The 144179-nt window shown below is 42.4% G+C and overlaps 1 protein-coding gene across 1 annotated transcript in view; it reads left to right on the forward strand.

Annotated features, from left to right (window-relative positions):
- CDH13 (cadherin 13) overlaps nucleotides 1-3760 on the forward strand; it is a 738851-nt gene extending 735091 nt beyond the window's left edge. The window contains exon 14 of the mRNA XM_032766126.2: nucleotides 1-3760. This exon is cut by the window's left edge and continues 947 nt beyond it. The gene's annotated coding sequence lies outside the window, so the exon portion shown is untranslated.
- Nucleotides 3761-144179: the final 140419 nt, after the last annotated feature.

Genomic DNA, 144179 nt, shown 5'->3' on the forward strand with positions numbered 1-144179 from the left:
CGATAATTATTTGCCAGGGCAGCTGAGGACATTTTAAACTTCTTAGTGCCTGATCTGCAGGGGCAATCAGGTAGGTAGATGTTTACAGGTCAGAAGGCCTATGTGAATAGTAGGAGTAAAGGTCTTTCTCAGATGAACTGATCATCTCTTTTGACTCCCTAACCACAAAGGCCTGTTCTCAGCTCTCATTGATGTCCCTGAGCACAGTGAGGAAAATAGGTGCCCTATTGTATAAATATATTCATATATACACACACATACATGTACATGTACACACAGTTTTCAATTAAAAGTAACAAGATCATTTCTCTGTGTGTGTGAAATAACCACACTTGTTTGCAAACATGGAATTAAAAGCTGTTCATTATGTATGAATATTAATTCTTTTTTTATTCTGTGAGCATGTAAGGTAAACAAAAACTTCTAACTGTATCAAGATGACGATCCTGTTAATAAATTGTAAATGATCCAACCAACCTCACACCAAATTTTTTATAAAATTAACACACACACACAAAAATATACTAGTGACAGACTGTGGCTTTTACTAGAGCTTGCCAGTAACTAGGGTGAGGTAAGTGTCTCAGAATATTTTAATAAACTTGCTTATTTAAAGTTTAAACAACACTGCTTTCTTATGCAATAGAACTTCACAGCTGCATTTTTGGGTTAGCATTTTTACAGTACTTATGAGTCATTCTGTATGTTGTCATTACTACAGTGAGATTATACACATACCTTCTACATCATGTATATGTTTCAATATTAAAGCTTTTTGGAAGTATAAAAAATAAATTCCAAACACACACTTAGTTTTTCATGATATTACACTAGATATTAAATGTGTATTGGTGGTGAAAAATTGCTGTACAATAGCTTTTCTCTAACTTCCTGTATTATACCAAATATTACAACAGGTCCTTAACTAAAGTAATAATAAGAATGGTGACAGCAAAAAGTTAATGTTGTGGACATCCCTACATTTTTAGATTTCTTGATAAGATATAAACTGCCTCGATACAAAAAACTGTTTTTTTCTCTGAGAGCTTAACTCCTGAAGTCCTCATCCAGGAAAAACTCCCACTGACCTTGCTTCTTTCACAGCACATCACAGGTATCTGAGTTACCACAGTAATACTTAGAGGTCAATGAGAGGTTCTTTTGAGAAGCATTTCAGAAAGGTTCATTAGGCAACTGCAGGCCTTTAAACAGGAAGTGCCTGATCTCAAATGTTACCCCGACCTGAACGTGGGCATGCTTCCATTCCACGTCATCTACCCCAGGCTTTGTGGTAAGCAAATGCTGCTGCTTTATAATCACCAGTCACTTATACATATAAACAAGTGTTAAATGCAAAGTTTGCAAAATGAAAATAGATGAATGCTAAATACATTGTGGATCTTTCCTAAGAAGGATTGCATCCCATGCCTTTATCTACTAAACACTTCACTTGAAAGTAATGGAAACAACAACTATCCTTCCGCATAAATATATTTTTCTAATGGGATCCTTCCTCCTCCTGCAAATGGGCATCATTCAAAGTTTCTCAGTGAAAAGATTCCCATTGACTTCGCTGGGCTTTGCGTGAGTCATTATGAGATGTTATCCCTGCTTCTTGTTCAGAATGGGTCCTAGCACATTATGGATCCTCCAAAGGGGGCCCAAACCCAGGAATAAAACTTTTATGTTTGAATCTGTCCTACTGACAAGCTGCTGGGTAAAGCCAGTTGCTACCCTTTACCTGTGCAATAAGAGTCCACAGTGCAGAGTAACATCTCAAATAATATTGCAGAAAAATTGACCTATACAAGGGGTGGTTACCAATGAGAGTATTCCCCCAGTGGAGGCTCTGGATCACAGAGGTACCAATACCTCCCTGACTTTCTCATCCAAAACTGGAAGGGCTTCTGAAACCTCAGTCCCCAACCTCTCCTGTTCATATGCCCGAGGGCTCCATCTTGAGTTAACTTCTGGGCATCCTAGGCACAAAAAGAGGAGCCATAGTTGCCATCTTAATATTTTTTCCTCATTTCCTAACTCCCCATATTCAAGAAAGAACATCTATTAAGAAGCTCAGTAGGCCAAATCTTACAGCCTTATTCAAGTGAGAAGCCACATTAAAACTTACGGGTTTCCTTACATGAAGGGAAAGGCCCAAAATGATATTTCCTGAAACTCAGGAACTAGCAGAATTTGGAAGCATTTCGTGTCTTGCAAAATCAGAAAAGATCAAAAAGAAAAACCTCATAACTTTTGTTCTTCCTTTTTATATTGGATTAAGTTTAAAATTTGTTCAGGTCTCCCTTGCTGTTTTCATAATCCATCGTTTATTTTAATTTAGCTATTTTAGTTGCTACAACATTTATTTCTTTGTGTGTGTGTGTGTAATACATGCAAAGTTGTCTGTATTTTGAAAGACACTGAATTTAATCATTTTCATTTTGAAGCAGATGCAAAACAGCGCTGGTCTAAATCATTTCATTTCAAAACCCTGTATTTTCTGGTAAAAGACAAATCCAATATGACAGTTATCAAGTTAATCAAAGAATGGTGTTGATTAGCAAGGTAAATGTGTCATTTTCAGTGTACTTGCTAACTGAAACACTGTCAATACACCTCATGAGTGTGCTCGCATTATGCCTATGTGCATATATTAATGTATATTATGTTCAGTAACTGCAGGTCTGAAGATCAAAACAAAAGAAAACCAGCTGAATTTCATGGTGGGTGTCAAATAAGATTTAGATTACAGTGGAACAATGTTTTGGTAATATAAACGTGGAGCCAGATTCTCATCACATTTTCACCTAGATAAATCAAGAGTAACTCCATTGACCAGAGTTGTTCATTTCTCAACACATTGCTTTTATCAGTATGCTGTAAATAGTAAAATAACATAACTTGTCATAAGACACTTGGAAATTGTTTATCTATTATTGTAGGTCTGTCTTGAGCATAGGGATATCTACACTCTAGATGACTCACTTCCTTCACTGACCCCTTTAAAGGATCCTAAAGATCCCCTGTACAATTTTGTTTAAGTTTTATTTAGAATGACCACACTTCTAGTCAAGTATGTCTGGTTGGTCTCTTGGGTGATCATTTGAACTGTAATACAATCTCATTTATTAAATTAAGGAGTTCCAGGCAGTTGATAGGTAACTCGGTTTAAATGCTTTATTTTATCATTACAGAAAAAGAGAAACATGTGTGTTATGGTTATGTTTGTTTTACCACTAGTTATTCCTTTGCATCACTAGTTTTCTAAAGCATGGTGATTGCTAATTTCCCACCTTTGTTTCTACCAATACATTTAGCCATTTGATCACACAGCAGAGTTTTGTACACAGATCATATTATTGTATGTCCAGAAGCCAAATTCTTACCAAATGTGTTTATCTCATTTCATGTAAAAAAGTTGAATAAAAGATGAATGACAATAAAAAATGACACTGGCATGAGAATAGCAGGTCCAAGGGAAAACATAGAATTATGTATTCCCCTTACAGTATCTGTAAAATTTGTTGTCCGAGTACTACATGTCCCAACGGTAGCAAAAAAACAAAACCAAAAAACCAACAACAATTCTTTCCCATTTAGCTGTCGGTGATTTGTAACCTTGAAGTTCAGATGCAAATTATTTCAGAAAACAAAGCTAAAGTCCACGTAAAGCAGATATAGAGAACTATTTTACTGTGTAAAACTTACAGCCCATTGCTGTTACTGCTTTACCTAGCCACAAGTTATGATGATCGCTGACTTCTCATCAATTCTCAATGAAAGTTACTAGTTGCACAATTGCTATATGTGTGTATATATGTAGATATACAGAGATACACACATACATATATAGAGCTATATATAAGATATTTAGAGGGGGAGAGCGAGACTACACAGCATGGGGATTTGGAATAAGCAGTTTAATTCTATGAATTACAAATGAACACACAACTCAAGCAGGGGCATGGGTTATGCATGGTCAAGCCAAACTGCTGAAAATAAATAGTTTATTCCCACCTCTGATGTTGTACTGATTTAAGCTTCACTCAGCACTCGCTCTCTCTCTCTCTCTTTATATTGATTTACATAATTTGAAGATATGCATACTTGTTTACTGACTCCTTTTGTTTTAGTTGTCTATGTACCAGCAAGTCAGTAGCAGTGTGAAGGAGGATACAGAAAGAATCCTAACTTTCTTCAATATTAGCAGGATGACTATATGGAGTTATACCCATCTTCTGAAAGTTAGGCTTCTCCTCTACATTAATAAGTGGCTGTATCTGATGTTTTGAGGTTAAATGAATGTAGTCTAAAGGGAGAGTGCATGCGTGGGCATGTATACGCGCCCTGCCCATGAACTAGGATTGTAAAATGAAAGTGTGTATGGTGGCGAATTCAGTACAGATATGCTGTGTGATTAATTGAAACGTCCAATGGTAACCTCCTGTTTCATCATGTTTGCCCCATAATGAACTCTGTCTCCTTCAGTCATCACCAGGAATTTTTGTTTGGATTTGAATATTTTATTCAGCTACTTTTCCAGTTAATGGTTCCTTTAGGCCCTAGTTGCTGAATTGCTTGCTGTTTCTGAGGTGTAAATAAACATTTTTGTTTATGATGTGGTTGCAAAGAAACTTGTAATTTATTTGTGAAATGCTCAAATAAAGGATGTCTGGGCTTTTATCCTTTTGTCTGAGCTTAGATCTTCCTGAAACAACATTGCATGAACAAAGGGGGCTATATAATCACCCTGCTGTGGTTGACACAGGGGTCTGAACCCACCCCATGGTAAACTAGAAGCAAGAGCCTCAGGGGCAGTGCTGAAGGGAGGCTTGCAAGGGCTATAGCCACCCCAAAATTTGCCATAGCCTCCCTGTAGCAGCTGGTGCTCTCCAGCTGCCTAGCTGTGAAGGCAGAGTGGAGAGAATGGCAGCTACTGGCCAGGTGGGACATTGCACCCAGCCTGGGCTCCAGGCCCCCACCCCCTATGGTCACTACTCCCCAAGGGCCCTGCTGGCCCCAGAGCCAGGTTGCCCCACTTGGATAGCTCTTAATGGCTGTGAGCAGCCCATGCCTCAAACTACCTGGCTCCAGCCTCCAACCTGGCCATGGGGAAGGTCCATGGAGGGGGTTGACCTCATGCTGAGTGGGAGGCGCAGCCCACCCAATTTTATGTCTGGCCTACCTCAGGCCCCCAACCAAGAAGTGGCTGGAGTTGCCCCGAAGATCCTCCGCCAATTCCCCTCATTAAACAATGAATTGAACTGTTTGTTGTCACACAATGGCCATAGAGTGGGATCAGGTGGGTGCAGTGAATGGAAGAAGGCTACAGATCATTCGCTAGACTTCATAAGACGGGGGAGTGGATTACTTTGCATACACCAGCTCAGTTAAGGATTATGCCTGCCAAAGCCCCAATTTTGTTACATCATGCTGAGCAAATTTCTTGGCTATATGCTGCAAAGAAACTTCATCGTCTTTGGCTTCACCACCCTTTGGCTTCAGCCAGCTAGCCCTCATCACCTTCTTCTATCAGCAGGCAGTTAAGGGCTACCAAGAAAAGCCACCCTTGATAAAATCAAATGCCGAACAAAAGATCAACAAAACCATAAGTCAGCTTCATGCAGATTTACCACTACGCTATGGAAAGCTGCAGTACTAGACTCCTGCCACTGTGCAGTGCTGTATGTCAGCAGTACTTCCCTAGTCCACTTGCATACCAAGATGACCTTCTCCAGCAAGTACTGGTAGCTCCTCTTGAGCTCCAAAAATGACCCAGAAAACTAAGGGAATTCTCACCCAAGGTAAAATTTCCCTTGCCTTTGTTTCTATAATATAGTTGGCAAGAGATGGGCTCAGACTCACTCTGCCGTGTGCATCTTCCTGATGGTTTAACCTCTTGTTCTCCTGGGGGGCTTCATGAAAGATTCAGAGAAGGGGTTTACCAATAAAGTTACTATACTGGGATTACCTTACAGTGACTATAATCCTTAGATGTTCTCTCCCACTGTGTGGATTGATTGCTCAGTCACAGTCTCTCCTTAGCCCAATATATTTAAAAGATAATGCTAAGGTGCTGGGCTCAACCTGCTGCAATTCTGCTGAATCCTTCCTAGCAAAGCTTCAAAAGAATTAAAGTTCAGATTGTTAGTATTGGGTCATTTCTGAGGCCTTTTCTCAGAGCCAGATCATTCCCCTTGATCCGTGCACAGAGTGGATTCTCCATCCCATAGATTTTCTTGAGCTGCCTGGAAGGAAAGTTTGGTCAGATTAGCAGCATGAGCTCCTGCACCCCAGAACTCCATGATGCCATTGCAGAGACTCTCAAAAATCATACCTCCAAATTTAAAGTCCTGATTTTCTAGGCTTTAAATGTTCTGAGCCCAGGACACCCACTGGGATTTTAACTTGACAGCTCTACACGGCAGGAACAATGGAACTGTCCACATTACTGGTGAAGCTTACATGAGCATGACAACAGGTTTTCCCAGGATATTAGGATTCACAATCCTCACCACTTCTCGTTTGTAACTTTGATTTTCCGCAAAGCAACTCATAACCCACAAACAGCTCTGGAACACACACAGAAAAAAAATTCTCATGCAACTTACTTCTCTGTGGGGATGGAATAAAGAGGAAACTTTACTGACTTGAATCACCACAGTTTCTAACTCCAGCAGATGCTCTGAGACCATGGTGATGGGCCTGCTCCAAGACCAGTAATACAAATAATAATAATGATACAATAGGCTGGAGGTCAAGAGCAGGAGTGAAGGGTCAAGTGGAATGCACATCTTCTTCTGCCAAAGCACCACTTTGAATCCATGTATATTTCATTCTGCATCAAAGCTCTCCATGCTGGGGAATCCTCTCTTCAAGGAGGAATCCAGAAGCAGCTGCCTGTGTGGAATTCCCTGAAATGTTGCTGCTTGAGGAAGCATTTGACTCTACACCTTGTAGGTAGAGATGGTGTAGGCTCAAGGTCATGACACAAGTAATGTTTTTGCCTCCAAGATCTCAGAGAACGTCAGGAACTGCTTCTTATCCTATAGGGATGGGCAAAACTATTTAACCCAACCTCCAAAAAGGAAGCATTCAAGTGCATTCCACAGGAGTCCTCTTGCTGTGGTTTTATTCCCTCCATAGGCCTGCTCCCATGGGCTTTTTCACCCTCAATTTTTGTTCTACTTGACCTTGAGCAGACTGAATATAAAATGAGTAAGGACCTTTGCATGTAGCTCTTTATAAATAACAAAAGATAAAACACATGGAAGCTGAAGTTAAATTTAGCAAAAGGCCATTACCTGGAGGCCACCACAAAAGGCTCCTGCCCGTCACTTCATTTGGTCCCGTAATGATGATATGATTGAGCTAAGCTGATGCTGCTTATTGTATCTTAAAAGAGCAATTTGAAACAGAGCAAGGTTAACCTACAAGCCAGGGCAAGGATGACAATGAGAGTAGAGGATGTTGAGAGTTTTTTAATCAGACTAAATGATTTCCTTGCCCTACCAACCTTCATAGGCACCATCAGAAGTTCTAATCTGAGGCGTTATTTTTGAATTTGTAACTTTGCACAACTCATGCTAGTTACAGATTACTCCTTCAATAATAAGTATGTCTTCTGGCTTCAGAACAACGTCCTTCTCTGCAGACATAGGACAAGGGACATTGCTCCTCCTGCATCACTATCAGGATGGTCTTCCTAAACTACGATGCCTCTGGATGAATGACACACAACCTCTTCCCCAAATGCTCTGACCTGCAATGCTCCTGTAAGCACAAGGGAAGTAGTTACCATATCCTAGAGCTTTCAGCATTACATTATGCTGCTATTTATTATGTATTACTTACTATGTGTTTCACTATTATCACATGCAGTTGTAGGGCTCCCCTAATCATGGCATCTGGATGCACTTTTCATGGCTTAGATCTGGGATTAGTGCCATTTCCAAAGAAGAAGATCAAATCTAAGTTGCTCTGTCATTGCAAGGCATGCCGAAACTGCCTAGTTAGAATGAAAACTAGAGCTGGGCCCTTGTTTCAGTTAATCACTTGCAAACTATTCCCAATTTTCTTCCAAGCTATTATTGTTATTCTTAAGCATCTGTTGAATAATTTGGCTGAATAATGTTCTGGCTATTGGTTTTGTGTTGTAGTTCCCCTAATTCACGTAGTTTTGTGACTGATGAATAATGAGTAGTCAATAAAACGCCACTGGCCTAAAATAGGACACAGATAGGAAACAAATGGTAAGAATAAAGTGTTAGTTTTCACATTATTAAGTGGTAAATAGTTGGAGGCTCTGAGGATCTGTACTGAGACCTATCCTGTTCAAAGTGGTCATAAATGATTTGGAAAAGGAGGTAAACGGTGAGGTGGCAAAGTTTGCAAATGGTTCAAAATTACTCAAGATAGTTAAGTCCAAAGCTGACTGTGAAGATTTACAAAGGAATCTCAAAATGGGGTGACTATGCAACCCAATGGTGGGTTACAGTCAGTGTCAATAAGTACAAAGTAATGCAAAATGGAAAATATAACACCAACTATACATACAAAATGATGGGGATCTAAATTACCTGCTACAACTGAAGAACGAGATCTTGGGGCTGACCTACACTGGAAACTTACATTGCATTTCTACATCTCCATGTGTGTGAAACATCCATACCTCCTCAGAGCTGTAGCTATGCCAGCCTAACCCCAATCATAGACAGCGCTAGAGTGATGGAAGAATTCTTCCATCAGCCTACCCACCCCAGCCTCTTGGGGTGGTGAATTAACTACCGCTATGAGAGGACCCCTTTCATTGCTGTAGTGAGTGTCTACACTGAAGTGCTACAGCAGCACAGCTGTGCCAGTCTAGCATATTAAGTCTAGACATAGACTTGGAGTCATCATGGATAGTTTGCTGAAAACATCTGCTCAATGTACAATGGCAGTCAAAAAGAGCTAATGTAATGCTAAGAGCCATTGGGAAAAGGATAGATAATAAAACAAAAAATATCACAATGCCACCATACAACTCCATGGTACACCCTCATCTTGACTCTAGCAAGCCGTTCTGGTCACCTCATCTCAAAATATATATATTAGAACTGGAAAAGCTACAGAGAAGGACAATAAAAATGATTAGGGGTTTGGAACAGCTTACATACGAGGAGGGATTAAAACAACGGGAAATGTTCATCTTAGAAAAGAGACGACTAAGTAGGGGATATGATAGCTCTAAAATCATGAATAGTGTTGAGAATTTGAATAGGGAAGTACTGTTTAATGCTTCACGTAACAAAAGAGCCTAATGAAATTAATAGGCAGCAGATTTTAAACAAACATAAGAAAGTATTTCTTCACACAATGCACAGTCAATCTGTAGACCTCATTACTAAGGTCTATTGTGATGTTCAAAAGTATAACTGGGTTCAAAAAAGAATTAAATAAGTTTATGAACAATAGGTCCACCAATAACTATTAGACAAAAATGGTCATGGATGCAACTCCATGCTCTGGGTGTCCCTAAAACTTTGGTTGCTAGAAGCTGAGGGTGGATGACGGGGTGAATTGCTCAAAAATTGCCTGGTTCTGTTCATTCTCTCTGAACATTGGGCACTGGCCACTGTTGGAAGACAGGATACTTGGCTAGCTTGACCATAGGGATGACCCCATATGACCAGTCTTATGTTCTTAAAATTGCATGTGAATAACATAATGTGCTACAGATCTTTAAACTATTGGCTTGTCCAAATACTCACAAATGACAAAAGATCAAACTTGTCACATGTATTCACGAAAATATCAATTATTCTGGGTGTGTGTTTTTTTGCTTACTATTTGATCAGCTGTAGCATAACATCAGCTGTTACAGCAGTTGTAACCTCTGCCGCACATCCATAAGACAGGGCATTATAATCAATCTTGGAATCACAGTACACATTAATGACTTTGATATTACAAATCACGACAATAAGACTGTCAATGGGATTTGCGCATCTAACTCCATTAGACTGCTTTGCAAATGTCAGTTTAAGAGCCAATGCTAAAGTTTTTCCTAGGTGGTAAAATTATTAAATAACCATAAATGTTTTATTTTATTTGAAGAATGTGATGAGCCAAAATATAAACTGATTTTTTTTGGTGGTAACTACAAGGTAACTTACTTACCATCAGCTTTTTATATTGGGAAAAATAAAGAAATCCCTAGAGAGCCAATGTCCCAATTAACCAACATGCAGTCTTTGATGTACTTGCTTGCGGCAAAAATTAAGTGCTATATTCAGTTCTTGTCTTTCGCCAAAATGCCAGCATCTTGAGGAATGTGGCAGAGTCCAATAACAAGGCAAGGTAGAAAAAAGGTACTATAGTAATTAGAATAACTTTATTGGAAATAAAAAAACCTAAAGGAAATATTTAGAATCTGAAAACAAAGCCCAGGGGAGGTCATGCTGTTATGGCGCAACAGGCCTCAATATGTTCATTTACGTGACAGTCGTGTCACAATTTGATACTTATTAGATACATATTGTAATAACTAAATCAAGGGCGAAATCCTGGCTCCAGTAAAGTCAACTTGCCATTGCCTTCAGGAGAGCCAGGACTTCATCCTAGGTACCACCAAATGCTTTAGTCAATTTGAAAAGGGGTCAGTCTCCAGCCAGGCCAAAGAAGCGACTTAAAGAAATCTCTTGAACCGATTGAAAACCAAAGCCGCAGTCCTGCATAGACGGCTGCCTGTCCCAATGAATGAGGCTTTGTGCAGCATCTAGACATCACCCATGCTGACCTTTTCCAGGATTGGGGCTCATAACTGTTGACCCATTTGAGTTGTTGTGAGACTTTGCCTACATTAGATGCTGATGTGCCAGGTATCAATAATGGGGGTAGAGGTATGACACAAATATCCTCAGTAAGAAAGGGAAAGATAAAGAATTTTAAAAAATATTGGTTTGGTTTTCCAAAGCACCTACAGGTATGTCTACCTGTAGCAAAGAAAAACTCATGTCAACAAGTCATAGAATCCAGGTCAATTGACTTGGGCTCGTGGGGCTTAGGTTGCCAGGCTAAGAACAACTGTGTAGATGTTCCTGCTCGGGTGGAGGTTGGGATCTGAGTCCCTTGCCCATTTACTGGGCTTCAGCCTGGGCTCCTAAGTGATTTAAGAGCACAAGTTTCACTGGCTTTGTCCCTTGGAAAAGTCAATGTGACACGTGCTCTCACAGCCTTTAGGCGCTTTTTGAACCTCCCTACCCCAAGCCGGGTTGATCATTTCCTGCTGTTCTTTATAAACATTTGACAAACTAGACTCTTTGGATACAGCCCATAGAGATGGTAAAGGGAATAACCTGTTGGATCATCCTGTCTATCCTCCAGCTAATATAGGATTTTTCCTACACTGTATTCTCCAGATGGGCCACATCAATCTTTTCAGTCCCTAATTTCTATGTTTTCCTTAAGGCACAGCAGGGAAAAAATGGCCTAATTTTGCCCCACCTTGCTGATTATTAGCTCTGATAGGTATTCCATCCCTGACATATCACTGAGCTAGTGAGCAATCAATATCGCTTGGAGCTGAATATATGGTTATGTATTTTCCACCAAAAGAAATACAGAATTATCTGATTTTTCCATCTCCCTCTCCACTAAGGCACCCTATCATTTAATTTGTGTGCTTTGAGTTCTAGTAATTTTTCTCATATTCCTTTACATTAAAGAGCCATTAAAATGTTGCTATTGTATCAATTCAGTAATATACCTACTTTTAATTGTAGCTTTTTGTTACCATTTACACAGCTCCTGATCTTCATCCCTTTCCTAGTCTCTTAATTCTTGGCACTCTGCATGTTGTTCTTTAGTAAAATAAACACTGAGAACAGGAAGCTAATAAAACATTTTCCTGCACATAGCTCCATCCTTTGGGGCAATCCAAGATTTTTTTTTTTAAATGGGACAATCAAAAAGTGCCCTCCTCTCTTGTTTTGACTCTAAATGAGAGGAATATGTGCATTTTAGATGCTCTCCTCTGACTAAGCTATCACTAACCTATAACAAGGATAAATAAATGAATTAAAATTAATTGTAATTGAAATCAAAGAAGACAGTTTTAGAAAAATGTCATACCCTTCAATTTCACAAAAAGGATAATGCGAGGCTCTTATTACTTTAGTGTTAAATAGCGAGTGCTCATTAGGACCTCAATTCATTAGGAAAATAAAAAGTAATACAATGGAATTAATTTGCGTTGCGCACTAATTAGTATGGGAATTGGGCTATGCAAGGAAGCTTCATAGCTATAAACTGGGATGGAAGCAGGGATTGCTGGCAGCAAGTCATTATGTAAGAGAATCACAAAAATGGACTTGTTTCTTTGGTTCTAAATGAAGTGCTGGACACCCCAGATTGTGAGGTTGATTTTGTTTTTGGAGGGGTCATTTTGTTTTGTTTGTTTGTTGGGGGGGGTTAATGAGAGATGGGCAAAATGGCTCAAACTCTTACTCGTCCACTGAACTAAACCCAGGTCTCTGTTCGGTTTTGGATTTGTAAAAGAACATCTCTTGGCTTCCTGCTTCTCCCCACCCCTCCACTAAAGTTGAAACATTATGAATAGGAAGAATAATCTGAGGCTCTCAGCCTCTGGACCCTTTCTCAGTTTGTGTAGCAACTTGTAGCTTTGGGAGATCCCTGTTTGTTTGTTCTCAGTAAGGGTCGCTGATTCAAGAAGATGTCTTACAAACTGGTCAATTTCTTTTGATTCAGAAGACGTTTGTTGGTTACAAACTGGACTTTTATGAAACATATATTTCTGATAGCTGGGAGGGAAAAGAACCTGTCAAAGCTCCAAAGAGATGGAATTCCAATCTCACATACTGTCTCCAAAACTGCTTAATCCAAAAGTCAGACGGCTAGAAGAAGGGTGTCATATCATGAATTGAGAGCATGAGCTTCCTCCATTCACTTCCTCCTGTGAAAACATCACACAAAATGTTAAGTAGCAGAAGGGTAGTATTCCAACCAGAGATTGGCTACAAAGACAATGATCACAGCCAGGTCCAGCATAGGCTTAAGCTAGGATGAACTATTTGGGTTCATAGAATCATAGAAGATTACAGCTGGAAGAGACCTCAGGAGGTCATCTTATCCAATCCTCTGGTCAAAGCAGGACCAACACCAACTAAATTATCCTAGCCAGGGCTTTGTCAAAGTCGGCCTTAAAAACCTCTAAGGATGGAGATTCTAGTTCAGAGCTCAACCAGAGCTCTGTATTTGATTTGATGGCACTGTTGGTGGTTGTGCACCATTTTCACAAAAATTTTTATCCTGTGAGATGTCTTCCATCTTGAATGATGGGAACTTTATGGGCTTTCCCAGTTTTTAATGAGATTTCTGCCATTGCAAGCCAGATTGGAACCAGAAAATGGCACCTTATGGTTAGCAATTTGAATCAGAAGCCAAAGTTGTACAGGTGAGTTCAAATCCAAGGTACTGAATCTGAACGCTTCTGAAGTCTATATTCTTCTTTGGATCTGAGATTTGGCTGAGCAGAGTTTTTTCAAGTTTTGGAAGACCAAAGGCTGATTCTCCACTGCCTTGCCCCTTGCGTAGTCATTCACACCAATGCAAAGTGAGTGCAAGCCACAAGCATTCTGATTTGCTAGCATTTTACTCTCACTTTGCATGGATGTAAATAACTGCAGGGTGATAGAGAATCAGGCTCCAAATCTTACTGGTGGGTCATTACATCCTGAAAGTTCTTTATGTGAAGCAAAACCCATTGGTGGACGCCAGTTAATTTGAAAGACATATGCCATCAGTCTAAAACAATGAGTTTCTTCCAAACCATCCCTTGTATTCCAGTCTGCCACTTTTGTTTTAATAAATAAATAAAATCCTAGCTGGCCTGTGACTGGTTGATGAAAGTCCTGGTTATTTCACAACAACATTATGCAGTATTGAAGAAGCTTGGCAACATTCTAAACCTGGCTCAGATTTGTGTTCTCTTCTCTTCATTAACATTTTGCATGGCTGTCTAAGTCTCCTAGACATTTTTGAACTCTGTGAATTTTTGCAACTATTGCAAAGTCCAGGTGTGAACTGAACAGTGTGAAAGCCCCTGGGTGCCTGTTAACAGTCTGTTAACAATAACATCAAGTTCACAGAAAATAACGAGTATTTTCCAAGGCACCTGTACAATGAAATGCAATAGTTTTAAAGTGACACTCAATTTGCAGCTCGTATAGAACAGTGTGATTCCTTGCACATCATCCAAGACATAGCGCTGGGGTTGCTAAACAGGGTACTAACATAAAAACCAATTTTTTCATGCCAAGGCAAAATTACCAATAACAAAAAAGAAAGAATCTGAATGACTTGGCATTTAAAAGTCAGGATCTCAGAAGACCCTCAATTATGTGAAAAGTAACTCTCAACTCAGACTCTCTTGCTAGTTAAAAACAAAATCTTTTGCAGACACATTTTTATTTATTCAGGTTCGCAGTCTGAATAATTATCTGGAGATTTTATAATTTTGTAGAAAAGGTTTGAATAGTTTTTTTAAAAAGATAAGAAACTGGAAAGAAACTAAGCTGAACCAAAGGAAATAATAAATAGTTCTAGAAAAAAAAGACCTCATAGCAGTGAAGATTTAACATGTATGGCCAGCATTTTTAGACCTGGGAACCATTAAGAGCTTTACAAAAGGTGTGGGGGTAGGGCAGGTGTCTGTCTGGGGGGTGGGGTTTAACCAAACATTACAGGATTTTAAAATAATTACTTGGGAATTTTAATGGAACGAGTCCTTTGGAGAGCAAGTCCTTTAGAATGTACTGAGATGCAGCAATTACTTTTTCCTTTTGGGGGGAGCTTTCATGTAGCTATTAACAGCATAATGCTCGAGCTGCAGCAAATTTGAAGCTCCAATTAAAATTTAATGTAAATGTTCAGTAGATCCATGGGTCTCCGGTAACTCTCCCAGGCTGAAGAATATTACTCTTTAAGAAGAATGTGGTGTAGCTCTGCCAAGTGGGGAGGAAACATCCATTACAATGACCCACTACTGTCTAGAGATGACTGCCAGGCTAAGCAGACCTGAATCTCTGTGTGTGTGAATGAACCTCAGAGACTGCAGCTAAACATATTCATATTTGGGGTTATCAGCCAGAAGCTTGCTCATTCACCATACACTCGTATGTGTGGCATGTGTGCTGGAAGCTTAGTTTGGTGTTTGTTTTCCTGAATGGCTGATAACTTCACAGCCTAATCTCATCTAACTTCCAGACAGAGCTCACGCAAAAGTTGTACTTTCCACATACACACACACTGAGCCAAACTGAGCTGACTTTTTTACCTGCCTTTCATCATCTCAGCTCTTCTAAGCAGTTAACTATCTGGTTTCTGGAATCTACCCTGACAGGGGCTTAGTATATTTGTAGCTTACGATTAAACTAGAAGACTTTTACTTTTGAATTGAGCCATTCTCAAGCTTTGGCTCTGCCCTCCATTCCATGCCTCTTTGGGACTGGTACACATATCTAATATGGGCGAGTGGGAGGAGGTGACATAGTAATTTGGAGGGAGGGGTTAATAAGCTACATCTGCAAACTCCAGAATAATCATTCTTGTCTTCTAGGTATGTGACTGCTCATTGTCCTATGTGAAGGACAATGGAATGATCTACAATAATTTATGAATACTGCATCTGAGCTGGCTATATTAGTGTATAGCTATATTGGGTAACTGGTATGTTTACTATACACGTATGTGATTTAGTTTAATATGAAACAAGCAGAGAGACAACACAATGGCACCAGAAAAAAAAAAACTGGTTAATGGGTCAAGATGTTAAGAAAGAATACCTGCTCTAGTAGCTAGGAAGATGCTACTTCCAGGCTAACAGCTGTTTTGCCAAGCTCTGTATATGGTTAAAACAAACAAACAAACCCTCTCTCTCTCTGTCCAGCTGTGGGGAGTAGTTGTCAGGGAGCTGTTCATGAGGAACAGACTGACCCAGATCCTGCGGGAGCATCTGAAGTGGTTAAGCCTTCCTAAGCTTGCAGATGTATGGTAAGCTTTAGGTAAGATATACCGTTTATTGAGTTAAAATCCTTTTTCTGCTGTGCTTTGCTGTGTTCCTACTTTTAAAAGAAAGCAATACTTTGTTTTAAGAAAACTGGTCACCTGTTTTAACCACTGGTCACAGTTCCTGATGGGAAGATTTGCAGGTGGTACACACATACTGTAGCCCGAGGTTTGCTCTAAGAATGGTAGAATCCGCCGGATTTCCCCCCTGAGGGAGCTGACGGTAAGGGGCCTAACACCTGAGGGGGTGCCCTTATTGAGACCAGACAGGGGTCAAGGTGCTGCAGCTATAACACCCTTCACATAACAAGGAGCGTCTATGACAATCGCCATCTTGGTTAACATACAGGGTTTGAGCCAGGAACCTCCAGAGCTAAATGCTCGAGTGGCTGCAACTCAAGCTCTCTAAGAGGGTCTGGGATAGACTCACGTATTCTGCAGATTGGGCCCAGCAGAGACCTGAAACATATACTCCCCAGTGAGTTACACCTCCTTCTTGATTTGCCCCCCTGAAACCTTCCTTTTGGTTCCCTTCTCTTTCTACCCTCTTCTTTCAGTGGCACTCTTCCCTTCTTTCTTGCTAGTGGATTTAGAACCATGTTCTTCCCGGAATCTACACACAGGCAACCCTCATTGACATCAAGAATGGATTTATGAGGAGAAAATGTGTTCACATTAGTGCTAATTACATTAGTAGCCATTGTTCCCAGTGTTAAATAAGTTGCATTACAATCCCTGCATCGCTGTATTCTTGGTCTCTTAACTCTATTACTCATCCTATTGCTTTCCTTTTAACTTACTGTTCCATCTCCTTTCTGGATTATTGTCTTTGTTGCACTAAGTGATTATTTTCAAGCAATGATCCAGCTCAGGCATAAAATAAAATATCTCCCGTATTCATCCTCAATTACCTTCATTTTAAATTACTTAATCTGTCACTTTTGCATTTTCTTTCTTGATGTGGCAATGCATTTTTATTCTTTTTTCCCCTCTCTGCCATAACTTCAATTTGTATCTAAATTCAACACATATTGATTAAATGTTAAACTTGTGCATGAAACGGTCCCATTTGTAAACACTTTTAATGCAGGTTAAAAAATACCAGCAAGCGATACCTGAAACATCAGCGTGATTGGCAGGGCATCCTTAGTCCTTTGAAGCTGCTTATGCAGGCAGAAGAGTTGAGTTTTCCTGACACATACTTTGTCATGCTGCCTATAATTAAGCTTGTCTAATCACGTCTCTGACAAGGATTTCAGAGTGAGCATATAAATTCTCTCAGAAATTATTGGCTGTTATCTGTGTAAGTGTCCTGTAAAACATTCACAGCGTGATCCATTTAAAAAAAAGGTAACAGTTTTAACTGAAAATTGACCAAGAGACTTCACAACCCTGTTTGGATCTGTTTGTAGCAGTAAGTGAAATTATTAAACATAAGCAGAGTATAAAAGTATGTTTTTGCTAATATTAATGTTGTGGCTGGTACACATGACTTGGTTCTGAATTGTGAGCACTAAAATGTTTATCATTAACAGAAAATTGTTTGAGCACAAGAAACACGGCATCCCAGTAATAAATTCAGAGAGCGGATATAACACGAGATGCAGAAAAATAGGAATAGGAAAATCAAATTAAAAATGATTGTTAATACAAAGATAACAGGGGAAAGGAGTAGGTGATACAGGTGATACAAAATGTGCCAGCATTTTGTTTCTAGAGAGTAGGAAACAAATTCATCTTTAAGTCACAAGAAAACTAAATTATTTCATACCACTACTGCCAGGATATTTGTCTACAAGAATATGCTTAATGAGGGGTATGATCATTTGCCCTGAGGCACGGTAGAAAAGGGCCACTTTGGCTCAGGAGAGCCTGAGGAATCTCTTGGGGAGTTTGAGGAACTGGGAATCTGGAAGATTAAAGAGAAAGACTGAGACTGGAAAGGGAATTGAGGAGACTGAAGAAAGCGTACTATGTGTTGACTGCTGGGAATTAAGAATTGCTCCTTTACTGACTCTCTGAGGCTCTGATCCTTAAAGGTATTTAGGCGCCTAAACTTCCATTGATTGCGAGTTAAGCATGAGAGGCTTTGAGCAACTGGCCTACAGAGACTGAGTGACTCTTTCCATCTCTGTTCTTCCATGTCTAAAGCAGCTATCACCATCACATCCAGGTAACAAGTATTGCAGTACTCCACAATAATTACTCCGTGATAACTGTCCTGGCAAATGTTGACTTTTAAACGGTACAGTCAGAAGTTAGTTTCCAGGCTATGGGCCATGTGATAACTGTTATCAAATGTTGATTTTTTTTAATGGTGTCTGCTGAATGAGTCTAATCAAGGGAGCCAAAGATCGGCACAAGATCTGATGTATTCTATAGGAAAATACTTTGCTAGGGAGCTCTTTCATTTTAAGTGGACATTAGCAAGCAATCTAGGAACACTGTCAGAAAATTCTAATTACTAATACTTCATGACACTTAGGTCAGAGGTCAGATCCAAGAATTTGTATCTAAAGAAGGGAATATTACCTGGTGGATAAAAATGTTATGACCTGTGACATTTAATGGTCTAGGGGGAATTGAAGTCCGGCCACACTCACATACATTCAGAATACTCCCACCGTATAGAATATACACAATCAGGAATTTCTCCTAACACAAGAAGCAGGAGACAGTCAACGAAATTAAAAGGTGTTAAATTCAAAATTAATAGGCAACTCTTTTTCATGCAAAATGTAAAAATAACCTGTGGAATTCATTGTCACAAGACTAACAGGGGCAGTGGGAGGTGGCAACCAGCACATGCCTCGGCCCACAGCACTTTCCGCTGCCCCCATTGGCCTGGGACAGTGAACCGAAACCAGTGGGAGCCGCGATCAGCCGAACCTGCTGATGCGGCAGGTAAACAAACTGGCCCGGCCCGCCAGGGTGCTTACCCTGGTGAGCCCGCATGCCAAAGGTTGCTGATCCCCGGTCTAGATGGTCAACTGGTCTGATTCAGTATGGTATTCCTTATGTTCCTATATAATCAGCCTCTATATATGCATATTTGGAAAGAGTGTGTATAAATTTAGGTTGATTTTGTGAAGAACTAAAGCCAAGCTCCATAGCGGTTGGGTGCCTAAATACTTTTGAGGTTCTGAGCCTAAACGTGAAGCAGAACCTTCTTTTTTTCACCATCTTTCCTATATATTAATGCTAGAACCATCTTCACCCTTGCTAGGCCTAGAATTTTGATTCGAGCTGTATTTGATAACTGTGCCAACAGCCACTGTGGTCAAAGCAAGGCTAAAAGGACAGATCTTAAAGCTAGCAATTTAAGGAGAAGGCACCAGAATTTGAACAAGTTGCTATGCAAATTCTCATACTATATAAAAGTTGGAAGTTGAATGTGCAGTCTTGCTGCCATGGAGTTTAGTGGGAGCAGAAACAGGCCCCCAGTGGGATTTATTTAGCGCAAGCTTTTAAATAGTTATTGTTTCAAAGGCTAGTGTCAGAATCAATGTTAGGTTGCTGCTTTATACTAAGAAAACACAAAGGACTACAGTAATGCTTGAGAAGTGTGCACATATGCTAGCAAAAGGCTTTTGTTGTATGTACTCGCTGTAATTTAGTCTGTGACATTGCTTGAGTGTAATTGAATTGTAGCTGTTTCACTGTGGCCTTTGCTTGTGAAATTTAAATCCCTTTGTTGGAACTTTTATTTGCTGAGTGAGCACAGTATTTCTTCAAACTGGTATTCTGATCCAGCTGATAAAAAGCCCCAAGGTCTGTGCACATTTGGCATTTGTGCTGTTTTGTTTGAACAGCAGAAAGGTAATGAAATAATTCCATAACATAAAGCTTGATTAAAGTGGCAATTAACAAGAAATTGATCTGACGCATCCTGTTCTTAAAATTACAATGCTATGTAAAAAATTTAAATCTCCATCTCCTTCATGAATGCTTTTGTCTCTTGTATTGGTTAGAAAACATTGGGAACAATAATCATTTTTCACTAAAGTTAGCCTTTAACGTGGAGTAGAAAGAATGCACCGTGGTTATTACATTTTCCACAGAAGACTGCCTTTCACATTAGTGCTTGCTATTTGCGTATTTCATGTCACTCCATCATACTGTCTTTCACTCAAATCCTACATTTGTTAGAGCAGATGGAAAGTTAGTTAAAATTAATTGAAAGCATGCTGCGCACAGCTTGCGGTACCAAGAACATGCAAAGAAGAAAGCCAGATACATCAATTCCCTGTCTATGACACCTATAACTGCATGAAAAAATCTCTCAAGAAACCATTGAGATATTAGGCTTTTTTGTAAATCTATATTGCTTTGATTTTGTCAAGAGAAGAAGTAGGTGATGCAATTGGTTGGATACACATTGTTTGAAAAATAAATTCAACATGGATGGGCCTTACTGGAATGGTACAGCTTTTCTTTGCCTGCTATTCCTGTTTTGTAGCCTCTCTGCCTTTCTCAATGATAGTGAAGAGTTTTGTGGGTAATGAATTTAGCACCTACTTGGAGTTCCTACTACTTCTCCAGTTCCCATCCTCTGCTTTTCTTTGTCTCCATTGTCAACTGGGCTTTCCATCCTGTTCTCTTTGCTCTTGATCTCCCTTCATATCTATGGCCTGATCTAGTTGCCAATGATATTAACAAGGATCTTTCTATTGGCTTCAATGAGACTTGGGTGGGCCAATGGGAAAATGAAAAAAAGTGTGGGAGGATTGTCTCAATTTCTCTCCCTTTTTAATTTTTTTCCACTGAAAAGGGAGAATAAAAACCAAGAAAACAAAACAAAGAAAAAAAGATTTTTTAATTAGTTTTCAAAAACCTAAATGCAACAAACATTTGAAAGAAAAGAAAATGAAGTAAAATATTTTGTTTAGCTTTACTGTAGAACTTCAATTTTTCCTAACACCAATACCAGTCACAGGAACCATTTTTTCTCACCAGGTGACAAAAAATCATGTAATAAAAGTGATGTTGATTAAGAGCAAGTCAACGAGCCTTCACCTCATGTCTTTAATGCATCGGGAATCACTTCACAGTAGTTTGAAGGAGAAGAAGAAATTAATGCAGTGCATTGTACTGATGTGCATAGTGTAATTTTGAGATGTTCAGTTTTAGAGCGTTAGTTGATTAACTTAGTCCCCAAGTAATTTCTAAAATTGGAGTCCATCTGTGTTTTATTTTTTTGTTCTTAAAAACTCAAACATTTATTAAAAAAAAACAAAGGAAACAAAAACCTAAATTTTTCACAAAAAATAATTTGGATTTTTTGACTAGTCTTACTTAAAACCTATGTATGTAACTTACACATGTGCACAGAAAAAAGATGGTCTCTGTGCCAAAGCATTTACAACCTAGTACAACATGAGAGCAAACAGATGGATACAACAAACAGTTGATGGAGCATACGTTTTTACCTATCCTGTTTCCTTGTCTTCCCACTTTTCAGACTGTACAAATATTCCTGCTAAACTCATCTTCCTCTTTCACTGTCAAATGTTGCTGCTAAACTTATCTTCCTCTTTCACTTCTTTTATCACACAGCATCCCCTCCTGGAATCCCTCCAATGGCTTCTTATCTCTTACCACCTGAAATTTAATCATCCTCACCTACAAGTGCCAAGAAAATCTTGTATTACTGACATCTCCATTCTCATTTCTGTTGACAGCATTTTCCCAACCTCTTTGCTCTCCTTGATTCAGCAGCATGCTTGCACTGATTTAAGCCAGGGCAAAATTTGTCCTTTAGATTGTAAATTCTTTTGGGCAAGTAAATGTGTCTTCTTTTGTATTTGTAACACTTGTTGGAAATGTACAGGGCTATAAAGAAAATTGTTATTGATGATTAATACTTTACAATTACCAAACAAAAGATGATATTGACGGGTGGTAAATGCCAATCTCAAAGCAACCCACATGCATGTCAAATTTGCAAAGCTTTTACCCTTCCCCCTCCTTTGGGGCACTGCTTAATCCCATGTTGAGTTCCATTTCTATAACTGTGCCCAAGAAACGTTCATGAATAATTAGATAATCATAAAGAAATAAGAAATGCAAGAGAATTAACTTCTCACCTCCTAGTGTTACTTGAAGATTAATTTGCCTAAAAACAAATTAGTTGATGTTCCACAAGCACACAACATCAACTGAAATGCAAAAAACAAAAGAGAGATTTTTTTTGTGAATCTACAAATGAACAAATTTATTGCAACATTTCTGAAAGCTGTTAGATTAAACCTTCAAAGAGAACGTTTCTGAAGAGTAAATGAAACCACGAAGCAGCTGGAATAGATTCTTCTCTGATGTTTGTGTTAAAAGAAACCTGCTACAATTTTAAACTTATTTTTGAAGATAAAAGAACAGACTATTTATGATTGCAAGGGACTGGATGGCTCAAGGATATTGAGCCATTCAACTGAGATGTTAGCATCTAACACAGCTGGGTGATAAGCCAAAAGTCATTACTGTTTGACAGTTGTAAAGTGGGGTATGCAAGGTGAGTTGATGGACCCAATCTGCATCACAGAACCAATGCTGTCATTTATACCTTTGTTGACAGTGTCAGCAGAGAGAATTAAATTTGAATAAACATGAAAACTGAACCATTCTCTCTTCTTCAAAGGTGGGAACGGGTAAGTTCCAGAGCTGGTCGGAAAATTTTCATTGAAAGAGTTTAACATTAGAAAATGCCATTTCTATTAAACCAATTGTTTTTTTATGCAATTGAATGGATTTTTACAAAATTTCCCATGGGAAAAAAAATTCAAACTTTTTTTTTTTTCATTTTGAGTAATTTCAGTTCAGAAAACAATTGAAAAATGCCTTTTTTGGTGCTGGATTTTTTATATTAGATTACTTTTGAAATTTTTTCATTATTTCATGACACATCAGTAGTAGTGCATAAAATGATAGGTCATTCATGCAACTGCTTAGTTGTGATTGAAACATCTTATCCTATATTCAAAAACAATATGTTTACTGTTTGTGGTGTAAGGAAACAGTTTGGCATTTTGACACTTGGATCTGGAAAAGAAGATAAGCATTCAGTGCGCTAGTTAAAGGACCAACTGTTTTTAGTATCCTAGAAAAATGATTCCATGCTAACACAAGGACATTGAAAACAGCTGCCCATCTCATTAGTACTTTGAGGCCCAGTGCTAATGAGGGAGAAGGGCTGACCTAGGAGAGAAGCTCTTTGAAGCCAGGCACTCAGCGACCAAGGCAAACCAGGGAGTTTAAGAAGGAGATCCCCTGCTGAAGAAGGGATGGGCACTAATCCTTGGAGTGAGAGAGGAAGCTTGTATTTCTGCTGGGGTTTTTTTTTTGCCTTGCTTAATGTTTGCGGTGTGGATTGTGTGACAGTGAGGGTCAGAGGCCTACTATCTGCTTGCTGAATGGACACTAGCAAGGCTCTAGCCTCCTGTCCTTTGATCCTTGATTGCCCTTGTGCTCATCCTTCCCCTGTGGGTTGAGGAGGGGGCAGGGCTTTCCTAGGAAAGAAGGGCTTAGAAGAGGGATGTTAAGTGATCAAAGGGAGTTAGCAAACAGGGAAGTCAGAGAGGGCATTTGTCAGCATGAGATGGAAAGGCCACATCACCAGTGCTAGCACCATCACCTGTGTTCAGACCGAAAACCTAACCATGGATGCCTCTACTCACGTCCTAGTGTGGCTTTTCAGAGACTGTGGCTTTCATTTCCTGTCATGGAAAGCCAGGCTGAGCAGACCACCCAATGTGAGAAGTGTCCACTTGTAGACTCTGCTCTCAGAAAGCAGGTTGGAGAGCTACAGGGGGAGGTGACTAGGCTTAGGAGCATCGGTTTACGTCAACAATTCATGGAAAACATGCTTATAGAGACCTCCGAGGGTGACGGAACCATCCAGCTGGGGAGGACTGCACTAGCGCTATCACGGGAGGAGGGAACAGCTCCTTCACAGGGAGGAAGCTGGCTCCTGATTACTTTTGGCACCATGCAATGTTCCATCTTTGTCCCAGCACATCGTCCATCCAGTATGCTGCCCTGCCAATGGTGGAGGGGGAGAAGCCACATACCTCCGAGGCTGGGAGGATCCCGGTCACCACTCTCAAGAGGAAACAAAGAGTAGTGACAGTTGGTGACTCCCTTCTAAGGGGGACGGAGGCATCCATCTGCTGGCCTGACCTAGCATCCTACATTTCTATGATTCAATGATCATCAAAGGTATTTGGGCATCTAATTCTCACCTGGGGCTGAGGGCTTATCTTCTTTTCTTGTTCATGGAGACAAAATGTCCGACTGTTTCGTTACAATGGAAACGAGACATAAAATAAGATAAGATGTTTCAATCAGTGCTAAATAACAGCTGTCCCTGATGGTTTTAAAAATAATTTAAAAATAAAATAGTATAAAATAAATTAATAGAAAATTTTGACTATCATATTGTGACATGCCGGTAATAGCAATGCACAATATGATATGTCATGTTATGACAATGGTCACATTACACCAGCAGCCTAAAAGGCATACAGGCCTGACTTGAATATATCAAGACATGGAAAATCCACCACTTCCCTTGGTAGTTTATTCCAATGGTTAATCACTTCCACGATTAACAAATTGCACCTTTCTATCTAATTTGAATTTGTCTGGCTTTTACTTCCAGGAATTATTTTTAGTATGTCTTTCCCTGCGAGGTTATAGAGGTCTTTAGTACCTGGTATTTTCTCCCCATGAAGATACACATGCTTAGTCAACTTTGCTGTCAGTCTTCTTTTTGATAAACTAAACAGATTGAGTTCCTTAAGTCTCTCAAAGGAAGGAATTTTTTCCAGCCCTTGAATGATTTTTATGGCTATTTTCTGCACCCACTCCAATTGTTCTTTTAAAAATGTGCTCACCAGAACTGAACACAGTGTTCCAGTATCAGTCTCACCAGTGCCATATATGGAGGCAAAATCACTTCCCTTGCTCCTACTAATTTTAATGGGAAAGTATGTGGTTGCAGCAAAAAGTGGCTGAATGCAGCTCAGCACTAAACGTAGGACAGAGAGAGCGAGACCATAACAAAACAGAGCTTTATGCAATGGGGAGGGGACGATCTACAAGAAAACATGCTTAGTATCAGCGGCTTAGCTGTTTGCAGTTGATTGTATTTTTTCCTCTGGCATTATTAGGAATACATGTCATGGCTTTTTTAGCTGTCTTTTAGTGAAAATTTATCAGCTGGAAATAAGGGAGAGAATCGGCACCATACACACAGCCAGTACTCTGCAGCTCACCAGTAATCCATGGAGTGCAATTTGGGAACCTCTATTCTGTACAATAGCTGTTATTTATTAGCTTCGTAGTTGTTTGTCAGAGATCTTCCTTTGCAGCAGAGATGATCTTTCCTGCAATTCAGCAGCACAAGTGTAGTTAGCTGAATGAAGAAAAATATTTATAGAAGCTACTGCCATACCCAAATAGAGCAAAGATTTCAAGTCCTGTCAAATTCTGCAGATACTGGGTAGCGAGACTGCATTATTTAATTGTCCCACAGGACCCAGGAGACTGTACGAAATTCAGTCTGTTTCCCTAGATCGTCTAGTTAAGGATATATATGTACCGATGGGGAGTGGTTTTATTTTTGAGATCAGTGAGACTTCTTGCCAATATGGTACGACTTTTTATGGAAAAAAGAAGGCAGAACCTGGCCCGAAGTGAAGCTTAGCTTGATGTTCCACTAAGCTGTGCATTAGATACCATTTGGCTACAAATCATTCCTTTTAATTTAAAATACAAATGACTGTTATTCCTGTTAACTTAAAATGATGGAGGTTGTGTTGTGTATTCCCTCAGTGAAACAGACTCAAACATTAAGAGCTTTGTCTGGAGATTATGTTAATTAATTAATCTAATTTTTCTGAAGTATACCATATGCATCGCAGCATAGTTACAACTTACAATTTTAAACCTGATTTAGCCAAAGGAAAAATTCCCCAAAATCCTAAATGGGGAGAGGTTGCTAGGAAACTGCTGCTACTAAAATAAAGGTGTAGCTGCCTAGAATGAGAAGAATACATCAACACATCTTTACTTCCCTGTTTGAGGAGAAATACCTTAGTATAAGCTCTGCCATGAAATTACAGCAACTTTGGCATTAATGATATTGCTATTTCCAAAGGAGCTTTACAAAATTTGGTAACACAAACAACTTCAGTGAACCATGTCCTAGAAGATTGTGTCTAAAGTACAAATATACCAAAAATGCTTATTTGGGAAGATTGAGCCCTTCACAGCATCTTCAGTGAACAATGTCACAGTTGTTGTGCTAGCTCGATGAGTGGGTGTTTGTTGGCACATCTGTAATCAGCCTCTAGAGTGAAGAGAAACTGCACTCTAGAAACTCTCAGAAGAGAAGGACCGCTTTCTTAGCACCTCTGCAAGGAAGTTCTGGTGTGTGCTTCATGTTTTAAGGAGAAGAAAACTGTACTAGTTGCACCAGCAGCAAGTACCAGATGCTGTTCTGTTGTTAAACTGAGCTTGTGCCAAACTCATTACATGAAGGACTCTGCATGACCGTCAATCAGGAGACTACAGGTCACATAACAATAGTCTAATTCTTCCAAGTCTTCTGGATGCAGGATAACTCAAGGTACTGTATGGCCATCCTCAAGCATTCAACAATCATGAGCCAGCCCCCGCCACCCAAATCACGTGATTTGTTTAAAATCATGAGATTTTAACAAATAATAAATTTGGGGCTCTTTGTATTTGCCTTTGGGCTTCTGAGCCTTTAGGCTGAGTGCAAGCCATGTTTTCAGGCTTTTCTTTGCACCAAGAGGACTAGAAATTTACTTTGTAAAAAGTATGAAAGCTGAGATTTTCTCAAAATCACTTGAGTTTAGGAGCTGGGGCTTGAAGAAAAACACCAAATATCATGATCCTTATGACAAAACCACAGGAGATTGCAACACCAGTACCAACACATGGAAAAATTGCTAAAAAGGGGAAATTATTAAATTGCTAAAAAGGGAAAATTATTAAATTTTAGAGTGGAAATAAAGCCAATTCAACCAGAAATGGACTAAAGCATTAAAGGCAGCTTGGCTCTGAAGATGACTCCTTAAAAGCAGCATTGGAGGATTCTAAGTTATTTTTCTCCCTCATAGTTCCCCCCCCCCTCAATTTTTAAGTAAAAAAACTGTCATTCCTGCAATCTCATCTTGGCATCTGAAAGTCAAGCTATGTGCTTTCCAGCTTGTGCAGCCTCATCTACAGCAATAAAAATTCAGCAGCCCATATTCTGCCTTGGTTGGCAAATTTTGACAAATGAGATGAAACACTGGAAATGTTTTTCATGAAAATTCCCTCGTTTTCCAACCAGTTCTACCCTTACTTGACATGTAGGAAATGCCATTGTCTGGGCTGCATCTGTGTCAGTGATCGCAGAATTAGGCTCTGGGCCTGGAAGCTGGGGAAGGGGATATAATAACAGAAAAGGAACATCATCATATTAGCTTTCTAACTACTCTGACAAAACTGCTAGTATGCAATAGTATATGTCATGCACCTTCGGCTGCTGGAATGTTTGCACAGAGACTACTGATGAGAATATTCCATACATATTTTCTCTCTAAGAGCCTGTGCAACCCCACTATTTCCTCCTGGTTAGATTTGGGCAAATGCTACAAAGAATTATCCACAAATACCTATTCATATTTTTTTAAATAATTTCTCTTTTGCCCCATTTGTGTTTTTGTTTCTGCAAATATTTTAAAAGAGGAGTTTACCATTCACCATATTTACATGTGTAAACTGCATTTAAAATTCCTAATCATCAGTATTTCCTCTAAACCCAGTGATTTTCTAACCATTACACTCAGGACAGGTCTACTCTAAAAGTGCTACATTGGCACAGCTGCGCTGCTGTAGCATGTCTGGTGAAGATGCTCTATGCCAAAGGGAGAGCACTCTCTCATCAGCATAATTGCTCCACCTTGGCAAGAGGCGGAAACTATGTCAGTGAGAGAGGCTCTCCTGCCGACATAGCACCGGTGTGGACAGCGCTTAGATCTTTGTAACTTGTGTCGCTCAGGGAGTGTCTTTTTCACACCTCTGAGTGATGCACGTCAGATTGACTTAAGTGGTAGTGTACACCAGCCCTCGGTCACTTGGGGGAGTAGACATAGTAGCATACGTGCCTGTGTCTAATCAAAACAAGTTGAATTCAGAATGTCAAATATATACAGCAAACGGCTCGCCAGTGACCTACAGTTCAAAAGTAACTGGCAGAAATTAGTCAACAAATAACTTTAAACACTGATTGAATTGGGGAAATCTGAGAGCAGTTCCCAAGCAATTAATGAACAGAGGGAAAAAAAGAGGTGAAATTTTCTATATACTTTATTCATTACAAATTATTCTAAGAGCTCTATACCTGGCCCAGTAGCGGTACTGCTGCAGGCTGAGAGAACCTTCTCTAAGTCTTCTCAAATCTGATGTGATATAACACCTACTCTGATATTAACAATACAGTACATGCAAATGAAAATGGTGCAGTGCTAGTCAAGTTACTATATAAAATCCAACATAAGGAAACAAGGCAAAAGCACTTATCTTCCAGGAACAGAGAGTAATCTTTGAGGGAATTAGCTCAGGCCATTTCTGTCAGAGAGCACTGCTGCTGAGTTACACCAGTGGCAATAAGTCATTTTTTAATAGCTAGAGACCTACATTGTAATTCTGCACTAAAGTCTATGCTAAAATTTATTAAGGAAGTTTCAGTGAATTGGAGCTATATTTCTAGATGAGATCCAATCTCCATTAACTCTTAGGAGGTGCAGCTCTGGGGAAGGCATTAATATTAAAAAGCCCAAAGCACTGGATACAATTGCTCTGTACGTTCACTGGAATGGTTACTGATGCTGCCTGGTCCTGTGAGCAGCTGAGAATCCTCAACTCCAGTGGGTGTTGAGAGTACTTGAGAACTTCACTGGAAGTATTCAGCACCTTGCAAAGTCCATCTCAGGACTGCTGTTCATGGTAGGGAGGAGGCAGTGCTCAGTTTTAAGGGATATAAAAAGGGTCTGTTTATTGAGGCTGTTGGACAGACAGACAGACCCTTGGCTTCTCTCTAGTTCCCAGGCTCGCCTATTCTCACCAGATTGGGTCCCTCTGTGTCCTGTCTGGGTCTGCACAGTAGTGGCAGGGCCTGCCTCTGACTACATGAAGGCCAGACATGATGGATGTTAGCATTACCAGCCACTGGCAAACAAAGCCAAGCTGCAAAATGTAAACAGCCTAGCCCGCAATTTAAAATCCATTCTTCGTGCTTCCAACAATGCTTCCCCTCATACAGCCATCTCCGATTTTTAATAATGCTATTCTGGCATTCTTACCTGACTCAGATGGCAGAAGACTGAGGACAACTGTATCCCAGAGTAGCAGATGGCAGTTAATGATAGAGATCAGACCGTGGGTTCAGGGTGAATAAAGTGCGATATTTTCTAACAGTGATTAATGGGAGGTAAAATTCATCTAACTCAACAATTCTTGGAGGTGTTGCAAACTGAGGAGATGGAGTTTTAGCGTGAAAAATGGCAGATGCCATTTCAAACAAATGAGACTATACTCACAAGACAGCAACAGCAGGAGTTCTAGCTTCATACAGTCCTTCACGGGACATCTGAGCTAGATAAGGGAAGTTCTAGTATACCCTATGGGCCTGACAAAGGGATATTTCTTTTCCTTTACCATTAGCTACATAACTGATCATCTGCATATGAAATCCCCATGTAGTTGCAGTAACTTTTTGCTCAGTTTTACATTGCCTAAATTTTAATCTCCACAGTTACTACACAGACCTGCATTTTCAACACCAGCAGCACCTAAGTAAGCCAGGCTCCCAGAGAAAACCCACAGTGCACCTTAAGCATTAGGTAAGTGTTGCAATGTACACAGCCCAGCATAGAAGAATTGATGGTCCATGCATTCCAATGTATTTATCCCCCACCCACTATCCTGTCCCACTATTGTAAATACACAGTCAGAGTAGTCCTGAAAGTATTACATGGGTAGATGTTACAGAGAATACTTGCTCTGTATTGAATATACACCAGTGGTGGACAACCTGTGGCCCACAGGCCGCAATGGTCCGTCAGGGTAATCTGCTGGTGGGCTGTGAGACAGTGTTTACATTGACCGTCCACAGCACAGTCGCCCACAGCTCCCAATGCCTGTGGTATGCTGAAGCAATATCTCTCCTTTGTGGCTCTAAATAATGTGTGCCCTGCTTCTAGGCTTGGGAGTGAATCAAAATTAAAAGAGCAGGCAAGTTCCACCGTTATTAACACAGCCAAACTAGACTCAGCACACACAGTGAACCAGTCTCACTTGAGCAGAGCTGCATAGCAAAGAATTCAATATGTCAGCATCGACACAGTAAAACTATACATAAAAATCTCTGACATTTGAGGCTATTGACTTCACAACATGCCTCAGGCCAGCTGTCTCATCCAATCACCTCTCGCCAACAGGCCTTGCAACATAACTTTCTATTGCTTCAATAGATGTTGTCTTCTTGGCAGAAAAGGACCAGAACCTCTGATTCTGTTCTTTGCCAGATGGAAGGCTGAAGTCTGACTCCTGGGTCAAGGTCATCAGACAGCGTTATATCTCTTCCCATCCAGAAGGGTATTCTGGGATAAAGGAAATTGCATTCTCCCCATGCTTCAGCAACAGGTAACAAAGAGTCAGTCCCTACTTCTGCTTTTAATCTCTTGTTTAACAGCCCTGTTCACTCTGGGACAAACAGCAATGGAGGTCTCGTGCACAAAGGACTAGAATATGGCAAACATTGGCCATCTCTCTATCTTTTAATTAACTACTTGTATCCAAATTTGAGGGCAAAACATCTCATTGCTAAACCCATGCAGTGGGAATTTTTCACAGTAACAGCCACGAGTGTATCGGACCTACAGGCTCAAATTCTCTACTGAGCTCAATCTGCTTTGGGACTGGAAACTATAAATACCCTGCAAAGAAATCCCCGAGCACAGGAGATCATTGTAAAGTTTTTTTAAAAAACTTGTTTCACATAATTACTGAATGGTTACATGGATTTCAGTAATTGAAATTGTTTGATGACAATATGAACATGATTGTTTTTCTGAAAAACGCATATTTTGGTCAATAAAAATATTTGATAAAGATGCTGAACATGGTTTTGATGAAAGTTTTGATTTAAAATGTCAGTAAAAATCTTGCAGAAATTTTTACAAAAAAATAGAAAATGGGTCCATTTCAAAGCCTACGAAAAGAGTCATTTTGAGTTTTCCTGTGAAAGAGTTTTTGTTTTTCAACCAGCTGTATTATTTATACCACCCTCCTTAACAATTCACGTTTGATACAATTTACCATTTTGTTACAATTATCCCTGATTTGGAGCATGTAGTGATGCAAAGGTTTCTTTTCCCCCTTGCATGGTACCTTTGAGAACAAATCGCTAACTGGTATAAATTGTCTTAGCTCCATGGAAAACAATGGAGCTATAATTTACCTCAGATGAAGGTCTTCCCTGAAGGACTTTCCTTTCTTCATCATTGAGACCTTCCTCTAACACAAATGGGTTTAGTTATTTTTATTCCCATACTTTTCTTTTTCAAACCTTATGAGCAATTTAGCTCACACCTCCCATGAGTGCCATTCTCTTCCCATTTTAACCACTCAGATTACTGATGCAATTATTTTTTTAATAAAATATAGCATTTTCTATATATTTACTTTGATACTCTTATCACATAGAACTGTTTCCGCCTTAACTTTAAAACAACCTTACTAAATGTAGAGTGCCATATGTATAAATGCTAAACCCATCAATGGAACAGCAATTTAAATCCAACTTTACTTTGTCAGAAAAAGCTTTTCAAAGTTTGCATGAGAGCGCATGCCTGCATCCAACTCTTCTTCCTTATCTGATTCCTTTTTATCCTGGGAACCCTGATCCTTATCAGTACTAGTATTTCTTTGTCCAGCTTTGTTTATTTTTGTTTTCTTAGTGACCAGTTTCAAACTATTGATTCAATTTCAGAGATATCTTTTAGCAATTCCTCAAGTTTATCTTCATTCTTCATATTCAGACCCCTATTTTTAGGTTTCACCACCACCACCACCCTTGTTTCAAATTTCCCATGTTGTAGGAATGTTCCTACAATAACTAGGTTGCTTGAAAGCCTTCGAGACAAGAAATATGAGGACAACTATTGACATGCCAAAACCCTGCTGATAATGTTGCCTAATGACACAGGCACTGCACAGCGCATATTGAAGAAAAATCTAGACAATGTCTCAATGGTCTCTGTTTCCCCACAGGAACTGTTTCTCTATTTCATTCTCTTCTCATTCAAAATGAGTCGCACCAATTTCCTTAAAAGATTATCCACTCATTTTACTATCCTTTTTATTATAGCTTCTTTTGGCTGATAATAGGGGAGCCTTATTGTAAAGTTCTCTGGTCTTTGGCCAGCATTTAGAGGATAGTATGTACCATAATAGTTTGCTCATCTGCACTTTGAACATCTAATATTTCTTTTAATAGCTGTTGGATAAATCCAATAGGAAACATTTTTTCAGAGGATTCAGATATTTGTTATTCCTCCCATCCTTATCTTCAATGCCATCCAGTTTTCACTGGATTTCTATAGCTTCCATAACTCTCATTCTCTTCTGTAAATCAGTGCAAGCTCCCCAGTTTTAGCCTGCACTGGTCTCCATCCTGAAGACATTGGGCGCAGATCTTCAGCTGGTGTAAATTGGCATAGCTACATTGAAGTCACTGGCACTATGCTGATTTTCGCCAAATGAGGATGTGCCTTTCTGACTTCCAAGTTATTGTTATTCTTTGTGGCCAGAAGGTCAGTATCCATATCTGCAGCTACTGCCAGACGTTCTGCCATTATCTCTCTGCTTTCGTTGTAGGCTGATCTTTTTTGGGTGCCATGCTTTCAACTCCATTGAAGGCATATAGAGGAGCAGGGGTGGCTCTAGACATTTCGCCACCCCAAGCACAGCGTCATGCCGTGGGGGCGTTCTGCCAGTTGCCAGTCCCGCGGCTCCAGTGGCCCTCCCGCAGGCATGCCGAAGGCTGCTTGCCTGTCGCCCTCCTGGCAACCGGCAGAATGCCCCCCGCGGCATGCCACCCCAAGCACGCGCTTGGTGTGCTAGGGTCTGGAACCGCCCCTGTAGAGGAGTCTCGCTTTTTTCTTGCTTAATATGAGGAGAAGCTTCCCAGACTGTGCTTCAATTAGAGAGGTAGCCATAAAAGACTTTTTTTCTGTTCATATTTTTGGAAAAGGAGGTAGATAAGGGGACCTATGGAGTGAGATTTCTTTCTTTATCCTCTCAGGGCAATTGGCTGGCACATTCATCTTTCATTAGCTATGTCATTTCCTAATGTAGTGTCCTGTTCTAAGCAAGAGATAATCAGAGTTGGTTGTTGATGTTGTTGCAAATTGCATGGCAAAATCCAAATGGGAAATTTCTCTTGTTTTCTTTACTTAGAAAAGGGAGGAGGCATTTTACCCTGCACACCTTACGGCTGCTCCTTCTGTGACTTTTTGGCCTTCATCCCACTTTGCCCAGTTCCATCCCAGCTATTATTTTGCTTTGCTCTCAGGGCATTTATCTCTGGAGACATATTTCGGTGACACAGTGTCTCCACTTCACAGGCCCACCTCAGATCAGTCATGTCACCACCAATTCTGCTGAACTATCTGTCATCAAGGATCAGTTCTGCAGTTCATGAAAGGGTTTATTATTAGCGTGATAAAAATATTTCCTCAGTTAAGCCAGAAGCCTCATGCAAATGAGAGACCAGAGTTCAGGCAGTGCAGGTCTCTGATGTTCTTTCAAAGTCTGTTTCAAAGATGTGCAATGTATTTCAAAAGCAACTTTGGGGGTCAGGTGGGTCTCTAGACAGCCGACAGCAAAAAGATACCAACCTTGATGTCGTTAACTAGAAAAACAGAAACAATCAAACAAAGGAAAATTATCCCCCTCTGTGTTAAAGCAAAAATCAATGTAAGTACAGATAAGAATAAGTGGGTGATTTTTATATTTTTTTCTCTCCTCCTCCCAACTCCCAAGCTGTGCTTCCTGAAAGTCATCCACTTCTTCTTTTTTTCATGGGGATTTCAGCCATAATGAACAAGTGGCTTTCGACTGATATATGCAGGATATATTGTAAATTAAAGAGAGGTTAGAAGTGAAGTGTCTTGATTTGTATAGATGCTAAGTCACAAGTGTATGTTTTAGAAGGATGAGCCCATCTATTTGGTCTGTAGTCAAAATCTGTTCAATACCCAGTCTGGCTATTTACTGCTGTTAATTTAATTCTAGCAAAAGAGATTTAAGAAAACTCCATCCAGCAACCTGAGAGTTTAAAAGCCGGGAAGCTTTGAATGTGAAATCAGTTGAATGTGAAATCAGTTGAATGTCTGTATTTCAATTACAATTGGAATATCTGTAAGAATAACATAGTAGATGGCACTTACAGAGTGATTTTCACCCATAGATCCTGAAACGCTGTCCAAGGTGAAAATGCTCTTCCAATCTACTGAAGAAACTGAAGTACAGAGAGTGAAGTGATGTAATTGAGGTAGCAGATGGGGGACTAGAACCTAGATTAGAACTGTCTAATCCCCAATTTGGTGTCCTATATAATGGACCATGCTCTTGGCAGCCATCTTAAGACTAGGATACTATGGGAGATCACTAACAACAGATGATATGCAAGGTTTAAACCAAATATCTAATACTAAATACTAACATCTTTTCCTTTCAGTAGCTAAACTGTTATCGAAGCACATTGGAATCTGATGTGCAAGTAGTCGCACAGTCAATATTACAAATGAAATCAGTTTTTCTAGTAGCCACCAACAAGCGGAGGGTGTAACAATGCCAGCAAGGTGATTAAAACCTTTAAAAAAACATCCAACATCTCTCACGACTGGTGGGTTGATGACAAGGAAATCCCAATACATTTTTCTCTGTGACAAAAAGGAGCAGAATTTCTGTCTTCTGTTCATAAAGGAATGTGGAGGGGGGGGAATAAATAAATAAACCATGAGACACCCAAAGTCAAAAATAATGTAAAAAACAAGTTGATGAATGAAGTCGAGAGATCCACTTCTAGGTCTTTTTTTTTTTTTAACCTTTGTTCTTAGTTAGTTCATTCTCCTTTAATTATAATCACTCTAATCCTGGACATCTCTGTCTTTTCTGGTTGTCATTACTTAAATACTAACCATGAAAGGAGAGATGGTAGTTGCTGCTTGTCTTTCAAATGCTAATATCCAAAGAAGCAGAAAACCCAAGGCCAGTCAAGCAACTGCTGCAACCCAGCCCACCAGCCCCCCTTACCCCATCCGCCCTCCCACTCTGGAGCCAGAAGCTGGGACCTGGAGATATGGGGGGCTGGTGGGCTGGGTTGCAGGGGGCGAGCAGCTGAGACCCAGATGTGGGTGGCCAGCAGCAGATCCCAGGCTAAAACTTGGGGTGCTGCATCACACACCCCCCAACACACACACCTCTAGTTCCCGTGCCTATGGATGCTTGTATTTCTACCTGTAGGAAGATTTTACTTCACAGAAAGAAGACTTCACTCTGGGAAATACTTCTGGAGGGGTGCAGGAAGTATGACGATGAAACATGGCTCCCCCAATCTGTATTTTTCAGAGGTACATTTTTCACACTGTTGGAGGTTTATAAAACTAGGTGATATAGTGTAATCTGTAATATAGACACAGTTAACACTGATCTTAGCCAGAGGTATGTCACATGAAAGGTACAAATAGGTTCTGAAGAACTCTAGGGTTCAATCACTATCTGATACTGACATATCATGGAAAGAAAATTGCCTCTTTTATGAGTCAGAGGGTTCAAAAGAACATATCTTATGGGCTTCGCTGTATAACAACAAAGTTACAGGTTACAACACAACACCGTTGTGTTTTGTGTGAAGGTTAGTGTGGCAAGAGGATAAGACAGTAGAGGTTGCAAATGGAATGTTGGTGATTTTGTATGTTATTACATTCTTACTGCAGGGAAGATCTGGGTCCACCATAGTATGAAGACAGCTGCTCTAACATGGCCAAAAAGCTGTGCTAAGTTTGCCTCATCTGGAAATTGCTCTTATGTTTATCTTGTTACTGTCCCTGATTTAAGTTTGTGTTCTCAGCTATACTCTAATGCAAAATCATTAGATCCTAATTTGAACATGTATGATCTAGCAAATGCAGTAATTTAGCCCAGATGAGTATTGTGTGCTTGTGACTTGGGCTTGCATACTTTCAATATACGGGCGCACAAATTGGAGTCAACTTACCTCCGCTTTCTTGATTCTTCCCACTTATTTTAAAAAAGGCAAAATGAAATAATCCCTTCCTTTGCATTCTACACAAGGCCTTCAATGTCTGTACAATGATTAGTTTCCTATTTTTGTCTTATAAACAGTTTCTCTTTTTAATCTTTCCAGTTTACTTTTAAGACAGAAAAAGCTCATTGAAAGAGCAGCAGGAGTCTTTACAGTCGATTATGCCAAGCCACTTAATAATGTGGTAATTGTTGTATCAGTTCAGACTCAACACATTGTAGCGACTCTTGATGTATTACTACAGACTCTGGTGACGATTCCAGGCTAAGAGTATTCTGATATTATGGTGTTGGAGGCCATAAAGGAATCTACATACATAGAGCAATCTCACTGTTAGGAAATGTTTATTTACACTTAGCCTAAATTATTCTTTGCTTAATTTCATCCCATTCCTCCAAGTTATGTCCATTTCACTCCTTAGCCCACCCTGAACATATTTCACTTCCTCCTTGCCAGGGGCGGCTCTAGGTATTTTGCCGACCCAAGCACGGCAGGCAGGCTTCCTTCGGTGGCTTGCCTGCGGGAGGTCCCTGGTCCCGCAGATTTGGCGGCACCCTGCGGGAGGTCCTCTCCTCAGGCATGCCGCTGAAGGCAACCTGCCTGCCGCCCTCGCGACAGCTAGCAGAGGGCCCCCTGTGGCTTGCTGCCCCAGGCACACGCTTGGCATGCTGGTGCCTGGAGCTGCCCCTGTTCCTTGGCACCAACATCCTTGAAGACAATTATTCCTTTGTCATTGTCTAGTTATACTAGCTGTACTAAGGGTGGGTTTCCAAAAGCACCTAAATGAGTTAGGGGCACAAGTTCCATTAAAAGTAAATGGAATTTATGCTCCTAAATCATTTAAAAAATCACTCCCCTGACTCTTTTGATTATTTTCCATGATCAGTTCCCTGCCCCTTGTTATTCATTTTTGTTCCTTTCCGCCAAATTCCACACTGGTTTGTTCACTTCTCCATGGGACTGAAGCATCCAGAATTGTATGCAGTATACTGGGCTCCTTATTCCCACAGGGACTGTCACTTCCATAAACGTGATGTGATGTTTTTGCCTCTGGAGCTCATTTGAACATTGACCATAAAGTTTCTTTGTAATAAATAAATGCATCCGAGTGTCCAGTTAGCTCTGCCCAGGTGCTCCATTGCCTATTGAAAAAAGTGTATATTGAATGTAGAAAAGGATATCTATTCTCAAATATATTATTTTAGCTTTCTGTTAGTCATAAATTTGTTATTTTATTTAAAAGAAGGTGGTAGAAATGAATGACTTTCTTGGGCTCCTGATTGCACTTGAGGGAAGCATCCTGCCTCTCCAACTCCTTTTAAATGCCCCTGACTTAATAATATGAACCACGATATTATTTTTGGCAATTGTGGATGATGATGTATCTCTTGAAAGTGATTAGTCCTCCTTGCAGTGTCAATGAACTGGTATTTGTCTACCAAAAACTCAGAGGCAACCAAAATAACTAAGTAGGCCCTGGAACTGGTGCAGGATAACACACGGCTTGAACAATGAAATTAGACAAGATATTTTGTACTCTCTTTCACCCTGTAGTGCTCATGTGTTAGCCCAATGCTGCTGTCATTGAGTTCACACCATTTTAGGAGAAAGTTTAAATCCAAAAACATTGCTGTCTTTGTAAGAAAACAGTCAATCAATCAATCTTACAAGATCTCCTCAAACCATCATGTAAACTAAGCTGATTGGGCCAATGTAACTGAGAGAGGAATTTGACACCGACTGTTGTATTAAGCCAGCATATTTATTCATTTATTTTCAAACTATGACAGGTTTTGTGATTTGTAAGCCTTTTGTACCCTACAAAGAAGCAATTTAATGTGTCTGTGCAGTGTTTTACACTTAACTCATGCTGAGATAGCTCAGCGTAGCTAAACTGTTACATAATCATTTAGAAAGTTCAAATTTTATTCCCTACCGGTGGCAGTCAGCAAATGGTATTTTTATCCATGTTAATTCACGTAAAACACATTCTTTTCAACTATTATTTTTACAAAAATCAAATTAATCTTTTTCTTTAAAAAAAAATCAGACCCTTAGTACTAAAGTGTCAGATTTCATTGCATGTTTTCATCACTTCATGCACCCGGAGAAGCCAGTGAAATATAACTGAAAATGACTGAGATGTCAAATGTAATATATGGAAGGGTGATTAGGAGGAAACTTTTAGGTTTTGGTACAGAGTAATATGTTAATTACCACACAGAGTGTGAGAAAAAGATTAAGTATCACCAAAGTCAATTTATTTTTTAATCAGCTTTATTCTTTACACTTCATAAATTAACCAGCAGAATGCATAATAGAGAGGAATTCAGACACTGAGATTGCTAGAAATTATGCAAACCCCAACACGTACCAGGATGTAATACAGATAATGTCTTTGCTTTAAAATAAGCATTTCATCAAGGAGAGAGATGCTTGCTCTGAAACACCTGTTTTTCTGAACTCTCTGGGAGTAGCTGGAAAATATTTTGCCTCATTGATATCACAAGACTAGATCAATATTTTAAAGTCTATTTCTGCCATCTATTAAGAGAGTCTGTTATTAACATGGTAAGTACCATAGCTTTAATGTCTTTTGAGAAAGGAAGCAACACCTACCACAAAAGCTCTGTCTACCACACACCAAAACTGCTGAGATTAATAGTTCCACTTGTAAAATAACAAAAGCCTGAGATTTAATTTTTTTTAAAAAAGGACCTTTAAAGAAGGAATGTGAACCCCATGTAATGATGAGGGCATAAGAAATCCCCATTCCTTGGTGAATTTGTACCTATCTACAGATTGAAAACGGAACCTTTTTAAAACTGTGAGTGAAATCTAAGCCTCATTGAAGTCAATTGGAGTTTCCCATTGACTTCAATGGAGACAGGATTTCACCTGCTATTTTGATAAAGGGGTAAGGCGCCTGATCCAAAGCCCAAATGACGTCAATGGGAATTTTTTTCATTGATTTCAATAGGTTTTGGAGCAGGCTCATGCATAACTTGGAGTTAAGAATCATGTACAATCAAAGAAAGTACAATACTTTTCCAAGGTATAAGCTTGCAACTTCGTATTTTGTATACTACAATATTGAAATATAATGCCATAAGGTGTTTGGTTAGCAACTGTTCTGGGCAGCCTTTAAAAGGCTTTACACAATGGCATGTCAACTATGAGAAATAATCGTTTTATGGTGTATAGTATAATTTATATAACAAAAAAGACATAAACTAAATAACAGGTCATATTGTCAAGAATAAGCCTATATAAACTGACATGTACAAGCATTAAGGTTGACAAAATAACAGCTGACTCCAGGCTCCATAGTAAGTTGATTGGCAATTTAGCTCTCTGGTGCAAAGCAATCCTTCTCTCATTTTACTGGGTTAGAAGGCAATGTACATGTGTAACCTTTTGGTGGCAGAGTCTCATTGTGGCCTGTGTAAGAAGATCAGTTTTACTTTATTGCAGGGAGAGATTTATAATAAATAATTCACTTTCAATTCTGATTTATGGAGTCACATGTAAGGTGGAAAGAGCACCCAGTAACAACATTTCAATAAACTATTCAGGTATATGTTAACCCTTGAGAAGTTTTGCATTCCAGAAATCAAAAATCTGACAGGTAATGTAAGGTTTAGCTGGTTCTTTATTGAGTATACATAGGAAAAACTCTCCAGCTGGTAAAGGAGATAACTGGAAACTGTCCTTATTATTTATTAATATTAGTTATATTTTGGTACTGCCTAGAGGCCCCAACCAAGATGAGGATCCCGTTAGTCTATGTGCTATTTGAATGTATATGAAGAAAGTCCTATCCCAGAGATCTTAATAGACAAGTCAGTATTATTATTCCTCCTTTACAGAAACGAAGCACAGAGAAATTCTTGCCCAAGGTTACAGGAAGAACCAGGAATTGAATGCAGATCTCGGGGATATCAGTACAGTGCCTTAACCAGAAGATCATCCATCCATCCTGTTTCCTCTTCCTACTTGTTGTTATTAATAAAGTTTTACAGTTCTAATCTAACTCTGTCTATGATGAAAAGAGATGCAGAACTGAACTACGTTCAGAGTACTGCATGACAAGTTTACTCATGGAAACTGACCATGGCCACTAGTGGTGAAATTCTGGCCCCACTGAAGTCAATGACTTTACCACTGACTTCAGTAGGACAATACAATAACATAGCCTACATGAGCTAATGTTTGAAAAGCCAGAGGTAATCAGTCTTCATAAAAACAAATTTTGAGCAATACCATGAGAGATTACTGACCAGTGCCATAAGAATCACTGTGGTAAACTCAACAGGGAAACAATCTATGTATGAAGATGTTCTGGACAAAATCGTAGCATGAAAGACACAGTAGAAGACTGCCTAGTAATGGAGCTATAGAAGAGGGATGAAGAGTACATACTGGAACACAGCTAACCAGTGGAGAGAAACATTAGTGCAGACTTACACTATGCTATCTATGTGGGAGGTACACTAGTGACACAGAGGCGCATAAAAGGGTCTCTGCAGTTACGGATCAAGAGACCTTTGCAGGTGTGAGATCAGTATTTGAATGCAGCCAGCAAAAACCAATGTAAAATAATTGAGTGTCATTATATAAGAAAGGGGGAGACAGTAGTGAAGAAGTTCATTACACAACATTACAGACTCAGAGAACATTACATTAATGATGAGAGAACTACTACTGGACTCAAGCTATCTATGGGGGATATATGGTAATCTAAACTTCAAGGATTGAACATTATCACCAAAGGAAAGAGCTATGGGGTCAGATCCAAAGAGATGATTGGCTCTGAATTCAGTGGAACGCTTCCCATTGACTTCAACAGACTTTGACCCATAAAAGCTATGTTCATGGCACTATAAGGACATCTTTCCCCTGTTGTTTTTATTCTGACTTTGGTGGCCCCACTTGTAACAGATTACTTTGAAAAATGCCATAATCTTAAATTCATTGGACCCCTGCAAAGCTGAAATATAAGTCTCCTCCTAGCTGTGTGGTCCTACAGCTCTGCTTTGCCTGCAGCCTCTGTGGCTCCTTCACTGCTGAATGATTCATGGCATCCCTGGTAAACCATTAGAGATCAATACCCTTCCCCCACTGCAAGCACAGCAGGAGTGGCCCATACTTTGGGTCTGTGGACTTAAGAGTATGTATACACTGCAAAAAAAAAACAACTAAACCATGCTGCAGCAAGTCTCAGAGCCCCATTCAACTGACTCAGTCTCATAGGGCTTTTGCTGCAAGGCTAAAAACAGCAGTGTGGAAGTTCCTGCTTGGGCTGGAGAGTCTCAGAGCCTGGGATCCTGCCTGAGCAGAAACATCTACACAGCTATTTTTAGTTCTGTAGCATGAGTCCCACAAGCTCAAGTCACTTGACCACAGCTGGAAGGGTTGGTTTGGGTTTTTTTTTCCAGTGTAGACATACCCTATATGGATTTCTTAGACATTGGTAGCTTCTGATATGCCTGTAATGAGTCAAGGTTTAAACAGATCATTCTCCACGGGGGGGAGGTCCCTTCATAAAAAGTGATGTGAACATCTAAGTTGCTGTCTGTGGCGTGTGAGTCAGGGCAAGACAGGTTGCTAAGAGCTGGGATAACTGATGGCAGTTTCTATGGAAATCATTCAAGAGAAATTGTTTCTTTTTCATTAAAACAAATTTTTCACTTTTCACATCAAACTCAGTCATACATTTATGGAACCCCAAACTGTCTTCTCTTCCTACTGAAGGCAAGGAAAGCTAATGAATAACCTCTGCTAAGATGGCTATATCTGTGTGGGCTTTATTTGGAATGCAACTCCCACAGCATCTCATTATTTTGTTGACTGTTGAGTTAGTTTAATTTACCATAGGGGTATTTTTTGCACCTGCCTTACACATATACCCCATTAAGCATGTGCAGATTCTCACTCAATTAAATTAAACAACTGTGAAATGGAAAGTTTTTCATTATATTAGCAATGTAATCATCTAAAATACTACTTGGAGTGTACTGGCAAACATGGCCTGTTCCATGGAAACCCATTCTCTGATTAAATTATAAAACAAAGCCTGTTGAAGTCAATGGAAAGACTCTCACTGACTCCAGTGGGATTTGAAATCAGGTTCTGTTTAGGTGATTCTGCTTTAATGTTACTTCTGATTAGAGCTGGGTATTAAACAGTGAGTTCAGCTCGAGCTAGTGGACTTTTTCTTAGTTTTATGTTTCTTCACATACCCCAAGCTTCAAAATTCAAAGCGGAACTCCTGAAAATTGCAGTGTGTTGCCTCATTTCATTCCTCAGGTTTCACATGAAACTCAGCCCAGATTTGGGGACTTTACTGAACACTTTGGTACCAAGGCAAACCTGGGCTGACTCACCTGGTTGTGTTTCAGTAGGAAAGGCTTTCACAGATCTATTCCTGACACCTGAGGAAAATTGGGGTAGTGGTATAGAATGTAAGTTTAAACTGCAGTTGATGTTTCTATGCTCCATTTCATGTCTGACAGGCAGACTCTCCCATCCTTACTCACTGAATAGTGAGTAGCCCCACTGATGTCAATTGAAGCACTTGTAATGGAAAATAATATTCCATATTATGATTGATTATTTGTATTGTAGTACACCTAGACGTTCCATTCACGGATCAGTACCCGACTGTGCTAGGAGCTGTACAAACATAGACCAAAAGGACAGCCCCTACCCCAAGGACCTTACAAAAAAGTATAAGACAAGAGACAACACTTGCATACAGGCAGATACACATGGAAATACAGGGGAATCAATGAGACAATGTAGGCCTAGCTGTTGACGAGTGTTTTGAAGGTGTCATAACAAAGGAGAGTTGTGTTTGAAGGAAATTTATGAGGTGGCTTTGCAGATGTTCACAGGCTGATCATCCCAAGCATGAGAGAAAGCACAAAGGCACTCCTTTGAAAATGTACCAAGGTGGAAACTGACATCATGCGCCAATGGAAGGTGGAAATTGACTTCTCAATAGTGAATAAGCGATGCTAGGTAGGGAATCTGGCACCGACTGCATAGTTTTCCCAGTACTGTTTTCTTTTTCTGGATGGGCTACAAGAAAGGTCAGACATACTCCAATGTCTTTTCAGACTGTATTTTATTTGATTGACAACTAATAGAACTACCCAAAACAACGCTAGGACCTTATCTTCTCACAAACTGGCATTGGTTTAACTAGTTGCGTGTTGTAAAACTGATTTGATCAAACCAGTGCAAAACCTTGTTTAGATGCCTATTTCAGTTTAAAATGGCTTATACCAGTTTAGCTTATGTCGACTCTTAAGCTCAACTGCAATAAGCTAGTCTCAGGCCAAAATAAGAATGTTTATAGAGGTTTTGCACTCATTAAACTAAATTGATTTTTAAACCTATTTAAATGAAACTGATGCAACTTTGTCATGTACATAAGCCGTAGACGACTCACCTATGCAGACTGTATCATCTTCACTTTATTCCTTGTTCCTTTTCAGCGTGTTTTGGCCTGTCTCAAACAAGACTCTGCCTTAGGTATTTTAATGAAACCCAACTCAGTTTGGTAGGTAGCTGGCATCCTAAGAACAGTCATACTGGGTCAGACCAAAGGTCCATCTAGCCTAGTATCTTGTCTTCCGACCATGACCAATGCCAGGTGCCTTAGCAAACAGTCCCTTTCTAATCTGTTTTTGGTTCTGCCTGGAGAGTCCTACAAAAGTGAGTGCAAGAGTCTAAAGTGATCATCACATTTCTGCACATCTAGAACTACAGCATAAGGTTATGAACTAATTTTCATTCTTATGTGGGGGTTCAGGGAGACACTTCATCTCCCAGTCCTCAGCAGAGCATGAGACCCTCCTTTCTCTCTCGGGAGCCCTACAGCAGACCCAATTAACACACTTTTTGCTGCCACTGGGCCCAAAGAATTGTAGTCTGCCATCTGGTGAGCATGACCGGTGCTACTCCCTGCGTGTATACGGGTGCAAGTAAAACATGTGAAAGGGGCATGTATGCTGCCTTTTTTGGGCGGGAGGGGCAGGGCAGGGAGGAAAACAGCGACAAGGTTCACTTAAGAGGACAATCCATCCACCCTCTGCTATATGGCCTTTTCCAGCCAGAGAAGTCACAGCCAGCAATACCCTCTTCCCCCTTGCCCCTTTTATGAAGAGGAACATAAGGGTAGAATTTTACCCTAATATTGACTCCAAAAACGACAGCAATTTATTTCATGTTAAAACATTTCAGAAGAGTCCTTTTGTTCAATATTCGCTGCTATGACATAACATAAAGTGTTTATCATGTTTTGTACATGCTGGTTTATAAAGCTCCGCACGATAAATATACCAGGGATGAACCTTTTGCACCAAAGTCTTCATTGACGTGCACTAATCACATAGTTCTTGCAGACAGTGTAAAATACAGGAAAAAGAGTAACCCACCTCAGCGAGTGACATTTACTTTTTGACAAAGACAGCTTGGACTCTAGCCTTCCATTTAAATCGATGGTTAAACAAAACTCTGAATATGGCAGTGTTGTCTTTGGTTATATTAGTTAATGCTTAGCCAGATCAACATGAAATCCCTCATACCAATGAGTCTGGAGACAAAAATTCAGTTGCCTAGAGTGAAAAGTACTGTGGTTGACACTGACAAGATTAAAAAAAAAAAAAATCCATTGTCCAATATCATCTACTGAATTTGAATGGAAATGGAGGGGGGCAGAGGTAGAAGGAGGGGTGGGGGCGGGGGGTGGAATGATGGCATTCACTGGGCTGAAGAAAGAAATGTTCTGCAATTGTAAATGTCACTCATGCAGCAATTGCTGTCAGACTATTTGAGCCTGTTTCTAGCTGACTTGCACTACCTAGTTAGTTTGCAGCTGTTGATTTGAGACCTTCTGGATTCATTTGTATTCTGGATGGCTGAAATTAATTGATTAGAATTAGCATAACCAATAATGTTGACTAAATGTATCAGACAAGATTTTGCTAGTAAAATGGAGGAAAAAGTCAGTTGTGCTGCTATAGCCAAGTGAGTGATGCATGGTTTGAGCATTTGCTACTACCTTTCTAATGCCCCCGGGTAAATCCTGCATGCTTTATTCACAGGAGTCGTCCTGCTGAAGGCAATGGGACCAGTTGTATGAGTAAAATGAGGATAATTTGGCCCTAAAATCACATCCCCTGTGCACAGCTTTAAAGGGCCTTAGCTCAGTGAGGGTGTCATAGTATAAATCCCCACTTTGAACCTTAGTGTCCAAAGATGGGGTACCAGCATGAATTTCCCTAAGCTTAATTACCAGCTTAGATCTGATAGGCTGCCACCAACCAGGACTCTTTCAGTCCTGGTACATCTGTCCCCCAAAACCTTCCCAGGGGACCCCCAAGACCAGATCCCTTGCTTAGCACAAGGAAGTAAACCTTTCCCCACTGTTGCTCTCCCAGGCTTTCCTCCCTGGTTACCTGGAAGATCACTGTGATTCAAACTCCTTGAATCTTAAAACAGAGAGGAATGTTACCTTTCCCCCTCCCTTTTCCCTCACCAAGAGCAATACAGATTCAAGCTCCGTGAATCTAATACAAAGAGGAAATTCACCTACCCCCTCCTCTTTTTCTCCCAGAGAGAGAGAACAGAGATAAACACAGAGAGCAGGTTTTCCTCCCCCCTTCTCTCCTTCTCCCACAATTCTGGTGAGTGCAGACTCCCTCCCCTGGGATCTTACACAAGATAACCAAAAAAATCAATTAGATTCTAAAAGAAAAGTTTTAATAAAAGAAAGAAAAAACATAAAAGTTGTCTCTGTAATCAAAATGGTAAATTGTTACAGGGTCTTTCAGCTGATAGACACTAGAGAGAATCCTCCCCCCAGCATACATACAAATTGCAACAGAGATACAATTCTTCCAGCCAAATACACATTTGCAATATAAGAAAAACAATCAAAAAGACTAAACCACCTTTCCCTACTGTACTTACTACTAGAACAGAAAATTAGAGAGCCTGTAGGTACATCCGGTCACTCTCAGAACAACGGACAAACAAACAAGACAAAATAAAGACTTCCCTCCACCAAGATTTGAAAGTATCTTGTCTCCTGATTGGTCCTCTGGTCAGGTGTTCCAGGTTCACTGCTTGTAACCCTTCACAGGTAAAAGAGACATTAACCCTTAACTATCTGTTTATGACAGAGGATGACAGAATGCTGTCCACTAGCTTGCAAACAGTAGCAAAGTGAGTGGGTGGGTCTGGTTGGTGGATCGACATAGCTTCAGATGAACAGGTCATGCCCTGCCTGCCTTCAAAACACTCCCCTGTACTAATACAGGAGGAGGACAGAGCACTGCCTTTCAGATTGTGTTCACCAAAGGTTCAGAACAATCCCCACTCCCACACACACGAACTCGTTTGCCTCGTGCCCATACCACATACCAACCCTGCCATCGGTTCTGCTGCCTTTCAGATCAGACACAGCGATGGGAGCTTGGGAGAAGATTTGCCCCCGGGGCAGTGGCTACAAGGAAACTCTCTGTCTTGATACATTTGTATCAGGCCAAAAAAATTACACATCATTTGCAGATGTTCCTGGGCCTGTGGTGAACCAGGACTCTACCTGAGGGCAGCTAATTAAGAATCTAAAGAATTTTATATCTGGCAGTTTAGTTTCAGTCTGGGTTGATACAGGATGTGCCATGGGAGTGAAGGAGTCAGGCCTTGCGAGAGAGTTAACAGAAAAATCCCTAAACTGATTTTTTTAACCCCTGCATCGCTACAGACTGTGCTGAAACCTCACACCTCCTTCATTTCTCTTTCTGTTACAATGGTCCGTGGTTATTGCCAAGGTTTGCTGCCTTGCCAGACTTGTGATTCCTGCTCCTGAATGGCTGAGACTTGTGCCTATACTATTGTTTTTCTTACTTCATTTCATCCACGCTGTCCAGCTTGTTTATCTAACCCACCCATTATGGGAGATTTTTTGACTATTAAGCTCTCTGTGTCAGGGACTTTCATTTGCTGTGTGTTAATACTGTGCGCAGTAGAGTGAGGGCCTGTTCTCCAAGTGCTACTGCAATATAAATGTTAAATAATCACCATATTTGCAACACAGGGTTATCCAAACAGGATGAGACTTTTTCCTTTATGTAGAAGAGGAAATCAGATACCAGTGCATGGTAACCACTGGCAAATACGAACTATTGTAGATATTTGCTGCAAGTATTTCAAAAACAAACAAACAGGCCTGTGTTTTTTTCCTTCCCTTGTGAGTAGCAGGCAATGTTTTCATTAGCAGCATTAAGTATTAATACAGCCGTGTGTGTGTGTGTGGAGAGAGAGAGAGAGGGAGAGGGAGTGAGCGAGCGAGCAAGCTCTGAAGCAATAGTGTCACTAAATTTCTTTCAAAATGTTCCTTTTCACACAATGCAACACATTATCCCAGATCACCAGAGAGAATAATTTATTGATACCATGCACGCAAAAATACATTTAAATAGTGATTGCGGGCTAGCTGAAACCAAGAGAAGCCTGAAAATTAAGCATTAATGTTCAAGCTTTCTAGTTAATTGCCTTCGTTATACTACGTGTGGCATCTTCTCTGGCATTCTTTGCATGCCCAATCTTCTCATTGACTTGATTGGCATCTGTGGGTTACTTGGAAAGCACAAGGATGAAGCCAGTGCCCAATGGCCGCCTCTGATTTAGGAGAAATAGAAATATAAAGGAAAATAGCACGTCTCATTTTAAATCAAGGTACGTTTGAAGGGTTTTCCTTGCAGAGATAGACTTGAAAAAAGTTAACTAGATAGAAGCCAGGGCCAAAACCACAATCTGAGTATATTGTAATAGGCAATATTTCGAGGTCAACAGAGCTATGACAGTTCCTGCCAGCTGAGGATCTGGCCCCAATCACTCCAACTGAAAGGAAGGTGCAGATTGACTCCACTTTGGTAGCAAGGCAATGGGACTACACATGGGTCTAACTGGGGCTCAAGAAGTTGAGGAAACCCTAAAATCCCTGAAACACACACACACACACACACACACACACACACATTTTTAATGCAAAATTAAAGTGTCTCCACTCTGATTAGCCCTCCCCAAATCCTCACATGTTTCCTGTGCACAGCGGTGTAGTAAAAGGGGACAGGAGTCAGTTATGTTTCAGGGTTCTAGGTGGCAGGATGTTTTTCCATAAAATGCTGAGATTAGCTCTGGGATCAGGTCCTCAGAGGGCAAAGGCAGATAGATCCCCAAATAAAAGGTCATCTACTTCAGAAACAGCATCTGAATGTAATTAAACTCTTTCCATAATATACGCTGTCTTGGACTTTCACCAAAGGAAATGTAATCTGTTAATAGCTGATTAATTTCTTTTTAATCAAAATGTTTTAGCTTTGGCATCCGATTTACTAAAGGTTAATGATTCCAATAAATTTCTCTATCCCATTTATAACCCAAGGATTTTTCCACTAACTGATACTAAGACTTCAGAGATTTACTTTTGAATATTGATAGAGCCTGAACTTTCCACATACTGGGTGTTTCTCCATATTTAAAGGAACACTGCCAACGACTTTCAGGCCTAGAATTTAGATGATGTGGAGCTTCTTAAAAGCGAGAGTAGGGGGCCATTATAAGCCAGAATGGGCCAGATCTGGAAAGGGTAACTAAGGACTTGAATTTGCATCACTTCAGTCAATCTGAATTTTGCCATCGACTCTGGTGAGAGCAGGATGAGGCCTTCAGACAAGTCTGATGTGACCATTGTATTTACTGAGTTGTGCTGTGGAATACTAGGAATTACTTCTGGTAGCCTAGCAACTATAGAAATGTGGAATTGTCCCCATGATATGTTACCTATTAGCTCAGAACAGCTCAGTCATCAGAACTGTTTCATAAAGCACAGGGACATAACAAAACAACAAAAAGGACAACTCACTATTTTTTTTGTTTTTGTTTTGTTTTGTTTGTTTCAGGTCCCTAAATTCATTGAGCTGGAAAGCCTAATGATGAACGTAATTAAATGAAAACCCATACTGGAGCTCACCAAATGCAAAAGCCTTGAAATATACATTACACTTTTCATTCTTTATCATTTTTTTATAGACTACTTTCTCTTCTTGCAGCCTCTTTAAAAATCTGTACTTCTTTCGGTCAGCCATCATACTATGCACAGCCTATATAGATCTGACTTGTCATTGCAAGATAAAAAAAGAAAGGCTTTTGAATGTTTCCCCAAAAGGATGTCCACAAATGACTTATGCAACAAGTAGCAATATTTGCAGGCCTCTCCAGCATATAACCCTAATTTTCTTACTGGGTTTCACTGAAAGATTGAGAGGGAGAAGGATGATGGCAGCTAGCAAAAAGCAGGGAACAATGCCAGCAGGACACATCTCAAGAGCTCAAATACTTTTTATTTGTAGTTCAGTAGCACTTAGGTGCACCTACTGTGCCAGGTGCTGTACAAACACATAGATAGGTGGCAGAAGAATTTATACTCTGTGTTAGTTTCGATTAGGAATGGGGAACCTGGCCCAGATATAAGATTTCCAACTAACTTTCACCCATACATTGAAGGGAACAATTTTTTTCCTATTGTTATCTGAAAACTATGCTATTCTCCCCACCCCCTTTACCTCATTCTCTTCTGTTTTCAACTCCTCTGTACCTTTGGGTCCCAACTCGGATCAGGAGCAGATGTGTCAAATTCCACTATGAGAATCTGTGCTTCTGTCTGATCTCGTTCTTTATATTGTGCACATCACCACTGTATCTAAGCACCTTCATGCGATACATCTGGTCCAACTCAGTGAGCACTAGAAATTTCAGAAGAAAGTCTGCGCTAGTGAGCTTTCTAGCCCAACTTGGCAGACTAAAGAGATTCAGATAATCATCTCAACATTCAGATGCTTTCTGAAGCTTATCTAAGCCAAACAGAATCTTGGGGCCTTTTGAGGCTTGTCCACCACTAGTTTGAATAGGCTTCTTACAGATTGACTTTATTTCATTTTCTTTGTTGTGCGCATGACAGTAGCCAACAGAGTAAGAGGATTGCCCTTGGCTGCCATATCACCAATGTTCTCATGTTCGTATTTTCAGCCTCTGTTTGTTTGATCTTCTCAATGGATCTGGCACAGATATATAAATCAGCCGTGACATTGGGGCAGACATTCAAATGAAGTAAAGGCCACTACGCAAAATTACTAAAAGAATACAAGGGCTGGCATTTTGCTGCACCAGGATACTCAATGTTAATTTCCTAGAAATAGATCTAACCTTTGTACCCAGCAGCTCAGCACTGCAGGCAGCACATCTGTTTGCTGCGTGAAAGATCTGGGTTTCAGAAGGAGTTGGCACTCCTGCTTGCATGGTCTGCAGGCTGTCTAGGAGCTGATGCTTAGCTTGATGTGTGCAGGGTTTCAAGAATAATAATATCTGAAACAGCATCCAAAAAACCCCCACTTTTTCTCCCCCTGCTCTTATAACAAGGACTGAGTTGTTATACTCAGCATGGATCTGTCCTATTTATTTTCAAGGATGTGTTTTCTACTAAAGCCGAACCTTTGCAAACAGCAAACTGCTTGAGCAGCAAACTGGGGAACATTGGCACATCATCATTAGCAATCTCACATCATTTTCTGTTAGAGTGAGCTATAAATCCTGTTAGCAGAATACTAATAGCTGGCTATATTAGCCCTAGTTATTCAATGGTGTAGACAAAAGTGATAATTAAAAAGCCTTGTGCATTGCAGCACAAGCAAAGGAGAATTTGATTGCATTGTTGAGGAAATGCCTGCTGAAAGGGCCAATTTTAAATGACACTGTGTTACAAGACCCCCTACCCCACTCTGCAAACAGGTGCAGAACAAAGCATCAGGAAGTGCCATTGCCCAGGACACAAAGTCACATGCACCATCATAGTGACGTCACCAGAACAAAGTGGAACATTAGTGGAGATATGACTTTGCTGGGCAGACACACAGCAGTGAGTTTCTTGTCCTTTTCCTTGTCCTGAGGAACTGAGGCCCTGTGAGCATGCTCCCAAGCTCATCCCTGGAGATGCATCCAGCCTCTGAAGCATAACGCTTCTAAAGGCCACTGCTCCTCCTGCCCCCACTTTACTGTAACTGAGTCCCAGATTTGATTTCTGGATATTCGCTAGACACACAAAAAAAACCAGACATAAAAGGGAGTTAACTAAACTTTCTCCACTCTCTTGCCTCCAAGCAAAAAGAAAAAGAGAATTGAGCTGCGGATGCTGGCTCAGATTGGTTCTTATTGTGTCTAAATTGGCCCGCTCATCCCTAGCACTTGCACAGCGGATTTTATATCTGTGGCTGACTGATTAACACATTGCAAGGTTTCCATTCCTCAGGGAAGATGTCTGCTCTTTGTGTGTGCTCATAGAAGCTTGCGCAAATGAAAGAGTTCTGTTTACAGTCTCCGGGGAAAAAACCCCCACTCTGCAGCCTTCACCTGACTGGGAACCTGTCATTTTTCTCCGCAGAAGTTGCCAAGCCATTCGATAGACTCTTTCCACCATCTAGATGGCAAACCTCTCCCAAAGCAATGATCTTGTGCTGCCTCAAGGCTGCTGGTGAATTTGCAAGTGCACTAATTCACAGTATAAACCGAGTGGATTTTACTATGAGTCCAAGAGTCAATGGATGTGCTTGGTCTGATGGTTGCCCTCTATACTCCCATTGAAGGCTGGGTGGCCATATCATTGCAGAATTCATTTATCCGGTAAAGAGATTACGTTATACAGTAACATTTACATGTAAGTACTATTAGTATTTCAATCTGGATATGAAATGGACCTGATCCTGGGTTTCTTTGGGCACTTTGCACTGCTAAACTGCCGTAAGGCCACAAAATTAAGTGGCACTAGCTTTGAAAGCAGCTCCGTACTGTCAGGCTATCAGCAGAAGGAGCAGGCTAAAGCAGCCTTCAAGGCAGAACAGTCCCTGAAGCAGGGCAGTACAAAGGCACCTTTGTACCTGCCCTATCGCTGCTTTTCCTGAACTTTCCTCAGCCACCACTCAGAAACTGTCCCCGGCTGTGTGAGCAGCAGAATGCTGTTCCACCACAGAAACTGTTTGAAATCCCCTTGCAATAACATACACCAGCTGCCCTTACCAGACAACCTCAATCATAGAATCATAGAATCATAGAATCAAAAGGTTGGAAGGGACCTCATGAGGTCATCTAGTCCAACCCCCTGCTAAAGGCAGGACCACTTTCCCTAAATAATCCCAGCCAGGGTGCGGTCTAGGCTGCGGACTAAATATCTCTAAAGATGGAGTTCTACCATCTCCTCATAGGTAACCCATTCCAATACTTCACCACTCTCCTAGTCAGAACTTTTTTCTAATATCCAGCCTCGACTTCCACAACTGCAACTTCAAACCATTGCTCCTTGTTCTGTCCTCCGTCACCACTGAGAACACCTAGCTCCCTCCTCCTTGGAGCACCCCTTCAAGTAGATGAAGGTTGCTATCAAATCCCCCTTAGTCTTCTCTTCTGCAGGCTAAATAAGCCCAGTTCCTTCATTGTCCTCTTCATAAGTCATGTGCTCCAGTCCTCTAATCATTTTTGTTGCCCTCGCTGGACTCTCTCAATTGTTCCACATCCTTTTTGTAGTGTGGCTCCAGAACTGGACACAATATTCCAGATACAGCCTCACCAGTGCCAAATAGGGGAATAATCACATCCCTCGATCTGCTGGCAACACTACCTACTAATACAGCCCAGTATGCTATTAGCCTTTTTGGCTCCAAGAGCACACTGTAGGCTCATGTTCAACTTTCATCTACCGTAACCCCAAGATCCTTTTTCTTCAGCACTGCTACCTTAGCCAAACAGTCCCCAGCCTGTTAGCAGTGCATGGGGTTTTTCTGTCCTAAGTGCAGTGACTTTGCACTTGTCCTTGTTGAACTTCATGAGGTTTCTTGTGGCCCACTTCTCCAATTGTCTAAGGGTTCCCTGAATCCTATCCCTGCCCTCCAGCGTGTCCACACTCCCCCAACTTGGGTGTCATCTGCAAATTTACTTAATGGCAATCTAGCTCATCATAGATCATTAATGAAGACATTGAATTAGAATCGGCCCTAAGACAGACCCCTGGGGCAACCACTTTGTTTACTCGTTGCCAACTAACGTGGTACCGGGAGTGTGCCATTGATTACCTACCCGCTGACCCATTGATTCAGGCCACGTTTTCTATCCACTTCAACCAGTCCACTTCCTCCACACCCTATACTTCCCTTAGTTTGCTGATCAGAATGCTGTGCGGAAACCGTATGTCAAAAGCCTTACTTAAAGTTCAAGGTATACAACATCAACAGCTTTACCCCCATCCACAAGTCCAGTCATCTCATCATAGAAGGCAATCCAGGTTGGTCAGGCATGATTTTACCCTTGGTGAATCCATGCGGACTGTTCTGATCCCTTGTTTCCTCTAGTGTTTCAGGATGATTCCTTCAGCACGTCTGCTCCATGACTTTCCAGGGATTGAGGGGAGATGATTCGGTCTGTAGTCCCTGATCCTCCTTCTTTCTCACCTCTTAAAGATAGGTACGTATATTTGCTTTCTTACCAGTTCCTCTGGACCTCTCCTGGTTCACCATGGAAATTTTCAAAAGAAATGGTCAACGGCTCTGCCAATCACATCAGCTAAAACTCCCTCAGCACCCTCGGCTGACAGTTCGTCCGTTCATAACTTGTGCAGACTAACATCTTTAAGTAAGTCCCTACCTGCTCTCTATCACAGTGGGCTTGCCTCTCCTCCTCTCCTCTCCAGTTTCCCCAGTGTATAGTCTGGGAGTGATCCTGCCCAGTAAGACTTGAGTGAAGAAGGAATGTGTACTTCGCCTTATTCCCATATCTTTCCACCACTGGATAACCTTGCCTCATGAGTTAAGGACCTACACCATCCCCTAATCCTCTTCTTGTTGCTTACATACTTGTAAACCCCTTCCTATTATCCTTCACATCCCTTGCTAGTTTCAACTCAAATTGCCCTTGGCCTTTCTGATTTATCCCTGCAGGCCCGAGCAATATCTTATATGCCTCCCCAGTCATTGTCCAGCTTCCATTTTTGTAAGCTTTCCTTCTTTTGCTTCAGCTCACCACTGAGTTCCCTGCTAAGCCATGCTGGGCACTTTCTTACGGCTTGCTGTTCTTTCTGACATCGTTGGTATTTTCCTGTGCTCTGAGCATGGTTTCTTTAAAAACTGCCAAGCTGTCCTGGACCCATCTCCTTCAGTTCAGCTTGCCACGGAAATCCTGCCCATCATTTCTCTAAGGGAGCTGAAATCCGCTTTCTGAAATCCAGAGTTTGCGTTCTGGTCTCTCCTTCCTTCCTTGACCAGGTTCTGAACTCTACCATGTATGATCACTGCTGCCCAGCGTTAGCCGTTTCACCCTTACTTCCCTGATCAGCTCTTCTCTGTTTTGTTGGCAGGAGGTCGAGAGGCGCAAGGCCCTCATTGTTCCCCACACATTGTTACCAGGAAGTTGTCCTCAGCCGATCTCCAAAAACTTCCTGGATTGTCCTGGCATGCTTGTCTTTCTCTCCCAGCAGATATCAGGATAATTGAAATCCCCCATTGAGAACCAGGCTGTGATCTACAGACTTCTGCTAGTTGTCTGTAAAAGCCTCATCCACCTCTTCTTTCTTGGTCTGGGGTCTGTAGCAGCACACCCACCATAACATCCCCCTTGTGACATTTCCCTCTAAATTTAACCCAAAGACTTTCAATCTGGCTCATTTCCAGTTTGTATGGAGCTCTGAGCATTCATACAGCTCTTTTACATACAGTGCTACTCCTCCCCCTCTTCGCCCCTGCCTACCTTCCTGAACAGCTTACCCAATCCATGCAGTGCTGTCCAGGTATGCGAGCTATCCACCATGTCTCTGTTATGCCATAACCATCGTAATTCCCTGTCTGTGCCAGTACTACTAATTTTCCTTCTTGTTTCCCAGGCTCCTCCATTTGTGTACAGGCACTTTAAAAATTCAGCCAACTGCCTACTTTCTTCTGCTGCTTATTTCCCCTTTGCATCCTCCTCCTTGAATTGTCTTTCCTGGTGTTCTCTTTCTACCACACCTCAGATATAAGGGCTTCATTAGGACACTTAAGGCAATTATTTGATTCCCCCACCTCCCAGTCGATTACTTTCTCTTTTTCCCGCCATTACAAACCCCGCATTCCCCAAGTTCCATCCCTTCCTCCAGGTTTCCCTCTTTGAGACTTACCTGTGGGCTTTGGTCACCTTCCCCCATCGAACCTAGTTTAAAGCCCTCCTCACTAGGTTAGCCAGTCGACATCCAAAAATCCATTATGTTTCTCTTGGAAACCAATCCAAATAAAAAAACTGTGATATACCGGTCTCTCCATTGGCTTTGTCAATGCCAAAATAAATGAGAAAGAGAGACTATATACAATAGTAGACAGTAGGGAAACCTTTTCCTCTTCACTGCTAACTTGTGACACTGGAATCCATGCTCCTTGAGGGAAAATCTGCATATGAGCTATGATGCTCCAGCCCTTGTGATTGAATGCCATCGAGAAGAAGACATATATAATGTGCCATGTTCATTCCACTATAACACCATTTATGGAGGCGCAGGCTGGCCTTTCTCCTGGTGAACTGAGATTGTGTGGCAATGAGACAGGGAAGCTGGTTGCTCCACCCTGCCAGAGCCCTGGTTGGCGAGAGAGCTGGCAGGAATCTTGCCCCTATGTCCGGCTCTCTTCTGATTACAGGCTCAGTTTGCCAGTTCAGCATGTATGCTCCCAAGGGACACAGCAGGCTAAGAGTCAGAGGACAGGCTCAGCAAGCAGCCTGTCCATGTGGTCACAGTGAGCCTGCACCACATGTGAGAGACAGCCAGTGGGAAAGAGGTGCCCTGATCAGGAACAGAGGAGCTGGTACCGAGGGTGGGATAGGCTGTGAACTGGGACTGTTTGTTGGGTCATTTCTGGGTGAATTCCTGCCTCCCCACCCGCTGTCAGAGTGGTCTCCACCCCAAGCCTAGGGATGGGAGTTTGGAGTTAACTACCAGCAAGGGGAGTCCCCACACCTCACAGTCATAGCTGGAGTTAGGCTGGGGATTAATCTGGCCCAATATTCCACTGTCTGTGAGTCTGTATTTTGTTCAGACTATTGTTGTGTCCCAGCTGGTCCCTTCAGTGACCACAAACTGCATAGGAGGAAAAGAACCGGCCACTGTACTGCTGAGATTTAGGCCACTGAGTGACCTGATTGCTTCTTGTTTCCGCTTCAATTGGGCCTTGAATAAAACGTTGCCTGGCTCTGTCAGGAGCCCCAGGATGTTCCTTGCCAGGACACTACAAACACACAGAGCCGGCTCCAGGCACCAGCCGACCAAGCACGTGCTTGGGGCAGCACCTTGGGGCAAGGCGGAGCTCTGGTTTTTTTCTTTTTTTTTTCTTTTGGTTCATTGGGGCAGCGCTGGAGGGTTTTTTTTTTGTTTCCACAGCGCGGCACTATGGGGGGGGGGCTGGCATGGCACTCGGAGGGAGAGTGAGGGCTTGGAGAAGTGCGGGGCTTGGTGGGAGAGGGCGGGGGCGAGGTGCTCTGAGGGGGCGTGGCTTCAGGCAGCATGGCGCTCGGGGGAGGGGCTTAGGGCAGCGGGGCACTCTGGGGGGTGGGGCTTCGGGCAGCATGGTGCTTGGGGGGGCTGGGTTTCGGCAGCGCGGTGCTCGCGGAGGGGGTGCGGTGGGGCAGCGTTCTTCTTTTTTGCTTGGGGTGGCAAAAAAGTTAGAGCTGGCCATGCAAACACAAGTTTTAGTCCTGTTGTAACTAGGCTTCTTTTAGAACGTGGTGCCCGTGGGTGCCATGGTGCCTGCAGGGGCATTTATGTGTGCCCACCTAGTGACGTGGTATGAAAAGTAGTGCCCAGCAGGAGAGAGAAGCCACGGCCTCATGCCTGCCGGTGACAGAGAACTCTGGGGCTGCAGGCTGCGGGCACCAGTGTGCTCTGACCCCAGCAGGCTCGGGGCCGCAGCTGCCCAGAACTGCCAAAAAAAAAAAAAAAGAAAGCCGGCTTGGACTGCCACTGCCCAAACTGACAAAATGCAAAAAAAAAAAAAAAAAAAATCCTGAACTGAAAACTCTTTATGATATTTATCACCCTGTGCCAATGACAATGAAACAATAAACACAGGGGTCATCTGAGCTTTCTTTCTGCGCCTTTCCCTACTACAGTCTCTGGATTGGCCCTTGGGAAGGTGGGTGTATCGGCCTTGGAAGACTACTGTGACTACTGAAAAGGAAAAGCAGCCCATTCCCATATATATCCGGCTCATCCCTATAAAATCGGGATGTCTGCCCACTGTACCCTGAGCCCAAGATTCAAAGCTGGGTGTTCCTTGCAGTTCTGCTCCCAGCTAGCGCGAGTGGGTGTTTACAGTCTGCAGCTGGGTAACAGACACTGAACATCAAAGTGAAGGCCTAGATAGATGGATGTCTCAGATGCTTAGTATTCAAAGCCAAGTCCTGCAGTCCTCTCAGGCAGTGCCTTCTCTAGGGAAAAAAAGCCGTGTTCTTAACGTGAGGTAACTAACCTGAGGGAAAATCCTAGGGAAGACAATTTGTCATTTTCTCACATGTACACAGGTGAGTTAAAGACTGTAGTCTTTGTAATGCAACTTGCTAACATGTGAAAACTTCAGCCTGCCTTATTTTCACTAGAATTTTACCTCGTTAGTGCACTTGATGTAGCAAATTCAGGGTAAGAACTCGCCTTTTTCTCTTGTGAAGCGGATCTCAAACTTTAACATCCCGAGGACCCCCATTTTGATTTAAAATTTTTCACAGACCACCAAGCCAAGCCCCCCACTCACCCCCAGACCACATCCTCTCTTTCCTCCTCCTCTTGCTCACCTCTTTCCGCCCCACTCCTGCTAAGCGTGCACCATCCCCACTCTTCCCCCTCCCTTCCAGCACCTCCTGCACACCACTGAATAGCTGTTCCCCAGCGTGCAGGAGGCACTGAGAGGGAGGGGGAGAGGTTGAGGGAGGGGAGGAGTTGATCAGTAGGGCCTGTGTACTGCCTGGATTCCCTTGTGGACCCCCAGGGGTCCACAGTCCCAGTTTGAGAAATCCTGCTCTAGTGAAATCAAGGTCTCAGACATTTCCTGGCTGAGGTCACATTTACAAAATAAACCCAGCAAGTCTGAGAGCCCAGATCAACTGACTTGGACTTGTGGGACTCTCATTATCAGTGTGAAAATAGTAGTGTAGCCATTCCTTAGGGCCCGGACTCTGAGATCCTTCCCTCTCACCAGGTTTCAGAGCCTGGACGGGAACATTTATACTGCTTCTTTTAGCCCTGTAGCACAAAGCCCAGAAGCCTAAGCCAGTTGACACAGACTCTGAGATTCACCACTGTTGGCTATTTTTTGCAGTGTAGACATACCCTGAATCAGCCAGAATACATTCACGGACTGGGGCGGAGTTCCTAGGCCCCACTGCTTTTATGTGGACTCCTGGTGCAAATGCTAGGATGGAGACTCATGTTTTCCTTTGCTTTTCTTATCTAGATTGTTTTGCACTGTGCTGAATACATCTGCACTTCCAGGACCTGATCCAGCACAGCTGGGACAATTCAAGTACTTAGTGTGAAGTGCTTTGCTGGACTGAAGCCACAGTTTTCAAGGCAGAGATCCTGCTCTTTGCTAGGTACTTTCTCCTTGTACAGAAGTGCCATGTGCGCACACAGCACTGTACGAATGTAGGTAACAATGACTTGCCCTGAGCAGCTTTGGTTACAAACACTCTCACCAATTTTCTTTCATTTCTTTTTTCTCCTACATCAATCAAGCTTCCCTTCTGCCATGGCAAAACTAGCCCTTGTAGCCTGGGGAAACTAGCAGATGAGAGCACACAACTCAGAAAGACACAAGGCTCGTTACTATTAGGGGGTATCTGTGTTCGTCTGTAGCCACACACAAAAAGTATGACATGATCATACTGGAAGTTGAAGCTAGACAAATTCAGAATGGAAATAAGGTATAAATTTTTAACAAGGAGGGTAATTAACCTTTGGAACAACTTACCAAGAGTCATGGTGGAGTCTCCATCACTGACACTTTAAAAATTAAGATTGATTGTTCTGCTAAAAGATCTACTCTAGGAATTATTTGGGGGCACTTCTATGGCCTGTGTTATATAGGAGGTTAAACTCGATGATCACCATGGTCCCTTCTGGTCTTGGTATCTATAAAGCAATACTTCCGCAGAATCTGATAAGCGATTGTAGATCAGTGCGTGGAATGAAAAATGCAACAAGACTGACATTCATCCAGCAAAACAGGACTCTCTAATGTTCAACACAAGGACTCTTCAGATACACATGAAGATCGGTATGGTACCTTGACTTCTGGAGAAAATGTAGATGAGGGCTAGTTATAGGACCCAGTATAAAGCACTGGATTCCCAAGCAAAATCATCAACAGAATTTTCACATATTTAAAGAGTACAAAACGTGCAACAACCAGCCACATACTTAGATTGGGAACTCTTTAAATCAGCGGCTAGCTTCCTGTTAAGTGCATTTGCAGTGCCTAACACAATGGGACCTTGAATTTTGCCTACCACTGTAAAAATAATGAAGACTTATGCCATATTATGCTATATTATGCTATTGAGATGTGAAATACATTTTTTCTGTCATTTAAAAAAGTAGTAATATAGGGATGATTATTAATGCTTTTCAAATCTTTAGTATTTGACATTGCAACAAGGTGGAAGAAGTCTCCTGTTCCCAAACCCTGTTAGAAAGTGTTGGAATCCAGCAGGGAGCTGCCAGTGAATTACTGCTGACACTCTAGTAAATAATAATAATACCACCTAGCTCTGATACAGGGCTTCTTCTCAACAGCTCTCGAAGCACTTTACAAAGGAGCTTAGTAGCTTTATCCCCATTTACATGAGGTGGGGGAACTGATGCACACAGCAGCAGGGGTGAAAGTAACTTAAAGGACTTACCAGTACTCCAGAGTCCTTGGGCGGGAGGGGTGCTCAACCAGAAGAGGCATGGCCTCTACCAGAAGAAGCGGGGCCTTTAAATCAGGGTGCTTTAAATCAGGACTTAAAGGGCCCAGGGGTGGGGCTGTGGTAGCAACAGCTGGGAGCCCCGGGTCCTTTAAATCACCCCTGGAGCTACCAGCTGCAGAGGCAACTGGGAGCCCTAGGGGTGATTTAAAGGGCCTGGGGCTCCAGGTGCCACTACCGCAGTAGAGCCCTGGGCACTTTAAATCACCATCAGAGGAGGTTCCCAGCTGCTGCTGTTACCCCAGGGCCCTGACCTCTGTCGGAACTTTAAAGGGACCGGGGCTCCACTGCAGTAGTGGCAGCTGGGAGCCCCTGGCCCTATAACTCATCACCAAATCCCCAGCCGCCGCTACCCCAGGGCTCCAGCAACAGGGCTCAGGTGACGATTTTAAGGAACCCAGAGGGTAGCGGCAGTGGGAGCTCCGGGCCCTTTAAATTGCCACCCAAGCCCCACTACCAGATCCCTGGGTAGCAGTGGCAACCGGAGGCTCCGGTGATGATTTAAAGGACCCGGGGCTCCGGCTGCTCCTACCACCCCAGGCCCTTTAAATCGTCCCTAGAGCCCTGCTGCCGGAGCCCTGGGGAGGAGGCAGCGGGGCTGCGGCAGCAAGTTAAAGGGCCTGGGGCAGTAGCAGCAGCTGAGCCCCAGGCCCTTTAAATCGCCACCGGAGCCCTGCTGCTGTTACCTCATAGCTCTGGCAGGCTCTGGGCAGTAGCGGCTACCGGAGCCCTGGACCCTTTAAATCTTCCCCGGCGTCTTGCTGCTGGAGCCCTGGGGAGGAGGCACCGGGTCTCCAGTGGCTATTTTAAGGGCTGGGGCAATAGCGGCTGCCGGAGCCCTGGACTCTTTAAATAGCCGCTGGAGCCCTGCCGCCGCTACCCCAGAGGTCTGGGGATGATTTAAAGGGCCCGGGGCAGTAGCTGCAGCAGGCACCCTGGCCCTTTAAATTGCCACCCGAGCCGCACTACCGCTTCCCCAGGGCTCTGTCAACAGGGATCTGGCAGCAATTTAAAGGGCCCAGAGCTCCAGCCACTGCTAGGAGCACCAGGCCCTTTAAATTGCTGCCAGGGGCAGTCGATCCACCCCAGTATGGCGCACAGGCTCTTTCTGGAGCGTATCAGCTTACTGTCACCTCTGCACAGCAGGGACATGATTTGTCCAAGATGACCCAACATGGGAGGTGAGAACTGAACACAGCTCTCCTGAGTTGCAGACCATTGCTCAGGGCCACATTCTCGAAAGCAAGTGGGGCTCGTTAGCTTTCTCACTGAATAGAAAGAAAAGTGGCAATAGCTCTTCAGCATTGGGAGTTAGATCCTGGGAACAAAGGGATCTAGCAGGAAGGAACCTTAGGAGCACCCAAGCCTGAGGAGAAGGCTTAGGCTGAGACTCAATGAATGTTACCTTTTTGTTAATAAAATTGGACCCTAGGAAAGGTGATACATTGATTCTATGAGTGCTTAGCTTTTCTCTGGAACTGGATGGATTATCCCTCAGTGCATTGAGATATTTTCATTTGACCTTTCTGTACTGATTGCAATACATATGAAGTATTTCCACCACCCTCATTTGTAGCCAAGGTTGTTTCTACTTGACTGTCCTTTGTAAGACAAACACTTTCCACGTCAGAGAGAGATTGCTGTTGTATGGAAGGCATTGTCAGTAGAGTTTACGGCAGTTGGAAGGCATAGTATAACAGCGTCTAAAAGAGAAAACGTATTTTAGCCTGGTAATCAGTTTTACAGTTTCCATTTTATGCTAATGGCAACACATACAAATGTGTTTTTATCATTTCAGATCCATCTCTTGGGCCTTTTCTCAGGTTCCCTAGTGTAACTTGTTCTGTTTACACATATTGGAACAATTATGCTTTTTACAAGTGGTTTTAGAAATGGCCACGTTGGGGGGCAGAAACTGGGAAAGTGATAAGCTTTGCCACCTTTATGCCATCTTCCCAAGGCAATGTATCCATCTCGCTGTCTATTCCAGCTCCCGAGATACACCAAGTACAGCTTAGAATTGCATTTTAGCAGCAGGTCAGAGCAATAGCTGCTACAAGGAATAGTGACATTCCTGATGCGTGATGTGCTGTGCCCCACAGGGAGTTGAAATCTCACTTTGCAAGCCTTATGGCAAACCGTAAATTCCTGATTTTATGTGCTGATATAAAAACCTGTTTAACAAATACATTGGAGTAGACTGCTTGGATCAATGTTACGATAACCACATAGAATCCTCAAAGCATTCCTATGAGAAAATATCTGTACATCTTCATTCAAAGGCATACATTAATTTAACATGTTCATAAAAGCACATGCCCAGATGAAGAATTCCTACTTCCATCTGTAGAGACTCTACATTCGGACAGTGTTTGTTACTGCCAGAGCGACCTGCTGTAGTTATAGACACTGAATTGAACTCAGTGAAAGAGCTTCTGCTTTACCACCACTCCAGTTTTAATAGAATTCAGCACATTTGGTATGTTGCTAGTGAAATATAAAAGAACATAACGCTTAATACATCTAACTTTTTTTTATTTGTGTTGCTAGATGACAGGATTTTTTTTAATAAAGTGGCATTCGTCACTCTTCTTGGATGTTCACAGAAACAAAGAAGAAATATAGATAAATTATCTTCATATTGTCAAATATCTAGCAAATGAGAATCATTCTAAATGATTACTAGGCACCATGCTGGAATTTTCCTGTTACGTAGTAGATGGAATGTCCGAAAACAATCATTTTACGTTGAATCTGTCGGTACATGCAGCAATATATATAATACCAGAAGGAGCTTTGGCTCTAACAAGGTGGAAGAGCAACGACACATGACACATGATGAACATCTGTTTGTAATGTTCTGAAGAGTATTGTTAAAAAGTTGTTTGAGTACAGTCCAGAATTATCTGTCCTCCTCCATAAATTTTACAATTGCCTACTGCACACCAACTTGAACCGACAGTAAAGAATCAAAAGCACTCAAGGATGTTGCAAGAATCATCAGCTCTGAGATACAGAGTATTCATTATTACTCAGGCAACGAACAGCTGGCAGGAACATGTAGCGTGCATAGGAAGCATCATGAGTGCTATGTAAGATTAGCCACCTACTAAAGTGATTGAAGAAAGAAAGCAATAGTTACAGGACAATCCCAGCAGTATTTCATTTATAGATGCTCTACATATATATATTCCTCTTTGCATTTTCTGCAGTGATATAAGTATGATCTTTATCAGAATGCTCAACATTTCCTAGCTTAGAAAAATCTTGAAAGCCCTGGATTTATGGTGGATTTAGTTCTCAGGGAAGAAGCTCTGAGAGAACTTTCATCTTTGTCACAAATCCTACAAAGACATGACCTTGCCATTTATAAAGCCACAGAGCACATTAGAAATAAAACTACCATTCTTGTGCTGGAAGCTATGAAAGTTTAATGGCACCAGTTTTGTGAAGGCTAAAGAGCAGTGCGGTGAAAATGTTTTCTAAGAAAAAAAACAGCTTGACCAAAACTATTCAAAATTAACAAGCAAGAGGGTTTTTCCTTTTTTTTTTTTTAATAGAAATGTGAAAAATCATCTAGGTTTCAGTTTCGGAGCATAGACACAATTCTTAAAACAAGTTACCTTAAGAAATTATGGCAGCAAATTATTGTCGCTATTGCCATAAGGTGATTTATCTGTCTAAGGAAATACAGTTATTTGTCTGACATGTCATTCAGTTCAGGACACAAAATTTCAGGAAATATCAAGGTTCAACATAGATAATAATATAGAATTAAGCGATGACTGTGACTTGAGGCCTCACAGTGCAATCAGTTGTTAATATAGCATTTTAGTATTGCTACTAAAAGTATATGAAACAAAATGGGCTCTCCCTGTATCACTTAATTCAAAGGCTTTGCTGGTCTTTTGTAGACTACAGTTGGTGCCTCAGGTGCATTGTCACAACATGGGCCTTCAGGCCAATTACTTGCCTGAGGTCATCAGGACACTGTCAAATAGTATAACCACATCGTGGAAACCAAAAATTCCCAATTTTAACAACGTAGGGATATGAAACAATGTAATGCCAGACTAGTAGATCACGCTGCAGAGTCCAGAAACCCATTGCCACTGGGCCCTGTTCAGAGGCAGAGATGGATACCAATTCCTCTGGCTTTGCCATCTCCAAGCGCAGTAACACTGTCGTCAGGTGAATCTTTCTAAATGACACTTGCCATATTACATAGGATTAATAGGCCAACTGCAGATGCTTTTGTTTTGTGCTCACTAATTTATTCCTGTTCCCTTTGTGACACAATTTGTTCAGCATGAACAATTCGCACAAATATACGGCGCTTGTTCTGTGCTACATAAATCTTGTGTGTGTGTGTGTGTGTGTGTGTGTATAATTAAAATTTCATTACATTTTAAACAGTAAATTACAGAATAAAGAATTACATTTTTCACCTCAAGGATGCAGATCTACATATAAATAATATATAAGTAATATTCATATATCAACAGATATCAATTTACTATCAAATAAATGACTCCCTCCCCCAGAGAAAGAAGTTTAATACTAGTTATCACTCATGAGGAAAAAAATAATAAAACATAACAACAAACAAGCCAAGTATTTTGCCTTCTTTCCAGACTGTAAAACTACTCCCCAGCAAATACTTGGATAACTACTATGGACCAGATTGTGATAGCTTTAGTCACAATGACTAATAACTTAGTGTTCAATATACTTCTATATAATGGGTCAATTAACACTTCCAGTTCAGCAAGATCATCATTTTGAAGCCCACTGCAACCCTCAGAAGCTATCCCCTCCTGCCACTCGTTCAAAAAATTAAAAAACAAAAAACAATAACCCCAAAAAATAAACAATATTACCCTTAAGAACAACAGATAGAACAATTTCTTTCCAACTGTAAATACTAGCAGCTGCCTTCTCAGGTTGGCCTTCCAAATAGGCAACATTATTTGGCAAGCCCGTATCGATGCAAGACAATGGCCTTGTCCATTTAAGAGTAGCCTCTGGGCTCAGTGGCCACTGGCTCCTGCCCTAAGTTGGGTATAATTTCCTCAGTCTGGAAGGGAATCTGGCAGAGAACAGGAGACATTTAAAAACACCTCCCCCTCAATATAGCAACACATATTTATACTCATGTTAAATTTACCATTGTGACACATCTTACAAACCCATGCAGAATCTTTGGGGACCATTTTAGTAAATTTGTGAATGGCTCATGTATGATTATGTGCTGCTCCATGGAACTAAAAACAGTGGGGAGTGACTGAGCTGAATCACTGAAACTAAACAACTCTAGAGAGGTACCAGCCCCTGGAGAGGTTTGCAAGGGGTAATATTGATTCAAACTGGGCTTTCCAGAGACTTGCACAAAGAAAGGGCTTTTGATTATAAAAAGGCTGACTATGAATTCCCACTGGGCCTTCATTTGATTCAGCAAACAGAGAGGCCCTTCTGTCCAGGGTGAGAGGGAGGGAAAGGACTGGAACGACTTCAGCTTACCTGGACTCTCTAGAATCGATGGGTGACCTCTAGTAAGGTTTTTAGCATATATAGAACAACTTCAATTGTCTTTGTGCATGTACTCTGTAATGCTTTTACCCTAAGAATACATGTATTTTGTACCTTTGGAGAGAGGCTAACCATAAGTGCTGGACTCTGGTCAGACTGGCTGGGGAAATCAGTACAGAGGGACTTCAAGCCCACACACCCCCAATCTGGAGGAAGGGAGAGCTGCGGGTCTTTACCCAAAGGAAGGAATGGCTGGAAGCCTGAACCCTTAAGCAGGTGCCCTTGAGGAAGATCAAGAGCAGGGTGAAAGAGGTAGTTAACCCCGAAACTGTGACACCCCTTATCTGCACAAACAGTGGAATTCAACACCTTGCTATGTGGCAAATACGCCAAAGGGGATTCACCCCCTGGAGAAATGTAATGGCAGTAGTGCTGCTACTTTTCTCATCTCTGGGTGTACCAGTGTGGGAGAAGGGCTGTGAATTCTGTTTACGTGCATTGGTTGCCCAGAAGATGCTGTGAGTCAGTGCAATGTTGAGTACAAGTTGGCCTAGCCCCAGCCCTTTTGGGGCCAACACTACCCACTTGGGCCAACTGTGGCCACTCTGGCCCCCAGGAGAGCAGCACTTCAGGCCACCATGGAGTAACTCTAGCACATGATGGTTTCTGAGTGCATGGACTGCTTTGTAATATATCGTTATTCAAAGAGATAGAAAGGGACAGCATTCCCTGTCCCCAAAATAGAGAAAATTAGCAGTGTCTCAGAACCAATGCCAGCTCCATAATGACTGTACACAGATGTTAACAAAGTAAACTTCAGAAAAGATACGATAACGACTGAACAATCAGCCATCCCCTGTTGGGTGAAAATATTTGGAGTAGCTGGTGGAGTTGGAACATGTGCAAAATGAATGACTCAGGGATGGACCCCAGGTGCATGGCAACAACATCTGTGATTATGATGTTGGCATTGAGCGCTACTTGCATATTCATGTCATCGTTATTCTCCCTGCTTCTGTGCAGTTCCTTATTGTGCACACGGGCTACAGCTCTCATATATTTACAGTCAACGGCTCTGAGCGCACTGGGGTCTCCAGCCAGCAGTAGAGAATTCTCGTTTTCAGCTAGAGTGAAGCAAATAAAGAAAGGCAAATGGGTGTCTTGCTATGTCATGCCAGGACCACAACCTCAGCTAAACTGTGAGAACCTTCTCTAAGTGGCCACCTGATCTTCTTGGCTACCATTTGTAATTCCCCCTCATCCAAAATATAATGGATGGATAACTTTTTTGTGGGTCTGTATTAGTCTTTGCAGCTAGTAAGGCCCACTGCTTTGGCAATATAAAGGAGCTTTAAGGTTGGCGTACATTTAATGCGTTATACAAGGTAATTTACATAGAGTTCAAGATCCCATTACACTGCCAAAATGATGCTAAGGGAAGTTCATGTAAATGAGAATCAAGCCCTTCATTTTTGTAGTTAGTGTGAAATCCTAATGGGGCAGAGTGTTGTCAATAAAAGTTTCAAGTCCTCAGCACCTCACGGGATCAAGCCCTTAAACTCTAAGTGCCATGCCAACGGGGATTTTGTCTGTAAAAATCCACATACATCATTGGTACTATGTGTACTCAATGAACAAAGCTAACAATGTCAACAAAAATGATTCGCTCACCCACCAGATCACAGGCTCAGGAAAAAGTTTCTGTTCCCTGACTGAACATGTGCACAAATCCCCAGTCATGGTTGTGTTGTGCCTGTTTTTAATCATGTCTTCCCCATACTTTTTCATCACCCGCTACCTACTAATACTCCCGTGTTTTTTGACTGAAGATATTTACACAGAGAAGATTATTGTAGAATGCACGCTGCTCTCGCTATTGGTATCAATCTCAACATTTGGCCTTCCTAATGAGAGCAGGTTGACATATGGCAATTAGGGTTAATCAGTCAAATGTTTTCTATACCAAGCAGAGGTCTGATTCTTCCTTCCTCTACTCAATCAGGTAAAAAAATATCACGTGGTCAACTTTGTTCAATTGTGGCCATGTCCAAAAGATATCCATCAGCATGACTACCCCTTGCTGTCTCTGTCTGACTCAGTAAACTTAATTACTTTGACTTCTGACATTCTTTCCTCATAGCTTGAATAACGGTACTAAGTGTTTTGCCTCAGCACTGCCTGATGAGGTCTTTGGGCCACAGTATTTATTGTATCTCCTTCACAGATAGCCAGGATAAATCAAAGTGCAACATCTTGGCATCTATGACTTGCTAATGGCGGACTTGCTAATGCACTTGAGGGGAACCTCAGAGGTGAACGTTTCTATATATTTGCATCAGATTGTGTTGGGAATCCTCCCTTTTTGGATACAGAGCCATGAAATGTAAAAAGAGGGGAGGGTGCGAAAGGAAGCATTTTAATAACATTTACAAAAAATCAAGCAGCACAACACCCCTCCAACACCCCTTGCCAAACCCCCGCAAAGAATAATATGGAAAGAATAATTTCCATAAAAATGCAGGTGCATATGTTGATCTTAGTTACACTGTGATAAACTGAAGCAATTCTACTGCTGGAGGGAAAAAAACTGAAGGTACAAAGGGAATTATGTCAGGCTGCTGTTGAGAATGCTACTCCAGCTTTACACTGATGAAAGTAGATCAGAACCTGCCTCTCCATCTATTAAATATATATAGATAGATATCAATAATATTATCATTAACATTATCATCTCTCTTTAAAAACCTTCCTTTGCTGTGACACCAAAAAAACTTTACATCAGTTAGGCAGCTGGTATGCTGATATCACAGTCCATCATGGATACTCTCTCATTGTTTCTCTGTGCTCCACCATCTGTCTGTATCCACCTATTGTCTCTCACCTTATAGTTAGATTGCATAGGTTTGGGGACAGTGACCGTCTTTTGGTTCTGTGCTCCTAAACATTACCACAATACAAATAAATAATATTAATAATAATAATTAATAATGATAAATGGGCTAGATAGTACTAACGTTCAAAACTGCTTTTTAAACAAGTGAATACCATGCAACATTCCAGGCTAAAGAGCTAGCTATTTTCCCTTAAATTATTTCCCTGAATTTTTACTCTGTTATCCACTAATGTGAATTACTGAATGCTGATGCTGCTGTGACTTATGAAAGCAGAGCTGCAGGCTCCAGTAAGATTGTTTTTTTATGGAGGAGGTTTTCACCTCTTCTGATCCCTGTGGTTTTCTCTTATTATTAGCCTCTGGGAAATCCTCTGTGGTTAATGGAAAAATATTATACACAAAGCAGCCAGTTCCAAGTTATCTGGGGTGACTGGACAGAACGGATCAATGCACAAATAGTAGTTTAAGGGAGGAATCCTGCTTCCACTGAAGTCAATGGCAAAGATCTTATTGACATCAGAGATGCAGGATTGGACCTTTTGACCTCTGACCCATGACTTGAACCCAGGTGATCAGGCAAATAATCATGTATATCTTAGACAGAGTTCAAGTGCTTGCTAAATTAGTGCAAATGGAACTAGAGCTATAATGCAAATAGAAATAAAGAAAGAAAATTCAATATTATTTTAAAATAGGCTTTGCAGTAAGCTGGAAGTCTAGCATTTAGCTTAAGGTCTAGTTGTAGTAATAGTTAGCATAAGGCCACATCAGGTCTAATAAAAGTTAGCATTAGTAAGTAACCTTGGGTTAGAAGATTTAGTAAATATATATCTTGTGATAAACTCTCTAGACTATAAAGGCTTTATTTAGGGTTGCCAACTTTCTAATCACACAAAACCGAACACCCGTGCCCCGCCCCGGCCACTTCCCAGAGGCCCTGCACCACCCTGCCCTGAGGCCCCACCCCCCACTCACTCCCTACCCCCTCACTCTGTCACTTGCTATCCCCCACCCTTACTCACTTTCACTGGACTGCGGCAGGGGGTTGAGGTGCGAGAAGGAGTGTGGGCTCTGGGGTAGGGCCAGAAATGAGGGGTTCAGGGTGCAGGAGGAGGCTCTGACTGGGGCAGGGGTGTGAGGTATAGAAGGGGGGTGTGGGCTCTGCCTGGAAGTGTGGGCTCTGGGGTGGAGCTGGGGATGAGGGGTTTGGGATGCAAGGAGGGGGGCTCAGGAGTGGAGCTGAGGGGCTGAGGTGTGTGTGGGGGTTGCGAGGTGTGGGTGTGGGAGGGGGTTCCAACCTGTGGCAGGAAGTTGGGGTCAGGGAGAGGGTTCAGGGTTAGGGTTAGGGACAGCCAGTTGGCTCTGCACGCTATCTCTGCCTGCAGGCACAATCCCCGTAGCTCCCATTGTCCACAGTTCCCGGCCAATGGGAGTTGCAGAGTCAGCGCCTGGGGTGGGGGAAGTACACGGAGCCTCCCTGGCCACCCCTGCACCTAGGGGCCGCAGGGACATGCCAACCACTTAGGCCTGCTGCACTGCTAACTGGACTTTTAGCGGTCCGGTCAGCGGTGCTGACTGGAGCCGCCAGGGTCCATTTTCAACTAGGCATTCCAGTCGAAAACCAGCTTTATTTAGTCAGATTTCCTTAACCACATTGTATAAAGAATTTTCTCTCTGTGCAAATGCTTACGACAATTGCTGTAGCAGGAATGTAGACAAATGGGTAGCAGGAATAACAAGCATGAACAAGAGATCAAGACTTGATCAAATATGGTCTCAGGACAATAGGAAGGAGTTAGCACTAGATGCATTAAAAGGGAATCAACCACCACCCTCACCGGGACCTCAGGATAGCAGGATGGTGAAAATCTTAATACTAAATGTCACTTTAAGGGCCTCCCCACAGTCCTGCAGATTTGTAAGTATGCAGGATGTGAATTCTGCTGTTATTCTTGTCTTGTTTTTCTAGTTCTCTGATTTTGCTTACATTAATCATGATAGAAATAAAACTCAAAGTCTCTGTGTGTCTCACCAATCGTTGTCTTAATTAGTCTCTAAGTAGCCACCGAAGAACAAACCTGATATTAGTGACAAGAGCATTTTGCATCCCAAATTAATTATAAGGCTACGGAGCCTACATTTCTAAATGAAAACACTCCAACCCATATGTCCCAATTATGGACCCTAGAGGGAAAACACAGGACTGATATTTCTCAGTAGACCTTAGGCACACCTGGGGAATGGGAAGGTAGTGGTGACTTTCTCCCACCTTTCTGTCCCTGTGGTCTTCAAGCCTACCAGGGGGCAAATTCAGGGCTGCTCTAACATGTGCCAGTGAATAATAGTCCTCAAGGGGCTACTTTACTGGCTAAGATCTCCAAAGAGCTATTGCACTCCAGCTCCAGTCCCTGATATGCCCCAGTCCCGCTTCATATGCCAGATAGAAGGGGGACAAGAGAAACCAGCATAGAACTGGCTAGGGCAGCCCTATGCCAGCTCAGGAATCTCCTGCACCAGAATAACCCTCAGCTGCTACCCCAAAGCAGTGTTATGGCCCCACTCAAACAACCCAGGAGGGATTTAAGGGAAGCCAAGTATCTGGTACATTAAGTATACCTCTTCCCCGATATAATGCTGTCCTCAGGAGCCAAAAAAATCTTACCATGTTATAGGTGAAACCACGTTATATTGAATTTGCTTTGATCCACCTGAGTGTGCAGCCCCATGCCCCGGAACACTGCTTTACCGTGTTATAGCCGAATTTGCGTGATATCAAGGTAGAAGTGTATTTGTTTTATGAATTTGGTGGATTAAAGAAAAATCATACATCTTAATTTCCATCCCTGCCACCTGTTCCCCAGTGGATCTGTTTTCTCCCAGCTATTCATGTGTTCAAGCGCTCTATTCTCTAGCCCCACCTCTATTCCGCAGTGGTGACACTGGCTTTTCAAAGTAGCCATTGTCCAACAATGGTTTCACAGTACAGGCTCTAGATTCCACTTGCAAGCTGCTTTGATGAGTCAATGCTAACTCACCCCTTTTCTAGGTTGCTAATTCCTTTGCGATAATACTTACCAGGACTCAGCCACAGTTCGATATATTATGTTTCTCCTACGGTATTCCATTCTCCGGCTGATGGGTTTTATATGGGGAGGCAGTGCAGCCTAGAGGATGGACAACTGGAACTGAGGAGAGCAGGGTTTGGCTCCTGGCTTTTCCATTGGCTGGCTGAGTAAGTGGGGCAAGTCACCTCACCTCTTCGTGCCTCGGTTTCCCAGCCTATAAAAAGCAGATAATGATACTGACCTCCTTTGTGAAATGCTTTGAGATCTACTGCCACAAAGTAAACCATAAGAACTAGGTATAAGACATGCCATAAACACATGCACAGGGCTGCACCTGCAGATGTATTTGAATTTGCTGTGTACATTCTGTGCGTGCAATTTGCAAGCATGAAGACCCTACATAGCAGAGAGTTAAAAACTAGCAGGGTAACAAGAGTTCAACAGCCAATCAAGCTAAGCTACTACTAATTTGGTTCAATAAATCTCTAAAGCTGCAGCTTACCAGAGCCATCTGAATAAGTCTGCGCTAATTCCGATCCATATTTTCTATCTGAAAAAAATGAAAATCTTTAGTATGCAATTAATATAGCTGGTGGTGACACAGCTCATCCATCTGCCCTCTTGCAGCAGATGAGACTTAATATCAAATATGCTTGATGGGCTCACAAGAATTTAAAGCCCTTGTTTGCTTCCAAGGGTGAAAAAGTTTTTGCTAATTTTTCCAATCAATTCAAAGGGGGGTGTGTGTGTGTGTGTGTGTGTCTGTCACATTGTAAGGATGCCTTCTCAGAAAAAGAAGTTGCTTTGTGCAGTCATTTTGAAGTATCAAATTTTGATAACTCTTTAATCACTTCAGTTTAATGAGATAGAGGCACCAGGTGAGAAGGAAATCCATCATGTCAATTCAAGTGCCTGGATCTCTTCCTGCTGTGAACATTTAACATGACACAGAGGCCACGTCTACACTACGGGATAATATCGAATTAGCTAAAATCGGTTTTTTAAAACTGATATTATAAATTCGATTTTATGCGGCCACACTAGGCACAGTAATTCGGCGTTGTGCATCCATGGTCCGAGGCTAACGTCGATTTCTGAAGCGTTGCATTGTGAGTAGCTCTTCCGTAGCTATCCCATAGTTCCCGAAGTCTCTCCCGCCCCTTGGAATTCTGGGTTGAATCATTATTGTCGCGGGTGGTTCTGGGTAAATGTCGTCAGTCATTCCTTCCTCCGGGAAAACATCAGCTGACAATCCTTATCGCGCTAAATATTTCCCTGGATTGCCCGGCAGGACGCCATAGCACGGCAACTTTGGGCTCCGTTCAGCTTTTTGTTTTTTCCTGGACTGTATGTTTTACTGATGCTGCGGACCGAGAGCGATTACTCCAGTCACGGTAACCGCAGCATGTTCACTTGCTTTTTGGCATGGATAGCAGACATCGTCCTCAGTCGTTCTGTACTGTATCTACTTGCGAGTAACTGGCAATGAATGACGGTTATCTCTCACCCCTCTGTACTGTCTGTGCTATCATGAGTTCCCTGGCTGAACGGGCCGGGCGTAACGCAAAAGCAAATTGGGATTGACTCCGATCAATCCCTTCCTATATTCGTTTCTAAAAATAGAGTCGTTCGCTGCTCTAAATAAGGGCAGGGTGTATTAAGAAACCATGTCATCAGAGAGCGACAGCTTGTCTCTGTTATCATATTCACAGGTGGGTGCCCGTGCAAAACCCACCTGGTGTTGTTCCTTTCCTCACCCAACTTCCTGCGTCTACCAATTGGCCAGCCCCTGTCCGCACACTTGGTCACTGACAGTACTACAGAATGCGCCTAAGGAAGCGGGATTGTGAAGTAATATGGGGATGAGGGCCTTCCCGGTCTGCGTGATAGTCCGGCAGGACATTATGAGGCGGTGTGGGAGGGAACAGCATGCTGCTGCTATGACAGTCCAAGAATTTTTTCTACCAGGAAAGGAGAGGGTGATTGAACTAGCTTCCCCGAGTTGCTATGAGGAAGACGGTTTACCAGCCGTTCCCTGTACATCTACTGGGAATAACTGGGAGTCATTCCCATTTTTACCCAGGCGCCCCCGGCCAGCCTCACCTAAGGCCAGCCAGGAACACTCACGGACTGATGGTGACGATGGATATCAGTCATATTGCACCGTCTACCACCGGGGAGGGGAGAGGAGCAGATACTGCTCTTCACTGCTGCAGCATCGTGTCTACCAGCAGCATTCAGTACACAAAGGGTGACACAGACAGAAGTCAAGAACTGATTTCTTTCCCTTTTCTTTCACGTGGTGGTGGGGGGGAGAGAAACTGAGGAGTTTTCCCTGAACCACGCCAGACACTGTGTTTGAACCTACAGACATTGGGAGCTTACCAAGAATGCAAATACTTTTCAGAGACTCCTGTGGACTGTGGGATAGCTGGAGTCCTCAGTACCCCCTCCCTCTCTCCATGAGCGTCCATTTGATTCTTTGGCTTTCCGTTACACTTGTCATGCAGCGCTGTGTAGCGTGGAGATTTTTTTCAAACGCTTTGGCATTTCATCTTCTGTAACGGAGCTCTGATACAACAGATTTGTCTCCTCATAAAGCGATCAGATCCAGTATCTCCCGTATGGTCCATGCTGGAGCTCTTTTTGGATTTGGGACTGCATCGCCACCCGTGCTGATCAGAGCTCCACGCTGGGCAAACAGGAAATGTAATCCAAAAGTTCGCGGGGCTTTTCCTGCTTATCTGGCCACTGCATCCGAGTTCAGATTGCTGTCCAGAGCGGTCAGTGGTGCACTGTGGGATACCGCCCGGAGGCCAATAACACCGATTTCTGTCCACACTAACCATAATCCGATATATTAATATCGAATTTAGCGCTACTCCTCTCGTCAGGGAGGAGTACAGAAATCAATTTAAAGAGCCCTTTATATTGATATAAAGGGCGTTGTAGTGTGGACGGGTACAGCATTAAATCGATTTAACGCTTTTTAAATCGATTTAAACGCGTAGTGTAGACCAGGCCAGAATTCTGAAGCCCTCCTTTTGCCATTGCAACTCGGAGAAAGGATTTTGTATTCTTGCAAGAACGTTGGATTTCCTTGCAGATCCCTCTGACCTGAGCTGTTTATGTAATCAAAAGTCATCCTTCACTTCCCCCGGAAAAAAAAAAAGTATTTAAAAAAAGTGCAATCAAAGTGCATGGCTTTAATATAAACCTGTTATTTTTTTTAATTTGAAAATTGCTTAGGAAAGATTGTTTTATTCTACAGCTCCATGTTTGTTATGACTGTCATTTCAAACTTCTTTGTCTTCTCTGGCAGCATGTTCCTTATGGCTGTCACTGCAGATTGTTTTGTCTTCTCTGGATTTAAAAGGCTTTTGTTAACAATCAGACTCAAGTTCCAGATGATGCTTGTAACTGAGCATGGATTATTAGTATTACTAACATCTTATATTTCATGCACACTCCCCAGGATCCCTCAGTATTTTGCAAATACACAAATCACTTCACCAGAGCTGAAGTGCAGCTACCTCTAGAGCAGAATGAGATTGCTGATTAACAGCATACAGTAACATGACACACCATGGCCCTGGTCATGAAAATACTTAAGCAGGTACATAATTTTACTCATATAAATCGATGGTATGCCCACATCTCAAATACTGCATACAGATGTGGTCTCCTCATCTCAAAAAAGATATACTGGCACTAGATAAGGTTCAGAAAAGGGCAATTAAAATGATTCGGGGTTTGGAAAGGGTCCCATATGAGGAAAGATTAAAGAGGCTACAACTCTTCAGCCTGGAAAAGAGGAGACTAGGGGGGGATATGATAGAAGTATATAAAATCATGAGTGATGTGAAGAAAGTGGATAAGGAAAAGTTATTTACTTATTTCCATAATACAAGAACCAAGGGTCACCAAATGAAATTAATAGGCAGCACGTTTAAAACAAATAAAAGGAAGTTCTTCTTCATGCAGTGCACAGTCAACTTGTGGAACTCCTTACCTGTGGAGGTTGTGAAGGCTAGGACTATAACAGCGTTTAAAAGAGAACTGGATTAATTCATGGTGGTTAAATCCATAAATGGCTATTAGCCAGGATGGGTAAGGAATGGTGTCCCTAGCCTCTGTTTGTCAAAGGATAGAGATGGATGGCAGGAGAGAGATCACTTGATCATTGCCTGTGAGGTTCACTCCCTCTAGGGCACCTGGCATTGGCCACTGTTGGTAAACAAGATACTGGGCTAGATGGACCTTTGGTCTGACCCGGTACAGCCATTCTTATGATCTTATGTGTGTTTGCAGTATTATGGCTCTGTTTTGGGCAAAGAACAAAGAAGCATACCATACCCAGTGGAAATTGCATAGGGGATTTGGGTAGGCAGGATCTATTTACCCAAAGTAAAAGTTGTGCCAGATATCGGTGTGAATTCACCTATTTTTGCAGAATGCCCCAGGCACCCACTTTGCAAGCTGCTGCCTCCATATAGCTGATACGATCGTAGGCCAACTTGGACAGATATTCCTGCTCCTTAGCTAAATGATATAAGGAAGTTTTGGGACTTGTGCTTTACGTCTTCTAAAAATAATAAGGTTTATCCCTTATTAACTTTAACTTTTGAGAAGTGGACATCCGTTTGCAAGAACAAAGCAGAAAAACCTTATGCCCATTGGACAATAATTTTTAGAAGCATTGCCATTGAGGTACCAACCTGTGGTGAGAAAATTGTGATGCTGGACTATTTTTCTTCATGACAATGCCTTCGTAATGCCCTGACATGCGCCAGAGTTATTTCAGCCGGCATCAGGACTCTGATTCCCTAGCAACGCTAAAATGCTTTAATCACCTCCTTTTCTTCTTTGATCAGCTCACATTTTCATATGCACCTGTGTAGTGATGGCAAAAATCACAGATCTTTCCACCATGATGTTCAGAGATGGACAAAGAATTCCCAGCAGAGGGTTTGTTATGACTGTCACTACAGACTTCTGCTCAGTGTGCGGCTCACTTTTTTTCCTTTTTGCCTCGCATCCTACAGGATGCTGGGCAGTGCCACACGTCCAGTTGAACCTCACAGACACACACGCCAAGAAAGGAACCAAGCCCAGAGATTGAGGGTCTGTCTAAACAGCAAAAGCAGTGACAGGTTAGCCTACCCAAGGTAGCTTGAATCCAGCTTGTGCAGGCATCAACAGTAGAGAATATTGTGCAGCACAGGTTTCATACAGGGATAGTGAGCCAAATACTTTCTCATAGCCTGCGCCTACCCTCGCTGCAACCTGCAACATATTGTCATCACTGCCATGTTACTTATGCTGGCTGGATTCAAGCTAGCTTGGTTAGGCTAGGCCAGGCACAGCTTTTGCCTGTGATTTATGTTGACATAATCAGAGACAGAAGCTGCACCTAGGTTTGATTATTGAAGCATCAGAGCAGTGTTGACTTTATAATACCTTGATCCTACAAGTAGATCTGCCCAGGCATACCCCCTACATCGGTACAGATGCAATACCAGGATTTAGATTTACATTATTCACTGTTAGTTAAGTAAATACTTTATCCTAAAAATCCCTAAGTCTTTCCTGAACTAAAGACTGAAATAAATGACTCACCTGTTGTCATGACTGTGCCATGTGCCACCATCTTACATTGTCACAAATGCACACCTGTCCCCGGCCTCCCTTGACCTTACACACTATGCTGCAATAACTTTTTTCCTCTTCATTAACTCTCTTTGCAAATTTAAAAAGCTGCAAATATGTATCCAGAAGGAGCATAAGAGTAAAAGCAAAACGATAACTACAATGAAGTTTTACTACTGTATCTATTATTCAACTGATTTCTCTTCGCTGGCACTTGGCCATTCCATCTCTTTCTGAGCACTTCCAGCTCAACATGTGAATGCTGCTAACTGCCTGGATACAATTTAACTCAAGAACTCATTAGAGCAGATGCAGTTATAACTCCTTGACCTTCAGCCTTCCCTTGGTTGTAACTCACACTTTAATTTCTTGAAGCCAAAAGTCTTTTACTTTGGTCTCGGTCACCAAAAACTATTATTAGTCTCTGGCCAAATTTGTGAAAACTATAATGGGTGCAAAATTGATTGATTTCTTTCTTTTTTTAAATGTATTTTATTGCATGCAACCAGCCCCATTTGGCTTCCTTCACTTTACGTGCAAGACTTTGTGCGCACAATTCTAAAACCAATTAGAAAGCAGGCTTGTCATTTGCAATCCACGGACTGCAAGATCACAGTAACGACTCCTATTTTAACACTGATAACTTCTTTGGAGGGAGGTTGAAGTGCTATTTAGAATACATATGCTCACTTGCCTTTATTTTGCACTGAATTGGTTTTAAAATGGATAAAACCTCTTGGGTTCTTAGGAAAAAAAATCCCCTTTTTTTCCCTTCTCACTAATAGCAGGCAATTCAGTATTGTTTTTCTGTGAAGTAAGTTCTGCTTAATAACAGCAATTCTTTTATCTTTTCTGTTCTTAAGGCCGCCCTTTTACTTCTTTTATGTATGTCTCAAAATTATTGGTCCCACACACAATCTCTTACCTTTACACCCCTCTGCAAATTGAATTCCAAGCTTTCTAATGCCTCTCCAGCTCTTGCTTTTAAGATTTAGATGAAAAATGAAGAATGGCAATATTAGACGATACACCTGTATTCCACCACCATTGTGAGCTATAGCAGCAACATGGGAGACTCCCCTTACCCCCATCCCAGAGAACCAACTCTAGCCAGTGCTTAAACTATGGGGAGATTGACGCTGCTGCAATCGATACAGCAGGGCTTAATTTAGCAGGTCTAATGAAGACCCACTAAATCGACGGCAGAAAACTCTCCGGTCTACCCCGGTGCAGTGACGACACCAGGGTAAGTCGACCTAAGCTACGTCAACTTCAGCTACATTAAGAACACAGCTGGAGTAGCGTAACTTAGGTCGACTTGCCCCCGTAGTGAAGACAAGCCTTAAGACTGCATTTCCACTGTTCTGTGGTTTGACCAAATCTCTCAGTCTTGCCCCAAAGTTTTTGTAAAAGAACTTACAGAAGATTTCAACATTTTCAGTATACATAATAATGATTCCTATGGAGGTGACAATCTCAGTAGGATAATTACAATCTGAGAGACAGTTCACCAGTGGAAAATAAGAATTTTAAAGTAGCTTAAAGTCTTGGTTTTCTAATGACTTTAAAGACGATCACACAATCCTAGACAACATTATTAAATGCAGGGTTTCTATAAACACTATTTCTCTTACATCCTGGGTCTTGAATGTCATTGTTATACTGTTACTGATACAGCACTGTATAGGAGAAGTGTGGGTAGATTGTCAGGAGTAACGGTTTTACATGTTTAAAATATCTCCACCAAATGATGGTATTTCTCCCTCTGCTCTCTCTTCATGTTGTTTACTTGGAGATATCAGTATTTAAAGTCATCTGCTTCTGGTTCTTATCAGAATCATACATTTGGTGTAGATAGCTTTTAAGAGAAATTAGGCAATTATTATCTCTTATCACTTTCCACTCCAGAAACCTTATCATTCCATTCACAAAATGTATGATAATTGGATCTTTGCAATTACAGGTACAGCTAGTGTAAATGTATAATTAGGCAGGCCAAAAAAGAATTTGAAGAGCAACTAGCAAAAGACACAAAAACTACCACCACCAAATTTTAAGGACATCAGAAGCAGAAAGACTGCCAAACAAACAGTGGAGCCACTGGATGATCAAGGTGCCAAAGGAGCAGTCAAGGAAGAGAAGACCTCTGTGGAAAAGCTAAGTGAATTCTTTGCATCCATCTTCACTGCAGAGGTTGAGAGGGAAATTCCCACACCTGAGTCATTCTTTTTAGGTGACATATTTGAAGAACTCTCCCAGATTGAGGTGTTGATAAATTAAACAGCGAGAAGTCACCAGGACCAGATGGTATTCACCCAAGGGTGCTGAAGAAACTCAAATATGAAATTCCAGAACTACTAACTGTGGTATGTAATCTGTCATTTAAACTAGTCTCTTTACCAGATGACTAGCAGATAGCTAATGTAACACTGATTTTTTATAAAAAGGCTCCAGAGGTTATCCTGGCAATTGCAGCCCAGTAAGCCTTACTTCAGTACCAGGCAAATTAGTTGAAATTATAGTAAAGAACAGAATTATCATACACATAGATGAACATGATATATTGGGGAAGAGTCAACACAGTGATTGTAAAGGGAAATCATTCCTTGCCAATCTTTGAAGGGGTCAACAAACGTGGACAATGGTGATCTAGTGGATATAGTGTACTTGGACTTTTGACAAGGTCCCTCACCAAAGACACTTAAGCAAAGTAAGCAGTCATGGTATAGGCAGTCTTATACCATGAAGCTTGTGGATGCTTTAAAGTTGTTGTTCAGGACAGGGGCTGATGTACTGTGCTGACTTATCATTCTGTTATAATCATCTCATTGGTACCTTGCACTCCCTCGTGTGTCTGTTGTATCTGCCTGTCATTTTAGGGCGTGTGTATACGACAGTCAGGGTGTGTGATTGAAGCTTGTGCTGGCACACCGTAGATAGCTTTAATCTCACTAGCCTGGGTCAGAACAGTGAAGCCACAGCAGCATGAACATCAGCCCAGGCTGTACAAACCCATCCAGAACCCTGGATAATTATTCATGGGGCTAGCTTCTACTAGGGTGACCAGATGTCCCGATTTTATAGGGACAGTCCTAATATTTGAGCCTTTGTCTGATATAGGCACAGATTACCTCCCATCCCCTGTCCCAATTTTTCATACTTGCTGTCTGATCATCCAAGCTTGTATTGCCATTGCTTCACTGATTCAGGGCTTGAGCCAGTTACCTGGGGTATGTCTCCTCGAGCTGCAGTCACAGCCATGGATTGCAATATAGACATCTGCTTATACATGGCTTGTAAGCTCTTTGAGGCAGGCACTGTCTTTTTATTATAGGACCTGATTCCTGATTGGGACCCCTAAGTGCTCCTGCAATACAAATCAGTAATGAGAATAGTGGATTTTCAGAGCCTTCCTCTGTAGCCCTTGGCAGCAGATGAATAGTGGAGTGGCTGGATGCAGGGGTGCTATGCACGGGGAGTACATCCTCTGTGCAGTGCCTTGTATAGCATAGTAACCAAGCCTGAGAAGGCTTTGAAAACATTACCACTTAACAGACAGAACAAGCCGCAGTACAGTCCCAGGCACGTTCAATATGAAAGTCTTCTGTAAAATGGAAAGTCACAGCTATATATCCTGTGTTATATGAGTCAAACTCTCTTGTCCTTGGGGCATCAAGGGGTTGCACCAGAGAACACAGGCCTTTATTTGTTCCATATTGTGCACAGGGCTGTACATCAGTGGGTGTGTGCCCATGCTTGTGTCAGTGATTATGGTGGCTGTATGTCCATGTGAGTGTCTCTGAGCTATGGTGTGCACTGAATGCGTATGTCAATTTCTGCACATATGGTGTGCATCTGTGTGGTGTGTGTCTGCATCATTGGTGTGTGCATGAGAGATAGAGAGTTAAGAGTAATACTAATGGTTTCTCTACACATTGTTTTAGTCCACACTACAGGGATGTAAATTCTAATGCACACAATGCCTGGAGCCCTAATTGGCCCATGTAGATCCTGCAGGCACACCCTAAAAGTTCCTTAATGTGAGCTAATGCAGGCCTTCTTTCAACTAGGGAACTCTTAGTGCATGCCAGCAGGATGTACATGGGCCAAGTGCACAGCATACCGTACAAATTAGAAAGCACACCCCTCATGGTGCGCCCAAAAGTACCATGTAGCCAAGCCCTAAGATTTGTCTTTTGCTGTATAATAGGAGCAGTTGTTGTTCCTGACCTGGTGAAGAGGTTGTTGAAAACCTTCTCTGTGTAGGTCATCAACCAAAGCAATGTAAGAAAAGGAAAAGAAACTCTCTGTTTTCAAGAAAATGCTTTGATTTTTATTTGCCTCCTCAAGGTTTGGCATTGTTGTAGAACTGGAAAATATTCCCTTATTGGTAGCTGGAAACATTAGGTCTGTTTTCCTCTAGGGGCTAAAACTAAAAACAATTTAAACACAAGAACTTTGAATTCCTTAATAAGATCTTTTTGCTCTCAGAGGAGGTTGGCTCAGTAGAGTCAAATTATAATACATTTGGGGGAATTGCAAAGTCAAGACAGCTAAACTTGCCAGTATTGCTGCATGGATAGATATATTTTCTCTGTATTTTACTTTTTAAATTACTTTTTATTGGCTTTTGTTATTGTGAAAGTACGTTTTTTATATAAGGGGAGACAATACAATGAGCAGCATGGTTAGCAACCAAGCGAAGTGATTCAAGATAGTACGTTTGATGGGAATGATTGATTCATAAACTCTTCTAACAAGGCCCTGTCTATGACGGAGAATAACATTTGTTCAGCAGTCAGTAACTAACAGAAGTGTAGCCGCACTGGTGGAACAAACCCCAGTACGTTCAATCACTGCTAACCCCAGTTTGTGGTTGTCTATGCTTAGAGATCAGAGCCTGTACAGCTATACTAGCTGGTGGCCACAGATTGCTGAATCGGGGTTAGTTCTGAGTGCAAACAAGGCCCTAGGTAAAGCTTGTGCCAAGCCCAAATTCAGGGATTGATCCATGAGAACTCAGCAACGGTAAGCGGGCAGGATGGCTCCACTACCTTCAAGATATGGAGCAAAAGCAAGTTCTGCAGCATCCAGACTAAAACAGCCTCAGTTTGGTTTGCTTCCACATTCTGCTGGAGGAAGAGGCCAGTGAATCTATATATTTGTCCATCCACCAGCCAAGTTTTACACCTTCTTTGCCTTCTCCTCACAACTCCCATAACAGCCCAAAAGAAGCCCCAGGTGTGAACATCCCACAAGCAGGATTCTAGCATCCTGCCTACTCCTTCCCCTTTGCTAACTGTCCATGCTTTGATCACAAATTTGTTGAATATATTCATTATTCACAATTATTTGGACATTAATTGCATGAATAATTTGGCTCTGCAGATCATTTGAATTGCAAGTTGCAAATATTACAGCGAAACCCACAGTTCACTTTGTAACTTATGTAATGAATTTTAACCAGCACAGCCCAAATTTTGAATTATACATTTATTTTAATCAGCTGAAAGCTGTGATTTGTTGGTTAGTTACATACATCATCCAGTCAGGGAACAGAAACAGTCCATGTGACCCATATGCACAAACTCAGTATGAATCATAAGCTCAAGTGCTTAATTTGTAATGAAAGAGGTGATGGGGCTCAAGCAATTTTTTTATTCTCATAACTGATGCAGCGAGCCCAGAGGTGCAGGGGCTATGAACTGCCAAGCCCAGAGGCATCAGGGAACAGCCCTGGCACAAATTAAGCACTGCATAACTTGCACTTTTAACAACTTTGACATTCGTTTTCAGTGAATATTTGAATGTTCAATCTAAAAATGTGTGTTACCCTGAGTATTCATGCTAGCAAAGCTTCAGTACTCAGATATAGAACTTACTGGAAAATATCTTCATCACCACCTCGCCATCCCCCCCGCCCCCATGGAATTTTTGGGGACAAATAACTTTTGTTTGTTTGTTTCTTTTTTTTTCATTAAAACCTTCAACATAAAATTTCAACTTTTCATCAAAAAAAGAAAAACTACCCAAAACCCCCAAATGGTCCATTTTTCAGTTTTCTGGTGACAAAAAGTGTTGAAGAAAGCGGACTTCTCCACTGAAACGTGTTTCCCAGAAACCCTAATTTTCCACTGGAAAAAAAAATATTCTGATGGAAATTTTTTGATCAGCCCTACTCAGATATTCATGGAGAGAGTAGAAAACATAGCAGAACTGAAACTTACTTGTGAAAAACATTCAGCTAAAAACTTACCTCTGCTATTCACTTCCCCCTGCTATTCCACTAGTATCCACTTCCCGTATCAAGCGTAGTAAAAACCTTCAATAACTGCTGAAGCCTGAGTATAAAAATTCAGGACAACTCAACAATGCTCTTCCTGTTCAGCCTCTATAATTTGATCCATCTTGCTATTAAGCCTTTGGTCATCCCAATCTCTCCTGTTTGCCCAGAGAGACTCCCAGGAAGCTCACCACTTTTTCTCCTACATTTGCTTTCTTTTCTCTCTTTTTAGGAGCTTGCATTATGGTGATCTTTGCTATCCCAGGAAAGTCACATTCCTTTGGAGCAGGTTCTGAAGATGATTATTCAAAAGCAGGGGTGGGTGAACTGAGCCAAAGAACTGAGTACGCTGACTCATCTTAATGATCTGGAGAACAAGGTAGCATTTCCCTTCCTTACCCCAAAATGATAGACCTCTGGAGAAGAGGCAAACTTGGACACTGAAAACTCAAAACTACCTTTTCTAAATGCTGTGCATCACATGTGTACCTAATACGTGGAAAATGAAGCCTGTAAATCAATGCATGCTAATAGGCCAGAGTCACAGTTCTCGAGCAACCAAATATCACATTGACTTTAATGGGAAATTTGCTTGCATAAGGACTGCACGATCATGCATTAAAGGGTATAATTATGGTCTACAGAGAACCTAGACAATAATTCCTAGAATTGTTATTCTTCGTGATTGAATTCCTAACTGTATATATAATCACCCATTTCTTCCTCAGCTGTAGAAGCCAGTCTAAACAATAAAAGCTCATCTATGACATGCAATCCTGGCTTGGCAAAAGTAGTTCATTAGGGGGTTTAAAGGTCATTGTTGAACATCTTTGTCTCTTTCACTAGCAAAGCCTCAGTTAGACTTTGGTAAAGAGACATAAAATTCCCATAAAGCTGCACATTATTATCCTAAAAGAAAGTGTCTCACTCGTAACAGAAAGAAGGGATTGAAATGCTGTACAACCTCAGCAGCTGAACAAAATAAGTAAGACAGACCAAAACTGCCGCCTACAGTAATTTTTCCAGGGATATTGTTAATTTCCCTGAGCAGGCTCTCTCTCCTTTCTCGGCAGTGCTCTCCCTAGTCTTGATGTGCTCTGAACCCCTTTTGCACTGGGTTTCTCTGATTCTCCAGCAATTTTCCCCATAAAGAGGAAAAGCCCCACACACTCCCAGTCATAGGGAAAAGACCACTCCTTTCCCCATATTTCACCAAACCCCTTTGGCTATGATTACACAACAACTAGACACCCGAAGCTGGCCCTTGCCAGACAATTTGGTCTTGTGGGCTGCAGGTTCTTTCATTGTTGTGTAGGTATCTGGACTCCAGCTTGAGCCCAAACTCTAGGACTCCGCAAGGCAGAAGGGTCCCAGAACTGAGCTCAGAAATCTACAAAGCAATAAAACAGCCCCTCAGCCCAAGTCCCGCAAGCCTGAGTCAGCAGGCACAGGCCAGTCATAGGTTTTTCTATATTGTGTTGACATGCCTGTTGTCTCACACCTTATCCCTGCATGCAAACTCATACTTCCCAGAGTGGCGGTGCTGGTCGGTCAGAATGGATGCCCACAATCTGTCCAATTTAGAACTATTCCTCCCAATTCTCTTGGAAAAAATATTCAGTTTACCACTTTTAAACACACTTCTAGGCTAAGGACATCACTGAGTTGAACGTAAATGAACACCAACAACAGAAAGATGGCCTCATTCTTTGCGGTCAAAGGAGCAAACTATCACAAACTGAGGAGTACCTGTAGCACATGCGTGTTTCCCGCTAGCATCCATTGTGAGAATGCTATGGTAGAGCTTGTAAGTTGAATTCCTTATAATTCAGTGGGGTTTTTTCATTCAATTTTTTAGTATTAACTTTCTTCTCTGAGTTTCAACCGAAAGGTGGGCAAAGTTCAGAGGTGACACGGGTTCTTAACAGTAAGTGGTACATGTGACTGTGCCCCTAATTTTACACCTACTTTATCTCCATTAGACTCGTGTCCACTTGTACCAACTTAGCCCCACAGAATCAGGCTCCAACACCTCTAACACAAGTTGCACCTGCTTACATACGCTGTGAATTTGGCCCTGAAAGGTTATGGTTGCTCAATCCAAAATTAATTCACCCGCATTGTACAGATGTAGTATTTTTACATTGGGATTTTCCAAGGAGCTGGAAGGAGTTACAGGCTCAAGTTCTATTGCGTTTTAGTGTCTCAGTAGGAGATATGTGAGCAAGTTAATGTTGCAATGAAGCCTTTAATTTTTTCATGTTTTTGACTTTTATGAATTTAAATTTGCATTTTTTTTTAGGCTTCTGCATTTATCACAGAGATAGAGCTCTATTCCTCTTTCCTCTTTATTGTGGGCATGAAAAGGGAAAAAAGGAATTGCAGCAACATATTTCTGAGAGTCCTAACAGCCGTTCCTCTCTGATATTTCTAAAGCATATTTTTTTCTTTAAATCACAGTCAAATCCATGCTCTGACCATGGCTTTGGGATGAAGCACTGTTTTTGTGTGAAGTAAATTTCCCCAAATAAAGTTGATTTCTCTCTTCTGTTTGAGGAAGAAATTTGTACACAGTGCAAGTGAGGCACAACCCACTCTTGGGAACGTAGGATGAGCAAGCAAACGAAAATAGAATTCACTCTGTGATGAAAATTCCTCTGATGCATCATCAAAGGAGAAAAGAGTTGGTAGCAGGGTTTATTTTTTTCTGTTGTTCTGCCCAAAAACCCTATCTTAAAATGAAAACTGACTTACTAGAAGCTACAGAGGCACTAAGTGATGTTTCAGCACAGGAACTAGAGATATAAAACACAGAAAGAGCAGGCAGGAGAGGTTTCCATTAAGCAACAAACAACCCAGCCAAGCTACCTGCTGTTCACTGGCAACACAGTGACACTAACTGTGTGCTCCTGATTTTTTTTAGCTTCCTAAACTTCATCTTACTTCCTTAGGTGATTGCAAGAGAAATGACAGCAGTGGTAGCTAAGCATGACGGAGATGGTTCTGACACAGAGATGAGGCAGGCGCCTGTGGCAGAATAAAAGGAGGACAAGAAAGTAGCAATTTAATAGAAATTAAATGTGTGTAGTACAGAGGATACTACCATTATCCCCTGCAGTTACTAATTATGTCCCTGGTGAGGAAGCAAGTTCTTTGGCCAGAAGCCTTAGGGAAGGTAGAGAGGTTTATCCACGGGCAGCCATGTATAGCAAATACATATGCCTAGGATAAAGAGAGAACTTCTCTGATCACCACTTCTTTGGGGATGAAATTTCCACTGCCTTAGCCCAAATCATCTTGGTCACGTACTAGCTAGATTTTGTAAAACAAGTGCTGACAAAAGACAGACAAAGCACTCCGGGGCCGCCACCAATGGGCATTTCAACAAAAGCAAGGCCAGCCCTTGCACTGAAAATTAATAGTTAGAATCCTGCTTTGACAAGCATAAGGCCTGTATGTATACTTGCTGTGGTTTAAAGAAAAATCTGCAGTTTCCAAACTACTGTATCATTTATCAAAACAATAGTGACCATCTATCCTTGAGCATAAAAATCCACTCATATTAAAGAAGAAACCTGCAACTAGTTTCAAAGCCCCATGCTCAGATTTTGTGTTAAAAAGGATTTTACAAGAGCTAGTTGGGGATCAGAATTTCCATCCTGTGGAAAAATTCCAACTTCTCTAATTTTGTTTTCTTTGTCTTCATTTTGAGTTGGAAGGAAAAGACAAAATTTCCCATGAAATTTAATTTTCAAAAGAATTTTATTTTGGCTCAGTTTGTTTTAATAAAAATCAAAACATTTTATTTTGATTTCAATTTTTTTAATATAAAATTAAATACACTTTGAAAAGAAAAAGTATTTTAAAAACAAAACATTGAAACATTCCATTAGGAAAATGTCAAAGTGCTTTGTTTTGATTTTTTTTTAATAATTTTTCTTCAAAATCTACATGTTCCTGAGAAAAGTTCTGATTTTGACAAAATGGCATTTTCAAATGGAAGAACATTCCAGTGGAAAATGTTTGACCAGTACTAGATTTTACAAGAGTTAAGGGCAGAGGTGCAAGTAAGCCGGTCCGGTACGGCATACCCGCAAGAGCCGGTGCGCCGTGCCAGACTGGATCCCTGGCGGTGACTTAAAGGGCCCAGGGCTCTCGCCGCTGCCTCTAGCCCTTTAAATCACCGCTGAAGCTCTGGTAGCTGGCCTGGAGCTCTGGACACTGCAGGGAGCCCCGGGCCCTTTAAAGTGCTGCTGGAGCTGCGGCAGCGGGGCTTGGGCAGTGCGTTAAAGGGCCCGGGGCCCCCCTCAGCGGTGAAGCCCCAGGCCATTTAAATCACTGCTAGAGCCTTGCCGCCCCAGAGTGGCGGCGGCAGGGCTCCTGTGGTGATTTAAAGGGCCCAGAGCTCCACTGCAGCTGGAGCCCCAGGACCTTTAAATACCGAAAGGCCCCTACCTCTTCCAGTTGAGGCCACGCCTCTTCTGGTTGAGGCCACGCCCTGCTCAGGATTCCAGGATACCGGTAAGTCCTTTAAATTACTTTTACTCCTGGTTAAGGGTCACATTTTCTAATGCTAAGTACCCACAGCTTGCAGCTAGATGTTCTAAAGAGTCCAGCTCCCCTTTAAGTACCCAATGAGGGTTGCTCTAAATTATGCCAGGTGAAAAATGGCCCCAGGATTAGGAGGGTAGTTCAAAAATACCTTTTCCTCCCCTCTCCTCCGGTCCTACACAAAGCAGAGTTCAGCAGGCCCAAGGATCTAGCTCTAGGATTTTAATATTACAATTTGGTCCTAATATTAAAGGAAGGCTCCACTATATCCATGTGAACAAAGGCAGTATGTTCCCATTGCAATTTCTCAAGCAGATCTGCTTAGGTGCACTATGCTCACCTGTCTATCTAGCAGGTAGTCCCAATACTGAGTGTCAGCTCTCCTCAGTGTCAAAACCACAGCTTGTCCTATTGCCCTACTGACCTTCCTAAATGCCAACAGTGTATCAAAAGCAGATAGCCACACAAGCAGCATTGCAAAGAGTAACCAAGTGTAACTAACATCATCCAACTGCCCGCTGGTCAAGCAAGGCATTGATGTCTCTTCTCTTTCATGTATCACTTGATTTCAGCAAGCAGAGTGGCACTATTTGAGTTCCAAATAGCATCATCAAAATATTTTGACATAAAAAAAATATGTGACTAAATGCATCAATATGTAAACTAGGTGCCAGGCCATGAAGTTAATTTCAGGACCACAGATAGTGTACATTTACAAGCAGATAATCAAGCAGCATTGCACAGCTATTGCCCACTGGACATCATTTTCTCTTTTCTTCTGCTCTGTGCCTTGCTAACATCAAATGCCTTTTGTGTCATATTTATATTGACAAAGCACATGGTGTCTCAAACTTCTTAAAAGAAGTACAGAAATTATTTTGCCAAATGGCATAGCTGCTTCTGTCTCTCTGCCCTTTCTCCATGATTTATGATGCAGACACGGTTCATGTTGTGAAGGTCGAAGAGGCTTGTGCATGCATTCTTTTCACTGGGACTGCCCTACTTGCTTGGGACTTCCTTTAATGCAAAGAACAATCGGTAAAATTAGTTGTGTTTATTTTGTAAGTTGCACGCCAAGATGTGATTGACTTTGTTAAGCAGTATGGTAATTTCAGAAGATGGATAATCCTTTCTACAAATATATTTTTATTATTTTCAGAGGGCAAACAGACTTACTAGAAATCACGACTTGTTTTTCTCTGCCCTGCCCTACCCAAGTTTGCAAAATAAGAAACACTTGTCATCCTGGTTAAAAGCAGCAAATGTCATTTAAAGACTCTAATGACCATTGGCATTTCCAATCCGTGTTCTGTAGCAAGCCATCTTGATACTAGCAAGGCAATACTGACCAAAGGGCACCTGTAAATAAGTTGCAATCCACTTCACTAATCACCATCAGCAGCAATCAGTAATCATCACCAAAAGAGCTCTATTTAAAGACTGTTGGAGAGTAAGCATGGTTCAGTGGTCAAGACACTATCCCAGAACTTGGGAGACCAGAATTCAAGTCCCTGCTCCACCACAGCCTTCCCATGTGATATTAGGAAGAACGCCTGAGGGAATTCTGCACCAAAAAAATAAAAAATTTGTGCACAACACTTTAAAATTCTGCATGTTTTATTTGTCAATACATAAATATGGCGGCTCCAGCCTGGCAGTGGCGAACACAGGCCACTGGCTGCACAGAGGTGAGAGATCTCTCTTCAGCCCCACCCTCCCAGGACATGGACTTGGTGATAAGGCTGCACCCGATCCTGACACAGCGCATGTTCTGGGCCTGCCACAGAACCCCCTCCCTCCTGAGCCCTACCTCTCTGCACCAGGAGCACTAGGTGTGGGTAGGCAGGCTCCAAGTGTGGAGAGGCTTAGTGTGGGGAGACCCAGATGTGGGCTGAGAGGGTTCTGTGTGGGGCAATCTGGGTGATGGCAGCTCAATGGTGGATGTGGATGCACGAAGGTTCCAGGTGTGAGGACAGGGGATCCAGGTGAAGGTGGTTGGGGCTCAGCATAGGGGTCTGGGTGTGGGAGGATGGGGCTCTGCAGGTGGGGGGAGTGTCCAGTTGCTGGAGGAGTGGGTTTTGGTGGGGTGTGAGATCTGCGTACAGTTGCTTGGGGTTCAGTGGGGTGGTGAGCTGGGAGGCGCTGGGGAGTTTATTGGGGTTGTACAGGTGCATAGGGAGTGGGGCTTGTCGGGGTAGGGATTCCAGTGTCAAGGGCTCAGCGGGGGGTGGTGCAGGGGTGAGGGTCCAGATGCAGGAGAGTGGGGCTCATTGGAAAGAGCCAGATGCATGAGGTTGGGTCTGGATATGGGGGGTGGGGTGTCCAGATGCATGGAGATTGGGTGAACAAGGGAGCAGCTCCCATATAGTCACTCCTCCCTCCACAGAGGATGAGTGACGGGGAGCAGGAAATAGGGTGGATGCAGAGCTGGGGGAAGTTTATGGGGGAGGGTCTCGGGGACTAGCAGCTGAGCCTGGCACAGGGTAGGAGCCACTTGCCAGGGCATCCCCAGTCCCACCCGGTGCAGGTGGTAATGCCAAGTGCAGGAGGTAAGGCTCAGCAGTGAGGATCCTAGTGCAGGGGCTCCATGGAAGGGGGGGTCTGGATATTGAGGGTCCAGATGCATGGTGGGTGGATGGACTGGGGGTGCATCTGACCCAACACCAGCTGAGGCATCCTCAGCCCTGTTCCACCCCCTCGCCCTCTCTCAATGATTTACCTCTCTACTGACTACAACCACATGTCCACACTGCTGAGGAGGGGCACTTGACTGTGCTTGTGGCTTCCCTTTGCTTCCCCACCAGAAAGTCTCATAGACTCATAGACTTTAAGGTCAGAAGGGACCAATATGATCATCTAGTCTGACCTCCTGCACAAAGCAGGCCCAGAATCCTACTCATCCACAGGGCCGCCCGGGGGTGGGCAAGTGGGGCAATTTGCCCCAGGCCCCCAAGAGAACGACCGAGGATCCCATATCTGCCCCTCTCCTGGAGCCTCAGCGCAACAAGCAGCGTTCCCGCACGGCGCTGCAGCATCCATCCGGCGCACCTCCTGAGCTCCGCCCCGCTCAAGGCCACGTGGTCAGGGGGTGGGGCTGCGAGCTCCGGGCTGAGCGGAAGAAGCTCAAGAGGCCGGCAGGAGGCGCGCTGCAGCTGTTCGGGGGTGTGCTGAGCTCTGGGTGAGCCAGGGGCAGGGAGTCTGGGGGCCAGTCCGCAGTCAGCGGAGGGGGCAGAGGTTGGGTGGGGCGGTCAGGGGCAAGGGAATGGGGGTTGGTTGGGTGCGTTTGGGGGGTTTGTCCAGACTCAGTGGAGGGGATGATTAGGGGTCGGGGCAGTCAGGAAGGGGCAGGGAGCAGGAGATGGGATCCTGGGTGGGTGATGGGTGGGAGTTTCTAGGGGGATCAAGGTGAAGGGGACAAAAGCAGGATGGGATCAGATTCTGAGGAGGGCAGTCGGTGGGGGCAGGACACTGGATGGGGTCAGAATAGGGGGAGCAGGGCCAGGACTGTTGAAGGTACAGCAATTACCCTGCCCTAAAGTTCATTCAAGCAGTTTGAAGAGCTTGCAGCAAGAGCCAAGACTGTTAGGTTCTCCGTTAGGGCTACCCACTTTCAACTATCTCAAATGCCAAATTATAGTCAATATTTAATTTCAGATGCCATAAGGGAGATTCATGTCAAGAGGAGGGCAAGCTTCATTATAAAATATCCAACTGGAGGAAGGATCACATGGAGAAGAGCAATATTCCTTCCCAAATCCACAATGGAAGATCCCTTCCTCCCCTGAATTCGCCTGAGGCTTCAGAGGGTTAATTCAGGTGGTATTCACAAACTTTTGTCCTGTGACCACTTTCACATAGCAAACATCTGAGTGACCCTACTCCTTTAATTGAAACACTTTTTATATATTTAACAACTAGTATAAATGCTGGAAGGCAAAGCGGGGTTGAGGTGGAAGGCTGAGACAGCATCGCGACCCCCAGTAATACCATCATAGACTCCCCTGGGGGTCCAAATTCCAGTTGAGACCTAGTTAATGTTAATTTTAGCCACCGTGGTGTCCATTCACATGCATGTGCTTTTTGAGCATTTTCAGTTTTTCCACAACATAGGCTCATCCAGATTCTGGAACAAGGCTTAAATGCTCAGTTCGTGAGTATGTGCATACAGCTATGCTAGGACCAAACGCCACAGTAACCAATACTCCAGTTTATGAGGGACCCCTGGAAGAGTTCTAGGAAACAGAATAAAATAGCATGAGTTAGGTCCGTTAATAGGCTAATTAGCACCCAGGATGGGTAAGAGATGGTGTCCCTATAGCCTCATGTTTGTCAAGAGGGTAATGATGGATGGCAGGAGAGAGATCAAACTTGATCATTACCTGTTAGGTTCACATCCTGCTGGGGCACGCCTGGCATTGGCCATTGTCAGTAGAACAGATACTGGGCCTGGATGGAACCTTGGTTTGAACCCAATATAGCTGTTCTTATTTTTTAAACCTAAACGAAGCCAAAGTTATGGATATGAGCAAGGAAGCCAGCAGTGTATCAAGAAACCCTGGAAAAATCTCTACTGGTTGGGCTCAGGCATTGGTCACAAGCTGAGGTATTCAAAAGTTTTGGAATTTTTTTAAACAGAATTTTTTTATTGTTTCTTCTTTAAACAATAACACAGCAAGGTCAGTCAAAAAATTGGCCAGACATTCTGAAACCTCAAACCATCAGTTCAGGTTTTGGGCAGACGAAATTCAGCGTTTCAATTAAAAAAAAACCACAAACAAATTTGAATGAAAGCAGACATTGTTCCCATATTTTTTTTTCTGCTTTTAAAAACGCTAGTTTTCGATCCAAAAAAAGTTTTTGGATGGAAAATATTTATCCAACCTTTCAATGAGTCTAAGTGCGCCTTTTAGCGCTAGCTGATGCTTGACTGAGAAACCAGGAGCCTTGTAAAGAAGTTTTCTCAAAAACCTGGTTTTGTGCTGAGATTGGTGAAAGGTTATTTTTTCCCCAGGTCTGCCCTGTGGAGGGGACAAGTGGGGCCAAATTTGCCCTGGGCGTCACAGGCGCCCCCACAGAAATATAAGTATCAATCTTTTTATGGAAGGGGCCCCCGAAATTGCTTTGCCCCAGGCCCCCTGAATCCTCTGGGCGGCCCTGCTCATCCACTTCTATAACAAACCCCTAACCTATGTCTGAGTTATTAAAGCCTTCAAATTTTGGTTTGAAAACCTCAAGCTGAAGAGAATCCACCAGCAAGTGACCCATGCCCCACGTTGCAGAGGAAAGCGAAAAACCTCCAGGGCCTCTGCCAATCTGCCCCAGAGGAAAATTCCTTCCCGACCCCAAATATGGCGATCAGCTAAACCCTGAGCATGTAGGCAAGACTCACCAGCCAGTATTCAGGAAAGAATTCTCTGCAGAAAGAAGAAGTCATTTTTATGTTTATATCTATAGCGCTCCTGGAATAGGTCTGGAATTTGGGCAGATCAGAGCTGGCAGACCTTAGTTAGGCAAAACTCCCATTGGCCTTGGGGAGGTTTGCCTGGGGAAGGGACTGCAGGATGCATTCACTACTTATGCTGCCCAGCAGAAAAACTGCACCTGCTCAAGGCAAGTCTATCGAAGCCCCCAGACTTTCCAGGTGGGAACTTTAGTTGCTCAGATAAGAGTGGCCACAATATTTAGCAAGTGCCCTAAGGCCTCAGTGTAGTTCCTTGGTTCTTATTTGGCATCTACGGGTGAACTTGATGTTTCCCATACATGAAACTTTGCAAATCCAGGCCCAGAACATTCAGCCAAAGAAATAAGGAAGGTCTTTAGGGCTAGGTATACCTAAGCTCTGTGTAGAAAGATATTGTTTTATTTTTTGATGTGTTTACATCTAGATTCATGTACAAATCACAATCCCACAGGTAATCAGGCTTGTGGATAATGGTAGGTATATTACATGTCAACATATATAGAGGAAAGATTAAAGTATCCCACTGCTATAATAAATTAAATGCAGAATAAAGTATTTCACACCTCCTTACCCCATCACTCATTCATGCAAATAATATATGTGGCGTCAATGATAGGTACATATACATAGCTAATGGATTCACCCTTGATTTCTCACTGCTTGTAACTATACCAAAATTTCAGGCATGCATATAATCTGTGGCTACTTTATCAAGGCTAACACAGTTTGAATATGCTTCAGTGGATCAACCACCTGCCAAAACAGTAGCTGAATCAAGCTGTTCCAGATCATTGGAACTTTGATTATTATATGCACAAATGGCTCTTGGAGCAGCAGAAAGCTCTACATGAGTGCATTGGCAAGCGCACCATGGATAAAAGAGCTAAGCTCTACTTGCTGATTCTGATGACTAGCTCATCCACTATTTTCTAGTTGTTTGGGTTCATATGGAAATGGTGGAATGGTGCTGTAGTCATTTAGTCACTTATGGAATGAAGTTAATTGTCTACATACCTGAACCATACGTAATGGCAGTAATTGTGCATCAGCCATTATGCACAATGGAGACAGGGTAGAGCAAATGCCAAGAACAATCTTTGGCAAAACCAACCATACTCTAAAGGTGAAGTCAAATTCTACACGTCATACAAAACTGCAGAGACAACCTGTGACACAAGGGGGGTTCTCAGGTCATGAATGGGTGTGGGGGTTGTGTGGGGGTTGTGATTACCCTAGATTTTCCATATTGCTAAACGGGAGGGGATTCCCAGATGGACATCAGCTAGATGAGAGGGGAAGCTCAGGGATCCCTGCTATGAAAGAGGTTGAAAATCATTTTTCTGTACCAGAGGTTTGTCTACATCATGCCACCATCTGAACTATGGTGGTGTGAAACATAGGCGCCAACTTCTGCTGGAGCCGCTGGGTGCCCAACCCATCTCTGCTCTTGGCCCTGCCCTGACTACAGCCCTGCCCCGCCCTTCCCACCCCTGCCCTGCCCTGCCCCTATTCCAACCCCTTCCCCAAAGTCCCTGCCCCAACTCTGCCTCTATTGGACTCCTTCTCCAAATCGCAGCCCCGGCCCCGCCTCTTCCCCACCTGATCCCCTGAATGAGCCGCATTCCTGCTCCTCCTCCCTCCCTCACAGAGCTTGGTATGCCACAAAACAGCTGTTTTGTGGGGGCAAGTGCTGGGAGCTAGGGGGAGAAGCGGGGACAGGGCGCACTCAAGGAAGAAGGCAGAGGTGAAGTGAGGCAGGGAGGGGAGCTTAGCTGCTGGTGGGTGCAGAGTACCCACCAATATTCCCCCCATGGAGAGAAATAGGTGGGTGCTCTGCACCCAGCAGCAGCCAAGCTCCCCTCCCCACCCTGGAGCACCTACAGAGTCGGTGCCTATTGTGTGACGTGTAGAGGGCTAGTTCACCTTGATGTCATCTTGTTTAGAACCAGAGCTATGTTAACAAGAGGTAAGTACCTTCTAGTCTGCACCAGCAGGGTCTACGTGGACCAGTTAGAATGCAAGACATTAAGTGCTCTGCACGTCACACTTTCGTAGTCCAGACTGTGGTACCATGTAGACAAGCCTTAAGATGCTGCATCCTCCTAGACAGGGTTAGTCATATCAAGAAAAAACTTCACTTTAGAAGACTCAAAAAATGACATATTTTGCTATTTATATCCAGAGCACTAACTAAATTTTTCATTTACTGCTGTAATTACACAGTTCAACATATGTGCTATGATACATCAAAGACACCACTACCTACCCACACCCTATCTTCTGGCAGGGGTAGTACAAAATCATGTAAATCTGTCTTGCCCCTTCTCTGGGTTTGTCTGATCAGATTCCCTCAGGATAAGATGAGGAAAGAGAGAGACTAGGTCTTTGCATCCAAGTTCCCAGTGTCAGCAACAATTTTACTACCTCTGATTTTCAACCAAGCAGTCGGTTCCATTTAAGATACAGTAAATCTTGTGGCTTTTTGCCAGCTGTTCCCCGGAGACTTACTCCTTAAGCATTTCTACTGTAGCAGCAGTATAATACTTCCACAAGCATTACAACAGCAGGTAGAAGTAGGCTACCAAAACACCATTCCTCTTACCGAAGCGCAGCCTTTGAACTGATTCTAGCAGTACAAAACAAGATGACAAAGTATCTCATCTGCAAATTTTTTAAGAGAATTGCCTTTTAAGTTCACCAATTGATCACATTGATGCCACCTCTTCTACTCACATTGAGTAATACCTTACTTCCTGAACAGTCCCCTAGAAACCATTGAAACTGCTTGTGGTAAGTTACTACTTACTGTAAGTAGTGGAGGCAAAAATCAAGTCCGCAGAGAACTATTATAGGTATAATCATTTCATGTAGGCAAATTGCTTTGATTTTTTTATTATTATTTATTTGCTTTTTCTATTGTTCTTTGATTTCAGAAGTATCTGGAATGCTATCGATTCTTGACATGTTCCATCTTTAGGTAACATGCAGCGTACACATATTAGAAAGAGATCAAATTATTTTTCTTCTAAACCTTGTCCACCTGCTTCATATTTGAAGCACTTAGAATTTAAATATTCTCACAGTAATAAATTCTGCTTTTACACGTAGCTTAAATAGAACTGTTAGATATTGATGGTGTCACAAACTTATTATCGGTTTAATTCTCTCTAGCAATATGCATTAGTTACGCTCTTCTGGTCCTTATAATATAGCAGGGAACAGAGAGACAGCCTCTCCTTCAAGATCAACAAGAAATGTTGGAAAAAAGGGCAGTTGTCTGACCTACAGATGTTCAGTTCCAATACCAGGAACCAACATCACTCCAGTCTTTTAGGAGATTCCAGGAGAGGGATGTCTCCAGACAACCATGGTAAATCATGAATATGAAATACATTCACAGTGAGGCCCAATGAAAATAGAAGTAAAAGTGTCTTCTAGGCTATGAGTGTGGGGGAAAGAGTATTCAAAACCATTAGCATGTATGGTTCTGCATGACAGAATCAGAGCAGGTACCATTATCAATCCCAGTTAGGGTGTCAGCATATAAGAAATACCTTCAATACTGCAGTAACAATAATTACTCATTAACTACTAATTAACAACTTTGGCAGTTGCTGTGTTCTCTACTGTAAGTAGGCTTGTCAAGTATTTATGTTAACGGCTATATTACTGATTTAGGACAGTTTCCATTTTCATAAGTACTGGATGTGCTTTTGGTCTGCGCTATGTGTTTCTTTCACTCACACACACACTGTCTCGCTGCTGCTGGGGAGATGAAAAGTGCAGGGGTCGGAGGAAGGGAATCAATAGGACAGAAGCTACTGAGACTTGGCCGGTAGAGAGAGGGGAAAGCAGCAGGCTCTAGGCTGGGAAAGGGCATGCTGGCAGTTCCCATATTGCTGGATGCTGCCCAGTGCTCCCCCATTTTGGAGTCTGGTAACCTGTCTTCCCCCCAGGTGCCAATTCTCTGTTACCTACCCCAGCAGCTTGGGCACATGTTTTCTGGCCCAGACCACGTGTCTTCACTGGGACCCATGGGGTCTGGGAGAGGAAAGGCTACCTGTTTCCTCGCAGCTACTCCTGAGCTGAGCTGTGAAGGCCACTATAGCCCATCCTCTGGGACCCACTCTTACCTCGCCAGCCCCAGGCAGAGATGGAAACATATCCAGGCCTCCATTTCTACTCCCCAATACAGGTCTGTCTTCAGAGTTAGTATGGGGGATCCAGATTTCACATCAGCCTCAACGTATGAGGTGTTTGATAAACTGTATTTTTTATGGCGTACTAACTTGAGGCAGAGTCATCCAGTGCTTAAGGCACTGAGATGACTCTCTCTTTGTGGCCTACTCCGCTCCTCTACCACTGACCTGCTGTGTGACCTGAGGCAGACCGTTCGGTGCCTGCTTACTGCTACAGAATGGGAGGGGAAACAGACTGGAAGGTCTCCAGGACAGGGATTGTCTCTTGCTAATTGTACGTACAGTGCATAGGTCTATGGGTCTCTTGATACGACTGTAATACAAAGAGCAGTAATAATTAGATCCCTGATTCGTCAAGGACTGTGAATTCTAGGACTTTGGACCAGGACTGTCCAAAGCTACTACAGAGCTAGCCTTCAAAGAGACAGTAATACCGAGTTCTCAGCACGTTTCACGAGTCGGTCTCAAAACACTGTATAAATGAGATGAATATCAGAATACATGACGGGAGCAGGCAGAGAGAGGTGACATGTCAGCCAGTCAGCCAGCAGCAGACCCAGGAGTAGGACACAGGTTTCTTGAGCCCCAGGGCCGTGCTGTAGCCACTACACCACTCAGCTGCCCTACAGTTAACTAGAGCAAGCAACAATTTTGTTCGGTAAAGTTCTGAGCTGTGCTGAAACAACCAGACTTTTAAGCTGCTTCACAAAACAGTCAGCAAATTGAAAGAGTGCCCTTACATCTCAGACGAAGTAGTGTGCAGCTTACAAACAGTGTGCACTGTGCAAATAATGGGCGTGCTGGATGTAAACTGCCCAAACCATGCATACAGCCTCTAACTCAATGTATCCTGTACCAAATGCAGTATAGCAAACACAACAACAAAATTGCAGCCTTTCACCACAATCAGGCAAAAGTCTTCCGTCAATTTAGAAATTTTGGGGGAAGTTCTTGCCTGATCTACATCCTTTCAGTGAGCTGTAAATCAAGACACAATTCTGCCCTCTGAGTATTATTGGGGCTCTGTACTGGTAGGGAAGCAGTGACTAAAATAGAAAAGTCATAAAAAGACATAGAGAAATGTCCCCATCTGGTTACTGAAATGACTGTGTTGCATATTGAATATTGTGCTCTATCAAAGTTCTTCACAAAACCAAACACTGGGAAAGAACGTTTACTTTTTTTTAGTAGAACTCTTTTGCTACCATGAACTTTCACTGCTTGAGGTTCTAACAATAGCCCCAAACCCAACACACACTTATATTTAGCAAAAGACTGTCGTACAGCAGGAAACATGATTTAAATAAAGGTTCACACTGTGTGATTTAAATGCCAACACACCACTTTTAACAGCAGTATAATATAAAACTGCCAGGCAAGGCTTTAAATAGTTTCTAATTTCTGCCACATGTGGCTCATCCCAATTTAAGACAGACAGGTCATAGAAGAGCAAAGTTGGAGGATATTTTCAATTATACTGCTAACCCACTCAGTACAGGTAAGTGATCATCTGAACGAGATTCAGCACTTTCTACAAGACAATTACAGCACTCACATTATAGGGCTTGAGTTTACGTTTGGACCTATAGAAAGGAGAATGCACCACTTTATTTTTCTGTTGCAGAACACACTTGGCTTGCAATGGTACTGTCAGCTTGCTCTTTCACTCACAGTTAGAGATACTGAATTGGTGATCCATAAGGAATCTGACTAGCTGAGCATATTTGTGCCATGCAGAGCATATTCCTCTCTGCATTTCTGTTTGCTAAATTTCTACCTTCCTTTCTGTACATACATTAGATCTAAATCTATAGATAGGCACAATATGATACCCCCTGCCTGTACTGAACCCAACCAAAGGGAAAGTGTAATTACAGTGAACTGGACAAAATGTCCTCATTTGCATAGTTCATTTCAACAGGCTTTCACCCCTCTCATAGGGAAGCTTCGATTTTTCAGTGGGTGGATTTTTTTTTTAAGGTCTCATTGAATTTAATTGAAAGTTGGTAGGGCCACAAAGGCAGGAAGGGCCATAGCCAAAATACAATGAAGTCAGTGGAAAGACTCCCAGTGACTTCACTGGGCCTGGGATTGAGCCTCAAGAAATGCAGTTATACACGAGTATTCCTAGAAAAAGTTCTGAAGTGATGCAGCAGGTGAGTGAGAAAGTCTGCACCTAGTTCTGAAGCAGAGAGGGTAGCTTAGGCCACATTTCATCTTCAGAGATGCAGCTCATCCTCTTGGCTTCCATTCTGTGCTTGGTGTCTACTGTGACAAACAGTCTGACATCCATCTGGTGAATGATAGCCGGTGCAGTTTCACTCCACTATAATAAAGTTCCACTGTGCTAATCCCCTTGGAATGAAGCAATTATCTCCTAGCAGACAGGTGCCAAATGCTGCCTTCCAAGGAGATTATCCCATTCCTTACTGCTCCCTTCTGCCCTAGCTGAACAGAGGAAGACAGTAAGGAGAAGTTGCCAATCTTCCCAGGAGTAAAGGGGAAACATTAGCTCCTGATCTCCTGGCATCTGCCGTAAGTAAGGAGTGATGAGGAGCTGGGTTTTCTAGTCATTCAGAGCATGGATCGATGCTGCAGCAATTGATCCACCGGGGGTTGATTTAGTGGGCCTAGGGAAAACCCACTAAATCGACCATCGATCGCTCTCCTGTTGACTCCAGTATTCCATCGGAATGAGAAGTATAAGGTAAGTCAATGGGAGAGTTTCTCCCATTGACCCAGCCCAGTGTAGAGACTGCAACAAGTCGACCTAAGCTATGTCGACTCCAGCTATGCTATTCATGTCATCGTGTCATTGTGTTTCATGGACTTTTTTTACTTTCATGAGAATATTTTGTGTGGATTCTTTTTTAATTAAAAAAGAAAATCATTTTTTGTTTTTCCTGCTCTTTCCTCCTTTTCAAGTAGGGAAAGGAAAGAAAGGAGAGAGAGAAAGAAAAATGAAAACCAAAAGCTGAACAGATTATTTTTTTATTTTTTCATCAAAAAGCCAGAAAATAGTAAATGAAATGAAAATTTTCTATAGAAAGTCATTGGACAAAAAGGCTCCTGTCCAAATAAAAGGTTTTTTTGAATGAAAAAAATTGAGCAGTTTTTCTAATTTTGTCTTACTGTTATTCATTAATTATTATCTGTTATACACCAACAATGTGCTTATCATGTTCCAAAATAGTCCCCGACCCCAAGCTCCTACTAGGTTGAAGACAGAATGTCTTGGTTTTTCTCTGTTCATAACACAGCCATCACTGAATATTACCAGAACTACAAAAACATCCATATACTCCTGGGCAAATTCTCCCAATAGTGTCCTGGTGCACTGAGAAAATTAGAATGGCTAGAAATATTTCCTCTAGAGGTTATGCACCCAACTCCCATTAAATGTCACTGGGATTCAGACATCTAATTTCGTTCAGCATCTTTAAAAATGCCACCCAAGATGGATATCGTATTGCAGGCTGAGAGTGGTCATTTGAAGGTCTTTTAGAAGGAACCTGAAAATCTGCAAGCCTGCTGCCAAAACGACTTGTTTCTCTCCATGTACACATTTCTGGCATTGTCAATTCCAGTGTCCAAGGAGATGGCATGATCACTGAGAAAGAGAGAGGCAATTCCTGAGATAGCCAGGACTTTGGGGATTCCTGGCCTTGAAGAGCAAGACTAGTTCTTTAAACCAGATTCACTACCAGACAGGGAAGCCAGCAGAGCACCTGTGGGCATCAAAAGAACACCACCAGCTTGTGCTCCTGTATAACTGGTTCTTTATTCTCAGGGGAAACTATCCAAGGGCTCACCTTTATCCAAATATTTCCTGTCCTAAGAGGCCACACCCAAATGGATCTGCACATATTTTATAACAACTTACTTGTCAGAGGACATCTCTCCACTGTGACCAGCTCCCACTTCCAAACAAGTCACCTCCTTAACCAGTTCCTGCAGTCAGAATGATGCCCACATAATTCTCAGCCTTGCTACCTGTCAGCCCAATGAGTTAAGGCAAACCTATAAATCTCCAAGTCAGCTGTCAGCCTACCCTGTCTGAAGGACAGCCAAGGAGGTTGGACTACCGGCACTCTTGAGTGAAAGGAGCCATTTAAAGGGTATTGGAAAGTAGAAACTGACAGAATATGGGATCCAGTGACTATCGATTTATCTTTAACAGATTTCTCATTGTAGTGGCTTTGCTCCAACAGGTATCAATCTAAATGAAATGGAAAAACACCTTTGGCACAGAGCTTTTGCCCTATTCTAAAGCAACTAGTATTTGCATATAACGGCTGCCCTGTTAGCCACCCAATTGTTCTTGGATAATCAACTGGTGATATAATCCATGTACACCCAACAGTCACAAGACATATTTTGTGTGTTTGTACATCCTGTTTGTAAATATTATCACCTGTGGAGAGAATCAACACAGACAATATTTTTAAAACAAATACAATGGGAGTAATTTATAAGTTTAACGGGTTCATTCAAGTATTTGACTACTCAAAAATATCAGCTCTGCAGGATAAGCAAAGTGTTTGAATTACCAAGTAATTCTAGGAACTTACTAGGTCACTAAGGACAGAAAAAGCTTTGAATTAATGGAACATTTTCTTATGTCACCTGTGAGGGGGTGTGGCTACCCCATAGCTTCTGCTGGCCAAGCATGGCATGGCTGGCAGTTCCTGACTCAGTTTCCCCCCCTGAGCTGGGTCTCCTGAGCTCTCCACACAAGCCAATGCTGGAGATGTGGCTTAGCCTTCCAGCAGAGTCACAAATAAATTTGCTATCCCAGAAGGGGTTAAAAGTCCAACTAAACAGTCCCAAACCAGAGTTCCCCTGCCCTTCCAGGCTTCTCTTCAGCCCACCCTGTAGGCCCTATTCCCGCCCCTTCCTGAACTACCTTTGAGAGTCATAATGGCTCTAGGATAGAGCACTCAGCTCTTAGGCCTGTTCCCCTGGAGTCTTGTTCTGAGCCCCTGCTGGGCTCCATTCCTTGAATCCTTCCCAGTGCTGGTATGGAGCACCGGGCCTTAGACTGCTCCCCTTCAGCACCCAGCATCCTGCAGTTCTGGGCTCAGGGCATTCCATGAGAACCTACTGACTCCCCAGTTCCCACTCTCAGACTGGTCTCACTGACTCAGCCTTTTTATTAGGCCCAGGTGTCCGTTACACTATCATCTGGCCTTCATCAATCCCATCTCCTGCAGGCTGGGAGCAGCTAATTAATTATGGCATGGTTATGGTTGGCCCCAGTTCCCGTTAAGTCACCCATGAGATCACCAATCAACAGATGTTTGGGTCCCTCTTTGTTCAGTTCCCTAAGGCTGGTTTGACAGAATTGCTTGTTTGGCTCTTATTATAAAGTTTCAAATCACAGGCCACCTTCACAGGGAGCCCTTTTTGGTACTCCTTTCTTTTGCACATCAACAGCAATTTCAGACACATTCAGATGCTTTCACTCACCTTCCTGGTTCCTTTCACCCACACAGTTCCAATCAAGCCAGAGCTCCAAAGGAACCTCACTGAAGAATTTATCTTGAAATGTATTTACTCCACACTAGCGTCTAGTGTCAATAAAGGGAACAATTCAAGGTGAAAAGCAAAATTGGTCCTAACTTGTAAAATCCATAGGCTCAATCTATATTTCTGTATGTTACAAAGTGCCAGAAAGCTGTTGAGACAGCCATCCAGCCTCTAGAGAGCACTATAACTTTCTAACAGTGTGGATCTATTAATTTGAGTCTCTAGCAGACTGACTATTAGTCAATCGCTGGTAGCCAAGACTGATACAGGAAAGGAATAAGGAAGACTCTTGGAATTTGAGTCACAAGTACTTAGAAGTGACCCTGATGCTGAAATAACTCGCAGGAGACAGCAAAGTGTATAGCTCTTTGCTACCAACCAGCCACTTGGTGGGTGGTTCAGGACCCAGGGCCAGAAGATGAACTCTGGGTCTCTGGGGTCAGCTATGCCCCCCAGGTTGGTGTTAGGAGCAGGGAGTAGATGACAGTGGTGTGATCTCAGCAGCTGGCTATTGTGTGAAGTTCTCTCTAGTCTCGATTCACCCCTGAGAGCTGTGTGTAGCGTCCTAAGCTACTGAATAAGAATGTTCATACTGCAGACTCGTGTCTGTCTGCATTAGTGTCACTGCTGCCAAGGATCTGAACTTTCTACCTGACTGCCCAGGGAACCCTGAAGCAACCTAGGGAAGAAAAACAAAACGGAGAGAAGGCAGCAGACAGAGCATCTCCTGCACCACGCTCACTCAGCCTGCTGTGAGTGATATTGGCAGCTGCTTTGACCAATATCTGGCAAATTCTTATATCAGTCAGAAAGCACCTCATAACCACACAGGAGGCTGGGACCCAGAGTACTTTCCTTCTGTGGCAAAACCCCTCACACTGTTCTGCTGCCACGGACTTCTACACAGCTACAAAACTCCCTTCAGCTCTTTGAGGTCCTTCCCTGCTCTCACCCCCGACAACAGCACTTCAGAGGAGGCCTCTCCTCTTCCATAACTCCTGTACACTTCCCACTCCCGCCGGTGCATTACTAGTGGGCAGAAAATCACCGAACAAACCTGGAGCAGTTTCAGATCAAAGCCATTCCATATCCTCAATCAGAAAAGGAAAAAAAAATTAACTGCTCCTGAAAGAGGCAAACTCACTCCAAGAAGTACATAAAAGAGCAAAAAGAACGGCTGCCCTGCCTGCTTTCTCCAGTTTCCACTGGATGTGATGCACAGGCCATTTTTGGATCCCAATGGGATAAGTGAAGTGGGCATGAGACACTCAGGGCTCAAACCCCAGCAGTGCTTAAAACTGCCTTTGGTGCAGCTGACGGTGGGGGGATGCGAAGGCAGCTCAAAGATGCCTTTCAGCTCCCTCTCAATCCTGGAGGAATGCTCGGTTGCCCATTTCAGGGTAGCTTTAAAACTTCTCTGGCAGTGCAAAGGGTGGAATTGGGCCCATGCCATATGCTTGCCAAGAAGCTGCATGGATTCTGAAGAACAAATCATGCCACACATTCAATTCACATTTCTGGGGTAGAATTCCAGAACAAATAGGTGAAGGGAATGCAGGGGTTGCAAAGCATTTGTGGAATGTAGGAGAGCACATGCTGCACTCTCCTACATCCAGGCACCCCAGTTTAAGTCACTGGGGTTGAGTGGATTTAGGAGAGAGAGGGATTTGGCCCAGCAGCTCATATAATCATTAGAAAATGAATAAGATGACTTAGGACTGGTCAGCTCTAGAAAGTTAGGTTGACCCAGCTACATTGCTCAGGGGTGTGGAAAAAACCACACCCCTGAGAGAAGTATCTAAACCGACCTAAGCACTAGTGTAAACAGCGCTAGGCTGATGGAAGAATTCTTCCATCCACCTAACTACTATCTCTCAGAGAGGTGGGCTTCCTTACTACAGTGACAGAAGAACCCTTTCAATTGCTGTAGTAAGTGTCTATACCAAAGCGCTGCAGTGGAGCAGCTGTGCCTCTGCTGCCTTTCTAGTGCTGACAGAGCCTTAGGTTTCTGAATCTCTGAAAAGGCTCGGATTTGATTTCTGTCAAGTGAAGGTAAAGGGGAAGTTTCCCTTTTATCTGAAGCTTGTCAATCAACCATCGTTATCCCTCACTACTGAAACAGAGTGTAGATTATCCAGCAATTACTTCTTGGCCAATGAGTTTCATTCCCAGCGGCTACATTCCAGAATCCTTACTCACATTGCTTAGCACTTACTCACCCACTGACTCCAACAGGGCTACTTGTGTGAGTAAGTGCTCAGTAATGTAAGACTGGCAGAACTGAACCCCCAGTCAGCTACAGAAGCCTGCAGGTAGAATCATAGAATCATAGAATATCAGGGTTGGAAGGGACCTCAGGAGGTCATCTAGTCCAACCCCCTGCTCAAAGCAGGGCCAATCCCCTATCTCCTTGCATTTTATTGACTGAGGCGGTATCTGCAGACTATGCAAAGGAAAATGCCAATTTGACATTTGTCCCTAGTTAGATTTAGCAGTATTTTCTTTTCCACTAGCTCAGCATCACAATTTCTGCACACGCCTCACAGGCTCTCCTAGTGTTCGTCTGTAATTCATATGCTTTCCCAAGCATGTCTTCCCATGGGATGTGTATTCAATCATAAGTATGTGTTTACTCCATTTTGACCAGAACCTGCTTTCAGATTTGTTGTGGCTATTTTTCCTGGCAATACAAGTTGCTGTTGCAATGATTCCCTGTGGAAATGTCCTGCTCATCTCTGCTTTACCTCCTAGTGATAGATAGCATAATTTTAACTCCTTTAGCTACTTGAACTTCTTTTTTTCCTTTCTCTGAAGCTGGTTAGTTCATGTAAAACTAAAATGTCTTTTTTCTGATGGAAAGAGAAGGCACAATTGTGTCTTTAGTTTCCCTGTTTCCCCTGCCCTGTACATCTGTATTGTAGCAAATTGATACCAATGAGTGGTGAGTCAATAAAAAAGATGCTAGAATCATTTTTTGGGGTTCTCCGCTTACACAAATAATGTCCGTCAGAATTAAAGAGGGGGTCAAGGGCAGACCAGATCTAAACCATGGTAGAATTGGGGTAGAAAAGGGAGGCCATATTCTTCCAAGCTCCACCCACAAAATAAGACCCATCCCTGTGAATCATCAAAATGGAACTCCACAAAGAGTCAATGGTGTAGATGTTCTAAATGTGACCGTGCATACTCCCCAACATTGTCCCCTTGTCAGTGGGGTTTGAATATGCCCAGAGGAACTGTGACACTCCTTGGGTTGGTCCTTTGTAAGGGGCGGAGAGGGGAAATAAATATCACCCATTTCTGGCAGCAAAATGAGATAAATTTTGCAAATCTACCATCCCCATCTCTTTACATGAAGAATACTGAGTTAGCCATGCTGAAATGTATATGCACATCTGAGGTCATCCCTCACAGAGAGGAATGAGGAGTTCACATTTCAGAGGTTTCCTTACAACCATAACAGCTAGGGACTAAAGAAAGAAAGAAAGAAAGAAAGAAAGAAATTTTATTATATTATGGTCACTACTACCAAGTGGTCCAGCTATATTCACCTCTTGGACCTGATCCTGTACTCCACTTAGGACTAAATCAAGAACTGCCTCTCCTCATATGCGTTCCAGGACCAGCTGCTCCAAGAAGCAGTCATTTAAGATGTCAAGAAACTTTATCTAAGCATCCCTTCTGAGGTGATATGTACCCATTCAGTTAAGGGATAGCTGAAATCCTGATTTATTATTACTGAGTTTTTTTTTATTTTAATAGCCTCTCTAATCTCCCTGAGCATTTCAGAGTCACTAACACCATCGTGGTCAGGTGGTCTGTAATATAGACCTAGTGCAATATTCTTATTTTTCAAGGTTGGAATTACTATACATAGAGATTCTATAGTACAATTTAGTTCATTTAAGTTTTTGCTTCATCTGATACTATGCTAACTTTCACTTATAGTGCCACTCCCCTACCAGCACAACCTGTTCTGTCCTTCCGATATATTTTGTACCCTGGTATTCCTGTGTCCCATTGATTATCCTCATTCCATCATATCAATATCCTCATTTAATACTAGGCACTCTAGTTCACCCATCTTATTATTTAGACTTCTAGCATTGTATATAAGCATTTTAAAAACTTATCATTTTTTGGCTGTCCCCTATTGCACGACATAATTGAAAGGGACTTTTTTTCATTTGACTGTTTCTCATCACATCCTCCCTGTATTTTATCATTTTCCATCCTCTCCTCCTTATTAGGACATAGGGAATCTCCATTTATAGAGCCCCCCTAAGGGATGTCCGAACCACATGCTCCTCCGCACCCGTTGGCTTTCCCCCAGCCCTCAGTTTAAAAACTGTTCTACCACCTTTTTTTAATTTTAAGCATCAGCAATCTGGTTTCGTTAAAGTTTAGGTGGAGCTCATCCTTGCTGTATAGGCTCCGCTTCTCCCAAAAGCTTCCCTGGTTCCTAATAAATCTAACCCCCCTCCTCCCTACATCATCATCTCATCCATGAATTGAGACCCTGCAGTTCTGCCTGTCTAACTGGCCCTGTGCGTGGAACTGGAAGCATTTCAGAGAAAGCTACCATGGAGGTCCCAGACTTCAATCTCTTTGCTAGCAGCCTAAATTTGACCTCCAGGACCTCTCTCCTATCCTTCCCCATGTCGTTGGTACCTGCATGTACCACGACCACTGGCTCCTTCCCAGCACTACACACAAGCCTATATAGATGCCTTGAGAGATCCTCAACCTTCGCACCAGGCAGACAAGTCACCATGTGGTTCTCCCAATCATCGCAAACCCAGCTATCTATGTTTCTAATGATCAAATTGCCCACTACTAATAGCTGTCTCTTCTCAATAACTGGAGTTCCCTCCCCCTGGAGACGTATCCTCAGTGTGAGAGGATACCACATCATCTGGGAGGAGGGTCCCAACTATGGGATCATTTCCCTCTGGTCCAGTTGGATATTCTCCTTCCCTGAGGCTTTCATCCTCCTCAACAGCACAGAGGCTGTCAGACCAGGGGTGGGACCATGCTACTGTGTCCCAGAAAGTCTCATCTATGTATCTCTCTGTCTTCCTTAGCTCCTGCAGCTCAGCCACTTTGGTCTCCAGAGTCCATGCAAGGTCTCTGAGGGCCAGGAGCTCCTTGCACCGAATGCATACCTGCGTCACCAGCCCATACATGCTGCATTAGGTGTAATAAACTGGATAGCTTCCACTCTGTTGCTGGATTTCTGCCTGCATTCTCTTTTTACTCCTGAAGCTTATTCCCATGTTGGTGTTTTGTTTTTATCAAGCAGTGTTTTAACCTTTAAGAGCAAAGAATGTTAGGTGTATCTAGCGCCTGGTCACACTCCCCGTGTAAACTCCATTGCCAAACTCCACTGTTAGCTGCTCCTGGTTGCAAACTCCTCTGGTTGCTTAGGACCAGGCTTTTTAAAGCCCTGATCTGCCTGAGTAGCCTCTCCCTCTGGTTAAGGGCTGATTGGATGCCTCCTCAAGAAGCTCCTAGCGCTTAGCCTCGCCTAGCAGACCGCTAGGCTCAGCACACACATGGTCAGCACACGGTCCCCCAAACAAATAGATCACATAGTATATTTCAGTCAAGCAGCAAGCACACCACAAACACTACAGACAACAAATTTACCCCATGGGTCCCGCAATCGCTCCTCCTTCACCTGGAGAAGTCCCTCACCAAAGTCCCCCGTTAGCTGTTCCTGTTCACTAGCAACTGATAGAACCCCGGGACATGTGATGTTTGACTTCAGAAATATTAGGACACAACACAGAGTCTGCAAGACACACAACACCTTCATCAACAAAGGCAGGGAGCATTAAGGTTCCAAGAAAATACAGTGTTGACTGGGGCTTGTTTGTGGAGGAAATTGCAGGATATGAGATGACAGGAAATGGTCAGGGAGAGAAAATGCTATCCAGGATTTCTGAACCACTAAACATCTCAGTGTCTCCATTTGTGTAAAACCCTATCCCACAGATCCGCTGTTCCTGAGCATCTGTGAACAAACCCAGCTGTGCTTGGAACAGACTTTTTGCTTAGCTCCCTCTGCATCCTCTCTATTTAGTCCCAAATTAGAATGATTTATTGCTTTCCAGTTGCCCAGGAATGAGTGTCAATTTCTTAGAGATTGAATCCAGGCCTCATTTTTATTTAAGTGATATAATAACGACCTTTTAAAATGCTTATTACTTTATAGATTTTCTTTCTCTGCCATTGACTCTCAACACTACATAATATATTTTAGTCCTTGGCAAAGACTTAAATGTTCTAAGCTAGTAGTGTATGTTTATTTTATTAATGCACTTGCCAAGATCCAGCAAGGGGCCAGATGCTGCTACTTTTACCCCTCTTTATTTAACGGCTCGGTGAGCCCCAGTGCAATCTGTTGGCCTGTCCGAAGAGTAAGGCACAACTCATCATGAGTAAGAGTGGCAGCAATGAACAAGAGTATGCAGACTAGACTCACTGATTATGTGACTGAAAGAGAAAAGGCTGCTCAACACTTGCTGAAAGGTAACGGCATCAAAAAAGGGTTCCTGTGTTTGCTGCCCTAGTATTTGCTTGGGATAGTCAAATTAGTTACACTGTTTCATTACTCTGTCCTCTAAAGCACCACCACATTCATTAATGGTTCTGCCAAAAGCTATTCCACAAGACAAAATCAGGCATGCAGCTATCTTCAGTCCTTTCAGGTGGAGCTGGCTTTCTGCTCATTGTGGAAAGCAAGAGCATAGGAACATCTCCCCACAAACAATAAGCTTCCACAATTTCCATGCCACCAAGCATGCCGGCTGGCACCGTCCCACATTCGCTTTTATTGCGGTCAGATTTATTGCATTGTTCTTTCAGCCCCGTCAAGAGCTTGCCATTCACTGCTTAAAAACGTACTGCTCAAGGTTAATTTGGATTGCTCTGGAAGAGGTACGTCACCTGCAGACATGCTGAGAGGCAGGAAACATTATTCAAAGCTAGCCTTGCAAAACACACTTTGATTCTTAAATGACACCTTTAAAAACACCGTGATACAGAAACAAGAGCAGCTTCTTCATATTGACTGCCATACGCACAATTTTATTATCAAATGTAGCCTAGATTGTGCTTAGGGAAAACAAAAGACAGTAAACCCCACAAGCCTTTGATTGCAGCTGTGCTGCTTTCTACTATATTTTGAGTGTGATTTTAATGGCAACGGCTGGTGTTATTAAATTATTTTGAAGAAGTAGAGTGCATGATAAAATGAGGAGCAATTAAACCTCAAGCAGTGGGATGCTGTCAGTGATAAACTATTGTCTAGCGGCAGATACCTGACTCAACATTACCTCAACCTCCGTCTGCTTTTCTATCTTAGCAGGATTTGAAGCCATAAAAGTCAACTGCTTTGACTAAGCATGACAAGAAAAGGCATTTTAACAATCTATTTGGGGGTAAGAGTACAAAAGCCTCGTCTGTGATTTGCCATCAGCCATTATGCTAGAAAAATAAGAATGTGATGCATTTTGACATATATATCATCAATTACAATGTCAGACATAATAATAAATAGTAATAATAAAATGTAAGATATTTAGTTATTGCTGATTTTAGAGATTGTCATTATATATTTTTTCTTATATTTCAAATCATTTAGAAATTTTGTGAACCCCCTACTGAAATTCTAAAGAAATCAAATACAGAAGATTATCAGATATATTACAGGTCTGAATTAAATACTTAACCAGCTCCAGAGTGACTAGTTCCAGAGATCGCAGAATAGCAGGTGATATATTACAAGGTACAACACCCAGCACAGTGGCATGAGTTAAGAGCAGACTTAATAAGAACCTTCATCTATTTTTACTCTCAACCTGAACCTCTTTGACTTTTTTTTCCCTTCTAGTTGGGATGGAACTGTTGTGGCTGGATTATCATAAGCAGGGGCCAGATATGGACTTTGACTTGTAACTCATGAGAAAACCTGCATGTATGATCCTTAGCGGATGAGGGTTGGAGAAGCATCTTTTCAAGTAATTTTGTCTTCACCCACAACCATTTCAGATTTGGGGACAACTTGACCCACAGGAAGGAGGCCCTTGAAGAATTCCACCTGGATTTCAACAACTTTCACCCCACCATCAATCTCAGCCTGAACCAGTCCACACAAGAGATCCACTGCCTGGACATTACAGTGCAAATAAGTGATGGTCACATAAACAGCACCCTATACTAGAAACCTACTGAGCACTGTTCTTACTGACATGCCTCCAGTTTCCACCCAGGAGACATCACACAATCCTTGGTCTACAGCCAAGTCCTAAGATACAATCACTTTTGTTCCAATCCCTCAGACAAGGACAAACACCTAAAACATCTTTATCAAGCATTCTTAAAACTACAATACTCCCCTGGGGAAGTGAGGAAACAGATTGACAGAGCAAGATGGGTACCCCAAAGTCACCTACTACAGGACAGGCCCAACAAGGGAAATAACAGAACACCACTGGCAATCACGTACAGCCTCCAGTTAAAACCAATCCAGCACATCATCAACGATCTACATCCTATCCTGGAAAACAATCCCTCACTGTCACAGACCTTGGGAGGCAGGCCAGTCCTTGCTTACAGTAGCACCCCAACCTGATGAAAATACTCATTAGCAACTACACCACACCACAGAAACACTAACCCGGGAACCAATCCTTGTAACAAACCCCATTGCCTACTCTGTCCTCATATCTACTCTAGCAACATCATCATAGGACCCAACCACATCATCCATACCATCAGGGGCACATTCATCTGCACATCTACTAATATGATATATTGTGCTACCAATGCTCCTCTGCCATGTACATTGGCCAAACTGGACAGTCTCTACATCAAAGAATAAATGGACACAAATCAGACATCAGGAATGGTAACATACAAAACCAGAAGGAGAACACTTAACCTCCCTAGACAATCAATAACAGATTTAAAAGTAGCCCTACTTCAACAAAAAAAAACCTTCAAAAACAGACTTCAAAGAGAAACTGAAGAGCTACAATTCATTTGAAAACTTAACATCATTGATTTGGGCTTGAATAGGGACTGGGAATGGCTGGCTCACTACAAAAGCAATTTTCCCTCTCTTAGTATTGACACCTCCTCATCCATCCTGACTGAACTGGCCTTGTTGTCACTGGTTCTCCACTTGTAAGGTAATTCCTTCCTCTTCATTTGCCTGCGTGTCTATGACTGTATCTGTAATTTTCGCTCATGCATCTGAAGAAGTAGTTTTTTATCCACGAAAGCTTATGCCCAAATAAATCTGTTAGTCTTTAAGGTGTCACCAGACTCCTCATCTTTTCGGTGCTTATGTAAATTGAACCCAAACTCTAGATATATTGAAATTCTTGTTAAGAGTTATTTAATATTTGCACAGCATCCAAAGTGAGGTGCTTTACAGATAAAGAAATAGACACCATTATCCCTTGTGCTGAAGAGCTTACTTCCAAGGTTATGATCCTGATCAGGGATCTGCTAATCTGGCCCAAGGCCCAAACTCCATTCTAACACATTCCAATGCAAGGTCAAGGCTGAATTGTAATGCTGATGCGATGAGTGAAAGCAACAACCAATGGGGAGATGGATAGAAGGAACATCATAATGCCACACAGGTTTGTTATTCGCTCTGCTTAATAGCACAGCTATAAGTGGGATGTTCGAAAGCATTCAGGTTTAGCCTAACTCTGTTCTCGCTGAAGTCTGTGGAAAAACACCTATTCATTGCTGAGCAATTTTGAAAAATCCCACACCCTGAGTGAAATCCTGTCTCTATCCAAAGCAATGGGAGTTTTGCCATTGATTTCAATGGGACCAGAATTTCACCTTATGTGTTTATAAATATGCAGACTCTGGACTATGTAACTCTGGATTTCTTTGCTAGCCCCTTAGAACTCTTTAACATTTTTTTTATTTAATTCTACAACAGTTTTGAACACATAGTGTTTAAGGGCTGTAATTTTATTCCAACAGACTGCTTGTTAACAGCCAGGTGTACTGAACTATGACGATCATCCTACTTTTGTGATCTTTGGATTGGCAGCTTAGATCAACCCTCCAATTAAATATAATTTGGGAACAAGCCACCATTCAAAACAACCGTAGGCTGATTAAGAAATTAATTATTTGACAGATGTGAGTGAAATCCTAGAGTAAGATCAGATATGCAGTCTATAGAGAGATGCCACTATACCCTGAGATATATATGTATGTTAAATGTAGGTACCAAAATCTATTGAGAACAAAAACGTAAAATATAGGCAGTATACTGTCTCTAGTAATTCTTTAATACTAGTCTATTTAATGGGAAACACTGGTAGTAAAGAAGGCTCAAATAGGATAAGAAAAAAAAAACCCTTCATATATTCCCTGATGTCATCTTAACAACAGCTGATATATTACAATGGTATGCTCTTTTTAACTGCAAGTAAAATAGCCATTACACTTGTAACATTTTATGTGAAATGTTATTGGATAGAAAATAGCTTTGACAATATATATTTGAAAAATTGTTGCTCTTATTCCGAATTCATGAACGCAGTCTTCCTGCAATATATCAAATCTATAGTGAGTCATCCATCACATTACCTTTTAGGGAATGGTTAAATTGATGCTCCATGGTTTATAGAACATTGAAAGCTGAGGAACAGTTTCCTACCCCAAAAAAGCTTGCTTAGTTCAGTTTTTAAAAATGGTCTCTTTAAACAAGTAGGAAGTAAAAGTAAATAAACCCCGTGCTCCGTGGAATCCAGGGATGTTGCAGCCTGATACAAACACAGTTATTATCACCATTTAAGCAAGCGGCCTGGAGAACGAATGTGTATTAATTATAAAGAATGCAAAGTAAGTGCAACTGTGCCTGATCTGCATTTGGTTCAGCTGTTATTTCTCTTTCCATGGTGCAGAAAGAGATTTCACAGATATTTAATGGAAGGCCATAACAATGATCCTTCCCATACAGATAGCAATAATGCAATTATCTTCTCTGCACAAAACACCCCCACCACCACGTTGTTCATGCAAAGTTAAGATTGAGAAGTAAACTAATAAGGTACTGAAGAATTCAGACTGTAATTATTAGAGGTACCTATTGTGTGGGAAACTGGGAGGATCAATACTGGGCTACAGCTCCTTTCATTACTATGGCACAGCATCAAATCCATCCCACATTGTTTATCCTCTGATGTGTGTTCACTAGCAGACTGGTTGGGTGGTTAAAGTCCATTTCCTGATGGAGGGCACAACATGGTTTCAAAGGGCTACAGCCAGGTTCTTCGCAACCTTAAAAGATGTCCATATGGCAACTGATTGATGTACATATCACTGATATAGGGATGGGCCAATTCTAAGTTTCATGTTCTAGATGGAAGCCACCAGAAGAGGATATTTGACTGCTGTGACTCACTGGGGTGGCAAAAGGTGTGTTAGGGTTAAGCTGGCCCAACCTTAACAGTCTACTAAAAAGGGAAGCCTTGAACTAAACTTCACATGCCTGAGGAAATAGAAGGCTTTGAGAAGTCCCTTAAACAGACACCCAAATGATGACTCCAGAGTTATCTTTTTATAGGATGCTGGTGGCCACACATCTTATACAAAAGAGAGCTGGATAAAGACTAATGATCTTTTTGGTTAATAACTGTTATTTTTGAAGAGTTTTATAACACTTTGTTATTTTCCTGTCTGAATGTGCGTGTTACTCTATATAATTCAGCTTCTACATTAAAATTTCCTGTTTTTCTCATACATATTTAGCCAGGGATTTTTATGTTAGTCTTTAAAATAAATGTGTTTTATCTTGTTCCTTCATCTGCTAAAGTTAAGTGCATTATCATTTTGCTGTGATAATGTAGCACTAACTCAACATGTGCAGTGAACCCAGAAACCTCTGTTATCTAACCAGAGTATTTCTTCTTGAAATCTATAATAAATATATAACAGGTTGTAGGATTGGCAAATTGCTCTGTTCATTTTATTGAGTAAATATATGTCAGTGTCCATGGAATACAACAGTAAGTGTAACTTGTACGAGCACAGGGCTAGAGCTAAGGCAGAGTTATAATGTCTGGATATGGACATGGAATTGACCTCCCTTAAAGTTTGTAGTAGATCAGAAATGGGGGTTTGATTGCCACCTATCCCTGTTCCATAGATTGTATTCTGACACACATGCAGAAATGTGCACACACACCTATGTACACAAACCCCAATTCTCATTTGCTCTAAGGCTGTTTTACACTACTCTGGTAGTGTAAACGTGGCTTTAAATTACAAATATACTACCCGAGCAGTGTAAAGAGGCCTTAGTTTAATTGAGAATAAGAACCACAGATTTACATATGCCATTACACCTACATCTACGCACCTCCTCCCACCCCCAATAGACACAAAAATGTGCGCACACATACACACGCCATCCCTTGTTGTTCGGGCTGCAGGAGAGATGAGATTAAAATCGGGCTGGTGTAAATCAAGTGTGGTGGCTGCAATAATTCTTAAAAACAACCGAGTGGAAAAAAGTCTCAAAATATGTTTGCCATAAATAAAATATACAAGGGCTAGCAGTGAGTGCAGTATTGATCCCTGTTGTAAGTTGAGATGTAGAGAACTGTAGTGCTGGCATTCGTGGATTTGTGAATTGACAGTAAGTCTTGGTTTGCCAGTATCCAAATTACTATTCTGCGCATGGACAGTTGGAGAGAAGTCATTAATTAGGTTGACTTCTTTACTCAGGATGTAAGGGTAGAATTATTCCACAATGCCCATGGTGTGCTCTTTACTTACGGCTTCTCTAGGACCTTCGGCAAATTGATGGGTTAAAAATAACCTCTCAGTGAATGCAAGACAGTCCTTTAAAACACAGCCAAAGAAATGGAAAGGTGGACTGGGGCTGATAAAGTTTGCAGCAAGATTGGTTGAGGAAGAATCAAATTGACAAAGCTGGGATCGGAAGGTCTGTACAGCAGGGTTTATTCTCCGCTGGAATCAATGAGGGCATAACAGCATGTCTGGCAATTCAAGGGGACCAGGGTGCAGCCAACCCTGCTCTGGAGAGGAGCCCAACAGGCAGGTCTTGGGAACTGTCTGACCCAGCTGGACAGCATCTAGTGATTGGGTAGGATGATTTCCAGCTATGAATAGCAGCCCTCTATCCCCCGGCCCCGGGCTCCAAGAGAGGGTTGGCAGTACGCTCTCCAGTGAATGCAGCAGAATGCTATGAGAAGGCAGACCAATTGCCCCTGTGGAGTGTGCCCCCAATCCCAACCGCCTCTCCCCCAGGTGCGGGAAGGGCGAGACTGTTAAGCTACCAGAGGCCAGGGGTCTCAGGTGAGAACAGGACTGTTACTTCGTATTATTGCTCCACATTTGTGTGTGTGTGGAGGAATACACAGCCCTGAGGTAAAGGCTACAAACTAAACTGGACATGGCTAGTTTTGCCTTAGGCTGCTGACACAGGCTGTCCACCAGCCTTCAGAGGGTTATATGTATGTTGCATCAGGAGAATGGGGTTCAAGTAGTATATTTTGCTGTGCACTTCTTGGGGTAAGGAAGAAGGAAACCGAGTGTATCTGCATTGCAAATGCTGTTGAAACAAGAGAGAGCTAATATTCTTATGCTTTAGATACTCTTGCTATACAGCAGAGGTTCTCAAACTGTGGTCCATTGACCACCGGTGGTCCGCGAGCACCATTCAGGTGGTCCGCAGATAGTTCCCTCTAAGGGGCACACCTGGGGGACCGCACACAAAAGAATGAAGGGCCACCCACCTAATTAGTGAAGCCAGGCTCCACTAATTAGGTGCCTGGACCCTGGAGAAGACACACATGTAAGGTGAGGTGCTGGCCTTGGGGAGAATAGGGGGTAGGTGGTAGTGGGCAATGGTGTGAGAAGAGGGGGTTGGGGAGAATTTGGGATGTGCAGGGCTGTGGCAGCCAGAGAAAGAGTTGACTTTCCCCAGCTCCAGGCTGCAGCTGCTAGGGAGAGACCCCACTCCTTTCCAGCCCCTGGCTTGGGGGCCGCCGTGGCGGGGGAGAGAGGGCACATCCATTGCATTAGAAAGGTAAGACTACTGAACTTATATTAAAATATGAGTTGTGTGCTTTTATTTGTAGAACAAAAAAATGTTAATTATTATTAAGGTTGCTTTCTTATATAGCACTTTTGTCCAAAATTCTTTACAATAGTTAGATAACAGTACAAACAACATTTGGAAAGATCATTAAGTGGTCTGCCAAGACTCTCGGCAAATTTCAAGTGGTCCACACAGAAAAAAGTTTGAGAATCACTGCTGTAGAGAATAGAGTGGCTTGGCTGATTACTGTGTCCAATTGTGTCAGAGCTGAAATAGTTCCATGAGGGATCTATCCTTTCTTAGTGTTTATAACAAATGCATGTTTATTTCTGGCTTATCACTAAAAGACAAGAAAACATTCCCGATAATCTTGTCATGCAGGTACAGTCTGACTTATTGTATTGGAAATAAGTTAACTGTGACACTAACATTTAGAGCTGGGAGGAAAATGGGTTGTTGTTTTTTAACTCTTCATCTTGAATCATGATGAAAAATTAAAAAATTTTCCGGGAGGAAAATTCTGACGAATTTCATTTCAGGGTACCTGATACGGAATTCTTCAGCTTGCTTCTGGCTGCCCAACTCCTTGGGTCGTGCCCTCTTTGCACAGCACGCTACCAGCTCCCTGGAAAGTTGGGTAGCCTGGAAAGGCAGGTGACCAGAGGAGCCTACGTTGGCAGGAATCCATGTGGGTACTCTGGTCATTCTGTCTGACTGGTTTCCATCAGAAAATTTCCCTGAAGCTCTACTAACACATTGTCTTCTCTTCTGGGCAAGTTGACATCATAGCATTTGTCACGGACTCATAGGTCGTGCCCTCTCTTGGCCCAGTACAGTCCCTGGAGAGGAACCCCCTTCATTGCGACAGCCCTTCTCAGAGGCCCACTCTGTCTCGGGGATTAAGTCCCACCGCCTCCTGGAACTGCATCTCTCTGAGCTTTAGCATGCCTATCTCTCACTGTGGGCCCCCTTATGGAGTCCACTTGCTCTGGACCCCTGGGGCCTCCACTTCCAGAGGGAATAATGGAGCCCTGTTCTCTAGACTGGAGTGACTCGTAGCCAGAGTAAAACAGGAGAGTTTATTGAGCATCTGAACATGGCACAGGAAACTCTCAGGGCCCTCAGGCCTGGCCTCCCTCAGAACAGCAGATCTAAGTCTCTCCTGCATCCAATAGACTCTGCCTGCTTTCTCTCTTTCTCTCCAGTCCTGAACCCCTGTGCTTTCCAGCTGGGCATGATATCAACTTCCCACCCAAGCCCCTCCTCTGTCCATTGTCTTCTATCCAGGTAAACAGGGTTGTCTGGGCCTCCTCTCCTCTCAGCCATCCTTTGTTCCCCTCTGGCTGGAACTGGTTGGTTAGGTCACAGGGGTCCTCTCTTAGCAGCCCATTGTCCTCCAACTGGCCAGAACCAGCTGCAACTCCTGAGCTGGGCCTCCTGGTCATCAGTTGCTGGGGTATCCATTCTTCAGGCCATTGGCTCAGGTCCCAAGTTCCATTGCTGGTCCTCTGTAACAACAAACTCCCTCTCCCATCACCTTGTTAAACCAGTAACACCCAGGGAAACTGTGTCCCACCCCCTCTGCATGCAAACCACTGAAAAAAAAACAAGGAAAAAGAAGAAAATCCCCCACTTTGTCACAGCATCTCCAAACACTGCTGGGAGATTGACCAGAAAGGACACTAACTTTGTCAGCTAAGATCCTGATGTCAGTATGTGGTTACACAGAAAGCTGCTGAGAACCTTCTTTAGCCCATCAGAAAACCCTGGAGAAGAAATGAATGAAGCCACGAGTGACCCACGAGTGTGTTATGGCTCTAGTAACTATAGAAACTATCAAATGTGGCTTGCATAACCACCAAACCTAATATAAACAGGCCATTGAGGCAAACACTACCATAATTCCGTGTGAGGAACTACCACAAAAATCAACAGGAATTATGCATGAATGTAATTTGCATGATATTTCTCATAGTGTCTGCTGTAGTTACCTCTCTAGTGGTTTCCTGCTGCTTATTACAATTGAGTCGCAGCTGTGCAAAGGCCTTCTGGGTCCTCTCTAAAAAATCTCAGAAATATTGTAAAACAAAACAAATCTACAAAGGAGAAGAATCACTTAACAGAGCTGTCTAAGAGTCTGTTTGACTTTGCTCTCCTGGGACTCCCTCAACTGCATACTATAAAGTCACACAGCAAGTCAGTGTCAGAACCAGGGACAAAAGCCAGGAGTCCTCAACTCAAGTCCTCTGATCCAACTATATCCACTCCTTCAGAGTATGCACTGAAGTTTTTGTACTTAATCATAAAGTGCTTTTTCACCCCTTGGTCTCATCCTCTGTCTCTCTAACTCATCTCCCATCCTGGTCCCCTTCCCATCTGAGAATAGTCTCTCTCCTCTGTCTCAGATATATTCTTTCTTCATCAAAGCCCTTCAGAAGGTGGTTTGAATCTTTGGAAAGATGCATGAGCAAGATAATTCAGAGGAAGATAAGATAATTCAAATGATCAAGTGCTGGGAGGGAGAGAGTTTTGGGAGCAGAAGCAGATAAAACCCTAAAAAAATTTTCATAGTAGTTAATATGAAAGTCAACAAAATTCTAGGTTGCATTCACACATTAAATGGGAGATTGAAGAAGTAATTCCACTACAGTATTATGGGATGGTTGGAATGGATTATGGAAATGCTATGGCCTGTGTTATGACCACAAAGGTCTTTTCTGGCTTTAAAAAAAACATATGAAACCTGCTCTGGTCAACTCACAAAAGGACATGATGGGCCTGATGCAAAGCTCACTGAGAGCCTTTGGAAGGCTTTTCATCAACTTCTGTGGCTTTGAATCAGGCCCCATATGAAGTTGTTCATAAGTGATAAGGGATACATTTTTCCAAATGTGCCCAAATGATTTAGAAGCCAGTCAAGCAGACTGATGGCTAGATGCACAAAGGGAGTTAGGTGCCTACTAGCCACAAAGTCCACAGTTTAGACTCTCACAACCCCAGCTCGCCTGCTGCCGAATCTTATAGGTCCCTAAACTCCTGTTGGTGCAGATATACATAGCTACCTAACTCCTGGCATGGGTGAGACTCTCTGCACCTAACTCGCACCTAAGCCCCAGCAGGAGTCACAAATTAGGTGTTCCCCAACCTATATTGCTGGGGGGGCAATTCAGTAGGCATCATGTCTAACCCACACAACACGAGGAAGAAGTGAATCCCCATGGTTAGAGCACTTGTCTGGGATGTGGGAGGCCCAGGTTTGCATCCCTGATTTGGGGCAGGGCTTGAACCCAGCTCGTCTGCCTGCCAGGTGAGTGCCATACCCATGAGGCTTTAGAGTATTCTGGGGTGGGTCACTCTCAATCTCTCCTTTAGGAGCTGTTTCACATTGTATAACTACTTAAATATTCATTGGAGCAGGGACTAGAACCTACCTGGGGCTCCCAGGAGAATGTGCTAACAGCCAGGTGATAGAGTCATCCTTGTTCTCTCTAGCCCAAGGAGTATTTATCCAATGCTAATCTCAATCCTGCCCCTCCCTCAAACTCAGTGTTCTAAAGCACTTGATCATTTGGACTGAAAGAACCTAATGAATGATCATAACCCTAGAAGCAAGAGAAATAAGCCTTTGGGCCAATCCTTGTTCTGGTTGCCATAAAGACAGGGAGGAATGATAGGAAGCAAGGGAAGAGAAGGAGAAGAGGAAGGGCATGGAGATAAAAAGGAAAGAAGGGGTGATGAAAAGGGAGAGTTAATGGGACAGTCTTCGGGTATGTCTGTCTACGTTGCACATCACTGGTGATGGCATGTAAGCTATCTGTAGCTACACAGTGCAGGGAAAAGCAGCTGCATCCACACTGAGGTATGTAGCTACATGTGCCAGTGAAAGGTTCTGGTGGTTGGGAAAATCTACAGGGATAGACTCTAGAAATGGGGAGGCAGGAGGACACTACCCTGCTAAAAATAGCAGTGCGGACAGGGGAGGCAGAGGTTGGACATGTAGAGAGCCATGCAGGGACACACCCAGAGGGTTCAAGCATGTCTTTACTCCCCTAAGCAGTGCCTCACCATAGACACTGCTATTTATACCCACGCTCGGGAAGCATGCAGCAAATGTACTCTACACGCCACTGTAAGGAGTTTGCAGTGTAGAGGTACCCTCAGAGGAAACAAGGTAAAGATGTACAAGAGTTTTACCTTGCACAGAAAACTTACTCAGAGTTGTTGTTCTGTGCAAGGGAAAGGGAAACAATCTCATTTTTGAAGTGCACGTAAGGCTATTTTGTCTGTGTGACATGAATATATACACAAAATTGTAAAACGTCCCATTATTTTATTTTGGTGTCATAAACAATGTAACATCCAGTACCCATTATCCGGTTATCCGGTGTGATTTGTGTATTGTTTTGGAAATAGCTGAACTGATCCAAAGAGCAAGTGAGGCGTTAACTACTGGTAACTGTTACCAATACATTACTTTATACTTTTTTAGCTGAACTGTCCAACTTACTTCCTCTTGTTATAGACACATCTCAGGAGTACAGAATTTATTAAGCACTTTAAGGTGCTCTCAGCCAGAAGAGCAGAGAGTGATAGAAGGCCAGGCCCCCAGGGAATTTCTTTACCAAAAGCTAGTTAGAAGCCACAGAGGTGAAAAGTATCAATAGTTTTAAACTGGATTTAGACATATCTGGAGAACAAAATACTGTAGGATACAACTGTGAACAGACAGGAGGAAAAACTGGTGCAAATATTTTACAGGTCATTGGGTAATAAATATGTTACTAAGGTAAAAAACCAAGAGCCAGATTCATCATCAGGGTTTGCAATCTTTGTTCCACCCCAGTGGTGTAAATTGGCCCGACGCCTGGGTTAGATGGATGGTTGAGCCAAGTTCATCAGTGGGACACAAAGCAGCTAGAGAATACAACTAACTTTGGCCCCACATCCTTGCCTTCAGGCTAGTAGGAGTGAAAGAATCAAATTCACTTTTCATCTTTTATCCTGTTTATTTTTCTGCAATACTCAGCTTACATAATGAAACTCAACTGGTCAGTTTTGCCTTCTGTTTCTTGTGTATTTGCACATTACTTCTGGGTTTAGGGCTTCCAGTACTTCAGGGAACAATCAATGGACTTCTTACAAGGTTTTCTGAAGTCCTTTATGGAACATTCATCTCTGGGGCTTAACTACTTGATGGTACTCATTAAGAGAACTGCCTTTTTTTGCCTCTAATTTTGCACATGCAACTGATTTTGCTAGCTAAATAGGTATGTCCTGTTTGTAAACAACCATAGAAGTGAGACCCAACTGTCTAAATTGATTGTGAAAAATGACTACACAATAGGGCTGTTGGAAGACTAGTCACTGCATGGAAAGATTAACCCAATATTGTTATTTTTTATTCAATGTGGCATGCAAAATCATCGATCAATGTCATATGCAAATAAGTGGCAACTGGCGGGTCAATTGTGAAGTATCTAATATTAGCACTTCACCTTCAAAATGGGTCACCCAAGTGACTAGTGTCAGGATCCAAGGTGTCAGCAGCCCCGCTTAATGGTTAGAACCATACGGAGCCAGAAATCAGGAAACAGAGCTAAGGATCAGACCCAGAGTTGGAAACTCAGGAGATCCCAGGCACCGCCCACTTGACTTAGTGGTTAGAACCAGTCTGAGGGGGCCAGGAACGGGAGTTAGAAACTGGGAACAAGAAGCAAGGGTCGGAACCAGAGCCAGGAGCCAGGAACTAGGAAGGAAATGCAGGGCTGGAGCTGAACCAGAGCAAGGCTGGAGCAGAGCAGGAACAAGACTGATTGCAGCTGCGGCTAGAAGTATTGAGCAGCCAGTGACCCACCGCTGTTGCTAAGCTTAAAAGCAGGCCTGCCAGCTCCCTTCAACCAGTTAGGCAGCCCTCCCGCACCCAGCTGAGCTCATTAATCTGCCTGGAGGCTAGGCTGGCTAGTATCAGGCTCTGCTGAAGGTGCTCAACCCTGACACCCAGTGGGTCACACATGTGTATTCAATGGGAAATGTATTCGACTGAATCATGCAGACCAGTTTCAAAGCTCCATGAATACTAAAGAGCATCAATGTGGCTCAGTAGAACCAAAGCCTTAGTATTTGTGAGGTATTTGCAAATATTTTGTTTCAGCTATTCAACCAGCTCTGGCAAGAACCCACATTTCCTGGCACATGCACAAACATGGGCATGAAAACTCAGAAGCCGGCTGAAAAGTTGGCCCTCCAGTCTTCCAAAGTCCTCCTTTTGCTTTCAACAACATCAAGGCGAGATGATATGGGCTGATGTGGCTGAGAGTTTTTTTAAAACAAGTTCATGAGTGAGCTCATAAAGCACAGTACAATCATTCATTACAGCTGAACCTGGGAATCCCCATAAAGGACCAGAACTCCATTGTGTAGGAGCTACACAGAGAAATTATTCCTGTTAGTGTCATACAAAAAATATAAAGGGAACCCCTACTCAAGACTCTAGGCATTTTTGCCATAAACTACTAAAACAATTTAGCTTACTGGCGGAACACCAGGCTCCCCTTTCCCCCACAGATTAGCTTTCTCTCAAAATCCCATCAACTCACATAAATAGACACATCTTACCGCATTCCCTGAAGATCAGTAGACTTGGGCTATTTCAAACAAGGGTGGAAGCCTGTTCCAGAGTTGAAGGTCCTATATGGAAAATGTTCTACCATGTGTCCCTGATTATTTAAACTAAATGGAGAGCCAGCTCAAATGCCTACATCAGTCCCAACCGTGGCAGTATGGCACAATGAGAAAGGTCCCAACTCATGTAGAGCTTTATTGGTCAAAACCAGCAGCTTAAATTCGATCCAGAATTCAATACAGATCATGGAGCACTGGTTGCACATGCTGCCATGAGAAGCCCTGCTTAATAGGTTGGCTTCTGCATTCTGCATTCAACATAAGTTCCACATTGACTATGGTGCATCCCCACAAAAAGTACATTGCAATAATGTCGTATGAAGAAACAAGTAATAGCGAAGAAGATATTCCACACCCCAGGAGCTTTGTGTCTAAGTCTCAGCTTCCTAATTGCCCAGGAGACATTTAACAATTGGCCAAAATGCACATTCCAAAAACAGGAGAAACACATGAAGAAAAAAAGGAACAATAAACGTTACCAAAAAAGATGTGGAGAAAACAGGAATTGCATGCAGCATAAAACCCATTTATCAAATGTCATATTTCATTACTACTTTCCAGTTCTGAAAAAGCCACAGCCTCTTATTTTGTAAAATGACAAGTTATTTTTGTCTGACGACAATGAAGCAGATAAGGTCGCAGGCTGGTTTAAGTCTCACAACATGACAACCTTTAAACAACTATTAGCATTGCTGAGTTGAAATGGTCACACATGATACATTCATTCCTCCACTCCTCTCGGCAAAATGTGTCAGCATAAATGCTTTCTAAAGGGGAATTCTCACTTGGAAAACATTTTCAAGTGTAAAAAGAACAAGAGTACTTGTTGCACCTATCATAAGCATTCCTAAATCTGGACCTTAGCGTCCAGAAATCTGGGTGCCTGCATGAACCCCTCTAAGCTTAATTACCAGCTCAGATTTGATCTCGCTGCCACAACCAAAATTCCAGGGTTTTGCTCCTCCTGGTTCTCCCAAACCTTCCCTGGGGACCCCAAGACTCAGAGCCCTGATCTACCACAAGGGAAATAACCATTCCCTTCCCCTCTCCTCCACACAGAAATTTCCTCTCTTGGGCTAACCTGAAGTTACTGATAGCAATCTCTTACATCACAAACCAAGAAGCAATTCCTCTATTCCACAAGAGACAAAACCCCAAATACAAAGGAAACAGAGAAGATTCTATCTCTCTTCCCCTTAAGCTTCTCCCTTCACCAATTTCTGGTGCTGCAGAGATTACCCTTCTGTAGATCTAACACAAAGAAAATTTCCTCTCCTTCGGTCCCTTAGCCACCAGAGAGAAAAAACTCAAACCCAGTCTTAAAGAAACTCATATTAAAAAGAAGCAAAAAGACATAAGAATATGATCATCTTGCATTAAGAGTTGACCAATACAAGGTCTTGCTTACAGAAAAATATGAATAAAACAGCTTATTCAAAAGAGATAAATTAAATTTCCAGCAACTACACACATGTAAATACAATAAAAACCAATAACAGCTATTCTTTTTTCTACTTTGTTACTTACAACTTTGAAACTGAGATGAGAAGCTTACAGATAGAAAAACGATCCCCACTCATAGCTGAGAGCCAGACAAAGACAAAGACCCAAAAAAAATTCCTCTCCCTGAGGCTTTGAAAAATCCGGTTTCCTGATTGGTCCTCTGGTCAGGTGTTTGGTTCTCTTTGTTAACCCTTTACAGGTGAAAGAAACATTAACCCTTAGCTATCTATTTATGACAGCACCTTAGAGACTAACCAATTTATTTGAGCACAAGCTTTCGTGGGCTACAGCCCACTTCACTGGATGCATGCAGTGGAAAATACAGTAGGAAGATATATATATACACAGTGAACATGAAACAATGGGTGTTACCATACACACTCTAATGAGAGTGATCAGTTAAGGTAAGCTATTACCTTTTTCAAGTGTATCACACTTTAACTTGAATCCATGTAACTTTTCGAGCAGCCTTTTGGTGAACTTATTGGTTCTCAGAAACTAAATTGGGTCAGCACTTGGTTGGGAGCTCGCAAGGGAAAATCCAGAGAGCTGCAAGAAGTACTCCTGTGGTTAGCTTCCCTGGGAATCAGTACTCAAACAATGTTCTATTTTTTAAGTACTTCTCCAAACCAAACCTGAGCTTATTCACCCATCACAAATGGAAATAACTTCCTTATCCAGGGATCAAGTACCTTCATGTATGGGGGATTCCAAACCCGTGTGAGGCAACTGAAGCATGCCTAGAGTTGTAGGAACAGATCCTTAGCTGGGGTAAAAGAATATAGTTCCACTGACATCAGTGGAGATACATTTGTTTTATAATAGTTGATGATGTAGCCTATTGTATGGTAATAGTTGTAATTAACACCATTTCTCTTCATCCTAATATCCCAGAAATAAACAATTTGCAGTGCCACAAACACTAAATTGATGCCTGAGGTTAAAAGAGTGAAGCCCAAGAAGCAGAAAGCAGATGTAAATTAGAGCTTACCATTTAAATATGCATGTTGAAAAGAATTCAGTAGAATGGACCCAAGTCTTCCATGTTTTCAGGCAAAGAGCAGCTTTTTAATACTTATTGAGTCATGCCATGATGTATAAATGCTAGTGGAAAATAAACACAGATAATCCTGCTGCAGACCATTAATGGAATAATGAGATGCCATTAAAATGTAAAATACAAATTTAATTAAGCATAGTTTGAGCATGATTGGCATGGGGGGGGGAACACCTATGTCTTCAGTATTTGTTCAGTTCATTAAATTGTTTTGCAAAATCTTAAACCTTTAATCTGAATATTCAGTGGTTAGCTTTAGTTCATGAATTATCCATGAGCAACTTTATCTTCTGCTCTTCTAAATAGAAACCTTCAGGAAAGGCTGGTAGAGAATGGACAAAGAGATTCACACTGAAAGAGGCTTGGCTAGTAGGGTTTTTTTTTTTCCTGTTTCATCTCTGTTAATCTTGGGGGTAACCCCAACCAAGACATAATTTGAAGCTGCTGCTGAACAGCGTTCAGTTCTCCCACTACATTAATAGGAGCATTGCCAGCAGATCGAGGGACGTGATTATTCCCCTCTATTCAGCACTAGTGAGGTCACATCTGGAGTACTGGATCCAGTTTTGAGTCCCCTACTACAGAAAGGATATGGACAAATTGGGTGCAAAGGGCCACAACTTAGCTTGTGAATCTACTTTATTAACCCTATAGAGCAGCGTTTCTCAAATGCGGCCACCATGGCCACATGTGGCCACCAGGGCTTTTGTTGCAGCCACAGCCTCTTGGGAAGTGATGGGGCAAGGACGGCGGGTGGAGCCTCTCTTTGGAGAGGCTTGCCCCTGGGTCCAAACTTCTACCTGCACAATCCCATGGCTGGAGCCCCAAGACCCCCTGCCCGCCCCTGTGGCCAGAGCCACAAAGGCCCCACTCCTGGCAAACATCCCCTCCGACCCGGCCGCAGGAGCCTTGGGCCGACTGCAGCCCCAAACTTCCTCTACCCCCTGCCACATCTAGAGCAGCTTGAGGCTGGCCACAGCTGCGCCCTACCTCCTCTCCCTGGACCCAACCCACCCAGGGGAAAAGCATCTGTTAGAAGATGCTTTTGATATGTTCCATGCAGGTTCAAGGGTGGCTGGTATGGTACTGTGTGTGCTTCCTCAGCTGCCCTGGAACCTGCATGGGGCATAATAAAGGAAAAACTTTACAACCAAACTCTGCAATCTGGGGTCCGGCGGCTGCAGAGAGCCTTCTTTGGCCTATTATACCCTCCACCCCATCGGATGATCGGGGGTGGGGAACCAGTGGAGCTGCAAACTCCAGAGGAGCAGGCAGCCAGTGTGAGTTTCTCACATTCGCAGGGGCTGTGGGGTTCAGGCTTCTGGCTTCATTTCTGGGGTGGTGGGCTCTGTCCTCCGGCGACCCAGCAGCAGGCTCCATTACATCTACAGAGCTTCAGCCTCTGGTCCCAGCCCCGTGCTCACCACCCCATAGCCCCTGGATCCTGCTACCTCTCTTGCCCTCCCCCTGTCTTCCTACCCACTTCCCTATCCAGGGCTTAATTTGTCCTCCGGCTTGCCAGGGCTGAGTAAGTCTGTTGTGAAAAGTAGTGTGTGTATTTTTGTTATTATCATTTCCACTGTCTTCTAGCTCTCATCTGCTGCTGTGGAAAGTGATAGCAACATACACACACATACCACTTTTCACAGAAGCAGACTTACTAGCTACCAAGTCATAAAAAAGCAACCAAAAAAGAACAAAAGACAAGAACCTGCAAAGTACCTTGTTGGTGTTTCTATTTTGTTTAGATCCAGTAAAGAATACAGACAACTGTACATTATTTTTATTATTAGGTCTTCAAAAACCCCTACATAAATAAATTACACTGATTTGGCCCTGAATAAATGCATATTTATTTGTTTTTTCTAAAGTGAATTAAGTATTGTAGGAAAAATTGTCAGAGCGGCCACCAGCAAGAGGCCACCAAAATTTTTGTTGTGACAACCCCTGCTATAGAGTGTATTCTCCACAGACAAGGAGAAGGTTATTAATAGTATTTGAACTAGTTAATCCAAGTGTTTCCAAAGACCCCTGCTAGGGGAAAACACCTTCTCAGTTGGGCTTGATTAAGGCTTGAAAAGTGCTAGCACATTGTGCTGAATTCATTTGCTGAAGTACTGAGGCTATGAGTTAGTTGAGTTGCTGATAACTGATTAGGGCTAGATGATAATTCATGAGGAAAAAACGTATTCTAGATTAAAAGAATAATAATGCCTTGATTCATTGTCCTTAGGGAGGTCTAAACTTGCCTCCTATATACACATGAAATTGTTAAGTGCAAAATAATTATGAATAAAATTGTCCTGATAGACTTATAATAATAACTATAAGCTTAAGAAAACAATCTAAGAGTGTAGCTAATATCAACAGGAATAGCCAGGGAGGGAAGCACATGCGTTCATTAAATTAGTATCGCTCATTTTCATAGATGCAAAACTCTACAGTTTTGCATCAGTAAATTATGCTTTCTTGCACAGTATTAATAGTGTACCCATGGGTTCTGATGTGTTGATTCAACATTCTGGAGGCCTCGCTTGAAGATCTCACTGTGTTTCCGAGACTGCTATGCAGATACAGTATGAGATAGTTCCCTATGCTTGCAGCAAGAAATGATCATACTGGGAGTTTCTAGGCCTTGTGTCTCCAGAGAAAGCACATTCCTCCTCTGTACCAGAGACTGTTTTGGTTAAAGGAATCACTGGTACATATCTGGCTTGATTCTCAGCTGGCATCAATCAACACAGCACCATTCACTTGAAGGGAATATCAGTTCACACCTGCAGAGGATCTGGTCTACAGTCAGAAACTGATCAAAAACCTGCATCAGTAGGGACCTCTTTTAGGCAGGATGGATCTAGCTATTCTAGCTCTGGGCTGTTATTTTTCCCTGGGAGAAACAGGAGCCCCAGAAATCATTTTAAGACATCCTCAAATCTGGGAAGATTCTTCCAGCTATTTTGCTCCATTATCAATGCTATTGGGATCTGAAGTGAAAGAACCTTTAGGGAGATTTGTGCAACACTTTAAAATAACTATTGTAAACCCGCTTAGCTGTGAATTTCATCTGCATTTACTAAGGTAGTTGCCCATTAAAAATGATAATACTTCATTTAATACATTAGCTTTCATCTGAGGAGCCCAAAATACTTTGGGTGAGATTCTGTGCTATGCCGCTAAGAAGCATATCAGAGAACTCACAGTGCAGTGGGGTGGGGGGCGGATTAAGGTGTTTCTAAACCATATTTCAGGAGTGATCTGCAGGCCAAAGTGTATTGTGGAATAATGGCATCCTGTCTCCGGTTGTCTATGAGGAACAGCACTGTCCAATCACTGCAATGTTACATGCTGCAGCCTCACCCCCAAAGTTCCACTCCCATCCTGGCATACTCCTTACACTGGAGTTTGTGAGGGGCTGTTTTCCTCAGTTCTTGCACTAAGGAAACTCTCCCTTAGCATCACATGGGGCTTTAAGAGTCCCTTTAAGCAGCATGGAGCAGAGATAAGAATTTTGCCCTTTCTGATTACTAATTAATTAAGCCTCACCATACTCCTGTAAGTATGAAAGTTTTATTATCCCCTTTACACAGATAGGGAAGCAGGAGCGCAAGGTGATTAAGGCTATTTTCTTTATTGGGCACTGTGACACATGGCCAGAAAGGGTTAAGCAGCTTGCTGGCTAATTGACCCAGAATCAACCTTTTTGGGACATATTGGTAGATAATGTTTGTGGTTTGTGTGATTATTGCAAGAGGTTACCAATGTAATCAAACAGTTCCTGTCAATGCTGTATTCTGTTAATTCAGAGATCAAAAGGAGATCTTAATATTTAAATGAACTGTAAATGTAGTGCTACCATGTATTCATTTCTCTTTGAAATGTATAGCAAATCACCTGTGAATGGTGGAAAACACAGGCAATTGCCTTATGTTAACCCCTGTAGCTAATTACCAATGATGTTTAGGAAATAGATCTACTTCTAAGTATCAATGATTGCCTATTGTTCACCAAAGAACTCTGAGCTGTCAAGTATAAGCTGGAACTGTATAAAAAACCCTTGAGCCCTGATCCTTTTTATCTCAGATCTGCTTGATGCTTCATGCGGGGGAAGTTTGAGTTGTAAAACGGAGATCTCCAGTCCCATCTGAATCACCCTAAATATGAACATTGGACTATAACCTATGGACTAATTCTGAAAGAACTCTTTACAACTACAAAGCTCACCATCGCTACTATGAATCTGATCTCAGAACTGTACTCAGGTCTGTAGGTATACTGATCTTTCAACCAACTGTCTCTCTTTTCTGTTTAATAAATTTTAGTTTGGTTAATAAGAATTGGTTGTAAGCATGTATTTGGGTAAGATCTGGAATAGTCATTAACCTAGCAGGTAATGTATCCTATCCTTTGGGATTCGTACAACTTTCTTATATGATTAATAAGATTTTCACTAATCCCCATGATATTTGACTTGGGTGTCTGGATGGAGGCCTAAGGCTGGGTTGCTTTAAGGGAACTGTGTTGTTGGCTTTTGGGGAACCACTAAAGTATTACAGAAGTTGTATTCTGCTGGCTTAGTAAATCTAAGGATTGGACTATCCCCCAGTTTTGGGGATTGCCTGCCCCATTCTTTACAGTTTACTCTAACTAAGTGACCTCAGTGTGGCTCTCTGGAACCCCAGCGACAGGCACATAAAAGTGCATGTGTTTGCAGTTACACAGGCATTTATAATGATTGCCTTGCACAAATTAGGCAGCACATAAATATGGCCAGTTAGACATGGAACTAAACCATCTGTGTGCACAAATACGGAGCTGGGCATGCAGCCACCCAATGATGCATACCAATCAGCACAAAATTGCACACACGTTTTTTGAAAGTCAGGCCCCAAGGTTGTGTCTAGGTTAGAAATTAAGCTGGGATGCTGGCATGTTAGCTAGCATGTGCCAAATAGCAGGTTTTAATAGTCTAACGTAGGCAAAGCATGCTACCTTTAAAGTGTGCTGCACTGGTTGATTTAAAGCCTAAGTCTATGTGACCTTTCCTCCACTGGACTTTTCAAACATTCTAGTTTGTACGTATGAGCTAAAGCATGCTAATATCACATCTTTAAATTCTAGTGATTCACCTAAGGAGACCAAGCAAATGAGGGCCAGGATCAGAACCTGAAGCCCAAGAATTCCAACTCCTAAGCCCTGCTCTAACCACTAGACAACACTGATCAGTAAGAACTGTTGACACATCAGTAGTACCTGGTCACCACAAACTCTATATTTAAACAGCATTTTTTTGTAATAATTAAGGCCAGATTATAGCTTTGAAGGCCAGGTTTGCAAAGGAGGGCAGACAGAGGGGCTGTACCATACCAGGAGTCCACACAGCTGCTCTGCCACCATTTTGCACCAAAGTAAATAACTGCACAAGGTACAGAGCAAGAAGAAAAATTAGAATCTCCACCTTTTGCAGCTTCCCATCACTACATCTGGGTGACTCCCCATCCCCCGCCCTCAAGAGACCATCCCTATTGTGCACTGAAGCAGTTTCTCAGAAGGAGTTCAGTTTGCTTTCAAGACAGATTTCCTTTAGTTCTTTATTCTACTTTCTTCTCTCCTGGAGGATGGTGTGGGAAGCAGTTAAGTAAATAATTAAACCATGATAGAGGGTGGAACAAGTGACATTTCTGCCTTCTCTTTGCAATCATCTGTCAAAGTTCAGGTTGCAGAGAATTAGAAAGCTTGAAGAAATAGTGGTTCAATGTCCCTGGAAGACAGAACTCCTCAGAGTGACTGGCTCACTGTCGGTTTATAACCTGCAGCATGAAGTCTTTTAAATCCTCTGTAATTTTTCAACTGCAAGGGATTTGGAGATCTTATCAATGAAGAAATAATATTGTTAAGGTTTCTTTCCAGCAAGTGTTCCATTCTTCATTTCAAATTCGTGAACTCCTTGCTTTGTTTAGGCTTGTCTAATATTTTAAATTTTGAAAAAGTTTTGGGAATGGAAATTATATAGCTCATGTGCTACCTGGATTTGGAATTAGCAGAAGAGTCTCTTGAGTTATTGTCTAGAGGCACAGAATTACACACAAACATCCCCATTTATCTGAAATTAACCAGAATACTTAATAAAGGAAAAAGCAGCATTGCCTAACCAGAATATTTATTAAATGGAACAACCTGACTTCCAATAACATATTTCCACCAATGTGCTATACGGAATCAGAATATGGGCCCCCCTCCAATATGCTGGCTCTGAAAGTGGGCCCTAACTCGTAACTCAGAGGAAGACAATACATCCCATTGTAACGCTCATTGTGAATGTTTAGTGCGGCCCTAGTGGGGATATAGAAAGGAGGTAAGAAGGTTATAGGAAATAAAGACAGCCTTGCATTCACCTAGGTCACAGTGTCATAGGTCTCTACTCTCCACATGCATCCCGTCCCCCATATTATAAAGGCATCTATCCATCCGTGCACTGCAGTTCAAGAAAGAAAATTCCTTACCTTCATGTACTCTACTTACATCAGAAGGCATAAGATTTTACCATGAATACTTTGGAAAGGGACCACTCAGTGCCACAAAAATAAATCTACTCACAGTACTGCAGGCTGAGAACTTGCTGCTTTATTTAACTGCATCACAGAAAGCGAGGGAGAAAACTCCCAATGACTAAACGGGAAATAAAGGAAGGGTGGTGCCTGGCCCCATCCCATAATATTCTGGGTAACCCAGCTAACCCTATCATATTCACCTTACTACATTTACTGAAAAATTGCTTCTGGTCATAAAATTAATCAGTTTTTTGAAAAATCCAGCCATATTGTTTGACCTGACTTCCTGCATCAGGGAGTTGCAAGGCTCAACCACATGCTGCATGCAAAAGCACACAATAGAAGAGCTTATTTCTGTTAGTCACCTAAGTAATATTCCTGAGTATTTCAACTGGAAAGAAAGCCAGCAATGAACTGCAGTGATGATACAAGTTATGCAAGTTAGATTAGTTGCTGTGAAATGCTACATATTATTTTTGCAGAGCCTATTTAATGTCCCCAAGCTAACTGCATCTGCACAAAGAATTTCTGTAACTGTAACTTATGGTCATGTTTACCACATCCCCACCTGACTATGTGAATAATAACTTGTGTTGCTGCTATAGCTGTTCCGTAATAAAGCTGCAAATAGATATTTCTACAGCTGATCAACTGAAATAACACCCACATCTATGTGGCTTGAGAAATGCAGCATTTCCAATGTAACCTTCAGAAATCCAAACTGAAGCCTCCAAACACAGAAGAATCAAATGCTAAGCACATCATCTTATCCAGGAAAAAGGTTATTATTAAATGTTTTCAATATATTTAATCTAGGAATGGATTTATAGTATTAATCAAAGCTGTGTTCTGGTTAGTCTGCTAGCATTGCTCATTGCAGCACTGTTATTCTGGATACGCACGCAGAGAGAACACAAAAGGTCTTGGCATTTGAGAGACTGATAAAATTTAATTTGTCTGTTTGTGTGATAAACACTCCCGACATATCAAAATGTAGGGAAAAATATTAAATCCTACAAACAATATGGTTAATGCAGGATTAAACCTTGGGCCTGTCTACTCACCAGGGAGAGTTTAGGGACATAATCTAAAAAAATTCAGGGCCTGATCCAAATCCCATAATATCAGTGGCAAGACTCCAGCTGACTCGAATGGGCTTTGGATCAGGCTCTCAACCAGTAGAGGCAATAGACTGAAGAACTGTCACAACTATACTTCGGCAGTGGAGGGCTTGTTTCTTGTTTTCTGCTATGATCAAGGGAGGAGGGAGAAAAGGGGGTATAACCATCTTTTAAAGAGCACTTTAGAATAAGCAGAGGTGGGTATTGTGCTGTGTTGGTGTTAACAGCCATATCAAAATTTGAGGGATGAATTGCTGATTTTGATTATAAGCAGGAGAAAAGAAAAGAAAGACTGCAGGAAATCTGTCGATGCCTGTCATGAACTGGAATATAATATGGATGATTGTTCTGGTAACAATGAATGTAGTTTGCCATAATCACTTGTATTGGGAAAGCATCACCACGCTATGATCAATGCAGTGAATAGCGTGAGAAAATTATATAATTATATTGTTTCAGCTCAACACTGTGTTTGCAGGTCAAATGATCACTTAGCTTTTCATTAGGCTCTCAGGACCTCAGGTTAGTGCCAGTAGTAGGATCTCTGGACTGTAACTAAGGAGCTTATTTTCCTGAAATTTCCAATCCTATTTTGCAAGATCTGGATAGCATGGTGTAGTTCAGATAAGCATACTTTCAACTACTTATCTTTATTTAACCTCGGCCTTTTCTCTTTCACCCCCATTACTAGTTGACAGTTGCTTGTTGATTTCAATGAGTGTTGGGCACATAAATATCTTTGAGGATCAGGGCCTAGATTCCTAATCTTTGAAAAAGCTGTTTCAAGTCCTACCGTCCCAGTTCCTGATTGCCACGTTGGAGTAGCTAGCCCATGCATAAGTCTTTAAATGTTAACACCAACAAGAAGCACATCAGGATATTATTTACCAGTAGAAAGTGTCAGACAAACCACATAACATCGGGATTTCCAAAAACTGTCAGATGACAAACCCACAGCAAAATCCTCAAAATGTAAAGAATTCAGCTAGCACATCTCTCTATAACAGAGGACTCCATGCCTAGAAATTTCTGAACAATAAAAATGTATTTGTACTTCTCTGGTATATCTTATTCAGTATTTGTCTTTTGTCTTTTTTCCCCCCAATGTGGTTAAATTTTTGCATGTATCATATTCTTCCCGCCATGACACAAAGCTGTAATTCCCTTCAACTTGCAGATTAGCTTCATGGTATAGCCGCTATCTAACTTGGAACACTGCTAGCGACACTGGAGAATGTAGGGCTTTGGCTTTAACATGCTCCAGATAGTTGTTGCTCACCATTGTTTCAATTTAGCATGAACGGCCCACTATTTCTCTAGGGATGGTGTTAAATAGATAAATAAATAAAAAAACCTTGCAGGAAATCCTGGTCCTGGTGAAAGGCAAAAATTCAAAGGGGCTGGGATTTCACATTGTTATGACAAGAAAAACTGGAGTGTAACGTTAAATATGTTCTAATCACGGTGGCTAATTACAAAGAATATATTGCAATTAAAACAAATCAGTGAGGTGCACAGCAAATAAAATACAACAAAAGAGTCATTAGGAACAGACAGTTGTCCTCTTGACAGTCTGATGTTTCAGCATATGACAGGAAATGCTGCTCACCAGGTAGGTCAGAGATTCACGGTGTCATTCTAAAGCAAATTCCTTTGATTGGGAGGGGCCCTGATCCATAGCCTATTGAAGTCAATAAAACACTTTTCCCGGAGTTTAATGGGCTTAAGATCAGGCCCAAATTTGTCAATTGAAAAACAAGCAAAGTAAAATGGCATTACAATAATTATAAAAGTCTTTGCCTTTCTCATGCATTCAGATGGCGAGCTGCAGGCCCCAGCTGCATGAAACACACTAGTTTCACTCTGAAACAATGTCATTGGTTTCACTCTTTTAAAAAAATCATCTTGCTATCATGTCATCTGGTCCCATGGTAATAAGTACTAATGTGATCATAACTGAAAGTATGTAAATATACATTTTATGACATGTTTCAGTATGGAGCTCATCTGTTTGCTACACAATAATACGAAAATGATCATGTCAATGTTTATAATGGACAAACCCACAGCCAGATGAGTAGCTATGAAGAGATGTTATTGTAAATACAAATACACATAAGGTTCTGGTTTTTTTTTAAATAGTTGCTTGCTAATAAAGTGCAAATGGCCACACCTTTTTGGTCTCTACTGCATTGATAATCATAACCCTGACTAGCAGGCTTGTATCATTTCCCTTGCAGCATGTAGCTACAACGCCAAAGCTAGTGTCATGAAAATGGGCCTGCTACAGTAAATGAACTTTGCTTTTCATGAAGCTAGAGTGTGGGAATTGAAGACTCCAAAAGAAATAAGATTCTCTGAAATACATTCCTGAGGTGTCACAGACACTTTTGGACATTTATCCTGGCAAACAACTGGCTGCGTGGCTATGTTTAAACATGAGTATCTCTTCATTGCTAAAATTTATTCTTTGAGTAACATCATGCTTAATAATACTCACATCTACAAACACAGAGATCTCTTCCCTTTACTCTTCCATATCCTTCTGAAAGAGCCATCCGCATTAGTGAGTTACAGGCTAGAAAAAATCACTTTTCTTCAAGAAAAACCAATACAGTTATTGAGCTAGATTAGGACAGAAAATGCATTTGAAATAGAAAATAAAAAAACTCTGTCCTTTGCCCCACTCTAACTTGAAGACTATCAGTTCAGTGTGCATCAACTTTTCTTTAAAAACAAAAATCTTCCAAGTTATGACCTTCTGTGCTGTACTTTAGCTCAGGGTGAAGTTTTATGGTCTTTGGAAATAAGAGGTTTATGACAGAAATATTGACATAGCGTTAGCTTCAGCAGCACTTGAATGTACCCCTGCTGTTTTGTGACTAATTCCCCATGAGATATTATTATTAGAGTGGGGCAGGGATTTTTTGATTAAATGGTTTGGGGGGGGGGTTTATAGGAAAAAGCCTATCTATTTAAACTTATACTTTTCACAGGAAAGGGTTGCTTTCAGTGAACTTTTCACTATGAAAATATTTCTGAATAAAAAGTGTTGACATTGTCAATAAGTTTTGTTTAAACCTTTTAGAAACAAAAAGCTCCAGTTTTCCAGTTCAAAATGGCTTCCCTCCCCCGCCAAATTTTCAGTTCAGAAAAATGACCTCTTTGTCTCAGTGAGAGATGGGAAAAAATATCAAAATCTCAAAACTGTGCACCGGACAGGAAAACCATGTCCCATCCAGTTCTAAGTATTATGAATGGGCAGGTATGAGGAAAATCTCTCAAGAGCCTTTTACATATAGACACAATCGATATTGGGGGCAATTGACCAAGGATAGAATTATTTTGTATCAACTCTTCCCATATTTTTTGGACAGAGATACATACAGACCAGATCGGTCAAAGAGTTGAGGCAACAAATTAAAATCCTGATCTCTTTTGTGTCTTATAGTGCCTGGAAAACAAGTCTATCCGCAATAGAAAAGCGTTTACAATGCATCTGGATGTTTTCTATAAGATTTAAAACACTGTCATTTTTGGACTTTGCTGTACAGGAGATATTTACTGGGTTCAAACAATTCTCACACTTCTTTTGTTCCCCTATGTTGGTTCATCAAACTCGACAGTATACTATGGATTTGCTATTCAAATCCAGCTTTCCTTTACATAGAAGCTGCAGTAGTGGGTCAGACTAGTGGTCCATCTAGCCCAGTATCCTGTCTCTGACAGTGGCCAGGACCAGAGCTTCAGGGAAAATGTACAGAACAGGGTAATTCTGAGGGATCCGCCCTGTCTTCCACTTCTGATTTCTGGTATTCAGAGCTTTAGGGTCTTGTCAAGCATGGGGTTGCCATCTTGGCTAATAACCATTGATGGAGCTGTCCTCCATGAATGTATCTAGTTCTTTTTTTAACCCATTTGTACCTTTGGCCATCACAACATCCCATGGCTATGTGTTCCACAGATCAGTTGAGTGCTGTGTGAAAAAAGTACTTTCTCTTGTTTGTATTAAACCTGCTGCCTGTTAATTCCATTGAGAGACTGCTTTTAATTCTGTGTTGTGGGAAAGGATTTGTGACCGAGTTCCTGGATGGATCACATGGAAAATGCCACACTCAGGGCAAACTGCAAGAAATAGCACAGACAATCCCCCAAACTGGGAGGTTATTCTATAATTAGACTCACCAAGGCAGTAACAAAGGAGCTTCTGCAGGACCACACTGGTGAACCAGAAGCCAAACACAGTTCTCTTTAGGCATCCCAGCCCTTGACTCCCATTCAGACAAACAGAGGTTACTGGAAACCCATTTCACTATATGTGAGGTTCTTACTAATCCCACAGAATTAGACATGTACCCTCAGATCAATATGTGTCTCAGATTGTACCCAAATACCACTCTTGTCAGCCAATCCTTAGTAAACCGATTAAAGATTTATTAATAAAAAAGAAGACAGTTATAAATGGTTAATAGATCATATACATACAAATAGTTGCTAGGTCTTTATATCAGGTTTGTAGCAGTAGTGGAATAGACTGCTGGTTTGCAAAAGTTTCTGTGGTAACTTCCAAATGATTGGAAAGGTCCTCAGTCCATCTTCCAAGATGCTCCTTTTAACTGTAAATCCACAGTCCAGAGAATTAGAGCAGGGAAGAGGCAAAATGGAGATGTCTCGGGTGTCTTTTTAGACCCTCCGCCACATGCAAGGAAAATTACTGGTCCAAGATGGAGTCCAGGGTCACATGAGCATGGTAAATTACTGGTAAAAGATGGAGTCTTAGGTCACATGTCCTCATCACATGTCCTCACATGTGGCCTAAGACTCCATCACAAGGGTGGCCATTGGCTCCTTGCTGTCTGAGGCATCCACAGGAAAAGCTATCTGGGCAAGATGAGTTTCTTCTATGGCCCATTGTGACAGTGTCTTTAATAGCCCATCAACATAAAGCCATCTATCCCTCATGTAAATGGGGGTGTCACCTGGAACAAAACACGTTTGCGGTACTAATTGTAGCCCATATTCATAACTTTAGATACAAAGATGATATGTGGATTTAACCAGATAATAATAATACTTGATAGACTGTAACTTTTCCATTGACACCTTACTTGATGCACTTTGTCCAAAATGTATGGTAATTGGGTAACAGCAGTTTTTTTATACACAGCATGGGGTACATAACGCTTCTTGCGCATATACAACATCCTACATGCAAATATAACCTTTTCAAGTCCTAAGATGAGCATGGACAGAAGCTATCCACTCTACATCCAAGCGCTAGTGCTTGAAAAGTGCAAATATAGCTTTCTCCATGCACAGAATTGTGCCTGTACAAAAGGAAGCTATGTTGTGTTCCTATTGGGAACTAGCTGCAGCAGCCTGATTTTCAGAGGTGCTAAGCATCTGCAGCCTCCACTAGCAGCAGGTAGAATTCTGCATGCTCAGCTCTTCTGAAAATTGCATTCTGTGTAGGTGTGTGTATCTTTAAAATAGGACAAGGTCATGCTCTGGGATATAGGCAGTCAGGCCTGGTGGCTGGAGTCAGCCGTGCAGTCAGAACTGAACTGAAGTCAGAGCTAAAACCAATGTACAGCAGGCAGGCTGGGGGTGAGAACTGAGGTCAGCATCCACAGACAAGCCAAATCAGGATTGGAGTCAGGTCAAAGCCAAAATGGAGTCAGTCCAAGGGTCTGGGGATCACAAGAAGGCTTCAGAGCTGGAGCAAGGTGGGAGTAGGGTGCGAACAAGGCTGAAGCAGGTTGGAGGAGGGCTCAGCAAGGCTGGGGCGGGAACAGGAACTGGATTATGGGACTGTCTGAAAGCCTAGGGAGTCTAACACTGCAAGGCAGCAGGAGAGTTCCTGGCCGGGTAGCGCTGCTGTGTAGATTATCTTGCAGCTTTATGAGATCAGTGAATACCTGTGCCTGGGACTCATCTGGCCCACGCTTTGCCCAGTGATAGCCTTCAGGCATGCTGCAGCAGCCTAAGTCACTGCAGGCTGTGGTTGCAGGGTGAGTCAGTACACTTACTGAGGTTCTGGAGATGATCAAGCAGCCTTGGTCTGGCTGCCGTTTTGCCTCACATGAAGTAAAGGAACATTCGAATTTAGTCATCAAAGGACAGGTTGTGTGCGTGGGTTAGATATGCTCTATGTAAGGCTTTGAAAATTCCCTTCTAGGTCTCTGAATAGAGATTATCCATCTAATTGTGTGTGACCCACCCCCAAAGTAAGGCTCGTAGCACAAATGGAAAGATATAAATGTGCAACTTTTCACAGAATTTCTGTTGCTAAGGAAACCAGTTTGCTTGCATGAATCCACAATGGCTGCCCTGTTTGGATTCTCAGCCCCTTTCTCCGCCTCTCAAGGAAAAAAAGAAAACTGTAAAGCAACTAAAATATTCATATACCTTTGTTATTGAGAAGTGAAAAGATCAACAGACATCAGGTTATGACTCTAATGTTCCCCTGTGACCTGAGGAACATGGCTGTGACCAGATTCTTTTTTTCTGCCTCTGCAGAGTGCATCCTGGAGTGAATTATAACTTTCATCATACGTGAAGGGATAAGGGGCATAACAGGAGAGTTGAAAATAGAAAGAGTAATAGATGCTCTAATTCAGGCCTCAGCCAAAACCTGGTGAAGTCAAAGGCAATTTTTCAATAGACTTCAATGGGTTGTGGATCTGGTCCTTTAATGAGGCTTCTCTCGTGTGTCTTTTCTCTCTTTAGGCTACCTAGGCAACATACATAGAACCAGGGAAATGGAAAACACCTGTTAGTCCATCTAGTCCATCCCCTCGGGAGTGTGGGGCTGTTCTGTATAGCACTGGCTCAGAACACTCCGTAAATGTGCAGCGGGAGCATTAGTACTTCAGGCTTCCATGTCAAGTACTCCACACTGGCTGCCCATCCCTGCATCTGTGATGTGCTGCAGGGCTCCACTCCTCTGCCACCACTCTCCTCTCCCATTCAGTTGGGCATTCTTTCACTTGCAGTGGTGTCTGTCCTGCTCCATATCCCAGTTTCACAGAATGGCAGGGAGTGGACATTGGCTGATATGTGGGGCATGGTTTCTGGGTAACTGCACCTATATCCCCTTCCACACCTCCACGGTCCACCCCAGGAGTGACCAACCAGGTTTCAGGTCTCCACCCATCACACATCTTTGGGCAGGAGCTCTTAAGGCTGTACAGCTCCCTGCCTTACACTGTGATTGTCATAAACAGATAGCTAAGAGTTAATGTTTCTTTTACCTGTAAAGGGTTACCAAAGGGAACCAAACACCTGACCAGAGGACCAATCAGGAAACTGGATTTTTCAAAGCTTAGGGAGGGAATTTTTGGGTGTGTGTGTCCTTTGTCTGTGTCTCTGTTTTGAATAAGGCTGTTTATTCATTTTGTTTTTCTTTTAAGCAATGACCCTGTATATTGTCACCTTGATACAGAGACCATTTTTATGTCTTTTTCTTTCTTTTTATATAAAGCTTTCTTTTTAAAACCTGTTGGATTTTTTTTCTAGTTGAAGGCTCAAGGGATTGAATCCCTGCAGGAACCTGGAATTGGTGGGGAGAAGAAGACGGGGGAAGGAAAATCTCTTGGTGTTAGAGTTAAAAGCTTGAAATTTGCAGGGACTCTGGGTGAGGTGAAGAGAGACATGGTTGATCTCTCGGTGTTTGTGTTTCAAGGACTTGAAACACGGTAATCTCCTAGTGTACCCAGGGCGGGAAAATCTGGGAGGAGGTAAAGAGGGGGTTCATGCAGGCCCCACATTTTGGACACTAAGGTTCAGAATTGGGTCTTATGCTTTATGACAGTGATATTGTCAGCAAGCCTGTCTGCCGAAAGACCGGCACCTGTGCACTGCTTTCTCTCTGTGGGCTATGCACAGTGCATGGCCAGCAGTTAAAAGGTTTACACAGCTCTTTCTAGGTTCTCACAGTGAACTTGAAACTTGGTCCTCCCACTCTTTCCCTTTTCTAGACAGGTCGACCTGCTTTGCTTTTGTTTGCTCCTCCTTGCTGGGCTCCTGTCTCAGATGTCAGCCAGCTGCCTTTTCTTAAGCTGTTCATAACTGATTTCCCCTCCCCTCTCTCTTTTCACTGTCCCCTTCCTGAAACTGCTACAAGACTTTTCTCTGTGCTTTCTCCTTCTCCTGTTCTCACTTTCACGGCTGTTGGCACTTTATTGACAATTCTACTGCTTAGATCCCACACACACTGCCTAGAAAGTAGATGGGAGGTAGGCCTTGAAGGACCAGGTCTCATATTCATCCTCATAGATTTTGGAGTGGTCTGGGGTATGTGAGCACTCCGCCTACAGGTGCTGGCACTAGGGTTGCTGTTGCACCCCCTGGCTTGAAGCAGTTTCCATTATATCCAGGATTTACAGTTTGGTTTATTGGCTCTCAGCATCCCCACTGTACAAATTGCCCCTGCCTACAGATCCGCCCCCTAGGTTGTAAAGAGAGCTAACAAACGGGATGGCTAGCCAAGGAATAAGCCTGGGATCCCCTAAGATGTCATCCAGGCATCCTAGGTACACTCATTTCTTTATGGCACAGGTATAATGACAAGATCTTAGCTTTACGAGCCAGCACTGCTTCCTGAACCCATCCTGAAGCACTTCCCTACAGTATATTCTCAAGTTTTCACTGACACGTGCTATCCAATGGACACTCCCATTTGAGGCTCTCCATCTTGTCAGGGCTGTCTCTTTGCTGCATTTCTCTTTCAGTTCTGTTTTCTGTGCTTCACCAACATTTCACACATTCAGATTCAGAAGCCTTGCTCACACTAAGCTGGTGTCTATCCCACAGCCTTCTTCCTAAAGAAAGTCTTCCATTCCTATTGTCAGTGCAGCTCCACGGCCGATAGCAATGTCGGGAGTGCCAGCGTACGGAGATCCATAGGACTATAGGCATTTTCAGAATCATGTTCTTTAGCCCTGCACAGGGAAGGTCTAGGTGACCTGATGGTTAAAAGACTTGTGACCGGGGTCACTGGAGGGGCTATCCTGAGAATGCTCAATCAGGGCAAACTGCAAATAATAGGGCAGACGATCCAAAAAACTGGAGGTTTATTCTATAATTAGATTTCACCAAGCCAGTAACCAAACAGCTTCTATAATACCTGACTGGTTACCAAGAAGCCAAAATACAGTTCCCTTTAAGCAGCGGTTCTCAACTCGCAGCCCGTGGGCCACATGCAACCCAATTAGCACACAGCTGTGACCCAGCTCAGCTGTGTGCTAAAGGCCACAGCTTCTGGCAGTCCTGTGGCAGGGTCGTGCAGCAGGGTCATGGTCCAAGGTTGGGCTGCGGGGTCTTGGCTACTGCCCAGAAGGGTCAGGCTGTGTAGTCCTGGCTGCCACCTGCCTCAGACAGTGGGGTCAGGGTCTGGGGTTGTGGCAGAGTCCATTCTGCCCCCTGCACCCGTTGTGCAGG

The sequence above is a fragment of the Chelonoidis abingdonii genome, chromosome 19 (assembly GCF_003597395.2).
Source record: "Chelonoidis abingdonii isolate Lonesome George chromosome 19, CheloAbing_2.0, whole genome shotgun sequence".
NCBI lineage: Eukaryota > Metazoa > Chordata > Testudines > Testudinidae > Chelonoidis > Chelonoidis abingdonii.